The sequence below is a fragment of the Talpa europaea genome, assembly GCF_964194135.1.
Source record: "Talpa europaea genome assembly, chromosome: 2".
NCBI lineage: Eukaryota > Metazoa > Chordata > Mammalia > Eulipotyphla > Talpidae > Talpa > Talpa europaea.
The window spans coordinates 84,735,333-84,879,511 of record NC_140068.1 but is presented as its reverse complement, the minus strand read 5'-3'; the positions used below and the strand labels follow the sequence as shown (position 1 = coordinate 84,879,511).

Sequence of the window (144,179 nt, the reverse complement as noted above, 5' to 3'; positions counted from 1 at the left end):
CGCTGCTCCACTCAGCAGTGTATTTCGTCAGTCTTCCTGTTCTGCTCCCCACTCTGGCTCTGGTGAATTCTCTCACCCTCCTGCGCATCTGGCCTGTACCCAGTGCTTGTATAAATAAATAAATTTTTTTTTTTTTTTAAAAAAAGAATAAGTTCAAGCGCTGTTATTGTTTGGACATTATTGTTAAAGCTGAAAATTGGCATACCCTATAACAAATTTCAATAAAAGTTAAATGAATATATGAATAAGTAATCACTCAGCAAGTTAAATATATTTTGTGCCTTTCTTAATTTTATTCCTTTACCAGCATCCCTGTGACTTTTTCCATGGATTTTGATCTCTGACCTACTTTTCCCCTTATACCTCAAGTCATCACTTAAGTTAACTTTAACTCACAAATGGACAATCTGTCCAACATGTAACCCTTCTCTTTACATGACATCAGTTATGAGGACTAAATAAAATAAATCAAAAATGCTTATAACAGTACCTAGCACACATTAAGTGCCATATAAATATGCATTATTATTGTATTTCCTTTAGTGGTCTTATTAAAAAAAAATGTGACTATGATCTCGTGCATAAGTTACGTGTTCTTAGTTCCTTGTCCAAATACGGTATTTGTATCCTCATTTCCATTTCATTTTGATTTGGGTTCCAGATATTTATTTTCCTAACATTCATTTCCAAATTTTCCCTTGGGAGTTCCCCTACAGTTAAATACAAATTCAGTGAGTTTTGTGTCTACCCAAATCATCCATTATTCAAATGAATCACAACCCCTTTCTGTTTCTTTGGACAGTCTGTCCCATACTCATAGTTTCTGCTCATGGTCATTACACTTCATGAAGGTCTGTGCTTCCCCTGGAGCCCTGCCTGTGACTCCTTTACTGAGCCTCATCTCTCCATAGAGATGGTCCAGGTGCTCCTACTTCCACCCTTCAATCACACTGTCATTTTGAAACTTACTGAGCAATGTCCAAAATAGCCTATGCTGATCTTGTTCTCTCCCTCCCCAAACTATTTAAAACTTCTCTAACACCCTGTGACTTATCTCAGACATCAACATCAGGTTCCTCTATTGATACTATTGTTGATTCTCTTTCCATAGCTTTCAGAAGACTGCTGGAAACTCCTCCTAAGCAGATTCAAACATCTATTAGCCAATGCTATTTTGGGATTTGAGACATGTGTGATTGCCCTGGAGTTTACCAACTAGAATTCCATCTAAGCCAAGAAGAACTTGGAGAGCAAAGTTAGGATTTAGATAAAAGGTTTAGCATACTGATCATATGTGCCATTAAGCATAGTCTTTAATTTTTTTTTTTTATCTTCATCAGGCACAGGTTATTAAAAACAAGTCAACTTCCAAGTCTGTGAGAGGATTATTATATCCTGGGCAGCCTGGATATATTGCTTACAGATTTCAGGAGGGCCTGGAATGGGACATGATGTCTCAAATAGTGCCCAGAGACTCAATTGGCTCAGTCAGTAACTATAACATGAAGGTCAAGAAAAGAAAGGTAAGTAAATAAGAAAAGAGAGGTAAGTTAATAAGAAGAGTGAGATACCAGAATCAGATAACAAGAGTGAGTCATAGAGATGCGTCACATAGTAGACCAGGCCTGCCTTAGAATCATTGAATTTCAGAAATGAAAGTGATCTTTGAACCTGTTAGGGGGAAAGGACGTTCTGAGCTAATCCCATACAGGCTTTGTGGACCCCACCCCAACTCCAAACCAAAGCCATCAAGACATTGGGAAAGACAAAGCCTGTCACCACCAAAGGGAAGGTGGCTGGGACCTGAGGCAGGAGTTAAGCAGCCAGGGGTGGTATAAAAACCAAACACGTGGGCCTTGGGGGTCGCTCTCTCCTTGCCTCCTGGCTTCACGGCTCCTGGCTTGCGGCCAGCTCTCAGAGTGCCATTTGGGATTCCTGATGGGAGGATCGGGTAGGACGCATTTAAATCTTTGTCTCCCACTTTTCTCCCTGAGCTGTACATTTCCTCATTTGCCCTTCCCTTGTAAATAAACCTTTTATTAACCTTTCGCATGTGCCTGCAGTAGAGCATTGATAAGTCCTTTTAAGCAGATGGGTGAGGACCCACAATCAGGCACCCCGTTTTGTATCAGGGCTGCCCTATAACAAACCAGTCTAATTAATTCAGCTCATTTTACAGGTAGGGAAACTTAGATCATTGAGGTGACCGTACTTACCCAAATTTATAAAGCTGTCAGTTAGATGGAAAAGCGTTTCACACAAAGATATTTTTTTCTATTTTATTTATTATGAAGGGGATCATGCAGACAGAATACCTAAAAGGATAAAAACAGAGAGACGTAAGAAGAACTGTTTGTTTATATCAAGTCATTTATTACAACAGGCAACAATAATTGTTATAATGATGGTTGAAAATAATGTGGAAATGTACTATAATAAGATCATAATAAAAAAGACTAACCAAGAACGAATGTTCCACTGATCAAAATAACAGCATTATTATACTTTGGCTTTTAACCATTTATGGCACTTTTCTATGATGCAAGGAACTATAGGTTTTCTTTTCCCTTCTACTCTTCTGTATTCCTGTTATAATCACACATTTTAGTTCTTTCACAATGATTCAAAAAGATACGTTTAACCATTTGATTTAGTTATTGGTCCCCATCAAGTTATGCAGAAGAGACAGTAAAATTGAATTGTCTAGCATCTCACTTTATGATACGGAGAACTTGGCAAATTTCTTTGGTTGCTATTCTTCTCAGAGTACCATTTAATATTCTCTTTTGCAAAGATTCTTAGCTATCTAATTCATTCTCCAGTTTCCAAAGCACAAATATACAGAAATCTAGTAGACAGAATAAATTTCCATGGGAAAAAATTCCTGTACACATCATTCATATTAAAAACAAAAACTTAGGAGGATTCTGAGAAGCTGCTGGTGTAAGAAACCCCAGGTATCTCTCTCCTCACATAAAGAATGATTGCGCTGACTAAATTTTTTGTGTTACTTTTGAACTCTGGAGTCTATTGAAGGGTTATAACATCCAGGGTAGGACGTGGAGAGGTAAACTGTGGTTAATTTCAGTCAATCCCCAAGTGCATGGCAGGCAGCTGGACGCATGTTCCCGGAACAGCCTGCTCAGAGCCTGTGAGAGCCGTGTGGACAGCAGGGACCCTCTACTCCAAATATTAGGGATTTGTGTTGTGACCAGTTATTGCCAATTCTGGCTACAGAGGTATAGAATATGGGGCATACAATAGTTTTTGTGCCCTCACCCCATTGTTGCAAGCTCTTCCCACTTGACTGAAATGACTTGCAGGGTATTTAAAGGGCTGGTATCTTTTTTTATTAAATCCCTCTTCGCTTAACACTTTTTTAAAATCACTTATCACATTTTTTTCACTTAGGAGCCAACCATTAAAAACTAGGACATTCAAAAGTAACTGCATACAGGGAAGATTAGAGGTGCCTGTACCCCTGGTTTGAACTAATAGGGATTCCTTTATACACCTTGTAATGACTGGTGATGACCAGAGGACCCCAATGTTCTCTTTTAATTTTATAAACCCCCAAAGGTTACTCAGACTTCAAACTGTTTCATCTATTCTATTGGTCAGCTTAATCGTACCAGCCATCTAAGAAATCACACAAGTTCAGTTTTGCTACTTAGACAACCGGCTGCCTAGAACAAGGAGAATCAGGTCCTTAATAACTACAGTAGCTTTTAAATATGCTACATAATCTATTCTCTTTCCTAAAAGAATTACAATAGACTGTTGAAGAAAGTAATTACAATGCTACAGATTTTAATGAAATTAGGGAAGAGAAGGACCCATATTGATGGGGTTCATTGAGCACAAACAACAAAAGTTGACCCTGAAAACGTAAGCAAAAAAGAAACTGAATGTTAGATCCTGGGTTGCTCACAGAATGAAAAAGTGTTGAATGCTCAGGAAGTTGGGGAAGATGAAAAGGAAGCAGTTCTAGGAATCCTGGTATCCAGAATGATGGGCAGCCCCTCCAGGGTACTACTGTCAGATGATGTTGCTCCACAGGCCTTGAGGAGCCCAAGCAGACCACATGGAATGGGCAATAAAGAATTTCCAAAGAAGGGCCTACCCTCGTGGCGCTGCGGTTGAGCACTGGGCTGTGAAGCTGCAGCCTCTGCAGTGCCAGTTCGATCCCCGGCCACCGGCGAGGGTCCCACATGGCGTGCAGACCTCTCCTGCTGCCTGCTGCTCCCCTTAGCAGTGTATTTCGTGGGTCTGCCTGTTCTGTTCCCCGCTCTGGCTCTGGTGAATTCTCTCACCCTCCCGCGCTTCTGACTATACCCAGTGCTTGTATAAATAAATAAATGTTTAAAAAAAAAAAAAGAATTTCCAAAGAAAACTGGAGTTCAAAGAAAACTGGAGAAATGAATACTGAGCACGCTAGTGCACATGTGTGTGCATGTGTGTGTTGTCAGTGGGAAGGGGAAAGCTCTGTTGACTAACACTGTCTATTCTGCAGGTCAGAAGGAATTACCGGATCAGTATTTGCATCTACATAAAGACAGCAAGGAGACTTCAGTTTACCAAACTTCTTTAAAAATCTGAACTGCATTTGGGTATTTTGTCATTTGCAAAGTATTGGAGAAAAAGGAATGGGGTTGTATAAAATTGAAGTACACTTAGAATACAGTATGCTTGAAATTGTCCCTTAAAAATCTTACAGCCCACAAACTTCTCCATATCTGGTATGGACATCACAACTTGTTCCCTAGAGACACGGGACAACCTCAGAACCTGCTCTCCTGCACAACTGTGATGACCCCTCCTGCACAAGAGCTGGACTCCTCAGTCTGCCATTGGTGGATCACCTGGTGTAGCTGCCTGTTCTCTCTCGGGAGGAAGGCTTTGTCAGCCAACTCACTTTATTTAACTTCTTCGTCAGTGCTGAAGAGAGGGGCTTATGTTACAAAGGGTAATGAAACTTAGCCTCAGGGCCCAGAGTGAGACAAAGTGTTTTCACCAGGGGAACTTCTTTAGCTTCTTACAATTAACTCTTTTCCTCTTTACTTTGTGTAGCTGTTTAAAGTCAAAATCTGAATCCCTGGCTCCTAAAGTTAGACAGGGGTAAGGGAAGCTTGGGGGAGTTGGGAAGACACTAGAGTTATATAGTGCCATTTCCTACCCCAGTCACCAGCATTTATCCAAGGGGCATACCATACATGTCCAGTCAAGCCTGGTTACACACATTGTGGGGATCAGAGTAACGAGTTCAAAACTTGTTAAGAATATCAAGATTTCATCCATCGGTGAACACTTAGGTTGTTTCCATGTCTTACCTTTTGCAAATAGCATGAATGTGCTGGTATGTCTTCAGAACAGTGATTTTTCTTGTCATGTCATTCATTTACCACACTGATTATAGAGCTAACGTGTCAGATAGAAAGAGCTGCAGTAGGTCACTAGAGACTTTTCCTTCAGCTTTATATCCAGAAGTGGAACTTCCGGGTCATATGGTAGTTCCATTTTTAATTTATTGAGGAAACTCCATACTGTCTACCACAGCGGCTGTACTGAGTGACATTCCCAACAGTGCAAGGAGTTGTTCCCTTTTCTCTACACCCTCACCATACTTCCACTGAGGGTGGGAATGTCTTTTCAGTGCAGCCACTGTGCTAGACAGTATGGAAGTTCCCCAATAGATTAAAAATAGAACTACCATATGACCCAGAAGTTCCACTTCTGGGTATACATGTATATATAAACACATGTACACACGTGTATATACACAGACATACATAGACAAAGAGGGAGGGATGGGAAAGGGGAGGAGACTTATTATAAGGAATGATAACCATGGAAGCTGAGGAGTCCTGTGAGCTGCAGTCAACCCAAAAGAAACTCAGCCCAAAAGCTCTAGCTCAAATCCCTCTCCGAAAACAAGAGAAAACCAATGTCCCAGCTCAAAGACATTCAGACAGAGCACATGAACTCATCCAGGCTCCACCATTTTGTTCTTTTCAGGTCTCTCACAGACTGGATGAGGCCCACCCTTGTTAGGACAAGCTATCTGCTTTACTCAGTCTACCAATTCAAATGTTAAGGTCTTCCAGAAACACCCTCATGGACCCACCCAGAACAATGTTTAGTCAAATATCTGGCACCTCCTGGCCAAGTCAAGTTGGCATAATGTTCTTCTCATTTCTCTCAAACCTTCCCTAGAATTCTCAACAGAGTTGTGGTTCCTCCAGCTTCAGGATAGGATTCTCAATTCTCCTAAGTGAGGTCTGTGTCTGGGCTGGGGTTCAGAGGATGAAGTTCAGTGTGGGGAGTTCTTGGGTTCCTCTGAGAAGGAATTCAGCTAATGTTCCCATTCATCAGCACATGACAAGTTTATCCAAGAAAGGAGAACAAAGAGAGAGATGGCTGCATGAACACACCAGGCTGTCTTCAAAGGCAAGACCTGCAGTTTTAGAAGGGACATCTGCATAGATACAGGCAGGTACTCTCAAAGAACAAGAAGCATGTTTAGCCAAGGCAAGAGGTATTCTTATATAATGTTCTTTGGTGGACTTACTGTGGAAATTATCACCAAGGGGTCAGATTGGATTGGTCTCTTATGGTCAATAATACTCTCTGGCTGATAATTTTATTTTTTAAAGATTTATTTATTTATGCATACAAGAACTGGGGTTCAGGCCAGAGGTGTGGGGGTGTGAGAGAATTCACCAGAGACAGAGTGGGGAGCAGAACATGCAGACAGACTGAAATACACTGCTGAGGGGAGCAGCAGGTGAGACAGGAGAGGTCTGCTGTGCCTGGCTGATAGTCTCTTCTGATCCCACCTCAGATTCCTGGAAACTTCCATAACCATCCTACCCCCACCCCTGGTGTTTGTCCTTGTGAGACCTTCCATTTTAAGTTTTTCTACTCTAAGTTTCCATCATCCACAATCTCCCTCAGACCTGCCCTCCTTCCTCAGGAGCTGTAACATTGATCCATTCTCTGTACCCCACTGGAATCTTCCTCCTCTTCCGTGCTGGTCATCAGCCCCTCATTAGGGTTTGGTTCTCTGGGCTTTCTCCAAGCCTAGCTACTTAGTACAGCTGTTGTGGCAAAAAATCCCAGCAGACAGTTCTGCATGTCTCCAACATGTGACTACTTCCCTAGCAACTTCTTGATAACAGAAGTATTATATTTGTTGTCACGTCATACTTTGATTACACTGAAGATAGAACTAACATGTCAGTCAGAAAGGGCCATGATAGGTCACTGGAGACATTTGGGGACAAATTTCTCTGCTTAGCAGAGTAAGTCTGGACAATGGAGAAGGGCATGAGGAGAGTCAAAGCAGCGGATCCTTAACTGTTTTTCCTCCTGTCTTTGACAGAGAAGAATTGCTCCCTCCACACAGCTCTTGTCTACACCTGCGTGGTAGGGATGAAAGACTTGGGTTTGGGAGAAAGAATTGCCTATTGAAGTGAGACCAGAATTCACTGCAAACTTACTTTGTGGGCCTGCATGCCACAAAGTCCTTTTTTTTTTTTTTTTTTTTTTTTTTAGTTTTGTAACTTTATTTTACAATCAGTGGTTAGTTCTTATCCGCATTGACTGTAGACTTTTGAATGTTGTGACAGGTACATAAGTAACCAATGACTACAACTTGTTTGATAACTCTTCACCCTCATTACATCTTCTGGATAACCACACACAGACAGATGGACACTATAGGACATTCTTTATTCCTTTGGCCCAGACACCTCTGCTTAGCCAGGTGTCCATGTGCACATCTGGAGTCCCCAACTCTTTATCACACATTTTGGATTTCTCTTATTGCTCCAAGGGCACACTCCTGAAGCAGCACTTGTGAATGTCCATTGTCTGTTCTCTGGTAATTACCTCACTGATGGCAGAAGGGCCTGCTTCTTCCCACCGTCCTTTTTTGTGGGATAGGTGTGAGGCAGAACATGAAAGGAAAGGTTTGAGGTATTGCGGGAGAGGACAGGATGCAGTTCTCAATGCTTCTATTTGGGCCTCAGTTTCCTCAATTGCAAAATGGAGAGGCTAATATCTACTCTATGAAATTGATGTGTGAAGCACCTGACATATAAAGAAAGACTCAGAAAATGGTTTCTCGCAGCCAAATTCCTTGTTCCACAACTCATCCTTGCTGATTCATCCTGAAGAACAGGGAATAGATGAGTCCCTGGGAGGCCTGGGACAGACTGGGTGTGGCATCCATCTTCAAAGGAGAAGCCTGGGGACATGCTAAGCCTCTTGCTTTCTTTTCCCCAAATCACTTCCCCTACCAGTTTCCTGTAGCTTCTACCACCCTGGGGTCATAGCAAAGCTTCAAGCCAGCTTCCTTACCCTCCCTCACTCCTCCCAGGGCAAACAAGTCAGCACTTGGTGTTCAGAAGCAGTTTTGTGGCATATCCTGGTATAGTCAATGGCCATAAAAAGCACTTGGCCTTAATCCACATGTGGCAATAAGGGAGCACCTGAGGATATGCTGCTGAAATGTGTGATTCAGACAAAAAAAATCACCATTTTTCCTTTCCTTCTTAATTTGTTCTATTTGCACAACTGCTTAACAATTACATTTATGAACCAATATCTTTCTGCCCAGACCTCCCCACACTCATGCATTAAACTCTCAAGACTCCAGGGCAACTAAAATTTATTTTTCCACCCTATACATAAAAGTGAAAAAAGACAAGTACTGACATTTCTCTGCTGTCATTTGGTTAAGTTTATGGACACATACAACCAGCTTCCCTTCTGTTGCCAGGCCTAAGGCTGTCCTACTGGTCTTCCACATGGAGCAGGGTAATCTTGCCTGCCTTAACCCTGCCTCTAGAGAACAGGCTTACCTCATTCAAAGGCTTTACACCCCCACTCTGCAGCAGTCAGGCCTTTCTGTGTGTCCACTCCTGCATCTTCAGCTTCATCCTGACCCCTCAGGCTGACCAAGGATCTCCTGTGCTGGTGCCTCCACAGGACAGACTGGCATTGTATCTCTGTAAAGGGCCAGCCAGTGACTATTTTAGATTTGATGAGCCAAGAGGTAAAATCAAAGATATGTAGGTATTTATATAAACTTTTAAAATGCAATAATTTTTCACCTTTATTAGTTATAATTTTCATTCTTGGTGGTTCCATTTGGTTACCAAATACAACCAGGTGTTTTTGAGCCCCTCTTAATTGTTAACGCATTTATTTGATAACTTTTTTAGTAAGTATGTTAAACACACTTACATTTATTCCATAAGCAATAAACCAAATAGCTAAATTATTTGTTGCTTTATATCTGGTTTCTATTGTTTTGCTGGTTCTCTCTAATGATACCTTGTTTCCTCAAGTGTACTGAGATTTTTTTGTTGGATTGGTGAACTCCACTTCAATGGAATTTTATGTCTGGGAATCTCTGGAGCAGGCGGTAAAGGTAATCCCTTACAGGAAGATGTGATGTGTTTTAGATTGAGTGTGCCACATTAAAACAAATTCTCAGCTAGCTTTTTTTCAAACCACACTGAGAATTTTAAATTTGATGGCAAACCTGTATTTATAAATGTTCAGATTTTTCTTCGTGCTATCCACAGCCAGAACTAAGACAAGCAAGTTTCCTTTCCATCCTGCTCAGTGGGGAAAGGAAGTTGCAAAAATTCCTAGTAAGCTGTGGCTGACAAGCTATCCTTTGGAGTCCAAAGCCACTTTTGAGAAGGTCTTTGTTTTGATTCCTCCAGTCCCCCTAGACTTTGTGTCACCTTTGCCAGAGAGATGCTGGACTTGAACCTCTGAATCACATGAGGGTGGATGGATGCCTCCAGGAGAAACTCCATCTTAAACACTCACTTCTGGATTCAAGCCTCCTCATTTATTGGTTAATTTTGCCTCTTTCTTCCCAGTTAGCAGTGTGATGAATTTTCAAAGATTTTTCAAAATACTTTGTCATGTTCAGTTGTTTTAAGGAAGTTTTTTCAGAATGGTTCACCATATTAGCTCTGATAAACATTTAAAAATATCTAGTTTCCCCAAAGTATGAATCAAATTGCTGTTACAGATAAGCCTGAAGGGAAGGCATCATTTTCCCCATCCCAACTTACATAAAACTCTATTGGACCACATGTCCTATGCTGTGGCCAGACTTCCTGACAGGGGGAGCCACCGGAGGGTGCAGAGCTTGGTGAGCAGGCGAATCTATACAGCACAGGTGGCTGATGGGCCTGCCCCTTTTGCTTTTCCAGTTTCAACTTACAACTGTGGACTTGGGGAGACTTGAAGGAGACATGGAGGAGAGATATGTAGGGACACTTAGAAAGATATTTGGAAGCTATATGTGGGTAAGAGACATATGGGGAGGCTGCTCTTAGTCCTTAGAAGAAACCATGGCAATCACTGTCCTCACTTCATGGTGAAGTGGATTATTTAGTATATTTTGAATTTTGAAGCTCTCTTTGGCACCAGCTCTCTGGATCCTGCCTAGGCTCTTTGTTGTGGTTCCCTTCCAGAAGGCACCTTGGACTTGTGGCAATCTTTCAGGCCTCAGCATTCCTGCTTCAGACCAACCCTACTGGGCTGGGCATTTGCCCACAAGGGGGTGAGTAATTTTGGGAGTTTTGTTGGGAAATATTATTAGGAATATCCTTTCTTCTCTTCTCTCTCGGTGCACACTATTCCTAATAAAGATCTTTACCCCCAAGAGTGTGATTCCTTTGCCTTTGTCTTGTGGATGGCTAGACTCCTTTTAGAGTATGTACCCCTTAATAGTTTGTGGTCCCTGGGTACCCCTCAGTCATGCATTAATAATGCCAGTCTTTGAGATGTTCATAATGGTCCCTACCTTCTGGTATTCATCCCTGTGTAATTCCCACCAATGTTGCATCAAGGATGGTCAGAGGGATCAATAAAATATAGTAGAAGTGATGGTTTATCAAAGAGTAGGTCAAATAAGGCACTGAGCTTCCTCTTGGCTCTTTCTGAGATCACTCACTCCAGGAAGAGCCAAATGCCATGTTATAAAGACACTTACTTATGGAGAGGCACATGAAACCTGAGGTCTCCTGTCAGCAGTCATGTGCATGAAGTTAGAAGCAAATTTTTCAGTCTTAGTGAAGGTTGCAGATGATGCATCTCTGGCCAACATCTCAATTGCAACCTCATGAGAGACCCCAAGCCAGACCTACCCAGTCAAGTAGCTGAATTCCTGACCCTGAGAAATCATGAGCTAAATATTTTGTTTAAAGCTGCTAAGTTGGCAGATGTGGAACAATTTATTACATAGCAGTAGATATCAAATCTAAATTCTTTCTGTTGGACCTACAACTCCAGAAGTTTTAGAAATGTTTTATGACTCTATGTCCAGAAGTTATCACCAAAATACATATATGTTATGTGAGTAGGTCAGTGTATTAACACTTAACCCCAGATTCTTTCTCTTTTTTTTTTTATTTATTTATTTATACATACAAGAACTGAGGTACGGGCTAGAAGCATTGCAGGGTGAGAGGATTCACCAGAGACAGAGTGGGGAACAAAATAGGCAGTTTGACTTAAATACACTGCTGAGGGGAGCAGGGGTGAGACAGGAGAGGCCTGCAGCACCACCAGGGAGGTCCCCAAATTCTCTTCCAGGCTACCAACCTTGAAAAGCTGCCAGGAGTGCAGCTTTAGACTTAGAATGGGTAAGTTCCATCAAAGAGAGCACTGTAAGCCTGGCAAGGAGACTGCATCTATGAGGGGCCTATTGTGAATGGGAGGAGAGTGGGTGACAGGTTGCTGTGGAGTGAGGCAATCATTGAGCTGGAGCTTCTCTCCACACCTTTGCTCATTCTGCTTTCTCCCTTTGCAGTCCTGCCTAGTCTTCTCTGGTTTTTGAAGTCCTACCCACTATTCTTTTTTTTTTTAAGATTTATTTTATGTATGCATACAAGAGCTGGGGTATAGGGCAGAGGTGCATGGGTTGGGGGGGGTGATAGGATTCACCAGAGACAGAGTGAGGAACCTAACAGGCAGATCTACTGAAATACACTGCTGAGGGGAGCAGGGGTGAGACAGGACAGGTCTGCTGTGCCATGTGGGTTGCTCCCTGGCTGGGTATTGAACTCAAGCTGCAGTGGCTGCTGATAGCTTCATAGTGCTGAGATTTTACCCCTTGTACCACCAGACAGGCCCCTATGCACTATTCTTCACTGAATTTAAGTCTCACCTTCTCAGTGCAACCTTCTCTAACTGCACCAGAAAATTATGATTGTTCTCTTTTTAGCTCCCCTTGTCTATGGTACTCAGGCCACATGGGGCATGTACTTCCTGATTCTCAAAGTGTACTTTGGCACATCTAGACATCTATGTAGCCATGGCTTACTCCCTGGCAGAGTTCTTTTCATGTAGTAGGTGCTCTATATGGTGATGATGAAAATCAACTTTGGGAATGATTTGCTTCCCATAGAAAGTCTTACTATTTAGATTGTAACCTTAAATAAGATGTGTTAACTTCTAGGACTTTGCTTCCTCATTGGTGAGAGAGGGGTGCACCTCTAGAGCACAGTTAATCATTCCAGGTCAATTGTAGAGTATGTATACCCCAAAAGGGACCCGACTGAGGGAGGAAGAAAGACTGACATCCAGCAACCACTCCCCTTCTCATATCTAGTGCCACATTGCAATTCATCCACCCACACAGGCCATATTTTATAATAAATGTTGGGGTGTTCTCTGTTAGCAAAGCCCTGAGCAATTCACAGTGTAGAGTGGCATGTTTTGCCAGCCACAACCTGCCCTAAAGGGCAAGTCCATGGGCTCAGCTATTAGGAGTCCTGGGGTCAGGCAGCTGATGTCAAAGAACTGGGCCTGAAGCTGGTTCTGTTTTTTAAAAAAATGGTAAAGAATCTGTGTTATTTGTGCTTTCCCCTTTGTGACTGACTGTCCTTGGCTGACCTTGATTTAGGTATTTTTTTCCTGGTTAGAATTTCTACATGTTACCACATTATTTCTCCCCAACTCCTGTTTATTCTCTTCTTTTTGTGTTTTCTAATGCTTGTTGTTTCCTGGATAAACCAGTTTTCAGTGTTGATACTGAATACATCTGCTTTTAATGGACTCTGCAGGTGTTTCCAGTTGTGCAAATGGAGGGAAGTCTCAAATAAATGGACCTCAAAACTGCCTCTCAGAAGAATGAATGATAACCCTGGCCCTTTTTTTGAAATGTATGGCAACGTAAGTACTCCTTTCTCTTTTCTTTTGAAAGTCTTCTTGCACATCATTGGCAATCTGTTATGGCCAAAAAAAGGTAGTCACCCTTCCTTAGATTACCAGGGTATATTCTTCATTATAACACATACAAGCCTAAAATCCCATCTTTACCTTAAAACTAAATTTCCAAGCCATTCCAAATTTTTGGGGGTCAACACATATTCTCAAAATTATCAAATCCCTTCTTAGAATATCTTTCCACAATAGGAATAAAGCTATCATTATACAAATTTAAGTTAGAATCATAAACACCTTTCCAAGGAAGTGGTCTATCTTAATTTTTATTCATAATTCTCTATCAAAAGCTCAGTTATCTGTAAGATATTTCACCCATGTGGTAAATCATTAAGTATGATATAATTTCTAAAGGCAGAGATCAGTCTCCAGTTCTCCCAGAAGCCATGGTTGCCTGGGATTTTAATAACTTACTTATTCTCCAAAATGTCCAGGATAGGGCCTCCCCGGTGGCGCAGCGGGTTGAGCGCAGTGCTGTGAAGCTGTCCGGAGCCTCTGCAGCATGGGTTTGATTCCTGGCCGGCCAGGGAGATTCCCACATGGCAAGGCAGACCTCTCCTGTCTCACCCGCTGCTCCCCTCAGCAGTGTATTTCGTCAGTCTGCCTGTTCTGTTCCCCACTCTGTCTCTGGTGAATCTTCTTACCCTCCCACGCCTCTGGCCTACATCCCAGCTATTGTATAAATAAAAAATAATCTATAAAATATTAAAAAAAAAGAATTAAAAAAATGTCCAGGATAATCTGCTTTGTCTTCCATTTTTTATGTGTTCTTAACATTGCTATTTGTCCATCTCAGACCTTGTTGATTTTTTAAACTGCATCAGCAATATACACATGTAGTGTTAAAAAATCAAGAAAGTCTTCCTAAAGTATAGATACTAACAACTACCATATGACTGACAGGCATCATGAGTGGATCTCTTTGGGTTTAGGCATTTCCTTTCCCAATGGTCTCCCAACTTTATTTTTTTCTCCCAATATTAGATTGTGAAAATGTCAAGAGTACAGACACATTGAAAGAGGGGAACAGCAAACACCTCTAATCCCTGGACTCTACTATGAACATTTTTGCTGTTCTTGCTTTTAGCACATATCCAGGCATGCCCTCCATCAATGCATCATATATTTGATACATTTCAGTATAAATTGCAGATCTCAGCACACTTTCAATTTTTTTCCACAAATTACAAATTAAGGTTCAGTAAAGTTAGACAACTTGCTCAAGGTTACACAACTTGTAAGCCATGCAGTAGAAACTCAGAATCCACATGTATGACTACTAAACCCATTAAACAGTCAACATTCCAACAACATAAGCTAAGAACCTACTAGATCCCACAATTAGATACAACAAAACAGACTTGGTGCCTATAATAGCTTGTAGATTCATAGAGGAATGTATTAAACAAATAACCACTAATTTTGTGGCTATTTGTAGAAACCAGGGGTGGCAGATTTCATTATCTTTGAATCAGCACAAACCAAATCTGATATGCCCCAAAATAAAATTGGTCAAAGATACAGATCTAACAAACAGACCAATAGAATTGAAATAAAGATCACCTTCACAAGTAGGTCATTGATGGCAAATAACAGTCTACTTTGTGGAGAAAAGTTTTAAAATGTCAAAGAAAAGGGAAAAGAGACTACAATCCATAAACTCCTTAGGCTGGAATAGAAAAAGAAGATAAATTCATTTGAGCACAGAAAGCAAATTATATAGCTTTACCCTGTGCCACTCTGCTCTGGAGAAAGATGAATTAGTCCATTGAGTGAAGATCAACAAAGAAGAAAGAAGTTCTCTGAAAATTGGGCAACTAGCAACAAGAGAGTCCAAAAGAAAGCAATTTAAAATAAACTTGGGGAGGGGGAGGGAATGACCAAATACTTTTTAAGGGATTCTTTTTTCTTTATTTTCTTTTTTAAATTTTTTTTAAAGATTTATTTATTTATGCAAGAACCAGGGGACAGGCCAGATGTACAGGAGGGTGAGAGGATTCACCAGACAGAGTGGGGAACAGAACAGGCAGACTGACTGAATACACTGCTGAGGGGAGTAGCAGGCGAGACAGGAGAGGTATGCCACGCCATGTGGGTATCTCCGTGGCCGGCGGGCTCGAACCCACACTGCAGATGCTGCGGACAGCTTCACAGCACTGCACTCAACCGCTTGTGCCAACAGGGAGGCCCATGAGATTCTTTTTTACACAGCAGAAGAGCAGAATATGATATTGCATCTATGTGGGCACTTTTGCTGTATCCACACTTCCATAGTTATACAGAGCCTGTGTGTGTGTGTGTGTGTGTGTGTGTGTGTGTGTGTGTGTATGTCTGCACACACACATCTATGCTCAATCTGCAACAATGGAGACAAATCATCCATAAATACAAATCATAGGGAAGTTTTAGGGCCCAAGTTCCATAAATCAGAACAATGTAGAATCAAATTAAATTGGTTTTGATCTTTTTGTTTTATGTTCTAGCAAAGGGGTGATGGGAAAGCAACGTAATTGCAATGATTCTCAAAAAATAATTAAATCAGAATCCTGAGTATGAAGTTCAAACATCAGTGGATGGGAAAAACCCCATGGGTTGACTCCAATGTGCATCCCGAGAGAAGAACCATTGGCACTGGAGAAAGAGTTTGAGGGTTGGAATGAAGGAACTGAGTTTGAATTGCAGCTAGAAGTTACCAGCCTTGCGGCCTGAAAACAAGTTATTCATCTCCCTTATTCTTGTCCACAATTTTGAGTTGAGAGCATTTGCTAGTAGGATTCTTGTAATTATTCAATGGGATGAAATAAGCAAAGTGCCCAACACAGTGCCTGATAGAACACAGAGGCACCATTGAAGTCAGTGAGGATGTTCTTGCAAAGAGTAATAGCTCAGTATGTCAGAGTTGAGTGATTTTGCTAGTGGCCACCTGCCCAACTGTGCCTGGATCATTAGGAGATGTCAAAATGACTTCTTTCTCCTTTACACACACACACATACACATACACCCCACACCATGGTAATGCTATCTAAAGGAAGTTGCAAATAATTTCTAGTTGCAAATAATTTCCAAGCACATAAGATGAGGAGGTAGAGAGAATAGGGAAAAATATATATATTTTTTGCAAATATATATATTTCCTTTGCAAACTTTCTCCAAAAGAAGAATGGACTGGAGTCCATTCTGCATTTTGACATATCCAGACTACATCAAGTGATTTCCTTTACTTTGCCCATAGCAGAGTAGTTGCTGCTAAACTCAAGCTATCTGGTCTGATGTGCTTCATCATTTTCAGTAGTGACAGCTAACACTTGTTGAGCATTATCTATGGACCAGATACTGTGCTGAGCCCATCATGTGCATACGGAAAATGGAAGGTAGGCAGTGCCTATGGAATAGGTCCTCCTCTTCTTCCATTTTACAGATGAGGGCACTTTAAGAATGAGGTACTTGTTAAGGCATATAAAAATAGCCTAGTGGTGGGAATACAACACGTTCAGGTCCATTTGATTCCAAAGCTGAAGGTCTTAAGAACTGTGCTCTGTTCTTGCACCTATTGGTGTGACAACCCCTTTATTAATCAACAAGGATTCACCAAGTCATTGCTTTGAGGAAGAAACACTGGGAGACACAACATGAATGAGACAAAGATGCTACTGTCACATAATGTACTATCTGTTGAAGGAGTCAGATAAATGTACAATGATCTGTTAAAGAGAGTCACATGTGAAGGGTTGTCAGATATAAGCTGTTCACACACGTGTGTGCACACACAAAATGCAAGCTACTCAGTTAAGTTTTAATTTCAGATTTATGACAGCTATTTCACAAAGATTCTTTTAGAGTCAGTACTCTCCATGCATCACTTGTACCATACTTACACTAAACAAATTTACTTAGTGTTTATTTGAAATTCAAACTTAACTGGGTGTCTTGTGTTTTACCTGGCAACCCTATTGCAATAAGCTTCATGATAAGAGGTAGAAATGCAGAACAGAGGTAATTCTGTGAGCAATTAAAATGAACATATGACAAATAGCAAACAGACGAAATGCGAGGTCATCCAGAAGAAAAGATCACACCTTGTTGTATAGTTACAAAGGACTAAAAGATAATGTTGGAGCTTGACCTTAGAAAATAAACAGGTGAAGAAGATGAAGGTATCCATGTAACAAGGGCATGAAGTTGAAGAAAAGTAAATTTATGGCTCAGTTCTGCTCAGAATAATATATTCAGCTGCATTAGAACCCAAGTTTTTCTGTCTCCACAATCCATGCCTGTTGCATTCTACTATCAATAGTTAGAGAAGAGTGAGGAATGCACAGTGGAAAAGTTAGACAATGGCTAGTTGGGAACAGACTGCCCAGGGACTAGATCAGGCTGAGTCCTGTGGTTTAATTAAGAATAAATCAGTATGGGCCTCCCTGGTGGCGCAAGGGGTTAAGTACCGCACCATGAAGCAATCCGCAGCCTCTGCAGCACGAGTTTGATCCCCAGCCAGTCAGGGAGAAACCCATATGCAAGGCAGATCTCTCCTGCCTCGCCCGCTGCTCCCCTCAACAGTGTGTTTCCATCAGTCTGCCTGTTCTGTTCCCCACTCTGTCTCTGGTGGATCCTCTCACCCCCTGCATCTCTGGCCTGCCCCCCAGCTCTTGTATGCATAAATAAATAAATCTTTAAAAAAAAAGAATAAATCAGTATGAGGAAAGATAACAACCTTCTGTGGACTCTATATATCCAAGACATAGCTAACAGAGGGATTCCAGAAATCTGTGGCACTGAGCATTAGGAGAGCAGCGGCGGCTACAAATCTGGTGAGTTGGCCAGATGCTGCCCCCACCCTCTCCAGCCCATACCCTGCATGGATGTCCCCAACATATATAACTTAGTGTGACTGGGACCCCAACAGGTCTTTTAAGAGTCAAAGATGCATTTGGTTTCAGTCAGTTATTAGTGTTCCAGACACCGAATCCATTTTGTTATTACCAAAAAAAAAAAAAAAAAAAAAAGCTATGAAATGTGAATCTCCATTGTAAGCCAGAGAAAAGTGGTTCAGTCTAACAAGCTTCCTCATGATCATGCTGACTCTGAAAATGTTTTCCTGATGAATACGTAGGTCATAGAAACAATCATTCTAGCCTTATCTTGGTTGCAAAAAATGAGTCTTTTCAACTAGTTGCTCTACCTTGAGAGGGTGGAATTGGAGGAGACTTGGGAGAGGGAGGAGCCCTGGCAAGAAAATAGGACAGACCCATTATGCATTGTCTGTGTGATGCCAGTGACTCATCTGAGAGTGCCAGACCTCTTGGGGCTGCATGCTCATATAGCTTCTCATCCTGAAGCGCAAGAGTTTAAATCATTAAACTGTGTGCTTAAGATCGATGCATTTTATTGCACATAACTAGAACTCAATTTTTATTTTTTTTAAGATTTATTTATTTATTTATACAAGCACTGGGTACAGTCAGAAGTGCGAGAGGGTGAGAAAATTCACCAAAGCCAGAGTAGGGAGCAGAACAGGCAGACCGATCGATGAGGTACACTGCTGAGGGGAGCAGTGGGAACGGCAGGAGAGGTCTGCACGCCATGTGCGACCCGCCTCCGGTGGCCGGGGAGCAGCCGGGGATCGAACCGGCACTGCAGAGGCTGTGGGCAGCTTCGCAGCCCAGCGCTCAACCGCTGCACCACCGGGGAGGCCCATCAATTTTTATTTATTTTTTTTAAGATTTATTTATTTATGCATACAAGAACTGGAGTACAGGCCAGAGGTGTGGGGGGTGAGAGGATTCACCGGAGACAGAGTGGGGAACAGAACAGGCAGACTGATTGAAATACACTGCTGAGGGGAGCAGTGGGCAAGACAGGAGAGGTCTGCTGTGCCATGTGGGTATCTGGCCGGGGATCGAACTTGTGCTGCAGTGGCTGAGGATAGCTTCATAGATTGTGTCTTAACCCCTTACGCCACCAGGGAGGCCCTAGAACTCAATTTTAAAAAATCTTTCAAATATCTTCTTTATGATCTTACATCCCAGAGTTCGTTTATACCACAAGCTCTTAGAAATCTTCTCTTTTTTGGAGCCTGAGCAAGCCCTGTGACCCAAAAAGGAAAGTCAACAAACCAGAAATCCACTGGTAGTGATAACCCATTTGCCAAAGACTGGCATTTAAATTCTTTTTTCCAAAATTGTTCACAGTTATGCCTTTATATTTAAATTTTTGTTTTATATTTTAACATGCATTCGATCAATTGGCCTATTAAGTGTGTGATTATGCAGATATTTCCTAAATGAGACTGAGAAGATAAATACTGTAATAGTTAATGCCAGATGTCTAGACTAACTCAGACTCTTACTTTATTTACAGAACCCAACTTGTTTGGGTAGTTAACGTTCCCAGTTAGAAATATTCATCTCCTAGACTACAGCGCAGTTATGTGTGGCAATGAGATGTAAGGAAACAGATGAGATGCCCTTTTCCCTTGAGTTTTCCTCTATCCCCTCCCCAATATTCTACCTTTCAACCAGAAGAAATAGGCTATTTCCTTGAGTAGCCACTCTTGTCCTTCACTTCCTGACTGTAGCCTCTTTATTACAAGAAATTGTTGAATCGCTAGGTCATTTACTACCAAGGACACAAATCAGCAGCTAGATAGATGAGATGCAGAGGACAAGCTATGGGGGAAAGACGTGGAGCTTCCATACTCTTTCCAGCATGCCATTCTCCTCATCCTGCATGTGTTCACCAACCTGAGAGCATGCTGAAGTCCTGCCCTCTTGCACTGTTCAAGAGGTTTCATTCCACTGGGATCATTAATTAACTCATTGATGATTGGCAATTGGACTCAAGCTCCTTTTCCCTTACCTAGTGTTCAAGGGGTGAGACTGCCAGTTCTTCTAATGAAACTGTTGGCTCCCGTTATTACCAACCCCCATCCTTAGGTGCTTCCCCAAAGTTACCTTTATTGGCATAGCAGGAGAAATCTTTATCACTCTCAACAAATAGGAAATTCCAAGGTTTTGTGGAGGAGCTCCCAGACAGGAACTGTAAATGAAGATCAAATATGTATGAGAAATATATAAATCACAATATTGCACTAAATTTCTTGTAAATACTGTCAAATCCAATTCTGGTACTTTAAGAGTTTCAAATTAAAACTACAAATTAAGTATAAGTGATATATGATTGGGCAGAAAACAAGTGTGAGTCACAAGTGACTACTACCTGAAAATACTGGACGAGGCCATGAGTTCCTTGAGGATGGGGGCTGTGTCCACCTGGGGTCACACCTTTTCATGAGCACAGCTTTGGAACATAGTTACGTGTCCAATTTATACTTGTTGGCTGGGACCTCCCTGTCACCCCAAACAAGGAGTCACATTTCAGTAGAACCAATCTCCCAGGTCCCAAAATTTGTTTTCTTTACAGCAACTTGTTCTGGTAGAGACAGTCCTTAAACAAAAGACTTTACCTTCAACCAAATTTGAATTTGGGGTTATATAAGGATTTCATTCATTCTTTTCCCCTCAATTTTATTGTGATATCATTGACTATAACATTGCATTAAACCAAGATACACAATATAATGATTTGATAAATGTGTATTACAAAATGATTACCACAAGTTTAGTTAACATTAGTCACCTCACAGGAGTATAATTTTTTTCTTGGGATGAGAACTTCAATATCTGCTCTTTCAGCTACTTTCAATTATAAAATGCAGTATTGTTAAGTATAATTGTCTTGCTGTATATTATGTCCCCAGGACTTATAATTTATCTTATAATTGCAAGTTTGTACATTTTGAACTGTTCTTACTTGATCTGTTTTTACTAAGGGTAGAGAACAGTCATGTACTCACATCCAGAAAATTACAAACTCTAACCCTGAGCAAATTCTGAAAGAAGGTTGTTTCCTTGCTAGTACCTCCAGGCTCACAGTCATGTTTTGGCCTTCCTGTGTGAGGATGATATAGAGAACCCACCGCAATGTTTTGAGGATGAGCATGGTTTGAGCTAAAGCAGTGGTGTGTTGAAGGAGCTTTGCAGTGATGAGAACTCATGTATGTTTTTCCCCAATTCCTTTATAGTTTGAAATGGGTGATGGATATAGGTAAATTCAACAGGTCAGGGTTCCCTACCCTACCCTGAATTTGTCCCAAGAATAGGTTATTAAATATTGGCCAACACACCACTGTGCTTATCTAGCCACATTTTCAGTCTCAAGTAAAATCCTCTAATGCCCATAAAGACGTGTTCTAATTGAATAGTGGGTTACAGAATTTAAAGTAAAACCACATAAATGATCTCATTTCACTCTGACAGCAGCCCTGAAAGATAGACAGGATAGTTGTCATTTGTCCCCTACATCAGTTTCCTACTTTCATAATAACAAGTTGTCACAAACAGTGACTTCAGGCAACACAAATACATATTATCTTCCAGTTCTAGAAGTCAGAGGTCTGCAATAGGTCTTCAAAAGCTAAAATCAAAGTCTCAGCAGGTCTGTTCCTGCTTTTTCCAATTTATAGGAGTCACCTGCATTCCTGGGCTGGTAGCAGCCTTGCGAATTCAAAACCAGCAATCACATCACACCCATCTCTGCTTCTGTGGTCACATCTCCTCTGGCTCTGACTTCTCTTTCATTTATGGGGACACTTGTGATCACACTGGGCCCACCTGGAAAATCTCCATAATCTTAAAATCCTTATCTTTGTATCTTAAGATCCTTAATGACATCTGCAACCCCCCTTTGTCATTTCAGGTAACATATTCAGAAGTTGCAGGGCTTAGGACCTGGGCATGCTAAGGAGGCCATCATTCTGTTTATCACATTTCTTTTTATAGACGAGGAAGCCAGCTCTGAAAGATAATAGTCCTGTTCTAATTCCTGAAGCTGCAAATGGCAGGAAAGATTGGCTAAGGCTAGTGCTCTGTCCTCTGCAATGTGTCACCTCTCTTTGTAAATATTTATCCAACAGCTGGCCCAGGAGAGGGCAAAAGTTGGGGCATTGGCTAGAGCACAGGTAAGGACAGAGCCTCTGGGGCACTGAATTTAGGATCTCGTGAGCCCTCCTAGGCCCAGTCTCCTGGAAACCAAACATTCTTAATTTTACTTCCCAGAATCCCTGGAAGAATTGCTAGGTCTAAGTACAGTGACTTAAAGCCCCTAAGTATAGATTTTCTAAGTGAAAACTTGCCAACACTGAAGAAGGCCTTTTCCCTTCCACCCACTCTGGAAACATTCATCAGACTGATTAACCCCATTCCCTCCTGGGGCTTAGCCTCCAGCCTTGTGAGTCATCTATCACTCCCTACTCTCTCCTTCAGACCAGACCTCTTCCCTCTGTTATGAAATAGTGGGCAAATAGGGAAACTATTATGATCTCAGAACATCAGAAGAAGGTCTGTACCACTCAAACTGATTAGAAGGTTATGGTCTTGGGGCCTCCCTGCTGGCACAAGGGGTTAAGCGTCAGCATTGTGAAGCTATCTGCAGCTACTGCAGCACGCGGTCGATCCCCACCAGGATGCTGACCCACACAGCACAGCAGACCTCTCCTGTCTAGCCCCCTGCTCCCCTCCGCAGTGTATTTCAGTAGATCTGCCTGTTCTGCCCCCCATTCTGTCTCTGGGGAATCATCTTACCCCCCTGCACCTGTGGCCTACACCCCAGCTCTTGTATATAGTATGTATAAGTTAATAAATCTTAAAAAAATAAAATAAAATAAGGTTATGGTCTTGAGAATCCAGATTAGAAGAGGGAGTGGAGCCCTTCCCCACTTTGAGTGTTTTAGGTCAAGATAAACAGCTTAACTGAGATGAGAAAGCATACATTGTACAAAAATGAAGAACGATGTAAAAATTATATAAAATAAAAAGAGAGAGGGCCTCCCCAGTGGCGCAGCGGTTGAGCGCTGGGTTGCGAAGCTGCCCGAGGCCTCTGCAGCGCTGGTTCAATCCCAGGCTGCTCCCCGTCCACCGGAGGAGGGTCCCACATGGCGCGCAGACCTCTCCTGCCGCCCGCTGCTCCCCTCAGCAGTGTACTTCGGTCCTTCTGCCTGCTCTGCTCCCTGCTCTGGCTCTGGTGAATTCTCTCACCCTCCCGCGCTTCTGACTGTACCCAGTGCTTAGGAGATGCTGAATTAGGAAGGCTCTGTCCTTTTTTCACACTCTCCTTCCAATTTATTGTGTGGCCTTGGGCAAGTCATTTCTTCTTAGGAGGCTTCATTGCCTTATCTGGATTGGTGCAAGGGGCAGTTCACTTGGGTGAGGGCCTACAACATAACACAGGAGCACCAGATTAGCATCAGATTACCTGAGTTCAGAAGCCTGGTGCCACTGATTGTTAGATGGGTGCCTCTGGGCAAAACACTTAACTTCCCTGTGTGTCATTTTTCTTATAAATATCACAGTCCTTAGATGTGTTATAAGGATTAAATCTCAAAATATAAATATTGCACTTAGCACAGTGCCTACACATAATAAACCCTTAATGATCTTAGTTATTGTTGTTCTGGATTAGTGATTCTCAAAGTGTCCCTGAACCAGCAGCGTGAGCGTCACCTGGGAACTTGTTAGAAATACAAATGCTCAAGTCCAGCTTGAGCTCAAGACCCAGCAATCTGTGTTTAAACAAATATTCCAGAGGATTCTGATGCTATATATTAAAGTTTGAAAAACATGGGTATAGATGGTTCTAAGATCCCTTCCAGTTCTGAAATTCTATTATTTCCTGCAAATGTACACATTTACCCAAGGCCCAAGGAAATCAATTTTATTCACCCATGTTATTCCACAAGTAGTTATGAAGTATCTCTTTCATACTGGGATCTGGGGATAAAAGACAAAACAAATTATAGCTTAAGGCTTCAAGTCATTTAAAGTTCATTGCAGTACTCCTAATTTATAAGTTCAAAAATATGTTCTTAGCCAATCTGTCTTCATTTGTCCATGGATACTTGAATTTCACTATATGAAAACAACATCTTTTTTTAAAGGCTTTTCCTGTGTTTACAGTTAGAGTAAGATGTTGGGTAAATGACCTTGAATCTCAGTTTCTTCATTTCCACAACAGAATTATTTTATTTTTTAAAGATTTATTTATTTATATAAGAACCAGGGTACAGGCCAGATGCGGCGGGGGGGGGGGGGATTGGGAGGATTCACCAGAGACAGATCGGGGAACAGAACAGGCAAACTGATGAAACACACTGCTAAGGGGAGCAGCGGGCGAGACAGGAGAGGTCTGCCACACATTGTGGGACCCTCACCGGCTGGCCGGGATCGAACTGGCGCTGCAGAGGCTGCAGACAGCTTCACAGCATGGCGCTCAACTGCCTGCGCCACCAGGGGAATGCCCACCACAACAGAATTACTAATTTTTATGTCACAAATTTTTGAAGATTAATGAAATTAAATGTGATGACATATGTATGACATGGCATAATTTATGATAGATGTTCATTAATGCACAGTTAGATCTCAATATGAATCTAGTTCATAATTAAGTATTGTGGATTAGTATTAATTTGGCTTCATGATACATAGAATTAACATGCAAAATAAAAGAAAAATAAATCAACTCATTAATATTAAAATCTAGCTCTAACAAGATTTTTGTACTTCAGATAAGTGGTTGGTGTTTATCCAGAAGGAAACATACAGGCCAGGAGTCAAGGGTAATTTCAGACTCAGCTACAGGCTCTTCAGCTGTAGAAACTTTGAAATCCCCTGAGAAACTTCCCTTTTGATTCTATCTCAGAAATTTTCTGATTAACCAGAGTCGGCAGATTCCGGAAGAATTCCACCCTCCCTTTGTTTAAAATCCAGGAACAGCCCTTATAGTTCCCCAAATTCAATTCAACAAATGTCAACTTGCTGGAAAACCTTGGGAACCAACTTTTGAGGTTTCAGGGCATCTTCAACTAAGAGGGTTCACTCATAGTTTAGAGACTCTGCAAATGGGAAGAAAGATAACAATAATCTAATTCTCTGATGAAGCACTGTGGCTTTTTCTTTTGCTCACCAGAGCTATGAAGTGTGTTTTTCTTGATCCCCTTTTTTCAGGCTGAGGTTTGAAATGTGAACCAACCTTATGGGCTCTGATAAGTAGCAGCCAAGAAGGCAAGAACTGCTGAAAAGGCTAATCTGTCACCTCGAGTTTTATCTACATTCCTTCCATTAATTGACTCATCACTCTTCCCCGCCCAGCCCTTCTCTATTATCCCTCACCTTTCTCCAGGTCCCACTTGACCAAATCTAAATAGATTCTCATTCATTTGGGAATCCTGGTAAGAACTGGAGTTCTCACAATGATGGTTCCAGGCCCTCTGAAGTGAGATAACAAATCAACATAAGAATGTAGCAAGGCCTTTTATGCTGAAAGTTAAGCCCTTGGTAAGCACTGAAAGAGATCTAGCATAGGATGCCTTTTGTCTCCTTGGGGAGATGTTCTGTCCACAGGATGTTCTTTGGAGCCCTGGACTCAGCAGCTGCAAACGCCAAGCCATCATCATCATTTCATTGACTGTCTGGTAGATATTTGCAGGCTCTGTGCAAGGAACCCTTCTACCGGATCTTAGTTCAACTTTGTTGACTCCAAAAGGGCCATTTTATCAAGCCCATTTTGTTGAAGGAGACATCAAACCTCAGCCTGGTCAAATAACTTAGTTGAGAGCATGGCCAATAAAAGTGAGATTGGCCTCCATACTCACCTGAATCTAAAATCCAGGATTTTCCCTGTTTTGGTTAGTAACACAAATAGAAATCCAAATATTCAGGGCAAAAAAATTGAGTGTTGGGCCTCCCCGGTGGCACAGCGGTTGAGCGCTGGGTTGCGAAGCTGCCCGCAGCCTCTGCAGCGCTGGTTCTGTTGTAGAGCAACCCCGATACAAAACGGGGTGCCTGACTGTGGGTCCTCACCCGCGCGCTTAAAAGGACTTATCAATGCTCTACTGCAGGCACACGTGAAAGGTTAATAAAAGGTTTATTTACAAGGGAAGGGGAAATGAGGAAATATACAGCTCTGGGAGAAAAGCGGGAGACAAAGTTTTAAATGAGTCCTACCCGATCCGCCGATCTGGAACCCCAAAATGGCGCTCTGAGAGCTGGCCGCCAGCCAGGAGCGGTGAAGCCGGGAGGCGAGTGATCGCGAGCCAGAGAGAGCCCTAGGCCCACGTGTTTGGTTTTTTATATCCAACCTGGCTGCCCAACTCCACCCTCCGGTCCCAGCCACCCTCCCCTTGGTGGTGATGGGATTTGTCTTCCCCAATGTCCTGATGGTTTTAGTCTGGAGTGGGGGTGGAGTCCACAAAGCCTGTATGGGATTAACTCAGGACATCACTTCCCCCTAACAGTTCGATCCCGGGCTGCCAGGCGAGGGTCCCAGATGGCGCGCAGACCTCTCCTGCTGCCGCCTGCTGCTCCCCTCAGCAGTGTACTTTGTCAGTCTGCTGTTCTGTTCTCTGCTCTGGCTGTGGTGAATTCTCTCACCCTCCTGCGCTTCTGACTGTACCCAGTGCGTGTACAAATAAATAAATAGATAAATGTTTAAAAAAAAAAATTGAGTGTTAAATCCTCCTTCACCCCACACCTCCCATCCCATGGACCATCAAGTCCTATTATGTGCCCTTCTCAATTTATGCCTCCTTCTCAATTTATTTATATCTGCCCCTCTTCCATTTGCCATGCTAATACTCTGATTACTTCATTGCTGCGTTATTTCAATTTCCTCCATTTCTTCATTATCCTAACTGCACTTTTCATGACTTTCCAATTCTTCCTCTGTTCTCCTCTTAGAGTCATCTTACCAAGACTCAAATATGACTGTACCACACCCTTATTTGTGTATTTCAATAACTCCCTCAGAATCAATAATCATCATTTTATAGCAGTTACCATGTGCTTGACATTGTTTTATAACTCTACATACCAAGACTCATATTAAATAAATAATATCCCCACTTAAAGTTAGTAAAACTGAAACAGATAATTACGTTGCTTATCCAAGGATTCGAGTTAGTAAGTACCTAAGGAAGACGTAAACCCTAGAACTAAAGTTCCAGAATCTAAAATGTTTTTTACCTGTTTGAAACATCTGGACACTTAAAAATGGTTTATAAAACCCCTTATAATTTGATCTTTCTCGATGCCCTGTTCTCCATCCATCCATAACTACTTCAAGCTTTCTGGATGCAGGGTCTTCAGGTCCTGTAGTCTGTTCCTTCTGCCTAATCCTACCTTTCAATGCAGGTGACTCCTACTCATCCTCTGAGCCTGAATTCAAACACCACAACCCTGATAGGAATTCCCTACTCTGAGGTTTATGGCAAAGTAATATCTGTTCTACAGTGAATCAATCTGTTAGTCTGCCATTTCCTTCTTTTTTTTTTTTTAAAGATTTATTTATACATGCATACAAGAACTGGGGTGTAGGCTAGAGGTGTGGGGTGGGGGCAAGTGAGAGGATTCACCAGAGAGAGTGGGGAGCAGAACAGGCAGATCTGCTGATATACACTGCTGAGGAGAGCAGCAGGCGAGACAGGAGAGGTCTGCTGCATCATGTGGGTTGCTCTCTGGCTGGCTGGGGTTCAAACTTGTGCTGAAGTGGCTGGTGATAGCTTGATAGCCCTGTGTCTTTAACAGCGGCACCACCAGGGAGACCTCCTGTCATTTCCTTCTAAAGTAGACTAGGGCCTCCCTGGTGGCTCAGGCAGTTGAGCGCAGTGCTGTGAAGCTGTCCACAGCCTCTGCAGTGGAGGTTTGATCCCGGCTGGCCAGGGAGAGACCCACACGGCTTGGCAGACCTCTCCTGTCTTGCCCGCTGCTCCCCTCAGCAGTGGATTTCAGTCACACTGTCTGTTCTGTTTCCCGCTGTCTCTGGTGAATCCTCTCACCCTCCTGCACGTCTGGCCTGTATCCTGGTTCTTGTATAAATAAATAAGTCTTTAAAAAACAAAGTATTTAAAGTTGACTATAGACTCTTTGAGAAGGATGTGGATCTTTACTATACGTGCCCCCAGTGATTGACATACAGCAAGTGCTCAATAATTTTTCTGGGATATAAAAAAAATGAAGGCAATGTATTACAAGTCACAAGTAAGTTATATAGAACAAGGTGAGGAGAGCAATTTAAAAAATTGAGAAAAGGAAATCGTAATGATCTGTGGTATTCAGAAACATGCTCATTTTTTAAAAATTTTTTTTAAATAATAAATTTTATTTTTATATTCCCCATACAATTGCAACCCCCCCATTCTGACCCCAATCCCTCCCCTCCCGCCCCCCACCCCCCAAAAAGTGTCTCTGGTTCATAGTTTTTTGTTGATTTTGATTTTTGCTTTCTTATAGTTATTCATTTTCCTGGTCCTTTATTTAAGTTTTCTAGATTCCTGCTATGAGTGAGACCATCCGGTATTTTTCTTTTTCTTTCTGGCTTATTTCGCTAAGCAACATGCTCATTTTATTACGAGAAAGCTGAAGCACTAGGAAATTAAATAAATGGCCCAAAGTCACACAGCTAGTAATTGGGAGAGAGAAGAGCAGAGTTATATTATCAGGTAACAGTAGCCATATTCTACCTATGTTAATCTTTTGTATTTTGACTATTATATATCTAATTTACACTATACAAAAATGTAAGTAAGAAGTAGTAATTTTATGGATACTATTGTTTACAATGAGGATAAGAAATCAAAGAGTCCATTTAAGGAAAACATTAGGAAGAGGATGTTACTCCAAAATAACAAAAGTCAGGAAAATGAAGTACTAATGACTAATCAGTGATTATCTTTATGATATGCATAGTTAACTGTGATAAGAGGGGAGTCTAAAAATCAGTAATTTACTGACCTGGTGTAGATAGCAGACGAGATATTCTATAGTATCAGGTTGACTTGACTCAATAAAAATTTGTTAACTGGCTTATCCTTTTCATTATAACCTTGAAAACTCTGGCTCCAATGCAATAAATTCTTTTATGCTTTGGACCTTTACCCTGAATACTTTCACCTTTTTCTCCTGCCTCCACTTTCTCCCACTACAAAAAAACCTAGCATTCTATTAAACCTAGTTTTTTACCCTTTCAGGTGGAATTTGCTTTCTTCCTAATTTCCTCTATATCTCAAAGTCAATAAGGGAACACATCCTCATTACCCTCTACCCACTGTTGCTTCTGGATCCTCTTTGCTTAGTTTCCACCTCCTAAACTCAACAATCTCGCCTCCCTGAAAATCTGTTAATAATCTTCTGTCCAGCTTTGCTCCTCCTTCAACTTACTTTTCCACATTATAAAGACTGTGACAATACTTGAGTGGAAATACCTTTCCTGTTTGAGAAATCTCTTCATTTTTTCTTTGTTGGTTTTGTGTTCCTACATGTAAAAAGTAGACAATTTCTTTAAAGTCCCACTGATTGCTCTTAACTCTTTTTCCCTTCTCTTCTTTCCCCAGTGACCTTCACATCTTCAACCATTATTTCTCTTCAAATGTCTATCAAATCTACTTCTCTTACTCAATCCTTCTCTGGACTACAGGCTGGAATTTCCAAATGTTTCTTTGCAGTATCTCCCAAATATCCTGCCAGCTCAAACTGTCCAAAAAATGAATTCATTCTCTTCATTCTAAATTTGGCTCGCTCTCTGCAGCCCTTCCCCCAGTGAATAGTGATGATGTAGAATAGACTGTTTAGTGTTATTTCTGATGTCTTCCTCACTTCCATCATCCCCCAACATCCCTTTGCTCACTGTACCTCCTGCAATCAATCACTGTCTTTTTGTTTTTATAGTTGCTCAGCTAGACTATTCTGAGTGCCTCACTTAATGGGTCACATTAGACTAACAGAACAGAATACTGGAATAATGTAGAACACGTTGCTCTCTGGCTCAGATCTCTTCCAAGTGCCAACTTTGTCTGTAGAATGAAGTTAAAATGTTTTGGCTTGATGGTCAATATTCTCTCTCCAAATTATTTCTTTTAATTCCTCTTATATATCCCCTATTCTAACCAAACCAGATTTCTTTTTTTTTTTTAAGATTTATTTTTATTTATTTACTTATACAAGCACTGGGTACAGTCAGAAGCACGGGAGGGTGAGAGAATTCACCAGAGCCAGAGCAGGGAGCAGAGCAGGGAGCAGAGCAAGCAGAAGGACCGAAGTACACTGCTGAGGGGAGCAGCGGGCCGCAGGAGAGGTCTGCGGGCCATGTGGGACCCTCCTCCTGTGGCCGGGGAGCAGCCGGGGATTGAACTGTTGCTGCAGAGGCTGCGGGCAGCTTCGCAACCCAGCGCTTAACCGCTGCGCCACCGGGGAGGCCCGAAACCAGATTTCTTGATGCCACCAAAATGAACCATTAATTAATTCAAGAAGCATTTATTAAGTATTTGTATTACGTCAACATTGCTGAGTGCAATGCTGGAGATAAAATGGTGAATGTGACTTCTGTGTTTAATTTAGATGATAGCAGTAATGAAAATAAAATACAGTAAGTACTAGTCTTGTAGAATACTTGGGTACTATGTACAACCTTCTACTTGATCCTTAATAAATAGGGCAAGATTTGGGCAGTAGAGAGATCAGGGAAGCTTCCTGAGGAAGTAATAAATGAACTGAAACCTGAATGCTAAATAAGAATTGTTCAGATAAAGCCTAGAGAGGGAGTTGTTATGAAGACTAAAGAAAATGTATGCATAAAGATTTGGAATAAAAAGGGATGGTCAAAGAAAAGAAAAATGAGAATAGGGATCAGAGAAAAAAGAAAGAAAACAAAGTGTTGCAGAAGCCAAAAAATGAGAGAGAAAGCAAGAATGGAACATAGTGCCTGTATTGCCAAGAAGTTAAATAAGAAAAGGACTCTTGAGTGTCCACTGGACTTTAAGTGGAAAACTGACAAAAAAAAATATGGCCAACAGGTACATGAAAAAAAATGCGTACAATCATCAGAAGAATGCAAATCTAAATCACAGTGAGATGAAATCTCATACCTGTGAGAATGGCCCATATCAAAAAGTACAGAAACAATAAGTATTGGCAAGAGTATGGAAAAAAGGAACACTTATACACTGATGACAGGAATGTAGACTAGTCCAACCCCTGTGGAAAACACATGGAGGTATCTCAATATGTTAAAAATAGATTACTATATGATTCAGCAATTCCATTCCTAGGTATCTACCCAAAGAATGCAAAAACACTAATTCAAGGAATATACGCACTCCTATGTTCATTGCAGCACTATTTAAAATAGCCGAGATATGGAAACATTCTAAGCGTGCATTGATATATAAAGAATATGTGGTATGCGCGCGCGCGCACACACACACACACACACACACACAGTGTACTACTACTCAGCTGTAAAAAAAGAGAGAGATGAACTTCTTGCCATTTGCAACAACATGAATGGAAGTGGAGGCAATTATGCTAAGCAAAATAAACCAGAGAGGGAAAGACAAAAGACAGGATGATTTCACCCACATGTGGAATATAAAGAAACAAAGCAAGGGGTCAGACAAAACTAAACCAAGACAAACTCTAGAAATCTGACTGTAAATGAAGCCTATGAGAGGGGGAGGGTAGTAGCAAGGTGGGAAGTGGCTCAATGGACTATTGTGAAGGTCTGTGGTTACTCTGTTGGTGGATATAGTGTGTAACACATCTGAAGAGGTGTGAGCCTCTACCTCTCAAATTTATACAGTGTGGTAAACTAATGTTACTGTAATAAAAAAATAGAACTAATACAATTTAAATAAAAAAGAACAAGGCAATTTAACAGGCTAGAAAGGCAGAAAGAACCTGAATCAGGAAGTTGTCAAAAACTGAGCTCATCAGTCCAGGAACACTCTACTTCCGGACTTGTTATTGAACATGGTTTATTAGCTCTAAGCAAATGTTGCTTCAGTTTTCTGTTACTCAGAGTCTAAATCCCCTTAACAAAATTATTAAAAATTGTAGAATTCTATTTCTTTCTATGGGGTTAGATTAAATAAGAAAATAATGTTACTAATAAAGATTTGTTTATTGTATGCCTCATACAGTATTCCTGTTCTGGGTCCTAGTGCCTTAGATAGTGAAATAATCAGTCTCCTTTTATGGAAATCAATCAGATTCCAAACATTTTTGATAGATTATGAGAACTGAAGGAGAGTGGGACAAAATATTATTAAAATATCAGTAAGGCTAAACTTAGGCATGTATTTCAAAATATTAGTGTACCAGCATTAATTAATGAATTAAAATGGTTTATAGTAAGGGGTTGGCTTTAAGAAAAAAGAAAAACTACACGTAGAATTTCTTTTAGTTTAGTCTCAACCAAAGGCTTAAGCTAGGTAGAAGAGGATTTTAGTTACAAGGGTACAAGTCACAGTTTGTTAAAACTTCTTGGGGGAAATTTTTAATATAGAAACCTTTTTTTTTAGAGAATGGTTTAAACCTATATAAATGTAAAGAAAGTAGTTTAATGAACCCCGATGTGTACCCATTTTCAATTTCAACTCTTTTCAATACATAGTCAATTCTGTTTCAATTCTTATCCTGACCCACTTTCCTGCTCTGCATGGGCAGGATGCGCACATAGCAGGTTATCTATGATCCGTCAGATAGGTTATCGTGAGTCTTGGAGCCCTTGGTGGCTTTAACAGGCTTTTATTGAGCTTTACATGCAGTGTGGCCAACAGGTACATGGCAGGCAGGAGTACAGGGGACCAGGAGGCTGGTATGCCTCCAAGCCAACCCCCCCCCCCAAAGTCTTCACTCAGGGCTTCTATCCTGCTTCTTTTTTGCTTCTCTTGATGACTATTTCAATACCCCTCCCATGGCCCACAGAAGTAAACAAGATAGTTTGCCACAATGTAACAACTGAGGGTGCCCCCATCGGGCAATCCTGATGGTGGGAGGGCAGAAAAGTCTGAAAAAACCATTTACCCTAACAATCCACCCCCTCAGGGTTTTCTGCCATACAATCTATATACAAGTATATACACATTCCCTTTAACAAACACAAACATTTTGTGTTTGCCCACAAATTTGTTTTCATTTGTGGTGACCCACAAATGAAAGCAAACAATACAACAGAACACAAGTAAGTCCAGGCAGGGCACCAACCTAGTGGCAAAAGACAATTATTGGCACCAGCACATGATCCACCATTTCCGCTGCCCAAGGCACTGCTCATTCAAGAAGGGGAACTACTCAGGCATCTGCCCTCATACACCAGGAGCCATGAGGCTTCCTGGCCTTCTCTGGCTGTAGTCTCAACCACAAGCCACACATCACATCCACCCCCAAGATTCACTCACTCTTGGATTGATGATTCTGTACTCTTTGGGGGTAATCGCCCAATCCTCACGGTTTTCTGTCTGCGGTCACTACTACCCTGGGCTTTCACAGCCACCAATGCGACACACAGACCCCTGCACTCAGGCCAACCCATTGCACAAGCACATGGGTCGGGGATCCGTGGATACAATCTCCACATGCGGCCTCTCTTGGGTCCCCTCTTTGGCTTGGGCTCCACCAGAAGCCACGTTCCCCACCTGCCCCCAAGATGGGTTCCTCAGCTCCTCACCCTCACTCAGCAATGAGCAGGGCATCACCCATAGGTGATTTTAAGAGACTCACAGGCTTCTTTAACATTCTTAGGCTGCTTAATAGCCACTCCCGGTTTCCCAATCTCAGCACCAGCTTTTGCCTTTCTAAGTTGGCTTTTACTGCTGCTGGGCAGTACACAGGCTGCTTTTGGCCATCAAGGCCCACTGGCCACCCCCAGATTCCCATCTTTTGGGGTGTACAAACAATACCATCCTCCCCCAAAGTCCCCAAAAACATTACCCTGCCAAAGTTCCTGCACCTTCTGGTGGGACTGTCAGTCCAAGTCCATCAGTCTTTTCCTGCATCAGCACTGGCGAGCTAGTCAATCGTGGTCCTTTCTCCTCCGACGATTCTGCCTCTCCGGGGTCTTTGGCTGGTCCTCTCGGGCCGTCTCCTCCTCCACTTGAGGTCTTGTCCCGCAGCTCCTGGACTTTGGTCACCACCTGTGCTGCCATGGCACGTCCAGTGTTGTCACAGGCAAACACAGTCTGCTACTCCTCAGTCCCTCCTGAGGTCTTCTGAGGGCTCCATACCCGTCTGCATTCGGAACATCCTGTCGACTTACACCAATTGAATAGGCACAGAGCAGGTTATCTATGATCCAAGCAGACCGGGGAAAAGGAAGAGTCAGTGGGTTTTTCAGGCTTTTATTGAGCTTTACATGCAATGTGGCCAACAGGTACATGGCAGGCAGGAGTGCCAGGGGGCCAGGAGGCCGGCATACCTCCAAGGCCCCAGCAAGTCTTCACTCTGGAGTTCTCTGGCTTCTTTCTCCCCTTCTCTCTTCTGCTTCTCTCCTGCTTCTTTCTGCTTTTCTTGATGACTATCTCAATACCCCTCCCATGGCCCACAGAAGTAAACAAGATAGTTTGCAACAATGTAACAACTACAGATGCCCCATCAGACAGGGCAATCCTGATGGTGGGAGGGCAGAAAAGCCTGAAAAACCATTTACCCTATATGCTCCTAAATTATGTTTAAGAAAATCAAGGCATTGATTTTTGCAGTAGTAAAATACTGAAGTTGTTTTTTCCAAAAAAGATGGAAATCTTTTTTGTAGCATAATTGCAAAGTCATTATTATAGTAATCAAAATTAACATTAATTCCTTGATATCCTCAAGTATTGAGTCGATGTCCACTTTTCCTTGGGGAAAATCTAAATCAAATTCATTCTTTCTGCAGAGAGGGGTGTGTGTGTGCGTGTGTACGTGGGTGCACACATGCATGTAAATACATGTTATTTCAAGGAGTGCTTCTTACATGGCTGTTGCTTTCGTGTAGCCACATTGGATGGCCACAGTCCTGTGACAGCCAAGATTCCAGCTCGGCCAACACACTGAGAATGGAATGGTCCTCAGACTGCTGAAGACTGGTTCAGCCAAGGACTTGGAGAGTATGACGCCCAAGCGCCCCTCCCCCAAATGCATTAAGGGCCTAAAGGTGGTGCAGAGCTAGGACTAGACTATGGTTGAGCGAAATCTGCAATGCAGGCCCTCTCCCTAGCTGCTCTCGGGTGGGGCACAAATGCCTGCCGGGAGCCTTGTCACCTACAAAGCACAGCCAATGAGAAAGAGGAGCAATGCGGCTCACCCACTCATGAGGTGGCCCTCATAAACTTGGCAGCACATGGTGTCTCTCTAAAGCTTGCCACTGGGGCTGGCAGCAGAATTTCTCCCCAGTGACTCCACGTGAAGGAGCCAGGGAGGGTTGGAGATGGTTTAAGTAAGTGCTATGAATGAACAGGTGGGAGAAAGGGCTGCACAAGAGGAGGAGGGCATCTGAGGTGAGTCAGAGAGAAGTCGAGGTCAGTCATGGACATATGACTGAAGGGGCCTGGCCAAGTTGAGCAATGTATTTTCTCCTCTCCACAGTGGAGGAAAGCCAGACCAGGCAGGTTCTGGGAGTTGCCTCTGAAACCCCAGTGCACTGAGTTCTTTGATTTATATTACCTAGAAATGTAAGATGTGAGAATAGCATAGAAGCAAAACAGGGGGTAAGATGAGTCCCAGGGATGGACAGTCAGGTCCCCTAGATCATTCCAGCCTTCCTAAGGAGGTTGCCAAAACTGCCCCTTAGAGACTAAAGTTAGTCAGAACTTCGGGACTTCTTGACAACCAATGGTCTGAACCTGCTTAAGACCAAGATATCTTGTGACTCAGCCAGCCTAATCCTTCTGAAAAAATGCTTTCATCTCACCCCACCCTGGAAAACATCACACCCCTCTCTCCATATGGCCTCCTGCTGCAAGTCTAAACTGCTCTGCCCTGGTCCAGGCCCCCAAATCCAGCTGCCTCGATCTCCATTCTTCCATCTCTCCCCTCATCTGCACTCTGACTTTATCAGAACTGCCTCCTCACTGTCCTTTGCACTCTAGGCTCGTTCCTAACTGTTGCCTTTTCCCCTTTTCTCCTACCCAGGAATGCTCTTCTCTCCCTCTATCTAAAAGTAGTGTGTCTGTCCATTAAGGTGAAGCTAAGACTTACTTCTTCCGTGAATCTTTCATATTTACCAATCCACACTGATTCTCCCTTGTTGAAATGTGTTATTACAATCCAGTGCACAGCAGGGAGCAGACAGTATATGCTCTAGATGCGGGGCTAAGCATCAAAGATTCAATGCTCTTACTCCTAAGTCAAGTGGGTCTGGGTTCAGGCCAGTTCACATGGGACCTTTAATATGCCTGTTAAAAAGAGGTGGCCCCAGGGCTTCCCTGCTGGCGCAAGAGGTTAAGCATGGCACTATGAAGCTTATCCGCAGCCTCTGCAGCACAAGTTCTATCCCAGGCCGGCCAGGGAGCTACCCACATGGCGCAGCAGACCTCTCCTGACTCACCCACTGCTCCCCTTAGCATGCATTTCAGTCAGTCTGCCTGTTCTGTTCCCCACACTGTCTCTAGTGAATCCTCTCACCCCCCACACCTCTGGCCTACACCCCAACTCTTGTATGGATAAATAAATCCTTCAAAAAAAAGGAAAGAGGTGGCCCCAACCTGCACGGGGGTACCAGAAGCTCTATCAAATCCCTCCTAACGATATGACATGAACTATAACCTTAACTTCTCTCAGCTTCAGTTCCTTGCCTGTAAAATAGACTTAAATGTACCTAGCCCACTGGGTTGTTTGAAGAGTTAAATAAGAAAACCGATATAAAATGCTCAGCAATGGAGCTCATGGGGTGCCCAGTAATGTTAGCTCTTACTGTCATTAGTCCTTTCTCTTTGATGAGCCTTCTCCACAAAAGAGGAAGGGGTGTCAGTAACTTCTACAGAGAGGAGCTGACTTCTCTTCTTTTCCCTTTGCCATCATATGACCATGTCAACTAAGTAATCATCCAAAGACCCCAGAACTTACACACACACACACACACACACACACACACACACACACACGGAAAATTATGTTTGGAGATTAAGAGCAATCATATTTAGTCCAAGACAATCCAGGCATCAGATATACTAGAGAAACAGGAAAGAAAAAAAAAAAAAAACCAACCTCTAAAATGGGAGAAAAATGAGAAAGTTGGCCCAAAAGCAAGCATTTGGGAGTGGAAAGGTATGAAAACAAATGAAGGAGATCGCAGAAACGGAGGCATTTTGGGGCTCAGGCATTTCCTTTAAGATTTATTTTATTTATTCATGCATATAAGAGCTGGGGTGTAGGCCAGAGCTGTGGGGGGTGAGAGGATTCACCAGAGACAGAGTGGGGAGGAGAACAGACGGATTGACTGCTGAGAGGAGCAGCGGTGAGACAGACGAGGTCGGCTGCGCCATGTGGGTAGCTCCCTGGCCAGGGATCCAACTCTTGCTGCAGTGACTGCCGATAACTTCATAGTGCTGATACTTAGCCCCTTGTGCCACCAGGAAGGCCCTGACCTGGGCATTTCTTAATGATTAAATGAATTGACTCTGGGGTGTGATACCCTAAAGTTCAAATCCTCAATATGCTACTTACTTACTGTGTGGCATTGGAAAAGTTACTTAGCCTCTCTGTGCCTTATTTTCCTTATCAAAGGATAGTAGCTGAATCAACTTGTATGAGGGATATAGCGTGGCAATGGTAAGTGTCTCCATATTTGGTGGATATTTAATATTTAAGAGGCCTTTGCTGCCATCAATGACAGTTCACACCCATTTCTTAGCTGTATGACTATTGAAGACCCTCATCATCTTTCCTCAAATAAATTATTCCTGAATTACAAAAAGGTTCAAGACAAGTGGGATTCAGGTTGATGCGGAAGCAAGAAACATAGGTACAGTTGCATTTATCATGGTAAATATCTTATGCTTGTTTAGTATCTGAGACATTTGGCATGTGTACTGAATTTTGTTGAAGGCATGTCTAAACATTCAGCAACTGTTCATTTTAGCCTGGTAAATTATTTAACCAGAGTAGAACTCATGGTTCCTGATAAGGATTTGTTTTGTATTTTTATTATGAATAATTTACCTCAAAATTAGAAAAGTTTAGGGCCTCCGTGGTGGCGCAGGTGGTTGAGTGCAGTGCTGTGAGTCTGTCCGCAGCCTCTGCAGTGCCGGTTCGATCCCCGCTGGCCTCGGAGCAACCCACATGGCGCGGCAGACCTCTCCTGTCTCGCCCGCTGCTCCCCTCAGCAGTGTATTTCATCAGTCTGCCTGTTCTGTTCCCCGCTCTGTCTCTGGTGAATCCTCTTGCCCTCCCATTCATCTGGCCTGTACCCCGGTTCTTGTAAAAATAAAAATATATCTTAAAAAAATAAAATAAAACAAGTCAGTTGCTGACTTATTTAAAAAAAAAAATTAGAAAAGTTTAATAAACCCCAGGGTACCCATCACCCAGATTCAGTAATAATTCACAGTTTTGTTTCAAGTATGTCTCACTCATTTCCTGACCCAAATTATTTCAAAGCAAATCCTAAACACCTTATTAATTTTATTAGGATGATATTTCAAAAAGAGAGGGGAAAAAAGGACATATTTTACATACATTTTTCTTTTCCTAATGGGAGGAATGGGCAAAGTTGAAAGATACCCAGTTCCCAGAATGGGCAGAAAGCAACTCACTCTACTCCATTTTAATTGCTTCTCCACCTTGTATTTACATATTTTATCTATGTTGTTGTATATATTACCTGATAATTTATAGCTTTAATATCCTCACCTGGGTTTGCTTCAGCAACTCCAGCTGAATTGAAAACACCTGGCTAGCAAAAGCCAGGTTTTATTCCTATTGAATTGCTTGTGGTGTGTTCCAATCTCCACATGATATCTGGCTTACCAGTCTTCCACTTCTTTTAATGCCCTGCCTTCCTCCCTGACCAAACCCCTAACTTCCTACTAACTTACTACCTTTAAAAAAAAAAAAAAAAAGATTTATTTATTTATTTATACAAGAACCAGGGTACAGGCCAGATGCGCAGGAGGGTGAGAGGATTTACCAGAGACAGAGTGGGGAGCAGAACAGGCAGACTGACTGAAATACACTGCTGAGGGGAGCAGTGGGCGAGACAGGAGAGGTCTGCCATGCAATGTGGGATCCTCGCCAGCCAGCTGGGATCGAACTGGCGCTGCAGAGGCTGCAGACAGTTTCACAGCGCAGCGCTCAACCACTGTGCCACCAGGGGAAGCCCTAACTTACTGCCTGTAAGGGCCGGACTGACCACAGTGCAGGTTTTCTGATCCCATGCAGACCGGGTAAAGGAGGAGTCAGAGTCCTCAGTAGTTTTGCAGTTTTTTTATTGGGGTTCACCAGGCATGTGGCAGGCAGGGGTGCTGGCTGGGGGGCTGGGAGGCCTGCCAGCCCCCAGCAAGTCTTCACTCTATCTGGGCTCTCTAGCGTTTGTTCTGCTGCTTCTTGGCTTCTCATTCGGCTTCTGCTTCGGCTTCTACTGCAGCTGCTGGCGTCCCCGTGACGCCACCCTTAAAAGCACAGTCTTAGCTCAGCTGAATCCCATCTACCTATGCCCACACCCTATTCCAGGTGCCCGCCATCAGGCATGCATTCAGGACAAGGATCCATCATCTATCCTGATGGTGGAAGGGCAGAAAAGCCTGATATTTTCTTTACCCTGCACTACCTTTCACTAATCCCATCAACATTTACTGGGTACAGCTCCTGGCATCTGGTAGACAAAATAAAAATGAAATGAGACCACGTAGGAGACCTAGGGGACCTCTAAGAGATGGCGGGGAGGTGATGAATGCAGCTGAATCTCAAAGAGTAAGGATGAATTAACCAATAAAGGAGGCAACTGGAGGCAGTTGAAGGTGCATTGGAGGCAGAAGAAGTGGCCCTGATAAGGCTCTGAGGAGGAAATTCAGGGCCAATATGGGAAACTGCAAAATATACCTTGTGGGTGGATGAATTTGAATGGATAAAGAGGGGAGAGTAGTAAGAGTTGAAACTGTAGAATGAAGCACAGTTCAGATCTTGGAGGGCAGTACAGATTAGATTGGGAGGGAGCTGTTTGGAGCAGAGTCTGCGGGAGAGAGGAGGAGTCTGGAAATGATGGAGACACATCTCTGAGGCACTCCCCAAGATCCCAGATTCACAGCAGCACTTTTCAACTTCTACAACATCTCCAGAGCATATCCCTCTGTCTGCCCCCAAGAATTCTCTTTCATATAGAACCTAAATGTCAGTCTGGTACTATTATCTAAGACATGCTCATATTTACTTTGTAAGCACTTGTTTTCCCTGAAAATGTTTTCAAAACAGAAACTAGACCAGACCTTCTTATTTTTGTTTGTTTCACTTGGTGCGACAAAACATATGCTAATTGGGGTAGAAGGGTGGTGCTATAGATGTATTGTTTTTATTGTGCTGGTTGTTTTTATTAGATTGATTATATCTGCCAAGCACAAGAGCTGCTTAATCATGTAGCTGAGACTCTGTGCTAGATTTATAGAACTTGAACTGAAATCAAGTTGCCAGTTGGCTGGTGAATTGGTGTGTGCAGATAATCATTACCATGGAATTATCTATTCTGCCTATCGTCACTGCCCCAATTTTCTTGGCAATTCAGAGTTCTACACTTTGCATCTGAGTTTTGCACTTGACTGATTTCAGAGCTTGAGGTCTGGAGAGATGGTGTTTTTAAGTTCTGGGTCATAAATTTGAATTGCAGTGAAGTATGCAGTAGAGAGCTTTGGAGTGAAATGTGTGATTAAGTGACCTCTAATGTTCCTCATTTACCTGATACTCTGGTCTGTGGGCCACAGATAAATGAAGCTACAAAAATCATCATTATTTTTCTTCTAACTAAAATTAACTATTCTTCAGAAAGATAACTCAAAGACCAGTTTGCATGGTGGAGGAAACTGTTTGAACACATTGAGATCTATTTTCATATTTTATGAGAGTTAGAATCAGGATCCACCAAGAATCTTGTTCCAGGAAAATGTCAGTGCCCCTGCATCCAGATGTGGCTTCATTTCTACCCATTTGTCCCCATTTGAGTCAGGAGCTCACTTACCTATTTTCTTCATTGTAGCCCATGTTTTGTTTCAACGCCCTGATTGCATTGCTTTTGCTTGACCGCCACACACTCTCATCTCTCACCTCTTACTCTCATCTGTTTGTTTAATTGTGCTCCCCCAAACCAAAAATAGATCTGATCTTAGAGAAAAAATAGCTGTTTGAGTCATATGGGGAGCCTGGTATCCCTCTCATTAATCCCCCCCCAATGAATACTTTTTTTAAAAGATGCAATTTATTTATGTTTACAAGAACTGAGAGGTGCAGGGGGTGAGATGATTTACTACAAAGAGTGGGGAGCAGAGCAGGAAGATGTACTGAAATACACTGCTGAGGTAAGCAGCGGACAACACAGAAGAGGTCTGCTGCACCATGTGGGTTGCTCCCTGGCCAGCCTGCTGGGGAGTTCCGCTGGGGATCCAACTCATGCTACAATGGCTGGCAATAGTTTGATAGCACTGTCTTTAACCCCTGCACCATCAGGAAGGCCCCCAATGAACACATTTTCAGACCATCACCAGAAAGACTTCCCAATCTTGCAGGCGCTGTTCATCCCTCACACGCTGCTAACCTCCCCTAACATCTAACTGACATCCGGTTCTCTGGGCACTGGTCAATCTCCCATCCTACTCCAACTCGTAGCCACCACTGGATTTTAAAACGTAAGACCTTGGAAATGATACTAGAAACCTATGAGTTCTAGGTTCCTCAGACACATATCTTCTGCAACCCGTACCCTTAAAATTTCCCAGTTGGGCTCCCATGTGGAGTTCGAGATTCTCATGATCATAATCCCATAGTTCCCCAGTCTAGCGCAGCCTCTCCAGAATCAAGGCTTCATTTAAGTCCCTGGACTTAATTTGTGACCAAGGAGAAAGTAAAGATCAAATCTCTGGTTCTGTAAAAGCCTTGCCTCAGTTATCAGCCCTACCTTATCACTTTATAATTGCCTTTCCCTACTATCAATTTTCTTTCTTATGTGATTGAAAGTTGGTGTCCGACCCAGAGTTTGATCAGACCATGGTAACAATGTCCTGTTAGGCCTCTTGCTTCCTTGGGACTCAGGACCTCTGTAGTCTCTGGAATATTACCTTACTCTGATTGCTGGCTTGGATATATTCAGGCTTTTCCTTAATCAACAGCAGTTTTGGCTGAGGACTTCTGACCCCAAATCCAGTGTCCTTTCTTGAATGCCACGGCTTCGTGATTTCAATGTTTTCAGGCTGTACTCCGTAGAAAATTTCGATTCCATGAAACAATAGGCATTTGTAAATATATATATGTGTTTATATATATTTATATTTATATATATCTATATATATTAAAGAGTATTCATGTATATCTTGATTTTGTAAATTTGAGTATGCTGTGTTAATTTTAAACAAATTACTTCATTACAGGATCTTAAGATTCTTCAATATGCTATTAAAAAACATTGGAATATTCAAGGAATGGAGGACGGGGTCGGGGGCAAAGTATATATTTTTTCAATTTTATTTCCTAAAGAAATTTTTTCTGGCCGCCAACATGCCATCCAGACTGAGGAAGACCCGGAAACTTCGGGGCCACGTGAGCCACGGCCACGGCCGCATCGGAAAGCACCGGAAGCACCCTGGAGGCCGAGGTAATGCTGGTGGCCTGCATCATCACAGGATCAACTTTGACAAATATCACCCAGGTTACTTTGGGAAAGTTGGTATGAGGCATTACCACTTAAAGAGGAATCAGAGCTTCTGCCCAACTGTCAACCTTGATAAACTGTGGACCTTGGTCACTGAGCAGACTCGGGTAAATGCTGCCAAAAATAAGACCGGAGCTGCTCCCATCATTGATGTGGTGCGAGCGGGCTACTACAAAGTTCTGGGGAAGGGAAAGCTTCCAAAGCAGCCTGTGATCGTCAAGGCCAAATTCTTCAGTAGAAGAGCTGAGGAGAAGATTAAGGGTGTGGGAGGGGCCTGTGTCTTGGTAGCTTGAAGCCACTTGGAGGAAGGTTCATTAAATGCTATGAGTGCTTTTCAAAAAAAAAAAAAAAAAAAAAGAAATTTTTTCTGTGTAATATTCTAAGCATGCCATTGAGAGCGCCACAGAACACTGTGTGGGAAATGCTGAGTGATTTAATTTCCATTCTCTGATGCTGACCTTGAACCACCTGAGCAAATTTCCCTCCGAGAGCACCTACACAGAACAAGGGAGCCAAAACCTCCCTAAATACTAGAGCAAAATCCTTATCTCACACCATAACAAAAATCACAGCATAATGGAGAAAGACTTAAACAAAAGACCTGGAACTATAAAAACTCATAGGGAAAAATCATAGAAGAAAGCTTCTTGACATTCGTCTTAACAATGATTTCAAGGCTACGACACCAAAAAAAAAGTTTCTGCAGAGCAAAAGAAACAATGAACAGAGTGTACTGGCAGACTCTGAATGAAAGAAAATAGGCATTCCATACATCAGTAAAGAGTTAACTTCCAAAATATATAAGGAATTCCTGTAACTCAATAATAAACAAAAGAAAACAAAAATACCCTAGCCAGCCAATTTTAAAATGGATTAAAGATTTGAACAGACATTTCCCTAAAGAAAACAAACAAATGGCCAAGAGATATATAAAATACTCAACATTACTAATCATCAGGGATATGCAAATAAAACCACAGCGAGGGCCTCCCTGGTGGCGCAGCGGTTGAGTGCTGGGTTGCGAAACTGCCCGCAGCCTCTTCAGCGCCGGTTCAATCCCCGGCCACCTGCCAGGGTCCCACATGGAGCGCAGTCCTCTCTTGCCGCCCGCTGCTCCCCTCAGCAGTGTACCTCATCCGTCGGTCTGCCTGTTCTGCTCCCTGCTCTGGCTCTGGTGAATTCTCTCACCCTCCTGCACTTCTGACTGTACCCCGTGCTTGTATAAATAAATAAATAAATCTTTAAAAAAAATTAAAAAAAAAAACACACAGTGAGATAGCACCTGTTACAATGATTACTATCAAAGAGTCAAAAGATAATAAATACTGTTATCTTTTTGTATCTTATGTTGATGATGTGAACAGAAGGGAACACTTGTACACTAATGCTAGGAATATAAATTGGTATAGCCATAATGGAAAATAATATGGAGATTCTTCAAAAGAGTAAAAATAAAACTACCATGAGATCCATCAATCCCACTTCTGGGTATTTTTCCTAAAAAATTGGGATCTCAAAGAGACATTAGCACTCCCATGTTCATTGTAGTACCATTCACCATAACTAAGACAAAGAGCAACCTAAATGTCCATCAACAGATGAATGGATAAAGAAAACCTGCTATGAAGATGCAATGAAACATTATTCTGATTTTTAACAAGAAGGAAATGATGCAGGGCCTCCCTGATGGCGCAAGGGGTTAAGTCTCAACACTATGAAGCTAACTGAAGCCACCACAGCACAAGTTAGATCCCTGGCCAGGGAGCTAACCCACATGGTGCAGCAGACCTTGCCTGTCTGGCCTGCTGCTCCCCTCAGCAGTGTATTTCAGTAGATCTGCCTGTTCTGCTTCCCACTCTGTCTCTGGTGAATCCTTTCACATACCCCGCCCCCCACACCTCTGGCCTACACCCCAGCTCTTGTATACATAAATAAATAAAATAAATCTTTTTTAAAAAGAAGGGAATGATGCAATATGTGATAACATGGATAAACTTTGAGAACTCTATGTTAAGTGAAATAAGCCAATCACAAAAAGAAAAATTCTGTAGGATTGTATGAGGTATCTAAAATAGTAAAATTAATATGCTCAAAGAGTGAAATAGTGGTTGCTAGGGGTTACAGGCAGGAAGAAAATAGGGAGTTACTAATGAAGGAACATAAATTTCATTTAAGTGGGATGAAAAAGTTCTAGAGATCTGCTGTGTAACACACCTATCTTTAATTATTCTGTAAATCTTTGTTGAGGATAGATCTCATGCTAGTGCCTTGCCCCAGTAAAATGAAAATTTTTAAAAAGAAAAAGATGAAATTATAGTAATTAAATCTAAGGGCATCAGAGAGGAAGAACTTGTCAACTTTAAATTCTTACCTAGCTGCATATCTCCGTAATTTTATAAATCCAAGTTTGACAATATTAAGGATTAGCCAGGATGCAGAGTAACTGGATCTCTTACATGTGACTCAGGAAATATACAACAATTCCACGTTGTGGAATTATATTATATATATTTTAAAAAGATTTATTTATTTATGCACATAAGAACTAGGATGTAGGCCAGATGTGGGATATGAGAGGATTCACCAGAGTGGGAATCAGAACAGGTGGATCTACTGAAATACACTGCTGAGGGGAGCAGCGAGCAACACAAGAGAGGTCTGCTGCACCTTGTGGGTAGCTCCCTGGCTGGGGATTGAACTCATGTTGCAATGGCTGGTGATAGCTTGATAGCGCTGATACTTTAACCCCTGTGCCATCAGGGAGGCCTCCTAAGTTTATTATATGTTAAAAATACATACTTAACCCAGCAGTCCGACATCTTAGTATTTACTCTAAATAAATAAAGCCTATTTCTGCGTAAGAACCTACACACAAATTGTCATGGCCACTCTATTTGTTACAGTCGAAAACTGGAATCAGTCCACAGGTCTTCCATCCCTACAACAAAGTAATGCTCAACAGTGAAAAAGAACACACTGTTGATATAGGCAACAATTTGATTAGGTATGAAAGGAATTGTGAAAAAAAACCTATCTCAGGTTTCATCAACCTTCCATATCATTCCATTTATATTTCACCATATGATTTCATTTCTATAGAACTCTCTAAATAACAAAACTATAAGCAAGATGAACAAATAATAGGGTTTAGGGTGGAGGGAAGCTTTCCCTATAAAGGGTGATGTAATGAAACTTTTCTATATTCTAATTATGGGGTTGGTAACATACATCATCACGTGAAAAAATTTCATATACTATACACCCCCCAAAAAAGTGTACGTAAAAACTGGTGTGTACTGAATAAAATCTGTAGATTAGTTTTATAACATACCAATGTCAGTTTTCTGGTTTGGTTAACATCTAAGTCTTTGAAAGATGTTACCTTGGGGGAAGTGAGGCAAAGACTAGATAGGAACTCTCTATGCTAATTTTGAAACTTCCTGAGTATCTTTTTTTTTTTTAAAGATTTATTTATTTATTTATTTATTTATACAAGAACCAGGGTACAGGCCAGATGCACAGGAGGGTGAGAGGATTCACCAGAGACAGAGCGGGGAACAGAACAGGCAGACTGACGAAATACACTGCCAAGGGGAGCAGTGGGCAAGACAGGAGAGGTCTGCCACGCCATGTGGGACCCTCGCCCCGGCTGGACAGGATCGAAACGGCGCTGCAACAGCGCTGCAGAGGCCGAGGACAGCTTCACAGTGCCATGCTCAACCGCCTGCACCACAGGGGGAGGCCCTTCTTGAGTATTTTATTTCAAAATAAAAAACAATAATTAACAAGAAGAAAGCCAAACACACAATTCAACTTTGGGTAAGACCAGATGGAGAGTCTAGGCAGACAGGAACCCAGTTCACCTTATCACTTAGAAATATGCCAGGTTCACTCAATTCTACAACTAACTTTCCTGGCTTTCCCACTTACTAAAGTGTCCAGCTTTGGAGAAATCACAATCTATTTGTGCCTCTTTCCTTATAGGAAGAATGAAAATAATAGCAGCTCATACATCCTAAGCCTTACATTAAGATTTAAGAGTGGGGCCTCCCTGGTGGAACAAGGGGTTGAGCGCAATGCTGTGAAGCTGTCTGCAGCCTCTGGAGCATGAGTTTGATCCCCTGGCCAGCCAGGGAGCTACCCACATGGCGCAGCAGACCTCTCCTGTCTTGCCTGCTGCTCCCCTCAGCAGTGTACTTTGGTCAATCTGCCTGTTCTGTTTCCTACTCTGTCTCTGTTGAATCTTTTCACCCCCCCACCTCTGTACCCCAGTTCTTATAATCATAAATAAATAAATCTTAAAAAAAAAAGATGTAAGAGTGAATAGTGTCAATTGCCTTGGAAATTTTACAGGAGGTGTTCCATGAAAGGTGCTATACATTTCCATTTTCTGGATATGTGAGATTTGCAAGTAGTCACATAACTGGGCCTCACGTCTCATCACAGTATACCTGGGAGGTGGTTAAGCAGTCAATGTAAATGATACAAGCACCTTGTTTATATAAAAATATCTACAATTTACCTACATTTTCCTTCAGGTTTTCTTCCCCTTTTCAACTTCTCTCACTTTCCAAAGTTTTGAAAAGCATGGATCTGGACATGTCAGCCCTTTGCTTTATATTTATCATAAATTTCTTTATAATAAATAAGGCAGGATTTGACTAGGGAGTTTGCATATTTTTCCTTGGCTCATATTTGGCTTCTGGCTCTTAATACCTTCATTGTGTATTTTCTTCATTTTACTTAAACAAGCTTGATTATAATGTCCTGCTTCCCTCACTGAACTGTGAACCTGAGACCAGGAGCCTACATGCCTTTATTATCAGCATAGTGACGGGGCATCTGCCATATTCCAGTCTCTGTTCTAGATGCTGAAAATACAGCAGTGAATAGACTTAAGCACTAATCTTGTTGGTAGTTATAATCCTGTCTGGAATTCTTTTCATTTCTAGCTTCTAGCATTGTGCTTGGCTTATAATCAGTCTTCAAATTGGTGTTCATTCCATGGATGAATGGGCAAGATGATGAAATGGGTCTGCAGTTGAAAGAATCACAACTGCAGCTTCAGGTTGTGATTTTGTTACTCTGAGGTTAACTTTGTTAAGGTTTATCCATCAGATCTTGGGTGGGACTTGAGAAGCACCCTCTTCACAAGCTCTTTTTTTTTTTTTGGTGGGACCTTCACCGGCAGCCGGGGAACGAAACCGGCGCTGCAGAGGCTGTGGGCAGCCTCACAGCCCAACGCTCAACCGCTGCGCCACCAGGGGAGGCCCCTCTTCACAAGCTCTTAAATCAGTGTTTCTTTAAATTGACAGACATAACATCTCCTGGGAGCTTTAAAAAAAGGTGATGCCTGGGTCCCATTCCTTGAGAACCAGCATAGTTGGCTGGATTTCTCAAAGCTCCCCTGTTGACTCCAATGTGCAACTAGATCTGAGCATAGAATTTGACCTGCTATAGAATTTGACCAGTATTACCCAGCTCTGGAAAAAATCTCTCTCCCATGGCTTTAGCGTAATACTCTCCCATATCACTGCTCCCTGTTCCCTTTCAGTGAAACTGAGGCAAGATCTCAGCATGACCTGGAGACCAGCAGCATCCACAGTACCTGGATGACTCCCCCCAGGAACAATTGAAACAGAATCTACATTTTAACAAGATCCCTGGGTGTTTGTTTCATTTGCTCATTAAAAATTTAAGGAACACAACAACGTGACCTCAAATTATGCATTTCTAACCAGCTCCAAGGTGGTGTGGTTGTGAGGTTAGGCTGGTCATCTGTTCACATGGGCAAGGAACTAAAGCACTTTCTCAGAGTGTGGTCTGAGGAGGTTTTCCAGAAAAACTGTGTATAAGTTCCTTCTCAAATTTACCACAAACCTGAATCACTCTCTGGGAGCCTGCTTTATTATAGACTGCTCATTCCCAGGTGATCTTGCACCCAGCTGTTCCCAGGATCATTCTCTACTCAGAAAAGCAGTCTGATCTAATTGCTTAAGCGCTCCTCTGCATTTAGCCTAAGTCAGCCCAGAGGAAACACTATTACTCTCTAAAGAAAAATAAATTGTCTCTTCCTTAGCCCTTCAAGTAATTGAAGACAGTCTTTTCCCTATCTACGTGGTTCCTGATTCTGTCTAACTCTCTATCTCTGTCACCTACCACATTGGAGATCTTTGGTTCAGCAAAACCAGAGAAAACCCCTGAAGTGAGCAATGTTGTATATATATGAGACTATCATCAACTCTGATCATTTTAATAATGCAGTTGGAGTTTGCACCTTTTTTTTTTAGGAACGCTATCAGGTTTCCTAAAATGATCAGACACAACCTTGCTATAGGCCATAAGCAAGTTCCCTGGCCTCTACAAGTCTATTTTTTAATCTATAAAAAGGACACAATAAGAAGATAGTACCTATCTTTTTTTTTTAAAGATTATTTATGCATATAAGAACTAGGGTACAGGCCAGAAGTGTGGGGGTGAGAAGATTCACCAGAGACAGAGTGGGGAACAGAACAGCTAGATCTACTGAAATACACTGCTGAGGGGAACAACGGGTGAGACAGGAGAGGTCTGCTGTGCTATATGGGTTAGCTCCCTGGCCGGCAGGGGATGAAACTCATGCTGCAGAGGCTGTGGATAGCTTCATAGTGCTGTGCTCAACCCCTTGTGCACCACCAGGGAGGCCCAGTACCTATCTTTTAGGTGAGTAGTGAGGATTCAATAAGATAATATAAGAAGCACTTTGTAAAGTATAAAGCTGTGTGAGTGATTAACAAAAACATCTCCAACTTATGAATAATTTACAAACAATAACCTCAGTGCTGACTCATCATTCACTCTTTTCCACCCAACATGAAATAAATGGCAGTCCTAAAATCCCTCTGAAATACAAATTATTGTCCATGACCCATTCTAGTTTGTTTTCTTTTGGAAAGGACTCCTATCTTCTATCGGTAAAAGAAAAGGGGAAATCTGGCATGATAACCATGAGATCAAAATGCCACATGGTTCATGAAATCAACCACATAGAAGTGAATGAAACCAGAAAATCCCTTCAGTGTTGATGACATGGGTGTCAGAGTATTCAGACAGAGTATCTACTTCCAGTTTCTCATTGAAAGAGGAACCCAAAATTGCTTAAACTCTGGCAATTGGAATGCCAAGCTAAGGGAGACGTATGATGAAATATAAAATACAGTAGTTAAAATGTAATGCAATGTGATCTACCCCCATCAACATAAAATTTTGCCCTGTCTTATGGGAAGAAAGCCTCCTAAAGTCATTCACAGTTGATGAGATTTCACATAGAGCCCTGTCATCTTGTATAGACCCTTCCCATAAGTAGTAAATTTCCTAGATGGAAATGAATAAGAACATGCTTCTAAGTCCTAATCATTGCACTTCTCCATGCCAAACCCTTATTTTTTAAAATAGGAACAATTGAAAGAGCAGGATTTAGGGTTTAACCCAAAAGATTGGGAAATGTCTGATCATCCTCAATGGTTGGTAGACCTTCTCCCTGAATCTGAGTACTTTTCTAGACACAAACCCCTACCAATCTGTATGGTTTATGGATTAGAAAGGATGGAGTTTTTACTACAACGAGGTAACACATTACACCAGTGAGAATGACAAATATTTAAACAAAAATAGCAGCAACAAATGCTGGTGGGGATGTAGAAAAAAACAAACTCTCCTATACTGCTGGTAGGAATGCAAACTTGTCCAACCACTATGGAAAGCTGTGTGGAATTTCCTCAAACTATTAAAAATGGAGCTAGTAGTTCCATGCCATAGGACACAAAAACATTAATCCAAAAGGATACCTGCACCCCTATGTTTATTGCAGCACTATTTACACTAGGTAAGATATGGAAACAACCCAAACACCCAAAAACAGATGACTGGATCAAGAAAATGTGGTATATATATGCAATGGAATATTATTCAGCAATCAAAAGTGATAAACACATATCATTCACAACATGGATGGACCTGGAAGGGATTATGCTCTGTGAAATAAACCAGTAGGAAAAAGAGGAATATCGGATGGTTTCACGTATAGGAGGGAATATAGGGGAACCAAATAAGGGATCAGGAAAAAAATAACAATTATAATAAATAAAAAAAAATTAACAAGCAATTATAAATGAGAGACACTCTGTAGAGGAGAGGGAGGGATTAAACCAGGGGAGGGAGGAACACAAGGGACTATGGTGATAGTACACGGGTAAAGTGGTGGTGGGAATTCTACAGGGACTACACCTGAGAGGAGAAAGCACACATTGTACAAAAGTAAAGAATGATGTAAAATATATATAAATTTAAAGAAGGATAAGATTTTTAAAATACACATATTTTTGCAAGAGAGTAGCCATAATTATAACTTGAGCACATATACAAGGCAAGAATTAAATACACTCACACTACTCAAGTAACAAACACCTAATATTTATTAATAAATTAGTACACTTGAAGGCATTTTTCTGATATCAGTCCCTCACCTCTACGCACAAACCCCGCCCACATAAAGGGAGTCCACGCCACCTTTGCATTAGAATCTGGCAACTGAGCATTAGAGAGTATGTTTATAAATGAGAGCATAGTTGCAAATATATCAGACAAGAGTTCTTACAGCTGCAGCCATTTTTAATTAAAGTGATTGATGAAAGAATCCCACCAAGACCAAGACCTTGAGGGTAGGCTGGACCTATTGACTATGTGTATATAAAAAACAAGACATCTTTGAAAGCAAAACTGGGCAGATTCCCTATGAAAAGGTACCGCTGGCACTCGATTATGATGTTCCAAATTGTAGCAACATGTTCCGGAAGAGCTCAATCTCTAAAAGATGAAGTTCAAGTTCTTTGGTGGCCCAGTTGTCAAGCCACTTAAATAGCAAGTCCTGATGGCTTGAGGATTTCATGTCTCTAGCCCAGAGCATATTAGTGTAAGAGGAGCACAAGGAATCAAGCATTCTACATGGTGTTCGGGTGAAAACCATACAATCAGCAAGAGTGTGGTCAAGTTTCAGCCATGAATATGAACTCTACAACAAGGCATATCAAAAAGGTAACTCAAAATCTAATAGCATTACAGAAATTCAGCAGAGTCTTACATTTCCTTGATCCTTAAGAAAATTCGTAAATGACAAATAATAAAAAGTAGTAATTAAAAAAAGTAGATAAGTAGATGTGGATATTGAGACATGAAGACTGCTTCTAGAATTCACAAGATGCCATTACATTTTAAGAAGTTAAGAGCCTCAAAATCCAGTGTGCAGAAAAGGCCACACTGCATTTGTGGTACTTTAAGTGAATTTAAAGTGCACAGGACAATTTTGAAAATACATAAGAAGGCAAAAACAGAGAAAATATGGAACCTAAAAAACTTTAGTGGTATGTACTTTGCAACAGTTATATCTTGAAAAGGTTTATAAACTAACTTCCCAGAAGGGTTAATGAAAAAAGAAAAAAAGGAACTCAGAACACTGGCCATAGACTCTTTTTAATCACGCACACAACCCCCCAAAAAATTAAAAACAAAAAAACAAAAACAAAAACAAAAAACCACCCTGACACTAAATTTGAGTATTTCCAGAGTGCAGTATCCCTCGTGTTCTACAATAGGTCGGGAAGATGGCTATAAACAGAGTCCAGGAGGGTCTGGCTGGCTTCCTGGCTCTTGACTCCAATAATCTCAAACAGCCGGTCCAGCTTGTCCTCAGCCTGAGGAATCTCTTCGATAATCCTCAGCTCGTCGGGATTCAGAATATGGAGCATGTCATCGAAAATAGGCTGCAAGTCACAGGGGTCTAGGCGTACCTGTCGCAACACTGTGTCCTTCTTTTCTGTAGGCAAAAGGGATTAAAGGACAGTACTGAGGCGACTGAGGTGAACCAAGGGTGACAGCCACCTACTTCCCCCAAACCCCTTACCCCCACCCCAGGGCGAGTGAATGAGTGAACCCCTGGCACATTTTGAATAACATAGGAGTTTTTACTTGCATTGGTGATAACAAATAGGATTTGCCTACTGGAGATCAGACAGGGACCTGCTTGAACGGGTTATGGATGCATAATTAACATGATCTTTGCCTGAACTTAAGTCACTTCTCCAAAATTCTTTTAAAGCTAGAAGAAAAATGCTGAAATACTTTTAAAAACCTTAAACTTTACTACTTTGTGCATCTGTAATGCATTTACTAAACAAAGATAGTAGCGCACCATTTTTTCCTCAAAAATTCCAGGGCAATGTTGTGTGCTTATCTGACTTGCTAGTTACACTACAGTATTTTTAAACTAAATTGCTCAGAGTGAAAGCACTTAAATAAGAAAATATTGTCTCTTAGGTCATATATTACAATGGGGTGAGGAACTGCAACTTTTACTACTATTGTAATAAGCTTTCTCTAAAATACAATATGTAACAATATAAACCACAAGGTGAAAACGGATGAATATAAGTGTTACATATATAAAATATAAATACATAAAATCCATAAACATATCAAATATAACATAAAATATAGTTGTGGAATTACCCAAACTAGGAAATATCTATCAAAAATCTGTGATCAATATAGTGTGCTAATTCCCTAACTTCTTATTAAGAACTTAAACGTGGCCAATCATTTACCAAAACCAGCAATCCATTATGTTTAAACATTCTTATTTGGAACCAAGCTTACCTGGGCGATATTTAATTTGAGTCACTAAAATCTATACTTCCCTCAGGATAGGTTGTACTTTAAATCCTTGGACTCGGCAAGCCTGGTAAATAATTTCCAAAAAACCTGCCAGACTACATTTTATCAGACCTTACCCGAAACACACAACTGATAGCATCATGAGCATAAAAGGGTGCCGGCTCCCCGCCAGGTAGTTGGAGCCCTAAAGATTTTCTAGGCTGGTCTGCATTGGCCAGTGATGAGTTTTCTCTCAGATCTGCCTTATTAGGCGTCCGTCTAGGACAGGTTTTCTTGGCAGGTCGCTGAAAATATGCCCCTTCCATCCACAGACAAGTTCAAATCAAAGACTGCCTCGGTGTGGAACTAGTGAGAGAGTCGCAGGGGCTCTCTGGAGACAGACTTAGAGAGTAAGTGCCCTCTGCCTGCATCGTACCTTTGGTAATAAATGAACCTGTCCTGCTCAGTGCCGAGGAGCCGCTGGATGTGGAGTCACAGCGAAGAAGAGGTTCAGACTCGTCCACGAAGAAGCCCTTGTTCTTATCCAGCGGGGAGGGCTCCACTGTCAGGAGAGTGGAATTCTCAAGTTTTGTGTTGGGGCTGGGTGCCGGGCTGGGGCTGAGTGGGCTGGGGCTCATCGGGAGAGCCAGTTTGTCAGTTTCCAGCTGTGAGAGAAAATGAGGTTTTTTTATTATCACTTCAAGAACAATTATTAAAAAATAATCAAAGCCCCGTACCTCAGATGCTATTTTTTTGTTCTAGTTAATGCGTTCTACATAAAGTCTCCCATTTCGACAGTTGATAATATTTTATCACATACACATAAACTTATAAACCCCTCAAAAATATGTGAAAATACGTGTGAGCATTAAAGATTAGGAAGCATATGGACGAAGCTGTTGTTTCACAAGTGGAAATGACATTGGTGTGAAGAGGAAATTCCAACTTATAATTTTGTAGAGCTGAAAAAAAAGGTCATAGATAATATCTAGTACATTCCCCGCTATTATAAGCTGAATTATGCCATCCCCAAATTCCTATGTTAAGGTTATAACTCCTAATACCTCAAGATGTGACGGTATTTGGAGATAGGGTCTTTCATAAGAAAAGGTAAAACTGGATCGTAATCAAATATGACTGGTGTCCTTATAAGATGAGATTAGGACACAGGGAAACAAAAGCAAGACCCTGTGCGGATCCAAGAAGACAGACAACTTCTACCAGCTGAGTAGAGCCCTCAGAAGAAACCAATTATACTAAAATCTTGATCTCAAGCCTCTGATCTTCAGAATTGTAAGAAAATATATTTCTGTGTTTTAAGCTAACCAGCCTGTGGTACTTTACAATGGCAGCCCTACCCACAGTCTCTTTTTGTAGGTAAAAGAAACTAAGTTGATAAGTTAAGTGATTTTCTTAATTAAGGGCTCCCAACTGGTAAGTGACAGAACTAAGACTAGACACCCCAGGTTTCCTGACTCCCATTTCAAAGTAGTTCAGGAATTAAATAAAGCTGATGGAAAGAATGAGAACAGAACACCAGAGGGAAAAGCAGCTGGGAGAAGAGAGTGGGGACCACCTGCTGGAGCCAGAGCATCAGCTCTCAGGATATAATGGAAGCTGGGAAGCTTGCTTTCTGGAGTGGACTTAGAAAGAAAATAACAAGGAAGCAAATAAGGTGGTTTCGAAGGGAGCAGGTATGCTTGCCAAGCACTCTGGAGTGTGGAGAACAGATTTTAGGGAGAGGAGTTAGAATGCTACTGCAGTGGCCAGGTGGAAAGTATAATCACGGCTTGTGCCAAGGTATGCAATGGAGATGGTGGAGGAAGTAAGAGGTGATATTACCCCATTCTGCAGATGAAATGAGAAAGGCCCAGCGTAGGCACAGGGAGAAAGCCAGAGCTCAACCCAGGTTCAGGTGCCAGGTCACTTTACTACACTTCAAAGCTTTGGCAGATATTTATGACATTGCCTGGTTCATTGACCCAACCTTCTTATTGGCTTTTCCAGTATGGATGAAAATCTGGGAGCTGGATGGCCTGATTACACAGGGCAGAGTTCAGGAGGTGATGTGCACCCCTCCCCAGAGCCATCAATCACCATACATTAGAACCCTCGTGACTTCACTCACATGTCGAGAGAAACACGTCAAGTCCCTCAACCAGGAAGACATTGACCCTGACTTCAGAAAATTACCTTGAATAGTTATAAAATACATAAAGAAAACACAACTGCCTCTTTTACATCCTAAGGCCTGAGAAATTCTTGCAGCTGACTACAGATTCTGAAAACCAATGATGAGTATGCAGGTCTTGTGTTCCAACAGTTGTTCTCGGCACAACCTCCCACACCCTGCTTCTGCTTCCAGCACAAGTTTAAGAGTTGGGTAACACACATTCCCAACGGCCCCCTTCTGATCCACAGACCAGTTTTATGTATATGCTTTTAAATTTTTAATTCAATAGGCTTTGGTACTTGCTTCTATTCCTGAAAATGCACATGGCCACTCATGTTAATACACATTTTTAATTCACTCAATTAGACAAAGAACACTTGTCTATGCTCTGGTTCTCGCGGACATTACTTCGGATGTCACGGTCAGTCAATATAGTGCACTGTTCTTACTTTAAAAAGAAATTCCCACCCACAAATCACATGCCAACAGACTAATAAGAGGTCCACCCACCTATTTCCTGAACTTAGTTCAAAGCTTTAAATATTTTATTTTTTCCCCTCCTTTTGCCCAAGGATCCTACCAGGAGATATTAAGTACATGAATTTCAATGTAATATGGAAAGACAGAAAGCTGAAGTGATGCTCTCCCATAATTAACAAAGAACAAGTGACTATGATGAAGACCCCAAGGATGGTTCCATATCACCACAATGAAGCTACCAACCACAGGTAAAAACCAGAGACCATTTGGTAATCATCTTTCCAGAAAATATCAGGTCCTAAGTCCAGCTGTCTCTCACTTCGTGCAGGATACACAGTATATGGATGCATTCTAGATTTCGCTAAAGTTACTTGCATTTTTTTCCTTTAAGGAAAAAAAACAGCTCCTAGAAACTTACTTTCCTAGTTTACCTTAATTTACACTATCCATTGCAAAACAACACTTTATTAAAAATTATTACCTGTGATATCTCTAACTGGAAAATTGAGTCATTAGGATATGTAGAATAACTATAAAATCGGTATTGACTTTATAGCAAATGAAGACCATTTATAATAAGATTTTGTGATGAAAAGAGAAAAAAATTTTTTTAAAGATTTATTTATGTATACAAGAATTAGAGTGTAGGCCAGAGGTGGTGGGTGGTGGGTGAGAGGATTAACCAGAGACAGAGTGGGGAGCAGAACGAGCAGATTGACTAAAATACACTGCCAAGGGGAGCAGCAGGCGAGACAGGAGAGGTCTGCTGTGTCATGTGGGTAGCTCCCTGCCCGGGATTGAACTCGTGCTGCGGTGGCTGGCGATAGCTTCATAGTGCTGAGACTTAACTGTGTGTGCCACCAGGGACATCTCCCAAAACAAATATTCTAAACAAGAAAGCTAGATTTCCACTGAAGAGGGTCTTATCTTCTTATAAAAGCTTTAGGCACAAACTTATCAAAATAGATTATAAGGAACTTAACTTATCCCTTATGCTCCTTTGAGCTTTCCAAACTCTCAATAGGGACATATTAACTTTTATAATTGAGAAACAATACACACTATTTGTAAGACCAGTCACTACTGATAAGTATTTCCTTCTGCTAACTGGAAATGTGGTGATTGCAGTGGTGCTTATTTATACTGGTAGCCAAGGAGCAAGGGAGTTGGGATCTCCTGTACTTGGCCCAGCTGTTCTCTATACTTTGGTTCATAGGCACAAAAAGGCAGTGCTGTTACCCTCAACCTACTGCAGTGAGGCATAAAGCCGGATTTAAAAACCTCTTGGAAAACTTGGCCGCCAGTGAAGGCAATGTCGCCACCTGATATTTGAAGTCTCTTTAGAGAAACTTGAAAAGTACAGTTTTTGTTTTGTTTTGCTTTCTAGTGCAAAAGAGGAGAGGAGAGAGCAGGGCTAATGAGGGAAAAGCTCCCCAAGCAGCGAAATCCACAATAGTTCTATTGTGTGAACTCTAAGAGCAGGCAATTTATTTTGGTCAAAAGAGTCCCAAAAAACCTCCTGGTTAGTTTCCGTGCAAGTACACGTTGTCCTTCCAGATACCATATTTATTAAGCCAGACTGATAAGGGAAGAGAGATAAACAGTGCACCTTAGTCAACGGCTGAGTAACACCTACAGTTCCATTGCTAACCCAAGGATTTTCCTTTCTGATTCACAGAAACAGAGTCCATGTAACCAGCCAAAAGGAGTAGGTTAGCAGGGTATGGATTAAAATCTGCAGGCTTGAACATCTATCAGTTACAGAGGGTTATAGCCCTGTTTATGAGAACAGTAATTTGACTCATATTTGGGCTAATCTCGAATAAGCCAAGGTTGTGACCTCTACTCTCTTCATTTCCAGTTGTGTCTTCACAACCCTCCACTCCCACCTCAACCAGAGTTCCAAAACAGATGTGGCCACTCCAAGTGAAAACTGAGGCTCATAAATAATTCACCTCTGTGAATATCAAACCAAAAAACAATTTTCCTGTTCACTGCCCTTTCCTAAGATGACATGCTACGGAAGTTTGAAGGGTTTCTCCAGCAACAGCATACGATGGAGCCATGTGTGGCAAAGGAAAATCCTTCCAAGTTTTATTCCTATCAAGGGCGGTATATATGTGAAACAACATTCAGAGACTACATTTCTTCTCTCCTTTGATTGAACAGCATTTCTGAGGGTAAATACTCTGCCAACAGGAACAGGCCCAGAACGCCAAGCTCAGAAGTCATCTTTTAACCATGTAGTTCATGTTCCCCATAGTCAACTCCTAAAAATCATGAAAATCCTGGAATGTCATTGCAAGGGACAAAAGGAGACATACCACTAACTAGCTGTGTGGTCTTAGTAAAACCACTTCCCTCCTCCGACATGTTTCCTCATTTCTGAACACAACAAGGGTAGAAGAGGTCATCTCTGTTCAAATGATGTCTTATTTATTGTTGCTCTTACGATTGTTATTTCACCCTCCAACACCACCTCAACTCTCTCCTTCCATGTAACCTCCAACTGGTTCACTCAACTAGGGTTCACCACTGAGTTATTTTCAATTACTACCCAATTACAGTTTCCCTGTGGTTGCACAATCTGTTTTCATAAAACTAATTAACAACTTTGATGCATCACTGACCCTCTGAAATGGAGCATTAATTACCCAGCCAGGATGATCCTTGCCAATCTGCTAAAATGGTTCAATTTAACCCCTTCGTTCCTGGCACTACCCAGTAAGAGTCCACCAGGTCCCTCTGGAGCCAGATATGTCTGAGAGACTCAAGAACGCTCCTTACAGTCAAAAGTTACCCTTTCTGCTTTCCCCCAGACCTCATCCAACACTTAGAAAGATGGAAAAGTTTTATGTTAAGTCTGTGGAAATTTCTATCACATTAATATCAGTTTTTGGAAGCCTGTTTGCTAAATTCAACTGAAACTAGATGATATTCCATCTGAGATGACTAGCTTGTCACCTAGATCCAGTAAACAAAAAGGGAATTTAAGAAAAAATATGATCAATACCATGCTAGATGATTCAGCATAAAATATGTGCAATCTGATTGCTATTAAGGTAGCTCTTTTAGTCCCATTTTTCAGATGAGAAAGCTGAGGCTAAGAAGTTTAAGTAACCTGCCTCATTATCACTAAGTCAGGATTCAAGATCAGATTACACCTATCCGGTGTGAAAGTAATCCTCTTTGCTGGGTCATGTCACTTCCTACCTGGACCTACTGCATCTGGAGAAATTGGCAAACCCTATAAACTGAATTCAAGCAATCCCATGACCAGAAGCGCCTGCCTTGGCCCCTCAACCACAGTAAAGGGGGCCAGTGGCAGGGTTTGCAAGGACTACTCTGAGATAAGGATGAGAGATTCTGCACATACCTTCACTTCAACTGTAGCCAACAACTGTGTGTTCCATTTGAAAATATTTCAGATCTCAACAGACCAGTGACTGGTTAAAAATCAAATTCAATCTCCACTGAAGATTTGTCTCAAAGGAATTACAAAAACAACTATATAACTACAGCTATTTAAGGATTATGATATTTTCTGAAGCTTGTTTCCCGTGCTCTCCAAGCGCCTACTTAATCAAGATCAAATTAGACTTTATGGCCTCCTATAGATCTATGGAGACATTTAAGATTGGGTTCTAATAAAAGGGAACCCTCCTTGCCATATAAATATATCTTGAAGCTGAATCTCTGTATCCCTACACGTAGAGGAATTCAGATAATAAGGAATGCTTTGTTATCCAAATCTATGAGGTTCCAGGATTTCAGATATAAAAGAAAGTTCATCTAATGAAGATGCAAGCCTATCTTAAAAAAAATCTATCAACACAATTCAATTCTTAAGTTCAGATACTAATGACTACCTTATACAACAATTTCTCACTTAATTCAAACCAGAGTAAGGGGTCTTGGCAAGAGTAATCCAAACTTACTCAGCAATATACTTTACAAACAAAAAAGTTAACAGGGAAATAGGAAAATCTTCGAAAGAAGTGTTATCAGTTGTAAGAAATCTAGAGGTAAGTCTTAGAACAGACTGGAAATATATGTTCAGAGATACAGATAAAGCAAAGCTGCCCAAATGGGAATAATTATTGCATCTAGGTGTTAAGGCTAGATTATTTTACTGTGTTTTCAACTTTATTTCCTATATCTTGTTTTTAAAGTTAGAAAAATTAAAAAAAAATGAAACATGTCAAATAACCTCAAGACAAAAATTCCCTAAACTTTTCTTAGGCTTCTGGTTGTTTAGTCTTGTGGGTTTCCCCCCTTCTTTCTTCTTCTCTTGCCCAGCCCAGATCATAGGAAAGGGAAGCAAGGAGGTGCTTCGAGTTCATAAGGAGGAACAGGGCTAACACTTAAATCTCTATCACCAACTGGCAAGTTGACATGGCTGGCCTTAGGTTGTCTGATCTCCCTGGGGTCACTGGAGGTCACGGAATGGAAGCTGGAAAAGGAGTACAAACAGTGTCCTACTGAGCTTCCCAGGGGAACTCCTGCACCAGACTACAGAGGTGGCAGAGCTGAGTGAACTCTGAGGGGTCCTGCCCAGCTGAATTGGGAGCCAATAGCACAGCCGGCACAAAGAACTCAGCCACCTTCAGGCAGCTCACAGGATCTACTTGACCCCCACAAATGCCTAAACCACTAGGGAATTATTTTAAAAGTCATCCCCCACCCCCTAGATCTGTTCAAACATATGCTAATGAAAGGTTTTGCTTCCACAGCAACTTTACTTAGGACTATATTTAAACTTTAGCCCAGGGAAGCTGGCTACGGCGTCTTTCTCCCTTAAGTTTCCCAAAATCAAAGTAGTTGCTTTGACACTGTGTATAACTATCATCCACTAATTCTTATGATTTCTAAGAATTAATTTCAAAATTATATCCCAAAGGCTACAAATCCACATCCACATGAATCCACGTACATTTAAGTCAAGGTGCCAGTGGTCAACCCTTGCCCTAAGGACAAGGCTGTTCCTCTCCAGAATGCACGGGGAAAGCCACTGCAGGGCATAACAAGCACAACACAAAGCTGCCAAAGCTGGTAAGAACCAGCTGGCTCCGGAGCAAGGGGTGGGGGAGAGAGCGCGCGCCCCGCCCTGGAGCTGGCTCGGGTGTCTGCAAGCTGTCCAGGCTGCTGACACCAACGGTAATGCTGCAGCCCCAGCTGACTCACAGACTAGAGATTCTTTAGAAAAGGAAGTGAGGATTGAGTAAGTGGGCTTTTTAAGTCCGGAGCTGGAGCCCATTCTCCTTCGTATCCACAGCGGAACCTCAGGAGAGCGCGGCCTCATCTAAACGTGAGGAGACCATGCTCTGCTGGAAATCACTTGGCTTTCCCAGAAATTTACCCTACAGACCTACTAGGAAGTCTTTCCCACAAAAATAAAAAGGCTTTATGAGCTAACTAAAACACTTTTCCAGGGAAGACATATAAACCATTTATATTGGAAAGATGTTCAATGTCACTTGTCATCAGGGAAATGAAAATTAAAATCATAGTGAGACACCAGCTCACACCTGTGAGAATGATCCATGGCAAAAGAAGAAATAGAAAGCAACAAACGTTAGCGAGGATGTGGAAGGAAAAGGATCACTTGGACGCTGTTGGTGGGAATGTAGCCAGTCCAGCCCCTATGGAAAACAGTATGGACATTTCTCAAAATATCAAAAATCTACCATACAATGCAGCAATTCCATGCCTTGGTAATTTATTCAAAGAATGCAAAAACACTTACTCAAAGGGGTATAATGCACTCCTATGTTACTTGCAGTATGTTTACAATAGCCAAGCTATGGAAACAACCTAACTGGCCGAGTACAGATGAATAGATTAAGAAGATGGGGTATATCTATACACGATGGAATACTACTCAGCTGTAAGGAAGAATGAGGTGTCACCTTATTCCCCTGAATAGCATGTGATGCTATAAACTGTCACCTCAATAATAAAAATATAATATAAATAAATAAAAAGCCTTTAACCATGAAAAAAAGTTGCACAAATCTTTTTAAGCTTGCTGTAAGACATTGCAGATGACAGAATATTTCACAGGAAACTCAGGACCTTGAAGTAAGAAGGCTCATCTTTGTGACTCAGGTTAACAAATTTGATGTAAATTAGTATCACTTAATGATCTTTCATGGCATTATTTTTTAAAAGATTTATTTATGCATACAAGAACTGGGGTACAGGCCAGAGTTGTGGGGAGTGAGAGGATTTACCAGAGACAGAGTGGGGAGCAGAACAGGCAGACTGACTGAAACACACTGCTGAGGGGAGCAGTGGGCGAGGCAGGAGAGGTCTGCTGCGCCCGTGGGCAGCTCCCTGGCTGGGGATCGAACTTGTGCTGCAGTGGCTGTGGCCAGCCTTATAGGTTGCGTGACCCCTTGCACCACCAGGAAGGCCCCTGTCATGGCATTAGAATGAAAATACACAATATGTACCCAAAGGCACAAAAGAGGGATACTGTGAAAAAAAAGTCTCTCTCACTTCTGACTTTTCAGGTCTTCACTACTCAATCCCTCTCCTGGGTGTTAACTACTAATGCCAATTCCTTGTATGAGCTTCCCAGGGTAATCAGTACTTATTCCAATAAGTAGGTACATGTATTCTCCACCCTACTCCCACTCTTCCTTTTTACTTTTTACATTTATTTTTACAATATATTGGCCCAGTGTTATGCACCTTGCCTTTTTTTTCCCCGTTAAAATGTTTTTGAGGTTACCACATAAAGAACTGACTCACTCTGTTTGCAACTACATTCTGTTAAGCATTTGTGAGGATGAACTTACATAACCACAAGGGTATGTATTGCTTCTACTCTGTTATTACCAATGATGCACTTGCGCCTTTTCTGCACCTATGTAGCAATGCAGGTAGTCACTGCCAGATGGGCCTCTGTAGAAGCTGTGCTAAGATACATGCGAACCAGCCAAGATGCCCTTCCCCTTCTCTGATTCCCTTGCAAGAATATTGCTACAGGGCCTCCCCGGTGGCGCAGCGGTTGAGCGCTGGGTTGCGAAGCTGCCCGAGGCCTCTGCGGCGCCGGTTCGATCCCCGGCTGCTCCCCGGTCACCAGAGGAGGGTCCCACATGGTGCGCAGACCTCTCCTGCCACCCGCTGCTCCCCTCAGCAGTGTACTTCAGTCCTTCTGCCTGCTCTGCTCCCCACTCTGGCTCTGGTGAATTCTCTCACCCTCCCGCGCTTCTGACTGTACCCAGTGCATGTATAAACAAAAAACAAAAAACAAAACAAATATAATAAATAAATAAATAAAAACATGCCTCTATTAAAAAAAAAAAAAAGAATATTGCTACATCTTTTCTTCCTTGCCAATCTGAGCGGTCTCACAGTAGGTTTAAACTTGAATTTCTCTTATTCTGAGCAAGGTTGAACAAATATGTTTAAGAGTTTTCAGTATTGGGCCTCCCCGGTGGCGCAGTGGTTGAGCGCTGGGTTGCGAAGCTGCCCGCAGCCTCTGCGGCGCCGGTTCGATCCCCGGCTGCTCCCCGGCCACCAGAGGAGGGTCCCGCGTGGCGCGCAGACCTCTCCTGCCACCCGCTGCTCCCCTCAGCAGTGTACTTCGGTCCTTCTGCCTGTTCTGTTCCCTGCTCTGGCTCTGGTGAATTCTCTCACCCTCCCGCGCTTCTGACTGTACCCAGTGCTTGTATAAATAAATAAATAAAAATAAAATAAATCTTGGAAAAAAAAAAGAGTTTTCAGTATTTTCTGTGAACTGGCATTTTTCACAGACTATGCCATTAAAAGCCTTTCCCATTTTCCTATTGAGCCACTATTCTCTTAATTAATTTATAAAAGTTCTTCATTTTTTTTTTCTGAGCCTACTATTTACAACTTATCTTTTTTATTTTTAATGTATATATATTTTATTTTATTTTATTTTATTTTATTTTATTTTTTTTATATATAGAGGCACGTTTTCTTTCTTTCTTTCTTTATTTGTTTGTTTTTGTTTATACATGCACTGGGTACAGTCAGAAGCGCGGGAGGGTGAGAGAATTCACCAGAGCCAGAGCGGGGAGCAGAGCAGGCAGAAGGACCGAAGTACACTGCTGAGGGGAGCAGCGGGCGGCAGGAGAGGTCTGCGCGCCATGTGGGACCCTCCTCTGGTGGCCGGGGAGCAGCCGGGGATCGAACCGGCGCCGCAGAGGCCGCGGGCAGCTTCGCAACCCAGCGCTCAACCGCTGCGCCACCGGGGAGGCCCCTGTATATATATTTTACATCATTGTCCATCCTCCTCTCAGGTGTAATCCCCATTAAATTACCACCACCAAGACACCTGAGAACATCACCACCATCGTCTCTTGTGCTCTTCCCTCCTCCCTCCCCGAATGAGTGTCTCCGATGTTTAGTTTGCCTGCTAGTTCCGTCTTTTTTTTTCTTTTTAAAGATTTATTATTCATGCATATAAGAACCGGGGTACAGGCCAGATGTGCGGGAGGGTGAGAGGATTCACCAGAGACAGAGTGGGGAACAGAACAGGCAGACTGACTGAAATACACTGCTGAGGGGAGCAGAGAGTGAGACAGGAGAGGTCTGCTGCGCCATGTGGGCATCCCCCGGCTGGCCAGGTTCGAACCATCACTGTAGAGGCTGTGCTGCGCTCAACTGCCTGTGCCACCAGGGAGGCCCTTTTTTCTTTTTCTGATCCCTTCTTTGGTCTCCCTCTGTTCCTCTTATCAGTGAAACCATCTGATATTTTTCTCTTTCCTTCTCACTTATATCACTGAAAGCTGTTCCTTTTTTTTTTTTTTTTAAGGAAATTCACTCTACTTGGCATGCAATGTCTCCCAATTTTTGTCTTTAGATTTGCAAATAGTGTTTTCTTACTTGTATATTTGTTGTAGAGTAGTTAAATCCTTGTATGGCTCCCGGTTTTAGATTATTCTCAGAGGAGCCTTTACTACTTCAGTGATTGCAAAAACAAAATTTCCCACAGGTTTTTACTAGTACATTTTTGGTGATGTCATCTTAATGTTTGGTATTCCAGCCTGTCCTCTAACTCAGTCCAACTGTGGGGAAATCAGAGTTTCCTTTGGGATCTTTCTATTTGGTGACAATCAAGTGACTGCTGTCTCTTTTGAGAAAATGGTAAGGAATATGTCATTAAAAGCCTGTAATTACCTTGGGCACACTAAACCTACTGCTGACCACATCGCAAAGTGTGCCTGCTGGTAGTGCTTGGGTTACAATAGATCAAGAAGACAATCTCACAAACATAGATGTAGAAGCTAGGCCAAAACTGAAAACTATTAAGCTTTGTCCAGATAGGAGTTTTGGGTTTAGGGAAAAGTGAAAATATGATCTCCAACACTGGTAATTTATAGAGAAAATAAGATTTTTTCCACAATATTGATTCTGATTTCAACCAATGCACTTTCTTGAGAAAACCAGTAAGGGTGTTAATTAAAGTGGTGGAAAATGTCATCAGCTAACAGCCTCAGCCTTTCAGAACACTGAGACACTGTGTCTCTGGGAAAAGTAAATGGTAACTTCAGATTATCTAACAGTTTCACAGAATAGATTCTCAAATTTGATTTATATACCCATCCTTCATATAAGGAAGCTTGAGGGATGACTCATACTTTTTGTATTTTGGGGTGTGTGTGTGTAAGAAGATATATCAATATCAAGTCCCCAGGAATCTGCTTCCCAGATTTTCTCTTCATAACCTCAAGTTCAACTACACATTGCATTATTTTTTGGTGCATATTTTTTTCATTTTTTTAGCATCTCTGAAATAGGGATTTAAGGCTCTGACAGTGCTCTTATATGTTCTTAGTGGGATATATTATAATACAATTGACATGGATTCATCCAAATCCAGTAATACATCTTAATTCTAGGACGTATAGCTCCCAGGATCAAGAAGCTTACAAGAGGGCCTCCCCGGTGGCGCAGCGGTTGAGCGCAGGATTGCGAAGCTGCCCGCGGCCTCTGCGGCGCCGGTTCGATCCCCCGCTGCTCCCCGGCCACCGGAGCAGGGTCCCGCATGGCGCGCAGACCTCTCCTGCCGCCCGCTGCTCCCCTCAGCAGTGTACTTCGGTCCTTCTGCCTGCTCTGCTCCCCGCTCTGGCTCTGGTGGATTCTCTCACCCTCCCGCGCTTCTGACTGTACCCAGCGCATGTATAAACAAAACAAACAAACAAACCAGCAAACAAATAAATAAAGCATGCCTCTATTTAAAAAAAAAAAAAAAAAGAAGCTTATAAGATAAACACAGGTGTCAGGCATCCAGACAGTGTTCAGGACACAACAGATACTCAACAAATACTGATTCACTTTCTCCTTATTGTGCATCTGTTGAAAGTAGGGTGGAATCATTTATTCTTGACATAAATAAAATAATAAATCATAATAATAAACAAAAGGAGAACATGGAATTCAAATTCCAGCAGAAACTGTGACTAAGATTTACTGAGGCCCTATAATGTCAAATACAGGACTGGGCATTCATACTCATTAGCTCGAGTACATACACTCACTCTCTCTAGTACAGTACACATATTCATAATCTTTAGTTTTCACCAGATCCTTTAAGGCAGCCATGAAGAAACCTAACAAGCTAACATATAACTTAGAGACAACATATAACTTTCCCAAGATCACACACTGAGTGGCAAAAACAAGATACAAACGCAATCCAAAGGGACAAAATCAAATTGCTGTGTTTGTCAGTCCTATTTTGGAGACTCAACATTAGACCTCAGCACTTAACACAAAGTAGGACACTAGAACCTTATTCTTGTACCTTTAAAACTGCAGAACTGGGCCTCTGTGGAGGTGCAAGGGGTTGAGACAAAACCTATGACGCTGTCTGCAGCTTTTGCAGCATGAGTTCGAATCCCTGGCCAGCCAGGGAGCAATCCACATGGCACAGTAGACCTCTCCTGACTCGCCCGCTGCTCCCCTCAGCAGTGTACTTCGGTCTATCTGCCTGTTCAGTTCCCTACTCTGTCTCTGGTGAATACACTCACTGCCCACACTTCTGGCCTGTACCCCAGCTCTTGTATGCATAAATAAATAAATCTTAAAAAAAAAAAAAAGAACTGTAGAACTGTGAAAGTTTTCTGAAAAGCTTGCTACTGAGAAAAAAAAAAAAGGTCTAAGTAAAATAGACGTTCTTTGCAGAGCCCAAAATTTGAGAACCTATCAGTTTGTAAAAGCAGATGGGCTCCCTAAGTAACAGTCAGGTGGGAAAGTCTTGGAGAAGACCCAAGAAATGCCTAAAAGAAACTCCAGCGTGGTTTTTTAAAAAATGACTTTAAAATATATATTTTTTGTATTTCTGTTATCTATATATGTTTTGGTGAGTCGAGCACCCCTGCTAAGTATAATCCCTCTAGCCTATAATCCCTCTAGTTAACCTATAAACACCTCTAGTCTAATAATACCAGTGACGTGATTATTTGCATGTCTCCATCTCAGTGAGTGAACAGGGACCACCCTTCTTCTTTACATAGTACCAGGCACATAGCTAGTGTTCCACAGAGGGTTGTTGACTAACTGAAAGAAACCTTAGAATATGATAACGCATAGGACAGCCTGGAATATCACTACAAATCTAAAGGCTGATCGTAGACATTGTTACTCTGCACAAGTACCACCTTGAATGCAAGCATCCCTAATTGTACCTGAGTCTGCCGTGCGTCAGCATGCCCTTTATAATGTCCCTTTTCTTCCCCACCCTAGCAGTTCCCCAGAGAACACATCACAATCTGCAAATAAGTCACTTGACCTAAATGATCCTCTGTGTTGTGGTAAAGGCAGGAGAAGGCAGGGGGTGGATACAGACAAGTTCAGCTAACATCTTAAGAACTTAGGACAATGATTCCTATTTTCTAAGAGATGGTTAACTGTCAGATTTAAGACAAAGACAAATTTGAATAGCCAAAAAGCCAACTGATTAATGTACAACTTGTATTTGCCTCAATTCACCCTCATTATATTAAATTTCTGAAAATAGCTGGTCTCAGTCAGACTGTAGATAAGGACAGCTGCATCCTGCAGCTGGTAGGCAAAAAATCAGTTACTGTAGTTCCCGCTGCAGCAGAAGCAACGGTACTGTTCTTGCCAAAACAGAATGTCCAGTGCTTCTCTCACTGCTGATTTCCCCTGTTGATTATACAGAGCAAAACCACCCAGTCTCCAACACAGAGTCTACTATAGTTGAGAGTGGGAGGGAGGGAGAGAAAGAAAGGGTGGGGAGGTTTCTCCCTGGGACTTCAGCCTCTTATGTGGTTTCTAGAAAGGATTAAAATAGACTAATAGGGCCTCCCTGGTGGTGCAAGGGCTTAAGCACTGCACTATGAAGCAATCCTCAGCCTCTGCAGCACGAGTTTGATCCCCACCCGGCTAGGGAGCAACCCACATGGCACAGCAGACCTCTCCTGTCACACCCGCTGCTCCCCTCAGCAGTGTTTTCACTCAATCCACCTGTTCTGTTCCCCACTCTGTCTCTGGTGAATTCTCTCACCCCCCACATCTCGGGCCTGTACCCCAGCTCTTGTATGCATAAATAAATATTTTAAAATAAAATAAAATAGATTAATAAATAACTATTTTGTTACATAGGCATCAACAACAACAAAAGCATGGCTTCAGGTTCACTAGTTAAATTAAGGTATTCTTTTAATCTACTTAATCTCAAGGAAGGAGCGGTAAAATATTTAATTCCCCTACCTGATCAATATCAGTTCTTTACATTTATGAATTTATCTCTGGTAAAAGCAAACAACTGAAGTCATGCTTTATATTATTTTAAATTATTGTGGCTTTTTTAAATATTATTTTAAAGTGTACTTCAAATTCCTTCTTACTTTTTCAAAAATCTAACAAGTATCTCTGGAATTCAAATCACAATTACTTTCAAACTCAGCTACTTTAATACCTCACATTTTACATCCCACAGTTTAAAAAGTAAATTACCTCATTAATCCTGATAATGACATCATCTATCCTGATAACTACCTATATTTTCTTTTACTTTTTTTAAAGATTTATTTTCATTTATTTTATGCATTTAAGAACTGGGGTGCAGGCCAGAGTTGCAGGAAGGACCAAGAAGATTCACCAGAGATACAGTGGGGAGCAGAACAGGAGGACTGACTGAAATACCGGGAGCAGCAAGTGAGACAGGAGAAGTCTGCTGTACTATGTGGTTTAGCTCCCTGGCTGGGGATGGAACTCATGCTGCAGTGGCTGGTAATAGCTTTATTGCTCTGAGATTTTAACCCTTTTGCCACCAGGAAGACACTATTTTCCATCTTTTATGGGAAAATCTGAGTCAAAGAAGTGTCTGCCCAAAGTTTCCTATGGAGAAAAATTATCAAGTCCAACTCCTCCAAGGAGAGGTGGGGATCAGGTATGTAGGAAGAAAAGAAAAAGAAAAAGGTTCGATTGCTTAAACATAACAAAAAAAAAAGGAAAACATGGAAAAAAACGAGAGGAAACTTAGAAATTCCTCTGCTCAATCTTGTTTCCCTTTACTTACAGTCATTGAAAGAGCAGGCCCTTACCCTCACATCTACCATGATCTTTGTCTCTTGGCTAGAGGAGATATCCCTGCCAGCCTAGGAACAGTTGTTCAGGCAGTAAAGAATAAATATGTACAACTGGCTGAGAATTTCAATTCTAGGACATTTTTTTTTTTAATTTGCAATTAAAAAAAAAAAAGATTCCTTCCTTCCTTCCTTCCTTCCTTCCTTCCTTCCTTCCTTCCTTCCTTCCTTCCTTCCTTCCTTCCTTCCTTCCTGCCTGCCTGCAAGCACTGGGTACAGTCAGAAGCACGGGAGGGTGAGAGAATTCACCAGAGCCAGAGCGGGGAGCAGAGCAGGCAGAGGGACCAAAGTACACTGCTGAGGGGAGCAGTGGGCAGCAGGAGAGGTCTGCGCGCCATGTGGGACCCTCCTCTGGTGGCCGGGGAGCAGCCGGGGCTCGAACCAGGTAACTACCTTCTTTCTCAACCATTTACTTTAAGCAGTCTTGGAGCCGAGAGTATGTCCCTCACACTGACAGCATCAGGATTTAGGGGATCTATTATGTGTGTGAGCTGTGACAATTTAGGAATATTCTTCCATCTTTTTTGCCTCTAGAGACTAGATAACAACTGTTAACGGTACAGGTTGACCATGTGCTTTCTGTGGTCACCCTCACCTAAGTCCTACGGCAGCTTCAAGGATAGGGATTAATAATATTTCTATTTTCTCAGGAAAAACTGATACAGAGAAGCCCAGCCATGTACCATAGCATCCCAAAGCAATACACTGACAGGACAGGAATTTAATTTGATTAAACACATGGGTGCTGCACAGGGATGTTCCATACGTGGCTTCACAAGGCTGTTCTGATTTGGAGCCTTAGTGACTGATTGTTAGACACCCAGCACTTCCTCCACCCTGCCCACGGATTAACTTAAATGACTTAAGTCTGCATATGTTTCTTGGCTGCAGAAGTCAACTGGAAGCTTCCTTGATGGCAAGGCCTTTGTCTTACTCCCCCCTATGCATTGCCCAAAGTGTCTGATATAATATGGCTCACATAACTTGTTACATAATATAGATTTAAAAATAAAATCACATCCTCTTTTTCACAGTTCAGCTGGGGAAACGTAAACACAAGCATGAAAGAAAGCAACTGTCAAGCTTAAATCTGATTTTCCAACTATCCTTCAAAAACAAAGGGTAAATCATGCAATTTATTTATTTATTTATTTTTCTAGGCCTTTTTCAGACAGAGAAAACAGTTTATTGCTGGAAACCTATGCTGAGAAGCATTCTTTGTGCTAAAGAAAAATGATCTCAGGTAGAACTAGAAGCTGCAGGAGGGAAGAACAGAAAAGATCAAGATACAGGTAAAGGACCTCCCCGGTGGCGCAGTGGTTGAGCGCTGGGTTGCGAAGCTGCCCGCAGCCTCTGCAGTGCAGGTTCGATCCCCGGCTGCTCCCCGGCCACTGGAGGAGGGTCCCACATGGCGTGCAGACCTCTCTTGCCGCCCGCTGCTCCCCTCAGCAGTGTACTTCGGTCCTTCTGCCTGCTCTGCTCCCCGCTCTGGCTCTGGTGAATTCTCTCACCCTCCTGCGCTTCTGACTGTACCCAGTGGTTGCATAAATAAAAATAAATCTTAAAAAAAATATATATATATATAAAAAGATACAGGTAAATCCATATGAATTCTGAATGCAAACCCATAATTATTACCCTTTTAGGGGTTAAAAAATGTCTTAAAATTCATTACAGAAAACAGTGCAAATGGAAGATAAGTAAGATTAAATTCTTCTAAGACTTGTATTCTTTGGAAGTAATAAAAAGTACACATTTATAAAATGTCTTTTATAATTTAAGTATGTATGCTGTAATCTTTATGATAGTAATAAAATGAAAACCAAAAAAAGTGTAATTAACAAGCTGAGAGATGAGGGAAAGTAGAATAATTTGAAAATACTTGATTATAGGAAGGCAAGCAAGGAGGGGAAAAAAGATAGGAAAAAAATCAGATAGATTTAAGCCCAAATTCATGAGTATTTACATTAAAAATATAACCACAATGAAATTCTCTAATTAATGACAAAAACTGTCAAACTAGATTTAAAAAGAAAACCTAAATATATACTGCTTACAACTTTCTTTTAATAAACCCACAAGAAAAAAAAAATCAAAGTAAAGTAATGAAAAAAAGGAGATAACATACAACTTGGAATGTTGTATTAGGTTTTTGTTTTGTTTTTTAAACGGTTTCAGCAAAATCCTAGTAACTTCCAAGTATTATATCACTGTTTTGCTGTTTCTTCCAAATATTCATGCCCTGGAAGGGAAGAATATGATTCTAATAGGCTGGGATCAGTTAGATGTTGAACTCGAAAGAAGATAGCACAATAAAATTTGGCTTCTGCCTCAGATAAAGAAAGATTCAAGCAGGTTAACAGTAAAGTAACTGGTATATCCAGACAACGAAATATAAGGCACTAAAAACGAATGAGCTACCAAGTCATGAAAAGACATGGCGGGACCTTAAATGCACATTACTAAGTGAAAGAAGCCAATATGAAAAGGCTGTATTTTGTATGACTGCAGCTACATGACATTCTGGAAAAGGAAAAACCATGAAGACAATAAAAGATCACTGTTTTGTGGGGTGGAGTGGGGCAGAAAGGAAGAGATAAATAAGCAGAACACAGAGGATTTTTAGGGCGGTGAAAATATTCTGTATCATATTATAGTAGTAGATATGTCTTTATACATTTGTCCAAACCAAAGAATATATAAGAGTGAATCCCAAGGGAGATGCTGGACTTTGGGTGATCATGATGTGTCAATGTAAGGTCATCCTTTGTAAAAAAAAAAAATGTACCATTCTGGTGACTGATGTTAATAATGGGGGAGGCTGTGGGTGTGTGAGAATAGAGGGCATATGAGAAATCCCTGCACCTAACTCTCAACTTTGTTGTAGACCTAAAACTGCTTTTATGAAAGCGGGACTTAATAGAAAAAAATAATTCGAAGAACAATACACCAAAAAGTGAATTTTATTACATAATATTTTAATTCATAAAGAAAAAAAGGGACTCTGTGTTTAATTGAAAAATGGCTCCTAAACCATTGTGGTTAGTAATGGACCAGCTGTTCTTGACGGAGATAACTAAAAGGCACATCAGGGCTAATCCTTTGAGTGGAACATGTATAGGTTCTCTCAGGTTCATGAGTTGAAGAAAATATTAACCATTATTAAAAATACACACTCAAAACAGTTATTTTTACACACTAAGAGTCCATTAACTGCTGGGGCAAAACCTCAAATCTCCAGCAGTATCACAACACACAGAGAATACAAATCCATCTTTAGATGGGAAAAATAAGCCTTAATTGTGCCCCCTGCATTCTTATTCTCTTGTTTAACTCGACAAGTCGCAGAGATAAACTGTGAACACACAGCTACATACTGTGAGATTCATCACTGGCAGCCAGAAACCCATGCTCGTTGGCTATTAAAATCAGAGTCCGAATTGGATCCAGACAAAAGGTTGCTAGACAACAGTGGTCACTACTAAAACATGGACCAAAACTCCAGGATGCTTTGATGCCATTATTTCTTTAAAAATAAGTAACAAAAAATAGATACTAGAATTAATTTGTGTTATAAATAAAAGGAAGGGAAGAACTAAAAGGTACAAAGAGCTGGCACTGGAACACAAGGTGTTTCTACTTCTTATGCCCTAGTGGTTTTGGTTATGATTTACTCTCCCTGATAAGCTGTCTCAAGGTGATGTTTGGGTCCATAATATAATAAGGCCATTCATAGTAGTTATCTTACCCCCCACTATTACCATCACCAAACAGAAGTACACTAAAGGGTAGAACACCAGAGTCCTCATGATTGCTGTGTGTACGCAGAGAAATGGGATGGACGTGCAGAAACAAAAATGAAGTTTTAGTAAGTTTTTTTGCCAGTCTGACCCAATAACAAAACCTCATTCACTCCTAGCAAGGAATAATGGATTATCTTTGTGCCACTATCTGGTCCCCCTAAATTAAAATGAGCACGGCTCCCTCTCTGAATTTAACACAGTAAAACAAAGCCCTGTCTATTCACTCTCCTGTGCCCTTAAAGCTTTGTCATTCTGAGCAGTTTTTGGATTAATAAAAGTAATATGTTTCATCGTAGAAAATACTAAAAAAGGAAAATCATTAATTCTACCATTTGACTTTAATAATGTAACATTAACATTTATGCTTTTTCATTTTCTTATGTTTATATTTCCCTTAAATTTGCTTAAATTTGTCTTTTCTAATGAGAGACCTTTTTTCCCTCAACAGTATGTCATGACCATCTCTCCACCTTATTAAATAGTCCATTTAGTCAATTCCTAACATTGCATCAATCACATTTTATCTTCTTTGTAGGCATCATGAATGATCCTAGTGACTTGCTCAAAGATCTAACCCTTTTTCAAACTTGCTGCTTGTCTTTGCCAGTTCTCTCCTGAAAGCCAACACTCCAGGTAAGCACGATCATATTCAGCTCTCTGAACTCCCTTGCTTCTAAATGCAGCCATTTTACTTAATTGGAGGCTAAATGTCTTCCCTTCTTTTCCCCAAATCCAACTACTTAAAATCTAGCTTTAGTTGTGCATCATAATTACTGAGGTTATTTCTCTGAAAGCTCTAAAGACACCAGAGTGTGCCTCTGAATATTTATCATGGCATCTATTAGTAAATTTTTTTTCTCAAATTCCACATTTCATAGAAGTTAAAATATGCCAAGAACTTGAAAGACCACCTTCAGAGTCAATTAGCACCTACACATGTTTTATCCAGTCACTTTGATAAAAGACCCACATGATGAATGTTTACTTCAATAGTGGGGAAATATTATACTTGAATACAAAACGATAAAAAGCATTTGGACTACTTAAACATATAAAATTGGGTCCCTTGATATACACAATTTCTTACAGAATGAGAGTAAATTAGAGTTGATGGAGGAAAATATCTACTTAGCTTTTTCAGGTAAGGAGTGAAGGCCTCTGAAATAACATAGGCTTAATGGCCTTTAAAATTCTATGTGGGTTTTATCAAATCTTAGCAGCAGTATTTTCTTCACCTTGGGAATGTGGTTTGAAACTTTACCTGAAGCCTGATTCAACCCCCAAATCTGTGGTTAATTCATCACCTTTCCAGGGAAGTACTTATGAGTAAGGACAGGCTAAGTATAAGACCTTACATCAGGACGGCAGCTACCAGCTGAGTACAGCTCCCACACAGTTTATAGGCTTCATTCCCAGTCTCAAAGAATCCCATATAAAGTTGACTTAGAGATTCGACAACAGAGGCAGACAATGTTGAAGTAACTTACCTTTGGTCACCCAGCTACTAAGTAGCAGAAGCCAAGGTTCAAATTCAGTGCTGCCTGGTTCCAAAGCCTAGGCTTACCAACCAGGAACTATAAGCAAAGTACACTCCCGGGTTCCCTCAGTTCCTATCTGATGTACAGACTGAACAAGCCCAAAGAGAAGGATCAATCCTATTACCTACTGCCTGCAGGCTCAGGAGGTAAAATGGAGCCTTCCCAAGCCATGTCACAGGGGCAAAATATCCTCTGGAGGAGAGGAGGGTATAGGAAAAAAAGGTCTTCTTTCTTGGCTTTGTTCAAAGCATGTTATTCAAAATAAGACTATAAATGGGGCACGAAGGGATAGATCTGACTGCACAAACTGATACTAGAAGCTACCCCAAAGACATTGATTGCCAGCTTTGCACAGTAGAATCACTTAGAAAGCTCTTAAAATACTGATTTCTAGCCTTCCTTCTAGAGATAAATTTCACTGATCTACACTGGGGTCCAAATATTAGAATTTTTTGGAGGTTATCCAGTTGGCTCCAATGGAAAATCATTGAAAACCACTTTCCTGGAGTGTGTGTGTGTGCGTGCGCGTGTGAACATGTGCACAGATATACCAAAACACCTAATATCAGTTATGTGTCCTTATTACATATACTTAATAAATTTTTTTTTAATAGAGGCATGTTTTATTTATTTGTTTGTTTGTTTTGTTTATACATGCACAGGGTACAGTCAGAAGCGCGGGAGGGTGAGAGAATTCACCAGAGCCAGAGCGGGGAGCAGAGCAGGCAGAAAGACCGAAGCACACTGCTGAGGGGAGCAGCGGGCGGCAGGAAAGGTCTGTGCGCCATGTGGGACCCTCCTCAGGTGGCCAGGGAGCAGCCGGGGATCGAACCGGCGCCGCAGAGGTCGCCGGCAGCTTCACAACCCAGCGCTCAACCACTGCGCCACCGGGGAGGCCCTACTTAATAAAATCTGAAGCACTGTGACAAAAAAATTTTCAGGGAAAGGAAGATGGCCTAGGCTACATTACCTGGGTCGTATCTTCCATCAATCCCCGAATCTTCTCCACAACATCATTGCGGCGGTGCTGGCGCAGGGCACTAATTAACTGGGCAAGACTGGCCTCAGGCCCCCGGATGGTCCAGTGCTGAAGAGCTGCATAGGCCCTCTCGTGGTCTGCTGTGTACCCGTTGGAGAAAGCAGCCACCTCCCTCTCACTGGCATTGCACAGAAACTGATAGATGTCTTTCCACTGGCTTCCCACTTGGGCTGCTACAAGCTTCAGGATGTCAATACCTGCACCAGAGACAAAATAAAATAGATAAAAAATACAGGCATGGGAGGGAAGATCATCATACAAGGTCGCTCTTTTTTTTTTATTAAAAGATTTATTTATTTATGCATACAAGAATGGGGGTACAGGCCAGAGGTGTGGGGGGTGAGAGGATTCACCAGACACAAAGCAGGGAACAGAACAGGCAGATTGACTGAAATACACTGCTGAGAGGAGCAATGGGCGAGTCAGGAGAGGTCTGCTGCAACATGTGGGTCACCTCACTTGTTGGGGATCGAACTTGTGCTGCAGTGGCTGCGGTTAGCTTCATAGGTTGCATCTTAACCCTTTGCGCCACCAGGGGGGGCCTCAATGTCACGCTGTTGTAATAAAACTAAACGCAGCATGCTTTCCCATTGCTATATCTCTGTCAAAGGAAGCACACACAGCCCATTGTGGGGGGTAATTAGGTAACCCCCTGCAACTTGCATTTTCTGAATGTGAATCCAGAAGAAGCAATCCTAGAAGTATAATAAACTGCCCCTAAAAGATGTTTTGAGAGTCAAACCCAAAGCAACAGAGATTCCTTTGTTACTGCCAATAACAACTAGAACAAAATAGAGACTCCCAGACTAAGAAAGTGGTGATTTGATGAGTTCTAGAAAAAGGTAAACTGCCCCAGAGCTTTTCACGCACTCTCTGAGTAAAGGGTGTTTGCATCCTGGCAATGGCATCCAATCATGTCAGCTGAACTACCCGCAGCTCAAAGGAGTTGTTTTCTAATTCTGTGCTCAACAAGCAATTTTCTGATCTATTATTTAGTCCCTTAAGTTGACTTGCACAATTACAATGAAGACAACCGCTGAAAGGACAATATGATAATAGCTCTAATCCTCCAGGTACAATGGTAAGGCATTAGTTCTTATCTTTATAAGGCCTTAACTTTCCAACTGTACAGGTTAACCCAATGTCATAAAAGGTAGGTGTGCTGGGTAATGAACTCAACTCAGTGGAAAATGGAATATATTGTCGTCCTGGTTTATTAGTCACTTGTAAACTTGGTCAGCATGGTATGTCACCTCCAGGTCTTGAATGTAGATATCTGACATGCCAACATCAAGTCTCAAACTCATGGTAGGCACCTGGCACGCACCCTCTCTGAGGTGAGTTGGAGCAGCATGCTTTGGTGTCTTCCTCCTAACAGCACCTTCTCTCACAATTACACATTGACTTTGCCCATATTTATTCAGGTATGAAGCAGGCTCTGGTGGCTTATTAGAACAGATGGATCAGTCCTCCGTGTCACACCCATGTCTTTGAATAGGGGTATTATGCCTCAATACCTGAGTTTTTATAATGAACAATATCTTAAAAACATTTACTACTCAATAAAAATGGGTCATAGTCCCAATTAACTACAGGTTAATGGGGAGTGGAACAGTGGGGAAGGACTCTTGCTCCAATCAGTTGTTGAGGAAAATATTTCTAAAATGAGCTATCAATTTTTGCCTAAGAAAAGAGCAATAATTGCAGAAGTTTCTTTGAAAATGGAAGACTTTGTGGTTCCTCAATATAAGTCCTTACTCTGTCATGCAATCCTTGAGGCAAGTGATATGGAAAATTGCACACACATCCTGAATCAACCCCTTAAAAACTGTTTTCAAAGAGTAAATTCCTAGGAGAAGGCTGCTCTCTTGTCAACTGTAAGAAAAGAATGCCACAAATTGAGATATTACTGTACTTCTCAAACTATTTTCCCTGGCAGTGGGAAATGTATTTGAACCAGTTGCTTTTTCTGTTTTCATGGAGATGTTTACCAGATACAGAGCATTTGACTTCAAGAAAAAAAAAAAAAAAAAAAAAAGCCCTATTTAAAGTCCTGCAGGTAACTTTCAGAAGCAAGCAAGCCAGCTCTTTGAGGTTGATGTGGTAGATTTTTCCAAACACCATAAGGTTTGTTAGCTCCTGAATCTTAATTTAGGTCAATTTGACTAAGGCCCACAGTGTCTTACATGAAAACATGACTGAGTTTTCTTGTATGTGGGATCATTGCCTAAGTCTTAATGCCAATGACTGTGGCTTTGGGCAAACCACTAACTGTCATGTCCATTTCCTCATTTGCACAATGGAGATACTCACTGCAGTCCCTGGGGATGAGCTGATTAACATTTTCTATAGAGTTGATTTATTTTTGGAAGTACCCCATCATTATAAACGCTTCAAATACTGAGCACTAAAACTTAAGACTACATGCATTTCGGTCTTTATAGAGTAATTACAGAGTTTAAAAGGCTTAAGCTTAACAGTAGCTCCTGCTTCCAAAACCCAGTGTTTAGACATTGTTTTTTTCAGCCACACAATAAAGGAAAAAAACACAAAGAATGGATACAATGAGATTTTTCCTTCAACTAAAATTAACTGGACATTAAATTTAAGGTTCACAAATCAAGTTTCATCTTATTCTTTTACTATGAAAACATGGAGTCAACTCACGTGACCCAGCCGGGGTCAATAAAGTTCTTCACTATGGCCCCTCCCTTTCGGGGGGAGCTGATAAATCTAAACATGACAGAGACAACCACTCCCTCTGGAGATACCAGCCTTTTCAGCCTAGCACGTGATCACAAACCCTACAGGAGCAGGGAGGTACAGTCTGAACTAGCCTGTTGAGTGTGCATGTACCTTGCCACCTTCATCATCACCACCAAAGGGAAAAGAAAAATCTACCAAATATATCAGGAGTATTTCTTACAGTCACCTTATGTTACTGTGGTTGCATGAAATCTTAAGGCAGAAAGAGATTATCACCAAGAAAATGAAATAACACCAGTGAAGCACAAATTTTGATGGACTTTAAAAGTGTTTTTTGTTTAGGAAAAAAAATTCTAGGCTACACTGTGCAATACAACTAGCAAGAAAAGCAATAGGATGATTAAACCAAGCAGAGTTGACCTCTGAGAGGGGAGAGAGGAGAATGTTATGGTTATGTGCAGAGAGGGGACTTTTAAGGTGTCCATGGTCCTATTGTCTAAGCTGGATGGTGGGGAAATGAGCCGGCTTTTTATTACTTTCTTTGATATTTATCTAATTTTTCTCTTTAAAATCATATAATAAATAATATACACACATGCATATAAAGACATATAAATTGTATATATTGATATATACCTTATATATTCACATACTTTTGTGTCAGAGGTACATATAATTATTTTCAAGTATTTCATCTTATTGGTGTAGAAAGGTTTGTGACAGTCCAAGGTCACCCAGCTAATGAGGACACCTCCACTGTGGTTAGTCAGGAATATGCAGTAGTAGAGGAGCATTATTATTACACACTCCTTGAGTATGGCCTCACGTTCTACATATAAATACACTCATAGCTGGTCATGGGATTTGTGCTTTTTCCAGGCCTGCTATTACTGACCAATAAGATATTGGTAAAGTTTTCCCTGGGACTACTCACAAGTTTTTTTTCTTTAAAACTAAAATACTCTTAAAAAACAAAAAAGCTGTCAGCAAACAATTCTGTAGAGGGAAATAGTAAATATTTTAGGTTTTATGAACCATACAGTTTCTGTGACAGCTTCAACTCTGATGTAACGTAAAAGCAGCCACAAACAATAAAAATGAGAGTAGCTACACCGTAATCAAAACTTTATTTCCAAAAACAGGTGGTGGGTTGGATATGGTCCACCAAACCCTGAAACTAGCAATGAAAAGAGATCAAAAGACCAAGACAATCAAACAGCATAAAGATTTAGAAAAACATTTTGTTAAAAGAAAATGTATGCACACACACAAATACTATTAACCTCAAAGTGGAATGATAGTGAAACAGAGACCACCTCTCTACTTAGCAGGGTGCCCCGCACATGTCTCATCAGAATTCAAGCGTTTTCACCTAGAATGGAGACTGTATATTGAACTGATCTGAACTGCTGAGATGGCTGTGATGCCAGGTCTCTTTTTCCTTAGGTTAAAAACCAACACGCAACCCACCAAAGGGTTGATAGAAAGGGGCTAGACCTTAACTGCTTTTCCTATAATGTCAGGTCCTACGACTCTTTCTTAAGAAGTCATGGAAGGAGCGAAATTGAAGCTACATAAACCAGAGGCTGCATTTGCCTACAGTGGTATGTGAGAAGGTCTCCAGGGAAATGATCTGTGAATTTTAAGGTCCAAGTAGCAGAAAGACTATGAATCTTGTAATCACAAGCTACAGTTTCAACCCCCATGACTTATTAGTTGTGTGACCTCTGTCAAATGACAACCCCTATGATTTCTATGCCCATATCATTATGGTGAAAATACAGTCTCTTATTTCTAAGGCGGGTGAGGCAATTTATGGGACCTCAAACGTAGCACCTGAGCGCACGTTGTTTCTCCTTCCCCTGTCCCCACCAAGGCTGCCTGGACGAGTCATTGAGGTAATGTACCTAATGGAGGAGTTTTGCACAGACACAGGTATTAGCACCAGGATTATAGGTGCTGAACAAAGAAGCCACATGCCAGAATCCTGGGTGCTGTGCTTTGTGAAATCTCACAAGCACGAGTCAGAAGGGGCATCATCATAATGGAGAGGCACCATCCTCAGAAAGATAAATAGAAAAGGAAAATGCTGCTCTACCGACACCTGCACAGCATCACAGCAGGACTTGGCGAGCTCGTCCTTGTGAGCTGACGCTGCCCAGACCCACCAGAAGGGAGCTCAGACATCAAGGCACGAGCCCATCAACCACATTATTATCAAAGAAATGGCACTTTCCGGTGCATTATAAAATCAGGTGCATTATAAACTCTGAATTACATATTATCTGAGTGACAACCCTCATTTTGAGGCTCATTTTCTTAACCTCAATGTCAGCTCCAGGTTTTTCTAAAAACCTGAATTGACCTTTATACTAGAGAAGGTATTAAAGCTCTTTCTTTTTGGAGATAAATATCATAAATGAATGCCATCATTATGAACTCATATTAAAGCCTTCCTTGGATGAGGTATGAAGGACAGAGATAACAGAGCCTAAGAAAACAAAGGCCATCTGTAACCCACAACACAGCAACTCTGGGTTTCCAGCTGGACAACCAGGCTTCACAAGAATGGATGCATCAACCTGTACCCCTATGTTTATTGCAGCATTATTAATAATAGGAAATGGAAACAACCCAAATGCCTAAAAATAGATGACTGGATCAAGAAGATGTGGATAATATACACAATGAAACACTATTCAGCAATCAAAAAAATAAACTCATTCTATTTGCAGCAGTATGGATGGAGATAGAATGGATTATGCTCAGTGAAATAAACCAGAGGTAACAGAAAAATACCGGATGGTTTCACTTATAGGAGGAATATGGGGAACCAAATAAGGGATCAGGAAAAAAAATAACAATAAATTAAAAAAAAAATTAACAGCCCCCCCCCAAAAGAATGGATGCATCAAAGAGGTGAGTATGTTTATAAGCCTTTTAATTGTACCAAATTCTCATTACTTAAAAAGTTTAAGCATTCCTGCTACATCTCCCATACTTGTTAACTATAATGTCAGTTCTCATTATTCTTCTAGAAAGAGAGGCAGAGGGACAAATAATGAGAAAATTCCCATGGAGGCAATTAACACACAACCTCCTCCCAGGACAGATGACTCCACAGTTATCCATGTACTGGTTTCTCTACATACACAAGACAGTCTCCTGAGAAGTTCACGTGGGAAACAATATAAGTTCAAGACTACTACCCTTCTGCACCACCCTGCTATCCCCCATCACACACACAAAACATGCTCTGAATAGGTGTGTGCTATGACCTCAGGCTTGCAACGGCAGATACGAGGCAAGCATGAACACAATGTGTATATAGTTAGCAATGTATGTCAAGACCAGAAATTTGAATGAGAACCTGGCATCAGCATTCCCAGAAGGGATGCTCTTCCTGTACAATGGTCATGCCTCAGAGTTGCCTTATCTAACAACTTTCTGCCCAAGTCTCAAGTCTGCTTTGATTACTGTATCCCCAGCACCTTCCAGAGTCTAGAAATACAATGAATATCTTTGCGTGGATAAGAGCTTTATTGCCATTCCTCCCCTTTTTCCTGATCTCCTCCTCCACACACACTATTTATCATCCCATTAGTCTTTGTAACTTAAGCCATTGACAACCTGGCTGGCCCTGCCTGATCTCCAGTCTCCACAATAACGTGAAGGAAGGTCCAGAGTGTGGTCACTAGCGAATAGAACACAGGCTTCCTGACACAGCAACATAAGTGCTTGTGCAAGAGCCTCTCCTTTTGCCATTTCCCTCTTCCCGCTGAAGGGAGTCCACTAATCCACATCGGGGGCCAGAGCTCACAAAGAGGAAAATTCTCCCAGCTTCTTCCACTGCAGCAGAATCCTCTTGCAGCAATAAGCTGTCTAGGCAGCAATCTGGTCTATAAACAGAGTCAGTGCTCATAAAAGCAATAATCCTTCATGTACACATGTTTTGCAGTAACCAGTATATCAGAGGATGGTTAAAAAAAATCATATATCTACAGGGATCATTCCTAGTGGATCCCGTAGGACACAGCTTTATCTGTGCTGGGCATTCAATATGATTTAAAACTACTCCTTCCCTAGTTGAGATACAAAAGCTGGAGGAAATGTTTAAATTTCATCTTAAACCCAAAACATGATTTCTGAAGCAGAGTCAATCACTATCTTGTGAAGGCTTAAAGGACAATCATTATCAGGTGCTCCTAAAAGGCCACTGTACAAAAGTGTCATGAAGTTCACAGACAGAATGCTCACCAGTGACAAACTATCAAATGAGTAGGTGATTTTCCAGATGGAAGAGACAGACATGCTGTCTTTGTTTCACTGCACAGAGGAAAACAGAAACACAAAACAAAAAATGCCTCGCTCCTTCTCACCTCAGTCTGTGTTTGAACCTGTTCATTTATTCATTGACAAAAATATACTGAGCACTTTGCATCAGACACAATCTCAGGCATTGGGATATGGCAGTGACCAAATGCAAAGCTAAACGAAATCCCTTTCCTCATGAAGCTTTCATTCTCTTGGGGGATGTAAGAAAAATCAACAAGATAGTGATAAAACCTTTAATGTGACAGTGCAGAGTGCTAATGAGAAAGATAAAGCAGAGGAAGGGGATGGAGGAGCGCACTTTTGGATCTAGGCCTTCTCCCCCATGGCTAAGAGAAGGCCTCACTGAGGTTGAACATTTCAGTCAAGACATAGAGGAGGTAAGGGAGCAAGCCATGCAGATACGTGGGGGGAAGGAGTTCCAGGCAGAGGGAACAGCAGGTGCAAAGGAAGTAAAGGTGTTGGTCTTCATGAAGAGGAGCAGATACGCTGGTGTAATTGGAGCAAGAGGGCGAGGGTGAGAGTGATGGGAGGCAGAGGCTGAAAAAAAAAGGGAGGGAGTATGGGTCTCATGGGGCTAGAGGCTGCTACTCTGCGTATGATGAAAAGTCACTGGAGATTTTGATTTTTTAAATGACAGGAGTGACATGATCTGACTTACATTTGAAAAGGTCATTGGTGGTGTCAATGATAAACTGTGGGGGTACAGACAGACATGAAACAACCAGCTAGAGGCCACAGCAATAATCCGGGGGCGGTGGTCTGGACCAGAATGGCTTAGGTGGACTTGATAGGAAATAGCCAACTTCTGCATTTATTTGGATGACAGAGCTGATAGGATTTACTAACAGAGCAAAAGTGGGACAGAAAGAAAGAAAGAGTGACCTTAAGGTTTTGACCTGAGTAACAAGAAGACTGGATAGAGAAGATACTTTCTGCAATGGGAAACTGATGTGGAGTTTGGTTTGGGATTCTGTTTTAGACATCTTAAATAAAGGCGCCTGTTAGACATCTGGGTGTGTCAAGCAGGCAGGACATTTGCAGCTTGAGTTCAGGTACAAGACCCAGGCTGTCTGTACTTGGGAGTTCCCGGCAGACAGATGGTATTTAAAGCCATGGGTCCCCAAGGGAGGGAGAAAGTGTGAGTAGAAAAAAGTGCAGGTTACAGCAAGTACTGGTTACAAGTCAGGTTGAAGAAGAGGTTGGTGAAGGCAAAGCCACCTAAGTGGGAGGATAATCAGGGGAGGGTGGTGACCAGGAGGTCAAAGGGAGAAAGAATTTCGAGGAGCATGGAACTATCAGTGCCATACACCAGCAGAGAAACTAAAAGTTAAACAAGTGAGAATTGTGTTGTCAGACTATATAGAAAAGAGGCAAGACTGTGGCTAAAATATTGCCATCTTTCACTGATTCTAAGGCCTCTGAATGCACATTTTAATCAACACATTTTCACAGTTTGGCAACAGTGCTTTTTCCTTCGCCAGGTGGAAAATCATGGTATGTCTCCATCACTGGTATCTTATATTTTATGAAATAAGGCAAACATATTTATCATTATATTTTTCATTTACAAATCTGAGCCCACCTCATTTTTAACAAGTTGACATATCATCAGCAAATCTAAAATGTCAAATTCTGTACAGACACTGCAATGCTTTTTTTAATTAATTAATTAATATATTTTTTGCATCATCGTTCATTTTTGTACAATGTTTGCTTTTTCCTTTCAGGTATAGTCTTGTGAAATTCCCACCACTAATTCACCTGTGGACCATCACTACAGCCCGTTGGAGGCACTGTGATGTTAACAGCCAATTACTCATAAAGAATAATCAGCAGATTCTAGAAATTCCTTCTCCTCTGCAAAATCATCTTACATAATACCTGACCAGGATGATTCAAGGACACTCCATTTTCCAGGGTTTTCTTTTTCTGTTTGTAGTTTTGCCTACGTGGGGAAAATGCTGATTGGTTTTCCAGTATCCCAAATAGCTTCAATTCAAAAACTGTTAGATAAATAATAGAATAAAATATGCATTTAAAAAATAAAGACTCCCACCCTTAAGCCAAGAAGAAGTCATGGCCTTGGGTCTGGAGAGGATTGCAGCTTGGAACTCCCAAGGGCAAAGGCCACACACAACTCTGTGCCGTGGGCAGGCGATAATGCTACTCGGGCTCTGGTGAGCGGAGACGTTCCTCCAGCTACCATTTTGTGTGCTTTCTAATCCTCACACGCCCTAAGAGGTCAAGCAGAAAGGTACTGCCTGCTGGTGATGGCATTATGGAAGTCAAAATGGAAAAGGCAGTGGGTAGGAAGCAGTCCCCAAGTCCTGCATGTAGGAAGCAGCCCCCAAGTGCTGCCCCTGACTTGAAATGGTGGCAGCCGCGAGGAGAAGGCTGCAACACAGCAGCCTCTGAAATGGAATAATCTGCTCCCCTGAGCCTGGCTTCCTGGTGTTTATACTTCAAGTCTACTTCCCATAGGAAATTTGGGCTGAGAGACAGGATGACTGTCTGGAATTTTCAGTCAAGGAGGCTTCTGGCAAAGGAAGGAGGGCTTCTTTGATGGCAGCAGCTGCTGTTGCTTGTCTGGGCTGAGAAAACCACCAAGTTCAACAGATGTGAGTTCAGATTAGCAGGATTCCATCACCCCTGACAATGTGAAACAACCTTTATATTTTTAAAAAGCCCTCAGAGATTTCATTAGATTTCTGGCTTTAGAACTTTTCCATTCCAAGCAATCTAAGAAAGTAAAAAGTAGAAAACCAGGGCAAGTTCCACAGAGGAGATACTCATTACTGATGACAACTGTGGAGTTGTTTGCTTTCAGATGTAGGTTTTGCTGAGAGAAATAAATTTTTCTTGATTGAGCATGGTTAAAACAACAACAACAACAACAAAAAAAAAAAACAAAACACTCAACCACAGAAACCTAGAAATGACTCACCTCAGGCAATTGAGAAGCAATTCAGATTCTACAAGTCATGGGGCAATGTGTGGAGTTAGACTGGGTCCAAATAGAGCCTGGCCCTGCCACTTTCTAGCTGTGTGATCTTGGCCAAGTTCCTCTCTGTGCCTCAGTTCCCAGTCATAAAATGACAATGATGGTGGCTCATCTCATAGTTATAAAAATTAATGTGTATAAAAAACTTAGAACAGGATATAACACCCGGTAAACAAGGTACATCTTTGTTAACAAAAAGTAGATAATGAAAATGTACTCAGAGCTGCGACCTTTCTTATGCTAAAAATTACATCAGCAGTTTATGTCATCTTTGCATCCGCAAATCACCTCCTGATCTATTACCTATGTCATAAGCAAACACCCCATGACCTCACTTTAGAAAAAACTGAAGTGGAAAAGTACTTACTATTGAATTAATGATATACTTCATTTGTTCTTCACTTCTGCACATGGCATACGGTGGTTATAATAATTAAATCGAAGGAAATGTATTAAGTCATTTCTGAAACTGACTGAAGAGAATTGAAATTGTTCAAATATACCCAGGACCCAGCGTCCAGTTACTCAACATCTGCTTTCCCACTAACCACTGCTGCCTCCAGGAAATATTTAGACAAGACACAATCACGATTGCACTCCCATAGTTACTGCACCTTGCTGCTTATCCTGAGAAAGACGGTAAGACTGTCACATTGTGAATCGGGAGATGCCTCTCCCTCACAACCCCCAATAGCAACCAAGTCCACTACACTTAACCAGTATTTATGAAGAAAGGAAACATTTTTCCTAAGCCTATTGATGGGATTCCTAAGGACTTAGAGGCACAACAGAGTTTGTTGGTGAGTAAAATCTAAAGAGGTTAAGAAGGAATGAATTTTGCTTGTTTGCTAGATAAGGCAAGATGATGTCATGTTTTGTTTTGCTTGAGCAGTGAGTTGTAAAGAAGGGACAGGATGGAGGAAATTTATCTGTAACCGGAAACTCAAAGCTTAAAATGTAGCTTGGTTGAAGGACAGTAAACTGTTTATATTAATTGCACTAAGCAAATTATGCCCTGCTTCTCAACAGCTTTGTTTCTCCTATGAATATCTTTTACATATGGATTGGGACATCAGAGTTATGCAAATCAGCAGTCTAGACACCAAGTCAGCCCAGCTGGTCCGTACTTGAACTTGGCCTTTGGTTGTAGGTTGTTTTGAACTTGTGGATTTCAGTTTTCCTATGACTGAGAGACAGGATTTTAGAATAGAAGATATTGGAGATACTTGAATCCAAGACCTTCATCAAACAGCTGAGCAAAATCAAGCCCTACAAGGTCCTTCCCTTTGCAGTTTTCTTCTCCCAGACAATGCTGCCCCCTCCACACATCTCCTGCAGAGCAGGTTTACATTTTCCCCTGGGCAGGGAGTGTTCTCCTCCTACTTCCCCAGGCTGCACTATCAGATATGCCTCAGGAACATAACAGAAGTGGTTTTATGAGCAAAGTCCGTTCCTTTCACCCTCTACAATGATTAGAATCAACTACATGGACCAAACCTTCCTTTTCTTTTCCAGCTCTTACTATGCTGGTTAATCAGACTCTATGGCATTTTATGGCTACCATTCCCAGGGCAGATGTTTTCTCTGCAGCCATTTCTCCTGGCGCATAGGACTCATTAAATCTAAAACTTAATGTATTTCTACTTGTTGAAAATCAGATATAATGGTTCCTCTGTTCAGATATAAAGGGGGATAGATGCCTTTGCCTCTTGAAAGGTCAAAGATTTTCTATAGATTGTAAGAGGTTTAAGAATTTCATTAAGTTACTTTCACCTGCAGCCAAGATCTAACTTATCTCCAGCTACTAGCTCTTTCACCTCCTACAGCCTGAAATCATCCAATTAAGATGCTCAGCCAAGGTAGACATGCCCCGCCTCTCCTTTTGACTTAATTATCATCTAGGGACCATTAGCATTATCATGAAGGCAATCCAGGGAGAAATAAGCCAGAGGATCTTTCTTCCGCTCCTCATCTACCTCTCAAGTCTCTCAGAGGGGCCAGAGGACTAAGTTCTTTTACAACCTCAGCCTGCAAATTCTTCACAGGCAAATGGCTTTCTCTCCATTTTCTCATTCCAGAAACTTGAATAATTGTTTTCAAACCATAATATCTATACTGAGGAGAGCTCTGCAGTCCTTTGACCAGTGAAATATAAAGGGTAGTGCCTCAGCAATCAGAAGCCCCTGGCTGTGGTCTCCCCTCTGATCTAGCTGACCTTAGACAAGTCATTGTTCTTCTCTGGGTCTCAGTCCCAGCTTCTATAAATGAAGATTAGACTAAATGAATCTCTTCTAACTGTTATAGGACAGGGAGAGGGGCAGCCCAAACCCCACAAACCTGCCTATTCTAATGGGTTCTGCCATCCACCGCATTAACACAAAACATATGAGACTTTAATGGGAAGGAACTTTAATTAAAAAACAATACAGGAAAGGCAAAGAATCTAGTTGCTAAATCAAGCATCCAAAGTTACCCGTCCCCTCGCGGGTAAAACTCCATCCAAATGGGATCGGCCCAGAGCAAGGCCCCAAAGCCTGCCACAAGTCTAAAGCATCTTCCAGCGGGGACCCACAGAAAAGGGCCAGAAACAACCAGACAAGCCTGGAAGGAAAAGAGCAAAATCAACATCAAGATAAAAACTGTCATTGTCACCTCCCCACGGGTCTCACCCACATCTGTGTCACCCAGTCCACGACCAAAAGACAAGCACAGTTTCTTCACGTGTCTCTAGGCTCCATGAGCCTCCTCCAGGTCTCCTTCTGGTTCCATCCTGCTTCCTTCCTCAGTCTCTTCTGCAGCTTCTCCTCTTCCTGCTCAGCTCCACCCTCCCTTGGGTGGGGCAGGGAACCTCCCCCTTTCCTGGGGACCACCCTGTTGCATAACTATGATGTACACACACACACACACACACACACACACACACACTTCTACATAATGTCCACTGCTGTCTTTGAAGTCTTACACCAAAATAAAATTAAAAATCTCTTACCAAAGTCTACTCCTAGGATAATGCCCTGAACTTGATGTTCAAATACATTTAATTGAGCAAAAATAACCAGCTGAAGCAGTTTAATAGTCATTTTTTAAATTTCTGAACTTTGTTTTGCTTTGGGGTTCCTAAAGGATGAACCTGGTTACAAACGCCCCCCTATCATTTTAGAGTAGCACAGCAGTATACACAGGAAAAGTTCACTTCATACGTTATATTCTCCTGCTTCAGCCAAAGTACAACTAATAAACTAATATAGAATTACGCAGACTGATCACTTAGTTTCTTTTTGGGAAAAAAATTTGACATCTGAACAACTCTCAAACAGAACGTAAAATTCAAAAGACAGAACAAAGAGGTAGAAATATGTAACTAAGACACAAAATAGTTTCTCCCTAGTCTCATGTGGCTCATAGCACTTCTCCCTGGAGAAACTCATGGTTGTCATAGCTAAAGATAAATGCTGTGGACTGGAGTGTGCCCAGTAGGGTGTTTGTCTATTAACTTTCGAGCAAAACCAGACTTGTTTGCTGTCTTTCTGGAAGTGAAATAAGTTATTTCTCTAACCCCAACTTTCCATCCTTTTTTGAGTGACATTTCCCCCATTTTTAAGGATCACATTTAGATTATCCTGTAAAATTTTAGGTGCAAAATCCCAATGAATACAAAGAGATAAGGATCTGGGGTAAACATGCAATTTAAAAAACCCATTTACCAGGCTGAGTAATGTCTACACTAATGAGCCATGACAAGAATATATGAAAGCGGGTCTCCCGGGTGGCGCAGCGGTTGAGCGCTGGGTTGCGAAGCTGCCCGCAGCCTCTGCATCGCCGGTTCAATCCCCGGCTGCTCCCCGGCCATCAGAGGAGGGTCCCCCATGGTGCGCAGATCTCTCCTGCCGCCCGCTGCTCCCCTCAGCAGTGTACTTCTGTCCTTCTGCCTGCTCTGGTCCCCGCTCTGGCTCCGGTGAATACTCTCACCCTCCCGCGCTTCTGACTGTACCCAGTGCTTGTATAAATAAATAAATAAACAAACAAACAAATAAATAAATAAATAAATAAATAAATAAAATAAATCTTAAAACAAAAGAGAATATATGAAAGTAATGATGGTTTCATATCCCAGAAGCTGCCGCTGCTTATAACTGGATGGATTTGAGTTGCTAATACCAGAGTTCAGCATCTTCATTTACCCAGTAAGCCTTTGTGACTAGTGCAAAGCTACTGTCAGACATTATATTTGTGGCTGGGGCTCCTTGGCCCACATGAAGAGACCAAGGTTTCCTCCCACTAAAAAAACTCAGAAATGGATGCATGCCTTCCACAGGGCTTCTCAACTCCTTTTCAATCATGGTGACACGGACTGAAGGTAGTGAAAGACTCCAAATACTAGTTCTGTACCAACTATGCGATCTCTACCACACTGTAAAAACAGCTCTCTACTAGCATGCAGAATTACTGCACACCCTTGGTCTTCCCCAGCCATGTGTCCTGATTTAAAAGTGGAAATTTTTGCCGCCCTGACCTCACTCTATTATGAGCTGGAGGGAAAACTTTTGCATGTTGCAGTGAGCACAGTCCTTCTTTGGACTCTAATCTCTGAGGAGCAGCACGCTGCACTGCTTGTGACAGCACGTTGCAGGACCGTGTTTCCTGACACAGACGTCAGCGTGACAGTGGTAGACTTGGTCATGGCAAAGATATCACAATGATCAAAACCTGGTGACCCTCCTGTGATGCATTCACATCTTCTCATTTTACAAACAAAATTGATACGGTAGGAGAGAAAATGCTTTGCCCAGGATCATCCAGTCTTTTAGCAACAGTGCAAGATCTGGGCTTCAGCTCTCGCAGCCCAGTGTTATCTCTGCTGCCTACAGCTCCCCTTCTGTCCTGCAATCCAGCCTCTGAGGAATGAGCCTCTGCCTCCATCAATCATCTCACACTTGTTAAAAGGACTGAATTTCAGATATTTGTTCCCTCGGTAGCACAGGAACATGATCCCAGTGCTGGAATAAGAAGACATTTAATGTGACTGAGTTAATCCTCTCAGTTTCTCTACAAGGAAAGGAAGGTGGAGCTGGAATCTAAAGCTGGATGCAATATTTTCTACTATTCTTGTTTCTTCTCTCCCTCAAAGTCTATCAGGTCCCTGAACAAACAGATGAAAGTAGGTAAGACTGGAACCCCAACTACTCTCTCCTCCTCCATGGCTCTGGTCTGTCTTAGAGAAGTTGTAGCAAGTACATTACAGGTAGTCCTGTGGGGTGCAGCCATACGGTAGGACTGACCTTTCCTAGTAGAGGTACAGAAGAGATGGAGAAAGTGGGGGAACACTGTTTAAGGGAAAATATGGAGATAACAGCATCTTTTCCAGTTCCCACGCATATCTGATGGTCCTGCTTTGTTACTCATCCCTTCAGCAGCTTGAAAAAACAGTTACTGCTAAAAGGAAGAAGGAGCACTGATTACTAGAATTTGATGAAGTCTCCAAGAAGAACCAGACTGCTACTACAAGCTGTGCAAACCACCAGGAAACAAAACAGAAGAAGCTAAGACACTAGATCTATGGACCGGCAAACTATGGCCCACAGGACAAGTCATCTGTTTTTGAAAATAAAACCTACTGGAACGGAACCACACCCGTCATTTTCATATTGTGTGTGGCTATTTTCACACGTTAAAGGCAGAGTTAGGTAGTTGCAATATAGACTATGTAACTTTCAGAGCCTAAAATATTTCCTATTTTGCTCCCCCTGATACGGATAATTTAAAGAAAATATTACTATGGAGAAGAGAGATCCACATCTTATTATAGAGTCAACAAGAAATCTTGTTTAATTTTCTGTGGGGCTTTCTGCCCATTGGAGAGGGCACTACCTACCACAGTACATTAATCAAGACTACAATTCATCATATCTGACATAAAGGGGGAAATCACGTTTATAATAAACTCTTTAAAGGTGGAGTTTTTGACACTAAATAAGGCCCATTGCACGTATTTCAAAGGTGAATATTTAAAGGTGAATCAGGAAACAAGCCGGTGAAGGTGATAATGACATTAGAAGGCAATGATGATGGTGATGATGTGTCATCTCTAGCCTCATCCTCACCCTCATCACTGCTGGCAGGTATGGATCACTGGCTATGTGGTCAGCCAAGTGATAAACACTGAGCTGACAATCACTTATTTAGACCTCATAACAACCTATGAACTAATATTATCCTCATCGTATACATGAGAAAAATGAAACAGAATGGTTAGATAACTTGCCCTCCTTCACACAGCTTGTAAATGGAATCAGAGTCCACAGGCTTTGCCCTTAACTGTGCACATAACACCTATTCTTTCTTTATAAACAGACATCCAGAGAAGTAAAAGATCTTATCTGAATGACTAGAGAATGACAAATGTAGAATTTTAGAACCCAAGTTTACTGATCTAATTTTTAGTCTATGATGCTGCTTTTCCCCCCCAAATTCCTATCTCCATTGCCTATATTGCTCCTATCTCCATCCAATAGATGATTTATAGGTGTTCATCCACAGAACTAATGCATTTTCATTCTAGTTAAACACATAAACCAAAGCATTTATGAAGGAGCCTTGGCCTCTGAATTAGCCCGTTTCTTTCCAAATCACCCTGCACTCCAGCATGCACAGGCCAAAGTGTTGCACTCTGACTCAAACGGGAATATCAGTCATCTTCTGATAGGCAGTTTTTGCATATTTTAAAGATCTGCTGTTATGGAAACTTCCTTTATCTCGAAAAAGTCATTTTTCTTGGTATCTAAGGCAATTTAATATAAGAACACACATTTTGATCTTTATGTTTAAATCCCTAACACCACATATCATTGTAAGACCAAAAGAAAAAATCCAATGGCTCGAAAACAATCTAACCTTCAAAAGGATACAAGGATTAGAGTTCACAGGTCCTCTAGACCAGTGCTATCCAACAGAAGTTTCTATGATGGCAATGTTCTGTTGAAGTCCTGTCCAAAGTGTAACTACTAACCATGTGTGGTTTTTGAGCAGTTGAGCTGTGGATGATTTGAAACTAAACATTTTGGACCTCTATTTACCCAATCATGTGGGGGTTAGACTATGAAAAGAACATTTTTTTTTAAATGACAAAGATAACAAAGTGAACTGAGTAACTGAATTTTTAATTTTAGTTCATTTTAGTTTTAAATTAAATAGCTCGTGTGGCACTAGGCACTAGCTCAGCTCTAGGTCACCCCTCCCTGAGCTTTGTGTGTTGTTGACCAGAGGGGACAGAGTTTGCTCTCTGAGAACATCCAAGAACATATAATCCCAACATGTTGGGTAAATAGTGGTCCAAATGTGGAGAGACAAACCATATACACACAATGACAGTACGAACAAAGGGAATTCAAAAACATCACCTTAGAGTCTAGTTCTATAGAATAAGACCTTTGTGTTTGGCTACTGCAGGTACAAAACAGTCTGCCTGATAAAGCGAATGCCAGCAGCTTTCACAGTCCTGTTTGCAGACAGCTTAAGGGAGAAGCCATCTTTCTACGTCATTTGTTTTAAATAACTGCACTGAATAGATGTCTGTCCTTGTCAAATGTTTACTCTTCTCCCTAAGGAATAGGACTAGATAAGAACGTACACCTCAAGAACTAAGCACATTTTAAACAACCTGAATTCAGTTCCTTTTTCTCTTACCCTTTCTTCCCTCATTTTGCTCCATAGTCTGCAGTTTGAAAGAAAAAGGAAATATGATCAAAGGGAGATAGTGTCTGTGCTTTGCTCCTTTCATCACCTTCCAGAGTCTCCACAAGGATTTTCAGGGCAACTTCTACTCCTGCTTTTCAAATGTCCCCTGAAAATCCGAGGCAACAGGTGGTCAAGAATACAACTTCATACTTTTTGCAAATAGTTAAAGAGAAAGGAACATAAAGGAGAGAACGGGAAGAGAGGAGAGTATAGAGGGAGGAGAAGAGAAAGAAAGGTGATCACATTGCTCCCTTCCTGGTCTTATCCATCCCCATTCTCCCTAGGACTGGACATTTGTTGTGTATCTTCCATAGTTGTAAGGAAATGAATGAGTGACTGCTGGAGACCATTTGAGACTTTCTCAGTGCAACCTATGTCCAGTTGTGACCAGTCGAGCTTTCGTTATCTTTACTTTTGTGTTCTTTGTGACAAAATAGACCAAACAAAAAAATACTGCTTTCCAGCAATCTCCCAATTAATGTGAAACTGCATGAACCTTAATTTGAAATTAAACATTTTGGACCCCTATTTACCTAATCATGTGGGGGTTAGACTACAAAAAAAGAACATTTTTTTAAATGACAAAGATAACAAAGTGAACATTAACAGTAGACACATTTTAATGAGTTAGACCCCATAATAGAATGTTAATCAGACTTCTGTGCCTAAAAATTTCTGAAACAACTTCTAATTCCTATTGCTGAAATAGACATATTGCAACAAACCACAGTCCAATACCAATCAAACATATCATTGCTCTAACATCAGAAAGGAGGAAGACAAAAATATGACAGCACCCTCAGACATCTCTCTTCCTATCCACGACGTCTTGAAGTCTTGTCTTGTAATTCCAACATTAGGATTCCATAAAGGAATGCAGTTTTGTGAAGTTTAACTTAAAACATAGTAGGTAGGGAGGGGTTAGTGGAGCCAAACAAAGGAGCAGCTCTTATTGGTGAGAAAGACAAGAACCCAAAGGTCTAGCCTCAGAGTGCCAGGGTCTAGATGGCATTCCAGAGCCCAGTCTGGCCTGTTTCATGTGGGTAGGATTAAGGGGATGTGCTACATGCCCTCTTAGCAAGAACATCCAGGGCCAGGTAACTTTTTTCTCCCCCTCATCCTCAGGAACAATTCATGTGAAATGGACAAGGACCAGGAAAATATCTTATTATACAGGATTATCTGCAGCCCAGTACTTACTGCAATCAGATCAACAAGCAATTGTTTCTAGAGGCCTCTCTGACTACCTGGAATGGTTTTGATTAAACAGAACCTCTCTTTGTAATAGGATTTTACCTGGTTGTTGCTCTGCGAACAGCAATTTGGCCAAGAAGAGACCTTCATTAGAAAAACACCTTAATATAAATCTCCCAATGCAAAAACCTGGGGGAAAAGGTTAAACTATTGGAAGACATAGTCACATCTGAATGAGGCTATTGTGATTTAACCGGAAAAGTATATTGCTAAAGTACTGCTTTCACAGAAGGTATGGTCAGGCTTTGTTTGATTTGGCACTTCTATTCTTTTTATGAAATAGCATATTGTTTTAATGAGACAGGCATAGAAAAGTTTACAAGGTTACTGTGGTCATAGAATGTCTAAGGTCATTGCATTCAATTGCTTTCTGCTTCTGGACCAGTTTTACTTTTGCAATTTCTTATGTTCTCAAGAATTCTAAAAACTATACTGCAAAAGACTGGTTAGAATTTTAGCTGACCATAGCCTAATCCATAAATGCAATTACTAAAGGAATGAAATGGCTTCTTTAACACAGTGAACAATGAAAGGATACCTCCAAATGTTTACATAATTCAGTAGGATGTTTACTAATTTTTGACTCATTAAATACATCAGGACAAATGTTCTGACTGGCCACTTAAAAGGCAATTTGATGAAATATCTGATCCTGGACTAGATCCTATAGAAAAATTATACTATCTGTCAAAGGCTTTATTGAGTCAATTGATAGTACTGGAATATGGGCAGTAAATTAAATATTGTGTCCATGTTCAATTTATTGAGATTAAAAGCTATGTTATGCCTTTTAAAAGAATATCTTTATTGTTAGAAAGTACACATGGAAACATGTAGAGATAAAGGGCCGTGAAATGGTTCAGGAAAATCATTAACATGTGTACATATATTTGTACATATATACTATATAGTCTTACTCAAGTTTCTGTAGGTTCTATTCCAAGTAGCATGCTCACCTCAGTCTGATTTTCACTTGGTTTTATATCATTCACACAAGTTAGCAAAGGGATGAGTGGACTGTGGTGGAACATTACTGGGGGCTTTGGTGGTGAGTGTGGTGCAATAATTTATTTGTTGAGGTATGAACCTATACTCCTAAAATATATACAGTGTTGTAATCAATGTCACCTTAATAAACACATTTTTTTTTAAATTAGCAAAGAAAGCAAAATAAGTTTTCTTTAATTTTTTTCTAAATTTCTCATTATATAAGTAGTATATGCTTATTATCGAAAATTTGTTGAAAGGAATAATAAAGGGGGAAAAAACAACACATAAATCCCACCAAACTTGAAGCATTATTGTTATTTTGGCATATATCCTTTCAAGTTTTAAAAGAACTGGGATTATATTACATGAAGTATGCAGTCTGTTGGAGTTTTTCCCTTTAACCTAGTATAGACATTTTCCTACGCTGTGGGGGAAATTTTATGAAGGTTACTTCTACCTTCATAAAATCCTCAATACCCAAATAATATTTCATTATAAGGACATGTCATTATTTATTTAATTATGCCCTTATAACTGGCATTTTATTTCCAGTTTTTATTTATTATACATGTTCTGAGTTAAAATTTTAAGTTCTTTGCATTATGTCTGTTTTGACACTTCATGATAAATTCACAAAAACAGAATAAGCACAAAAACAGCATTGCTAACCCAAAAGGTATAAGCACTCAATACAAAAGGTAAAACTGCTTTTTACAAAGTTAGACATATGTGCCTTTATTTATAAAGAAAAAAAAGGACTGAGTGGGACTGTCAAATCACGCTGAAATCTCATTCTGAATTTATAGAAAGGGAAGTTACTGATACGACTTCAGTCTTCAGCTCAAACTTAGTTGCTAGGACAAGTTCTAGATGTTGATTTTTGCACTTAAAAAGGAAAAACCAAAATATTCTCTATCGACACACAATGATGACTAGTAAGAAATGATGGGTCCAGCCTCAGTGATCCACGACCTGTTAAGCTGTTGGTGCCAAAAACTTCCCTATCCTCCTGATATAAATTGGATCCTAAAAATATAAGGGGGAAGAAGAAAGTACATTTGAGAAAGTAATAGGAATATAAAAGTAAGGTTCAGATTCAAAATGGCAAACATAAGACAATTTGTTTTTCTCTCTCTATTTTTCTTAGTATCCTACTGGAGCAGGATAAGCCAGGGCACCCACGGCCAGGAGACAGGGAGTCTGGTCCCATTTGTCCCCAACAAGACTACTAATCTGGGTCAACGCAGTCAAACTTCTCTGAACACAATCTGGCTTGTTAAATGACAAGGCTGAACAAAGTCCCTGAAGGTCACTCTCAGGTCTCTGATTCTGCAACATTCTCCTTCAAATGTGCCAGGGGAGAAAGGGCAGAGAGGTTACTCTCTCTGAATACGTTAAGTCTAATGCTGACCACCTCATTTTTCATACTATCACTAGATCAAATAGCACTTTGCATACAAAAGAGATCCCAGAAGCTGCATTTCCTTTTCCTTCTGATAACAGGGACTAGGGAAGAGGAGGCAGGGAAGGGCCATTAACAAGAACAAGAGAGGGCTCACCATGGCCATTGCAGTAGTAGATCCACTTCTCCCGGTTCTGGGCGGGGGCCATGGATTTCTTCAGCCCGGCCTTTTCCACAATGGAGCTGGGATCCTGACGGGGCCCCTTTTTCAGAGTCCTGGAGCTCTTCCGGATACTGCACACCACTATCACCACAAGCACCAGCAGCAGGAAAAGCACAATCATCCAGGGCAAGTGCTCGTTGATGTCAAAATGCTTGTGCAAGTTCTGCCTGGGATGCCCTCTCTTGAGGCCTTTGATAGGTGTGCTGGACTTTTCGCCCCCCGTGGCCTCCATGGATGGCAGCAGCTTCAGGATGTGTCTGTGGTGGGGGCCTTGCTGGTGGTTGACTATCTGGAGGTTTGGGAGGGTCTTATTTACGTCTTCCTCCCCCTTCGCTGAGCTTGTGTTATCAGGGACAGTCCCTTCCTGGATGCCACTCAATACCTTTGGTCTAACAGAGGCAGAAGAGTTGGATTCTGTTGAGTTCATGCCTAGAAAAAAGAGTAAGGAGGGCTTTTCTATATTTGGGGATCTATGTATTTCCTCTTCTTCCTGGTCATCTCCAGGGCAGGCCAGATAATTACTAAAGAGATGACCTTTGCAATTTAAGAATAAATTGTATTGCACATTTTCATAAAGTCCCTAACAGCACCTTTATCTGGAAGGTAATAAGTAAGCTTATAGCTACAGTCATTTCCTCATGCCAAAGGAGGGCATCCTTAGGGATCCAATCTAAACCTTATATGTCTAAACTTCCTGTGTTGTACATACTGACAAGACTTATGTATGATCAAGGCTTTCATCAACACTTAATTGTTTTAATTACTCTAAGAACTGGTTCAAATTTAATTCATTTGTCTTGGATTTCCTTTACTCCTCCTCTTTCAACTTCTGATTATTTCATGATACAGTGGTAAAACTGAGACTAAGATTAAGGTAAAGAAAAGAGCTCAAACTCAAATCCAATTTTGACCAAAGAGAGGTCTGGTGAGACAGTTCAGTAGATAAAACAAGGCATCACTTAGGTGTCTGTTATGAATAGCCAAGCAAGAGTTGGGGGTAGCTTGGTGGATCTCTTTCAGAGAAGCGTCCACAAGGGATCTTTGTTAAGGAGTATTAGAGCCAGGGATTTCAAGTCCCATGAGACAGGACCAGACCCTGTATCAATCCCAAGAAAGCCTAGACTGGTCACTTGAGTTTTGAAAACCTGTTTCTCAAAATGGTGATCTTCACAGGGTCTTCTTAACATTATCATGAAGATCTTTTATCATACATGCGAGTACAACTCAAGTTGGCTATTATCTCAGAAAAATCAAATTCAAAAAGATTTGAAAATGAAGACTACATTTTATATTCTGTCTGATGTTCAAAATGAATTTTGGGAATAATCAGGAAAGGGCATAGCATTAAAATCATTGATAAAAAATAAACACTATTTTCCAGATGTGAATATTAGTTTCCTTCAGTGTGATACAAATCTGCATGTTTCCTGACACCTCTAGCTTACTCTCTTACTCTTGGCCCCTTGGAGCCAATATTCATCCCTCCCTTCCAGATGTCATGGTATTTCCTCCCCTTCTCCCTCCTTTCTTTCTGGCTGTGTCTATTCAGGAATGATTCCATGTTGGAAACTTTGAATCTGGAAGGAATTGTACAATATCTAAGTCACTTATGTAGTTGACAAGTTTGAAACCAAGGCCTGAGAAGGTTGTGACTTATATTAAGGTCACATGCTGTCCTTGCTTCTCTGCATTACTTTCTAGTTTACGTGACCTTGTTATTAGATATTTGATTGCCCCTAATTAAGAATTTCTGAGCCTATCTGTTCTAAATAGGTTCAAAGAAGCCAGATTTAATTAGTCACAAATTGAGGCCCCTCATTTAAGCAGTGACTTTGGAACAATGTACAAATGGAAAAAAATATCTTTGGTACAAGCCCATTCTTGGTATCTCCACTAGGCTCAACGCCTTCCTCAAATAAAGACCTCATGAGGTTAAGTTACCTTTGGGAACATAAGTGGAGGAAGGAACTTCTTGGGATTCCATGTGCTCAGGGCGTGAAAAGGTGGCTGTGCCAGGGGAAGGTGGGCTCGTGCTGGAGGAGGATGGGAGTGTGCCACAGACGTTGTCTGCCTCCTTCGTCCCCGGCTTGATCACCACCAGGTTCTGACTCAGACAGTCTGTGTATGCTTTGCATTTCATCACACTAGAAGGCACATCAGAGAAGGTACCCCGAGCACACTGCTTACACCGCACGTCCTCCATCTCGGTCCCTTTCTTTCGTACACCCCAACCCACAGGACACACCGTATGGGGGGCGCAGGTACCATTAAACTGGAACATGCCAGGTGGGCAAGTGCATTCTCGGTCAGTCAAGGCAGCACATGGTAGTTTCTCAATCATTGGCCATGGGCATGGCTGACTGCAGTCATGGCATTTCTCTATGCCATTCTCATGCCTGGTAAAGGTCCCCACAGGGCAACTGCTGCAGACCCGCAGGCTTGTGTTGGTACAGTGCTCAGACACGTAGGTTCCTGCTGGACACTTGTCACAGGTTAGCACCTGGCCCGTGGCACGGTCAACATGGTGATATTTGCCGATGAGATTCGGGGCCTTCTGTTCTAGCTGAGCCGTGGTGGTGCTAAGGAATCCAAGCTGAAAGAAATAAAGGGGGAGGAACAAAAACCAAGAGGTGTTATAGAGGAACAGTGGAGAAAAAAAGAACAATCCCACCACCAGCAGCATCATTCCTGTTAAATATCTGAGCAGTATCATGTCTTCTTTATATTACTGCTGTCACACAACAGAGAGACAAAGATTCTGATTGAACCCAAGGGCCTAACCTATGAAATGTGAAGCTTCTGTTTTGTTGTCTGATTTTTGCTATAGCTTCCTTTTTCTCCAGCTGTAAAATGAAGCTGACAATACAATTCAGATTGATTATAAAAATCAATTGAGAATATGAATGCAAAAGCACTTTGTAGCTCGTACTTAAAACACTAAATAGAAGTCGAAATCCTAATGCAAGAAGAAAATAGTGTGCTTATTATCTGTCACCTAACCCAAATGCTGAGCTGCCATTTCCTGATACCAGGACAAAGTAACAAAAACAGGATGACAACTATTCCAGTCGCTACTTCCATAGCTCCAGATTATCCAGCTGGAGTGAACCAAAAGACATAGCAATTTTTGCAAAGGTTTTGTCTATACAAAGCTTAATGAGTTTTACTTTTGTTTGCAAAACAGGGGCAGGTCCTTGGCATTCTTAATGCACTTTAAACAATGAGTTCATGCTTCTAGATACATGTGATGTTTCTTCAGCCCCTGAAGCCCATGGGCATTGCAACTAGGAGCCCAACCTCAAAGCTGGACCCAGGAAAAACTCAATAGACATTTAAATTTATTTCCCAGAAATTATGCTCAGTGAAATAAGCCAGAAGAAAAAAAGAAAAATTTTGGATAGTTTCACTTATAACGGGAATATAGGGGAACCAAATAAGACATCAGTGTAAAATAATAATAATAACAGTACAAAACACAACAAAGCAAAAACAGACAATTATAAACCAGAGACATACTGCAGGGGAGGAGGAGGGAGCGGAGCGAGAGGGAGGGAGGGAGGAGCACAGGGGACTGTAGTGATGGTGCACGGGTGCCTTGGGGAAGGAGATTCTATGGGGACTCAATCTGAGGGGGTGGGGGGAAGAAAATATGGTCTAAAAAAATGTAAAAAATGATAAATGTTAAAATAAAAAAAATGGAAAAAAATTATTTCCCAGAGCAGAAAATTCACGCAGCTAGACAGGATTTTATACTACCTTCCAGAATGAAAGTTAGGGGGAAAAGAAATTACATTTATGGTACTAAAACCTGAGAAGTCCTTCCTAGGTAAGGGGCAAGGGTGACAGATGGAGGTTTATAAATGAATATTAAAGGAGCTTTTCTGTATTAATGAAAATTAAAAGGTGCCGCAAGGAAGTTCTCGCTGTCCTCTATAAAATAGAAAGGACTAAGTATCAAGAAAATAATGATTGCCTCAAGCCAACTTTTACCCAACAGGGCAAATTCCTTCTAAATTTTGCCTCTGTGGCAATAACTGAGAGAATAAAGCAAGACTTTTTCCAAAGTGAATGGAGTTCCTGCCTTTTAGCACCTTGAAACTTAACCAAAGATTCAATTCCCCTCTATCCCAAAATTTAACTATTGGGACCAAAGAGCTTCTCCCTGGAAGTCCCTTATCCTATCCCAGAGCTGCATCCAGTTGAATGACTGCACTGAAAACAAATTTTCAGTTTATAAGTATATATTCTTTCCTTAATCTGAGACCAAAAAAAAAAAAAGATAGTGGTTGATGGCTTGGTTAACAAACTTAACTTCATCTGGAGCTCTGTAGAAAAAGAACCTCCTCTGATCATGATATATTTGGTATTCTCTTCCCTTTTCACTTCAGCTTTCCTTCCTTTTCTTAGTCCTTCTACTTGCAAAATCTGTCTAGCCACCTTCTCTGAGTACAGCAGATGCATGAGATAGAGGGAAGAAAGCCCATCACCACATTGTGGAGGCTAAGCTCCATTTGGCGAGCACAGGCTAACAAATCTCATCCCAATCTCTCCAGTGCCAGGATCAGAACCAAGAGGATGAAGAAGGGTCTCTGCTCTGTTCTTCTCCAAGAGCCTTTGTATCTGGTTTCTAAGAGCAAGTTTTAGAGAACTGCGGTGTTCTAGAAGTTTGGAAAACAAATAAATAACCTAAATGGCAGGCTAATACACTTTGCACATTAAATGAAAGCAGAAAACAGAACAGGCCATCTGGCCAGAGAGCGGTAATCAGGAGACAGAAGTCACAGAGTCTGGCCCCCTACCTGTGCAGAACTGGGCAATCCGGTCAGACACCCAGCCAGGAGGTGGCTCTGCAGAAGCAGCAGAGGGGCTGCCAGCAGCAGTGTGTGTGTGTGTGTGTGTGTGCACGCATGCGTGTGTGCGCACAGCACACATGCAGGGTACAGGATAGGGCCTCTGTCCTACAGGTTCATGTATTTCCCCAGCACATACACTTCTAAATCTAACATAAATGATGATACAAGGTTCTTCATCAGGTCCTGATCACTGAATTTCCAGAGGTCCCCTTTATAGACAAACCCCACTGTACCCACACTTTTCCCCACTGATTAAGTAGATTCTTCAGTTCCTTTAGAATAACTGATCAAGTTTCTAATTAAAGCAAAGATCAGGGCTCTTTAAGCTGCATCAGACTAGGTAACCCACTTTAGACAATGTAGCTCTAAAAATGGACCTTCAAATTACCTCATGCTACAGGAGGCAAATCCAACTCCTACAAATAGAGCAAACAAACAACAACGCCTCAGCAGTCTCACCGGGCTGAACACTAGAAACCAGATTTGTATAAAAACAAGACACTGTGAATTCATTGGACAAACATTGGTTGAGGATCGACTATGTATGTCCAAGACTGCTGATGACAGAACCTTAACTTTATTCCAGTCCTGTGGAGTTTACTTCCAAATCAGGAGGGACAGAAACAACTAATTGTATCAGTAATTACTTAATTAGAGTTGAGAGTACTGCCAAGAAGGAGAAATAGGAGACTTAAGGGGCACTTTCTATCTCGAGGCTGTTCGAAATGTTCTGGAGGATGGAGAATCAGAACTTAACTCTGTACAGGGGGAGTGGAAGGGATTAGGCAGAGGAAGGACCAGAGAAAATGCCGAAAGCAGTAGGAAGCTCAGCGTAGGGACTAAAAAGCTTGGGTGGCTCTGCCTTAACAATCAACAGTGGCCCCAGTTAAATTTGGATAAGCTTGACATTTTTGAGCCTATTCCAAAAATGCAGTAAGTCATCATATATTTATATGAGAGGGTGGGAGTAGAGAGAGAGAGAAAAGGCATGTAATCACCTTTGTGAATAAAATGGTAGCTGGTTGCAGACTGGAAGGTGAAAGTGGTATGGGGGGGAGTAGATAAGAAAACCCACTAGAGGGTGAGGTCAAGGTGGGATTTGGGAGTGATCTGGACTAGGGGGGTGGCCATGGAAAGAAAAGGCAACAGATTTAGTGAATCAGCCAGATTTGGTGAATGATTGCCTGTGGAAGGAGGAAGCAGAAGAAACAGTGCTTTTCAAATTGGATTCAAGAGAGCACAGACAGAACACAGTTCTCAAGGTTGTCGTCCCTTGGGCTAGGAGGGTCCACCTGAGTAGGGGAGGTAGCGCTCCAAGCTCCCAAGCTCTGCTTCAAACAGAGCAGCTCCAATCTACCAGTTTGCTAAGGGAGATTCCAAGAAGGAATTATTTGAAGGAAGGTTTAATCCCTAAACAAGTTTGAAAATCACAAACTAGAAGGTCCTCTAACAGTCTTCCAATTCCGTGATTATATCCATCTGAGCTATACAGGATGGAGGAACTGCTCCAGGGCTCTTTGTGCTGAAACCCTGCAGAGAGGAAGAGATGGCATGGTGCTGTTCTCTTCACAGACACCCAGGAGGCACCCGAGAAAAGTTCTTTTGCTAAGACTTTTCACCCGCCGAAGAATTGTAATTTAAACTGGAGATTTTCTCATTAGCCTGATAGCAACCCTCTGGTTTCTGAGAAAATTAAAAGGTACATGAGATAAAAGTCATTCCTAAAGATGATTCTGGTGGTGATGCCGTGGCTAGTGGAGAGGGAGTAGGCCAAGTTCAAATAGAATATGCAAGAATATTTCTTAAAACAAAATTAAATGATACCTAAAAGCTAATGTTTGTGGAAACCCCTGAATCAGGAGATAGTCATTGAAAAATTTAAGAGAGCAGGCTAGAAAGTCTGAAGTTGTACCTGCTCACCAGGACCCTTGATTATCTCACAGAGGCAGAGAAACTAAATCGGAGGCTCATCAAAACCCCAAATGCATATCAACATTATCTGGGAGGCTTTTTAAAAAGTCACTCCTCAGTCCCATCACCTAAGATCCTTGATCTGCAATGGGGACAGAAATTTGCTTTGCTTTGTTTCCCATCTTCCCAAGGGATTCTGATGGCCAACCACATTTGTGACCTCTTGAACTAAGGCATGACCCCTCTGACTCACTCACCTCTAATTCTGAGAAACACTCCGAGAGAGCCCAAATTCACTCTTTGGGCACCTCTACCCCTCCTGGCACTTCTTATTGTTTTCATATTGTTCCTTTTTCATTATTATTTTTATGACAAAAATAAACATTCTTGTAATAACTCTAAAAATGACAAAATATAGGAAACTGTTGAAATCCCTGCTCAAGTCCACCCATCCACAGAGACTTCATTTTGGAGTGTGTCCTTCCAGACCCTTTCCAAGTGCTTACATCATAAACACATACATACATACTTGGGCCTCCCTGGTGGCGCAGGCAGTTGGACTCCAGCACCGCGAAGCTGTCTGCAGCCTCTGCAGTGGCAGTTCGATCCCTGCCGGCCTCGGAGCAACCCACGTGGCGCGGCAGACCTCTCCTGTCTCACCCACTGCTCCCCTCAGCAGTGTATTTTGTCAGTCTGCCTGTTCTGTTCCCCACTCTGTCTCTGGTGAATCCTCTCACCCTCCCGCACCTCTGGACTGTACCCCGGGTCTTATATAAATAAAATAAATCTTAAAAAAAAAATAAACACAAACATACTTGAAGTTGAACTGTTTCAGTTGCTTTGGTTTTGGTTTCATGGTTCTAAAGGGGACAGGCCATACACACGAGTGATTGCTTTGGTCATCTTCTCATACTGCATGGCTGGAGTCTCTCCATGCCAGACACACTTCATGTTTTATCATGGTTAAGTTCTCTTCAACTACATGGATCTGCCTGAATTTAGAGGTTTCCTAATGAGGACATGTAGATTGCTTCCCTGTTCATATGTCAGTATACGCATGCATTTTTTTTCTATATTCCATATTCTCCCACTTCCCTTTTCCACTCAATTTCCACCCAGTTTCTCATTCATTTCCTTCCTGTCCTAGATGCTTATACACAAACATGCTGTTGTTCTTAGTCTTCTGAGAATCACTTTAAGTCAAAAGAAGTCTCACGACAGCCCATAATATGGAACCTCTACTCCAACCCTCCTCCTTATTAGTATGAGTTCCCTGTATATGTACTTTCAAACTGCAGGAAGAACAGTTCTGAAGTAGAAAGAATATTTGGGCCAAGATTTAGAAAACAGAAGACATGTTTTTGTTCAGGCTCTGCCTTAACATCAGTAGGCCCTTATTGTACTCACTGGTAAAATTAGCAGGTTGGACTAGGTTGTATTCAGCTCTAACCTTCAAGGTACCTGTGATTGTTTGTCAAGGTTCATTTCTCCACTAAGCCCTTAACGCTACTCCTAAACACCCAGATTCCAAGCAGATGAAGACACTCTTCAACGCATTTCCGGTCTGTGTTCATCATTTTGGTGCTTAATTACATATTGTCTTGTAATGTGTGCTGATGGCCTCCTAAGTGTATCTATTTATCTTTCCATAATGATTATAAGCAGTTCAAGGCCAGGGACAAGTGAGTAGATTACATTTCCGCCCATGTTCACCCACCTCAATAATGAAGATCATGGAAACCACAAACAAAGCAGCGTTTGAGCCAGGGGCCAGCAAACTAAACCCCAGCAAGCATCTTGCTCTTGTAAATACATTCTGTTAGAACCCAGCCATTCATTTAAACATTGCCTATGGCATCTTTCATGCTGCAATGGCAGAGTTGGATAGTTACACAAGAGACCATTTGCCCCTTTTAAAAAAAATGAAGTTCACCAACACCTGTGCTGAGCAGTCAAAAAAAAAAAAAAAAAGCCATTTAAAAATGCAAGAATGGAGAGTTCACACACAGGAGTCTCAGATCTCTTTGGAGAGTCTAGCAATCAGCATGGAAGTACCGGTTTCCTTTCCTGACACTCCAACTCACACATAAGATCTGATCCTTTTGTCCCCTGCTGCAAACTCTCAATCATTTCCCAAAATGTAGGATAAGAAGAAAAATCTTTCACAGAGATGTATCTCTGAAATGCATAGCTACCCTCTCCTCCCCAACTGAAAACAGTTTTCACAATCTCTGTTCGTTCCTTTTTTCCTATAGGAAATGAAGTAACTACCACAACGTTGTAGTTCCACATTTATGAGTTAGGTGTGTCTCTCCCTCTGGACCACGTGCTCCATGAGGGAAAAGTGTATTTTACATATTGATGTTCTCCAACCTCTCAAAGACAATACCCAATTCATCACGTACCTGAAAAGCATTTGTTGAATAAATGAATGGCCATGCAGACCATAAATAATTAGAAGCAGCCGATTCAAGTGTGGTGATAGAGAGGGTTGCTGCAGGAGCACAGGTACAAAAAGCAAAGCATGAGAAAACCAGAAAGTATCCACATCGTAGCCACAATAAAGCAAGAGATAAGTAGTCTGGCTCCCTTCAGTGTATGAACAGAAAGTTTATTGCACTTCCAAAGACCCAAAGGACATCACTCTGTTTTAATAGAATCATAAATGGTTTACAAGAATATGCTCAGCATGGACTTAAAGATGACAAGCAAAATAATGAATTTAAAACACCTCCTCTCAAAAGATTACACTAACTTGGTGCTTAGAATTATAAACAGCATCATGAGATTATTCTCCAGAAGTATCTAAGTTCCATTCTAGTTTGAACATTGTCATCTGGAAAATTTTGTTTTTCTGGGACACTTATTTCACCAACAATGATAAATAAATATCAGTGTATCATCCCAAATTACAGAAGATTTGGGAACACCATAAATACTTACTGAGTGATTAAAAGGTAAAACCCAAGACAAGCAAATTTCAAGGGAAGGTAGAGGTAGCTCTAAAATGACCAGCTATAAAGGCTTCCTAGGTATCCATACTCACCCCGGTGACCCACAACACATCATACCTGTCTTGTAATCACTTCTAATCTAAGGCACAAAGGTGAAAGATGAACCTGACTGAAGAAAAGAAATACTTGGAGGTGTAAATGCACATCAGAATGATAATGCCTACTTATCTTTAATAATTCTTTTCCCATGATCTCATCCTTCAACAAATAGGGGGAAAAATTCCTTGCAGTTTACAGTACAACATATTTATCTCTTTCTTGTTCTCTACCAAATTCCAATAATATTTAATGGAAAAATGAGCAAGCTCAAGGCAGTAATAAACCTCTGTCTATTCATAATGGAAAAGCAGAAAGACCCCTGCAGTATTGAGCTTACTATAAAAAAAAATTTAATGCTGTATAAAATGAATATTTTAAGAGAAATCTCAGTTACTGTGGATATCAAAACAAAGGGAAAGCAAGCTATTCCTGATATGGTGACTATAAAATATGTTAGTGGTCAAAAGAACAAAAACCAGGCAGACCCAGAAACCCCCAGAATTTCCGACCATCTCAACATTACATTTAATTCATAACAGCAATCCACTGACTACTGGAAATTCTCTAGATCTGAAGGGAAACAAAGTCTGCATGAAGAGGAAAGCTTCCACAAATCACAGAACTGTTTCCCGGTTACATTATATAAATTCAGTCGGCTCTTGCATTTTTTACTATCCTCTCTGATTAAAAAAAAGTCCTCTGTTGCTAGGGCAAAAGTAGAGACTGTTGTTAAAGCTGGCGAATACAGAGAATGCCAGGGTTAGAATATGCTGACTATGGGACTGGAAGGAGACAGGCTCAAGGGACACTGGGAAAAGGGAAAAATACAGGCAAGACTTAGCCCAGATGCTGTCTCCCTTGGAACCTGCAATGCAGAAGAGAGCGTGCACTTAGCATTCAGACCTTGGACCGCAGAACTGCATCTCTTTCTGTCCATGGCCATGGCTATCTGCATAGGGGAAGAGGGTCTTACCTGGGGGAGAGGAACCTTACATGGAAAACCCACACTATAAACAAGACAGTGGTAAAGGTTTAGGGGACATACTCTTCTGCATTCACTAAGAATTTATAAAATCCTTATACAGACCAAGGCAAAACTAACCAACACCAGCCAGAGCAGCAATGCCAACATCAAAGTATAAACAAAACCTATTTTAGCCTGCCGTGTGTTGGGCAAACCCTGCACTATAATGTGCTAACTGGGGGATCTTGTCAAGTGGTTCAGTCTAAATCCCTTTCCTCAGTAGAATAATGAGATAAAAGTAATGCCCACTCTCCTGGATTGTTTTCAGAATTAATTGTTAATTCAGATAAAGGAGGTAAAACATGCATGATACAAGGAAGTACTCCATAAGTGTTAGTTATTTTAATTCTCATCTCCCCTCCCCCTCAACTTATCATTTTATTATATTTTAGCCTCATTTATTTTGGAATAAGAAAAATTTTTAAACACAAATATCCAATTCCTGGTAAGTCTCTCAAAGACTGGATTCTAAGAAGATGTAATGTTAAAATAAAGCATACCCACTTAATCTTAGTACACACTACCACACAAAAGATACAGACAGCAAAGACAACGGCCAACAAAGACAACGGCCAACGTATTTTAAAACAGATTTAAAGTATAAGCAAGGTCCATGGCAAATGAGAAAACATAAGAGACGAGAGAAAGAATTTACTATTAATAAGTACACTTTAGGGCCTCCCCTGGTGGCGCAGTGGTTGAGCGCTGGGCTGCGAAGCTGCCCGCAGCCTCTGCAGCACCAGTTCCATCCCCGGCCACCAGCGACGGTCCCACATGGCACGCAGACCTCTCCTCTCTCGCCAGCTGCTCCCCTCACCAGTATACTTCGTCAGTCTGCCTGTTCTGTTCCCCACTCTGGCTCTGGTGAATTCTCTCACCCTCCCGCGCTTCTTGACTGTACTCACTGCTTGTATAAATAAATAAATAAATCTTTAACAACAACAAAAAAAGTACACTTTAAACCAATGGGGGTGGGGGGGGCAGAATTTAAGGAAGCATTTTCCAGAGTGACTTTCCCTGATGTATTTCCACAAGATGTTATGGGACTTTTATGGGATCTTTTAAATTCAACATCTAAAAGATCAAATATAAAATTCAAAGAAATCAGAATAGTTTATTTAGCCCAACTGTAAGAGATCAATTTCTGACTATTGAAAAAAAGTCAGCAAAAAGATGTTACCACAGTGATTCTAGAGTCTAAAATATGGGTAAATAAGCTGGCCAGCTGCCTGTTTTTTGTTTTTTTTTTTTTTAATAGCCCACAAGCTAAGAATGGTTTTTACAATTTACATAGTTGGAGGGAGATATTTTACAACAAATGAAATTATATGAAATTCAAATTTCAACATCCACAAATCAAGTTTTATTGCAACAGTCACACATTTTCTTTTAGGCTTTGCCTAGGGTTCTTTCAAAGTAAAATGGGAGAAGTGAACAGTTTCCAGTTTGGCTTATAAAGCCAGAAACACTATTGAGCTCTTTGCAGATAAGGTTTACAAATCCCTGTGTCTGAAAGTTAGGAAATGCTCCTGATTATAGCCCTCTCTTGGAGAAGCAGTTAATTTAAGATCATCCTGTTGATGGCTCCAGGAGGCCCTTCAGGAAGGTTATAGAAAACGGGACACAGTCGACTCCAGATCTTTCCAAATATACTCACTGACTGTACAACCTCTTTCTCATGCCTGGTGTATAAGCATCCCGCAGAACAAATACGATGATGTAGTTCTCACCAAATAAGATGCTAAAATCCAGAAAAGTCAACAAATTCAACATTTAAAAGATCAAATATAAAATTCAAGGAAATCGGAATAGTTTAGTTAGCCCAACTGTATGAGATCAATTTCTGACTATTGAAAAAAAGCCAACAAAAAAGAAGATATTCTCAGGCACAAAAAAGAAATGGGTTTAAGAATATTAACCTACATTTTTAATTAAATATAATAACATTGAAAGTAGAATGTGAAAATAAATATCATACATAGGAAGCTATTACAATAACCAAAAATGCAAGGAATTCATACAATGAGGTAAACAAATTACACTCAATAGCTAAGACCGAAGACATGAATAATTATAAAGGTAATCATCACATGGATAAATTTATGACATTCCTAGCAACTACTGAAATGCAAATTTACCCAATGAATGATCCTTACATTTCTATATCAAGGCAGCATAAATAGAACTGGAGGGGATTATGCTAAGTGAAATAAGCCAGAAGGAGAAAGACAAATACCGAATGATTTCACTCATATGTGGAATATGGAGAAACAAAGCAAAGGAACTGACAAGACTAAACCAAAACAAACCCTAGCAATATGACTGCAGAATTGAAGCTACCAGAAGGGAAGCAGGGTAAAGGTCAGACTAAAGAGGGTGGGGAGACAGTGGCCTGGAGTGAAGAACTAGGGGTGCTTTGGTGTTTGGTGAGTGTGGGGTGGTGACATACATGTAAGAAAGTATGAATCTATTTCCCTAAATCATATACAGTATTGCAAACCAATGTTACCTCACCTAACATGAAAAGCAAACCCCCTAAAAAGGCAGTATAAATAAATTGAAATTATAAGCTCCATCGCTGGCAGGCTTATGGGAGAGAAGGCACATTTATAGGTGGCTGGTGGAACTCTAAATGAATTCAGTTTTTAGAAAGCCAGTCTGGCAATACACATCAAGAGCCATAAAACCATTCATTCGTTTCCACTGACCCAGCAATTCCACGTTGGGGAATTCACCTCAGTAAAACAACTGAATAGGACAACGAGCCATTGGTTTGTATAGAGACAACTGCACTGGTGCTGTTTATGGTGGAGAACATGACAACAAGCCAAGCATCCAACAACAGGGGTGTGCAGGACGGCCCACACACTGCACACGGAGCAGCGTTACTAGAAAATGGCAGACGCCAAGGCTTGACCTGACGAGAATCACCAATAACATCAAACTTACTAATACACATCCAAACTCTGGGTTCCCCAAGCCCACCCAAACCCTCTTCTGGGCCTTCTTCAAAATAATCAGATGCTCAAAGACTTGACTCAGGAATCAGTGAGGCAATCTTGATGTGTTTTCGTTCAATTTTGCCTGCGTATCTCACCAGCAGTAAACGCTCTCCAAAATCTCTCACATCTTTTTAGTATCCATCTGTATGTCCCCACAACAAAACCATCACCTCTTCTGTGAACTACAGCAAAGATCCCAAATGGCCTCTGCTTCTGTTCTTTTCCTCTCTAACCCATTCTCCAGAGTTGCCAAAGTGATCTTTAAAAAAACATAATTCAAGCCATAATATGTGCTAAGGTACATCAAGTGATGCATTCACAGTTTAAAAGGTCTTGTCTGATCTGGCCCCTGCCTACCTCTTCAACCTTAATCCATGCTCTCCTTGTCCCTATCTGCTGAACACCAACCACAATGGTTGGTGTTTTTTTTCTATTCTTTGAAAATGTAGGTTCTTCCCTACCTCTAGACCACCCCACATGCTGTTCCTTCCTGCTGGCATGCTTTTCCTTCTGTTCTTTGAATCAATAGTTCTTCTTAAAATATCTTCCTTCTGTCTTTCCTGATCAACCAAGAACTCCAAGAGTAGCCTCTTACTATAAATATACCCAGAGGCTAGCAAAACCTGACATTTAAAAGATGTGCCATAAATATTTACTAGATAGATGACAAATACAAATATATCACAAAAATAATGAAAAAAAAACCAGCTACATAATGAAAAGCAGAATATAAGTATGTACACATGGGTATTATACACACTATACAAAATGTATACTATCAAAGAATAGGAATACATTGAGAAAACATAAAGAGAATTTCATATCCAATACGTTCTTCTCTTCTGCCAATTTGTTTAAGCTTAAAATGTTCCTTGTTAATAACTCAAATACTGGAGCTGTCAACTAGAGAATGGAGATGTAGCTCAAGCTCCAACCATCCTCTAACTTGTCTAGAATGAATGAACTGTTAGTTTAGAACAAGATCCTCTGGAAGTCATTCAGCAATCATTAGTTATTGCTTAACTACTATGTGTCAGAGCTCTGAGCCAGAAACACAAAGATGAATAGCACATCATCGTCGGTCGTCTTTGAGAAGGTGAAATGGAATAACAACAAAGGCCCTGAGCATTTCCAGAGATGAGGGAAGCACACCCAAATCTTTTCTCATCTGGTAAATTCTCTCTGGAGCAGTCACATACAATTGAATTCCAAGAGGAGAAAACAACCATGAATTTCTAGAAGGAAGAGCAGGGAGTGAATAATAACTACTTAATTATTCTGGGAACTTGTCACCATTTGCTTTTGAATTACACCATCCCCCTCACACCCCTAGCTCATCCCCCACCCCACCCCACCACACACACACACCCCTTTCCCGACCATCCTGTCTGTCCTAATCATGGTTAAGATGATTTGGCCATGCCTAGGATGAAATAACATAATGGTTTTATCTCAAAGCTTCTTTTGGAAACAAGAATTCCAATTTCTTTTCCAGAACCAGGTCAGTGGGTTTCTTCTCACCTTTGTCTCTCTTGAGTCTATTCAGCGTCTACAACCTATGAAGAGATATGTTTAAAAGCTTCGGAGAAGAGTTCTACAAGTGCATGTGATAAACCATACATAAACACATCTCCTCCGGACCACGCAAATCATGAAGTTAAACCAGTTTCTAAGAGACCTGCAATGAAAAGTTAGCAAAGGAGATACTAATAACAGGTGATTCAGGACCAAGCTCTGTCTTCCACGAATAATCAGGTGATGGAAAAGAAAAGCCAGAAGGTCCTTAAGCTCTCAGGATAAATGAGTTGAAACTACATTGCTAAGCAGAACCCATGTCACACTGTTACTCATTAAGCAAATATTTTTCAAAATGACCCAAGTAGCAGGAAAGCAAAGCATCCATTCCCTATTTATAACATTTCAATTTGCAAGAGTATCTTTCCATCTTAACCATGGCACCACTGCCTGTCAGAGTCACACCACAAGAAAATTGTTAGCCAGAGACTCCACACCCTCCCCTCTCAATACACACACACACACACACACACACACACACACACGTTGCTCTCCCTTAATAATTGGCCATTTTGACTAATTTTTCAAGTGTCTCAGGGAGCAGAACTGCTCACCAACAGAAAGAGAATCATTCCTTTAATAGGCAACAAAATTGGGTAAATTAAGGTTTCTAATCCCCTACCTACAACGTGGCAGAAAGAACAATTTTTACAGAGACACATGATGTAGACTTGAATCCTCTCTCTAGCAGTGTCCTAATGTTTGACCACAACCTGTCTTAAGCCACATTCTTTTAGCTGTAAAATGGGCTAACACTACTATCTCATGGACTTGTAAGATTTCCTAAGATCATTTGTAGAAGGTATTCAATGCAATGTCATTGTAAGTACTTAATAAATTAAAGCTTATATCAATAACCATGATTAATATTAATTAATATTCTTCCACTGGGGACGCTCAGTGCTAATGCCCTCTAGAATCTACTCTTATCTGATTCCCAGATTCATGGACTCACTCCTCCTCCTGTCTCCCAAATCCATTAACCTCATATTCCTTCTCCCAAAACAGATTTGCAAACGCTCCAAGCAACTGAACCACTAAGCAGTTCTGGTGGCAGAAGAGCAAATGGAAAATTGTATAAAGATCAGATAATGAGTCTTGCTGTGACTTAGCTTACCAAGCTTCCCCCTCCTTGTTTTTTGTCTTGCTTTGTAATTGACAACAAAGGATTAGACATAATTTTTAACTATTCTAAAAGAGAAGATGAGGCTACAGGGTACCCACTTACACCCTGTCCAGTCCCATCTGAGGGACTGAGCAGTTTTCACACCACCACAAATATCTTTTTGTCTCCAAGGTCAGGATGTTGATATGCAAAAAAATAAATAAATAATCCAGATAGCCAGAATCCAGGAAAATGAGCCACTCTGGTAACCTTTAGTACCCTTCACGAAGACTGAGGTCACTACTGCTTTAAATCAATAAATATCAGTGAACCCAAGCTCTCAACAGCCCCACATCTAGTGCATTTTCAATAACATCTGCCAGGTTCCTTGGGGTTAAAAACACAGCACAAGATCCTCTGGGCTTGGCCTCAGTCTGGAAATGGGAAGTGGAAGTAAAGCCAGCTTATAAGCCAATTTAGGATTCCTGTTTATTTCTTAGTATTTAACAATATTTAGTATTTTTTTAAAGCTAGTATTTATTTATGATCTTGCCCTTCTGCCTAGTATTTATTTATGATCTTGCTCAGCAGCTACTTCTCCAGCAACAACAAAGCTCAGCATCTTGCTAAGTGGGGATTCAATTCTGAGGACCAGGTTGACTCCTACTATGGCTTCAGTTTTCCTTCTGTCAAACAGACCTATATGTGCCTGATGGTACAGACTGAGTCTGTTCCAAATGGTCATCGGGAACATGCCCAGAGGCTATGAGATACCCTGGGTTCTTCCTGAGGCAGAAGAAAAGCACCTGAGTTTGCCAGGAAGTTGCCGGTGACCTGGCATCATGGGAATTTGCAAGCCCTGCTTAGGAGAAGAGGGCCAATAGAGTATTACTGCTTACTGGAAAATAGCCTGGCAGTTTACGCAATGAAAAGTCACTCAATTCAAACTGGCCCCTGAATGATGCATCTGACCATTTCCCGTCAACAACAACAAAATTTAATCAAGTTTTCTTAAGCCAATTATAGTTTACATGTTTTGTAAAGAGCCAGCTGAATACAAAACCAATTTGCATCTTGACTAAGGAGTCTCCAAAGAGGTTTTACCTCTCATGTTCATGAGTGGAGCCAAGTGTAAACTTAAAGTGTGATGTCTCACATTCTGATGTACAATGCAGAAAGTACACAGAACACCTGCTAGAGCCAGCCTAGTCACTCATGCCTACTTGTCCCTATCCAATCATACTCAGAAAAAAGAAGCTGTCTACAAACTATCCTAGAAGTTATGGATTCATTGAGCTGACCCTGTTCAGTTTGACAGACTGTCCAAATTTAGCCATGGTAAAATATACAATTGACCCAGCTGGTATCTATTCCTATTTAATCACAGGGTTTTCGGGGGGGGGGGGGGAGTTGTTTGTTTTTTCTCCATATAAGGTAATATACTTTCCAGTACAAGGAATTTATTTCTTGCTGATTGGGCTTGATTATGCATTTTATTTACACTGGAAATTTGTTTGAGATTGAACCAGAGGTAGATCCAGCTCTTTGCCTGCAGAAACAGGTGAGATGAGAAAACTCGATCCCATTCTGTACATTTTGACAAGGATGGGAGTTTCAGGGTGTAGGTTAAATATGCTGTGTTCCATGCAGTTTGCAACAACATGGATGGAGCTAGAAGGGATCATGCTCAGCAAAATAAGTCAGAAAGAAAAAGAAAAATACCGGATGGTCTCACTCATAGGAATTTAGAAAACCTAAATAAGAGACCAGGAAAAAGACTAAACAATGAAAAGTAATAATCAAAATCAACAAGCAAGTATAAACCAGACACACTGGGGGGGAAGGGTAGGAGGGACGGGGAGAGGAAGAACTAGAGTCAAAATAAGGGGGGGGGGTGCAATTGTATGGGGAATATAACCAAAATGAAAATGCATACATTGTACAAAGATCAAAAATGATGTAAGTATTATATAAAATAAAATATTTTTAAAAAATGCTGTGTTCCAGTACACCTGTGTTCCCTATTCTTATTATATCAAGAAGGGTTTCTTTTCTCTGACACTCAGACTAACAACGTCACTTGAAGAGTTTTAACGATTTTAACATCATTCATGTTTTGTGTATTATACCACTCCATTTGAGTGGTGAAACCCAGGCAACATTACGGATGGGCATGTACCTTTTACACCGCATATAAACTGTGCCTATCAGGCAAGAACCAAATCTCAATTCATCCCTGACAGCTGCCTAGGACAGCTTCTCTCACACAGCAGGTGCCCAATGTAGGTTTGAGCCTGGAAAATAAGGCACTTTCCCAGCTGGATGGAGATTCCTCAACTTACTGAAGATAGAGCTTCCATACGAGCCAGCAATTCCACTCCTAGGTATTTACCCAAATGACACAGAAACATTAATTCACAAGGGCACCTGCACCCCTATGTTTATAGCAGCACTATTTACAATAGCTAAACTATGGAAACAACCCAAATGCCCAAAAATAGATGACTGGATCAAGAAGGTGTAGTATATATACACAAAGGAATATTACTCAGCAATCAAAAAAGATAAACTCATGCAATTTGCAGCAACATGGATGTAGCTGGAAGGGATCATGCTCAGTAAAATAAGCCAGAAAGAAAAAGAAAAAATATCCGATGGTCTCACTCATAGCAGGAATTTAGAAAACCCAAATAAGGGACCAGGAAAAAGACTAATTGTAATAAAGAAAAAATAAAAAACAAGCAACTATAAACCAGAGACACACTACGGGGTGGGGGAGGGGAGAAGATAGGCGGCATTAGGGTCAAAATAAGGGGGGGGGTACAATTGTATGGATAATATATCCAAAATGAAAATGCATACATTGTGCAAAAATGAAAAATGATATAAGAATTATATAAAATAAAATACATTTAACATTAAAAAATAAATAAATAAAGATACCTTTGCCAAATCAAAAAACAAAAACAAAAAAAAAGAAAAGAAAAGAAGGCATTTTCCCAATCTGGGCTGTTGTGGTTTTTTTTTTTCCCCTCCAGCTTTTCCTTCTAGCTTTCCCACTCTAGGACTGTGAAGTTAAGGTATACAGAAAGGACAAGATCTTTGGGATATAATATCAGCTCTAATTCACATTTCTACTTGAACTTGCCACCAAGTCCATTCAGGACTTCAAAGGACAGTGTCAAGACATTAGATAATTAATTTCGATAAGGGAAGGTCAGGAGGTGGCACTAAGCAGGCCATCCTATCTCAACCACAGTGACAAACACAACTAATACTTGGTACTTTCTAGAAAAGCACCCAGCTGAATAAGCTCATACAGCAAATATCCATGTCTCTGGAATTCACAAAATAGTGGTTTCCACAAATTCATACTTTATTTCCTTATCAATGATGGATCCCTTCTCTTCTGACTGCCTACTGCCAACGTGCTCTCTCTTCACGCAAAGCAAGCTCTCTGAGGACAGGAGACAACTCTGAGTGTGTTATGTCATACTGGCCAAGTCCTTCTAGGGCTTTCTTTAACAGTGGCACAATCATAATAAGTCTTGTTTATCTTACCTCCCAACTTTTGGCCTGAAACACGTAATATTTTCTCTTTCAGTTTGTGGTTTACTTTTTAATATCATGCAGACGTTTGAACTCATCAGAGATGGAAGTGTAAGCAGCAAGGACACTTTTTCCCCAAAAGCACTAATGTAGTTCTCATTAATGTTCTGCAACAAACCAAACCACCAGCCTTAACTTCCCCCCAGTGGGCCTTCTCTGCTGTTACATTTCATCATCCAGCAATTTGGAGTTGTGAAACAAGCAGTGTGGCACAGAAGTGAGAGAAAGCATGAGCTGAGGCGTCAGGCAAGCCAGGGTTTCAGCCCCAGCACCTGTGAAGGCTGAATTACTGAATGGACTTGGGGGCAAGTTCAAGTCCTGGGTTCTAGTCACACAACTCTGGGCTGTATGATGCACAACAAACCAATGAAGTTATTGTAGCCTCCATTTTTCTCATCTGTAAAATGGAGAGATTACAACCGGCTTCGCAGAGATGCTAGAAGTAAATGAGGTGCTGAATATAAAGCACCTTGTAGATAATAATTCATATATACATATGATCATAGTAAACATATGTATATATTAGTGTTCTTGTGGTAATTTCTTTCATACAGTTAACTTATCGTGACAAGGAAAGTATCAAAAATGATGACAATAACAAACATTTCCATACAAAAGGAAGATATTTGAAGGCCATGCTAAACAGGCCACTTTATTTGGGGTCATTATTTTTCAATTAAACTGAAATATATGGGCAGGTCACTAACCTCCCCACATCCCCCAGCAATGTTCTTTGCACTCTATCATGTTTACCTGGACTCCAATACCTGGTATGTGTCATTTTCACATGACCAAGAATCTCAATGAGATAAATAATCTTTAGAACAATGTGATGAGATCATTTAATAATTAAACAATTCCAGACCTGAGGACTGGAGCTTATATAGCAGGGATAAGGAAAATAAAAGACATTGCTTCCTCACCCTGTTTGGAGTTTATAGCATAGCCCTGCTGACCACTGGCAAACCATCTCAGTCATTCTTTTGGACAAAGGGGTCAAAAGGTCAAACAGGCGATTCCATAAATTTATGTGGAGCCTTTCCATTATACCTAGCAGGAGAATAAGGATGCCTGTTGTGGTTAACACCTTAAGATTGCATCTAAGCTCTACTATAAAATTCACTTAAAAAAAAAAAAGGCCAAACTTCAATTATCACATCTTCAGTTGCAAACCTAGTGCACAATTCTTAGGTAAACTGAATTTAATGATGTAAAAGAAAGAGCTGGGCTCTGGAACAGTTAAAGACTCTTAGACCTTACTTTAAAGCCCTAACTCAAGGTAAAAAGTAAATTAAATGAAATATTGCGCTTAAGATTTAAGTTGGGTGTCAACTCTACGAGGGCCATGATAATCAATTGTTATGAAGGGGTCCTGTAGACAGGAGGTGGAGTGGAGTAGTAGATCTAAAACGGAGAAGGAGGAAATTCAAAGCTAAATCTAACTCCATTGACATTAGGCTCAAAGTACCCATAAGATATCAATCCAGGTTCACTCCTTGAAGACACCCCCCCACACACACACACTGCTCACCATCTACCACATTTGCTTCAAGTATACAAATCTTGACTTTGCCATTACTATAAATGGGCAGAAAAGTCTCTTGAAGGGACATTGGGACTTGTCTCATTATAAATGCTAACTGCACCAAACTTTTCTTTAGTCCTTCTCTTCCCCTAAAAACCCACACTGACACAGAGAACCAGAGTGTCTGTAGGATGAATTCCCAGGCCATAGCAACTGCACTGCCCTGGGATCAAAGCAGATCTTGGCTAGCCAGGCATTGAGCCCTTTTCGGGAAGGAGACAGCAAGCCTGTTTTTCCCTTCCACAGCCCTGTCATGAAAATAAACTCTTGTTTTTGTTTGGTTTTTAGTTAAGAATCGCCATCCTCCCGCAGAGAGGAAAAGGCATGGCAAGCTTATGGTGGCTCCAGGGTTTGATCTCAAATTTTCTTCCATCTAACTCCCCCTCCCTCCTCCCTAACATTTGGGGAAAAGGGGAAGGGACCTATCTGGGGGAGTTGGAAATAAGTTTGGGGTCAAAGATGGTTTCAGGTTTTGACCAGGTAGTAAGTGATGGAGGAGCACTAGATATAAGACACGCCCTAGAGCTGAATGCAGCTTGGGAGCTGAAAAAGGAAGCTGCCCCACCCTGTAGGGCTACCAACCTGGCCACAGGTAAAGGAGGGATAGGAGAGACTGGAAAAAATTCATCTTCCTTTATGTAGCTCTCTCCCCCCCTCCCCCAACTTAAGTGCCAGCGCGCTGGCTGGCGGGGAGCCGGAGCTTTGGAGACGCCGGAGAGTGGGTCTAAGGGTTCTTTATTTAGCGAGCAAAAATTAGGACCCATCCCAGCCGAGGAACGGGGGAGGGGCAGCTTGCACACTGCTCTAAAACGCTGGACGCCGATGCACCCAGCGGTCCCCAGTGTCCGGCGCGCACCGGTACCGCTCTCCCACTGCGGTAGCATCCCGACATGACACTGCGGCTGCAACAAAGCGGCAGCCACTGGCAGCCCACGGCAGCCCACACTGCATCCCCAGCCCCACACCACGCGGAGGGGCTGCGGCGCTCAGCTGTGCAGGTGTGGGAAGGTAGTGGGGATACGAAGGGGGCCGAGTAGGGAAAAAAGCTCTGAAATGCGCAGGAAACCCGGCGGCCACCTCTAGCGCCTCCTCCAGCGCAGCCCGACCGCAAAGAAAACAATTCGCCTTCATTTCCAAGTCCCAGCTAAGCCTGCGGCTCCCCCAAAACACCAGTGGGTGCCCTCGCTTGTGTTGCCTTGTCTTGCAAGTCTCCCATCCCAGGTGGCCCGATCCCGCTCCCCAAGCAGCCCGGGCCCGGGGGACCCGCCCGGCTCCGGGAGAGCAGCGCCTTTGGCTCCCGCGTAGCCGCCGCCCCCAGGTCCCCCGAGCGCTCACCAGGAGAAGGGAGCCCGCGATCATCGTGGCTCCAGTGATGCGGCTGCAGAAGGCGAGAGCGGTGCGACTGCTAGCAGAGGTCCCCATGGCTGAGTCCAGGACTTGCAGGGGCGCTCTGGGCGCGCGGACCTCCGGCAGCTGGAATCGGCGGCTGCTTCTGCCCAGCGCCGCATCCACCACCGCCTCCCGGGCCGGGAGCCCATCTACCTCCAACACCCCATGTGCACTGCGGCAGCCGGGCAGCCGGACAGCCGGGCAGCCGGGCAGCGGAGGGAGGTGGCGAGGGCGCTCAGCACCTGCCCAGACGCGCGGCCGCCGGGGCAGGGAGAGGCAGCCGAGGCTGCAACCCGCGCCTCCCGGTGCTCTCCTCCGACAGCAGCAGCGGAGAACCAGGGAGGTGGGCTGCGCACGGGAGAGCAAAAGAACAACTTCCCATAGCGAAGCCTCCAGTCACTGCCAACAACCCTCCTCCTCTGCCCAGACCGGCCGGCTAGGGACTGAGTCTGGTGGCCGCCGGGTACGGGGACACACGTGGTGGCGCCGAAGGGGCGGGGGATCGGCCCTTTGTGATGTCACCCGGGAGGAGGCCGGGCTCTTTGTGCGTTCAGAAAAGGGAAGGCAGTCCTAGGAGGTGGCGAGAAGAGGAAGGCGGCGCCCCTTGGCGTTTGTTGAAGAAATTGCAGTTGCTTACTAACCCCTGGAAAGCACTGCGAAGTCATGCACACCCCAAATTAATTTTTTTTCTAACATGATTCTAGGTAAATAACTTCTGTGGCAGACACCTTTCTATTGTTTATGACACAGTGATTTAAAAGTCAACGACCAACTGCGCGCCCAAAAGAGACTAGTGCGTTGCTGTAAAGGTTGGTTGCGCATTAGAATCACCAACGGAATTTAGATCATACGTATTGATGCCTGCCGCAATTCCCAGAAATTCCTATTTAATTGGAACGGGGTGGCCTGGCGTTAGGATTTTTAGAAGTTCTCCAGGTGATTTTAATGCGGAGCAAGGTTTGAAAACAGTTTTAAGTATCCAGGCTAAGCATTCCAAAACCTGAGGCTGCGAAGTTGGGTGGGTAGGTGGTCCCCGGGGGATCTTGCAAAGCCTTGAAATGTGTCAGCAGCTATATTTTCCTAATTAAAGGATTTATGATTTGAATCAGATTATAACAAAGATAAACATCTCTCTACACAAAAGAAGTGCTCTTTTTTAAAAAAGATTGATTGATTGCTTTATTTATTTATACAAGAACCGGGGTACAGGCCAGATGCGCGGGAGGGTGAGAGGATTCACCAGAGACAGAGTGGGGAACAGAACAGGCAGACTGACGAAATATACCGCTGAGGAGAGCAGCAGACAAGACAGGAGAGGTCTGCGGCACCATATGGACCCTCACCAGCAGGCTGGGATCAAACCAGCACCACAGAGGCTGCGGACAGCTTCACAGCGCTGCGCTCAACCACCTGCGCCACCAGGGGAGGCCCAGAAGTGCTCATTTTTTTTTTTTTTTAGTTCCAAATGTCTTTGTGGATTGTGAGTAGTTAAAAACGGAGGTAGCATCCTGCTTCAGAAGAACAACCAAAGCGTTCTCTTGGGTGCCTGGCATCTCCCACATTTCTGAATGTGAGAGATGACCTGGCATCAATTTTTCTTCGTTTCACCTAGGGGAAGGCAGAGACTCTTAACATGATCAACATTTCTGGCACCTAGTGTCCATTATCTAGGAAGTGACAACATGTGGCAAGTGGCATTCAAATGACCTCTTTGCTCATCAGATCCACACCACTCATTTGTGAGCCTAGGGTGCTCGGCTTCTCCTGCCTTTCCTCCATCCCTTCTACTTCAAGAGAAACATGCTTTTTCAATTATCTGCTTCAAGATCCAACGCCCTGTACTCCTGATGGTAACCTTTCTTATTAATTAATATGTTGTGTTTTGGCCTTTGTTCTGTGCACTCTTAGCAAGAAGTTCTTCCAAACATGTGTCAGTAAAGAAAAAGATTGTCCATAAATATGGGAAAGGAAAGAGGCATAATATACAGCCTCTGGTGAAATTCAAATAAGTTTAAGAAAGTAATGCTTTTAAATGTGAAGTTTGGGAGAAAGGGTAAGGACTTGGTCTCTCTAGCTATCTCCAGGAGTTTGAAAGAACAGGGGATATATGCTGTGCCTACAAACAACAGTTTCAATAATTTATTCAAAATTTCATATGACTGGTCAATATTTTTTTTAAAAAAACTACATTGATATAAAAAATGGAGAGGAGGTCGTCGAAGCAAGTGTTTGCTATTAAGTTCACTTTACCTGCTTATATCCACTTATAGTTTTCAAGGCAGATATATTTGCTCCATGAAGTTTGGGCAAACTTAAGAGTTTGGGTTACATGGACCTCCCTGGGGTGGCATAGGGGGTAAAGACAACTCTATCAAGCTATTGTCAGCCAGTGCAGAATGAGTTCGATCCCCAGCCAGGGAGCTAACCCACATGGCACAGCTGACATCTCCTGTCTTACCCACTGCTCCCCTCAACAATGTATTTCAGTAGATCTGCCTGTTCTGCTCCCCACTCTGTCTCTGGTGAATCCTCTCACCTTCCGCACCTGTGCCCAGTTCTGTATGCATAAATAAATAAATCTTTTTTAAAAAAAAAGTTTGGGTTACAACGCAAGTTTAAGGAGTCCTTTCTTAACTATATGTCTTCCTAAAATCTATATGGGTGCTTCAGTGGTGGAAGAACTATGGTGACCACACAGGAGGAGAGAAGTCCTATACTGTTAAAAAATAAACAAGGATGTAAGAGAAAGGTATTTCAATAAAAAATAAATAACTTTTTAATTAAAAAAAAGATACAACTCATAAAAGTTGCTGATATGCACTGCCTTCAGGATTCCTCAGGGTGCATGCCATTGCCAAGGAAGGCCCAGGAAGCAAGCCAAGGGAACTATTTGGTTACAGTAAAAGGAAAAAAAACAAAACTTAACCCCATCACTACTGCAGCCTGAGTTCGATCCCTGGCCAGGGAGCTGACCCACATAGCCCAGCAGACTTCTGTCTTGCCAGCTGCTTCCCTCAGCAGTGTATTACAGTAGATCTGCCTTCTGCTTCCCACTCTGTCTCTGGTGAATCCTCTCACCACCACCAGCACCGCTCCCCTCCATCTCTGGCCTACAACCCAGTTCTTCTATGCAAAAAAAAAGAAAAGAAAAGGAAAAGGAAACCTAAAAAAAGTTTGAATTGTGCTCCCCCACTTTCAAATGTCATCATTTCCTGGTGTGGCATTGTTCACATCAAGTTGAAATTGAATATTCAGTGTGAGAAATGAAAAACTCACTCAATCCTGTTTGCTATATCTAATTAAATGTCCCTCTATATGAGTCATAGATTGTGAATAATTTGAATCTACATGCAATGCAAAACTTTATTATTTTGAATTAAAATACACAAATGCTTTTCATTTCACTTTGTAAAAATTTCTTCAATGAATGATTAACTCATTGTGACATTTTCATTATGGTTATTTACAAATGTTTATTTCCTGGGAAACAATAGAAATTGAATAATGAATGAGGATTAGCTTTGCCATATCTTTGTCATAAAATCACTCTTGAGCCTCCATCCTCTCACACACATACTAATTGGACATTTTCTATTTCTGCAGATTCTGCCAGTGTTATATAATTCTCACAGTTTCCTACATACAAAATCATTGTTACTTCTTCCTTCTCCTATCTTTGCAATCAATCTTTTCTTTTATCATTCCATTATTTTCTCTTTCTAGTTTGAGCCAATATCAAAGGGTAAAAGAGCATGAAATTTGTCCAAGCAACAGCAAGATTTTTTTTTCATTTCAACATGTGCTGAATAACTGGTGTGTCGGGCACTGTGGAGTAGTGCAGAAACAATAATAAGAATTAATTGCACCGCCAAAGAACTCAGTCTCTAGAGAGCAGAAAGATAAAAAGAAAACTAAAATAGTACAGCAGGTGTGAATGGTGGAGATCCCCCACTATAGGTATATGCTTATTTTCAGCTGGCTATGTACTGTCCAGAATAAAAGACTACAATATCCAGCCTCCAGTGTGTCCAGGTATGATCATGTGCCTACAGTTCTGACCAAGTAGAATTATTATCTGTGTCTTCTGGGAAGCAGTCCCACCAATCCCACTGGCTAAGACTTAGTTATCCATCATTCTTCTCATTCAATCTGTCACCAAGACCTGCTGTCTATCTCAATCAACTTTTATCTAATTCTATCACTTCTCCTTTCTCCCCCTTACTCCACCTTAGCCCACCCTGCTGTTCTGAGCTAACTGCTTGTCTGAGTAATTACATAAACTGTATGATTGTTATCCCTGCCTCTCATCTTGTCTGTACCTTTTGGTCTGCAAAGCTGCCGGCAGCCTCTGCAGCACCAGTTTGGTCCCCGACCCGCCAGCGAAGGTCCCACTTGGCACGTGGACCTCTCCTGCTGCGCCCGCTGCTCCCCTCAGCAGTGTATTTTGTCAGTCTGTCTGTTCTGTTCCCTGCTCTGGCTCTGGTGAGTTCTCTCACCCTGTGGCACTTCTGACTGTGCCCAGTGATTGTATAAATAAATAAATCTTAAAAAAAAATAGAAACAAATCTGATCATGTGCTTCTCTCTCCAAAAACCCAATCAAGATTCCTCATTATTCTTAATTTGAAGTTCAAAGTCATATTAAAACTATTCTACTGATCCCCACTTATGATATAAGCCTCCCACTGTTACATGGTTGAGTAAACATATACAAACAAAATACACAGAGCCTTTACTTTTCATGTTAATTTTCCATGCCCTCTGACTGCCAATTCCTACAAATCCCAGGTTCTACACACTAATCACATTAGATCATTGTGTTTCTCAACTACCTGATCCCTTTCATACTTCCAAGTCTTTGTTTGGTGTTGTTTTCCCTTCAGTTTTCTCCTCTGCTTGTTGAATTTCTATAAACCCACCCTTTAAGACCAACCTCCAGTAGTACCTCATCTGAGAAGCCTTTCTTCTTATTATTATTAGCTCCTTGCCTTCTCTACTCTCATTGGGAAAGACTTAGTTGTTCCTCCCTCTGGTTGTTATTTTCCCCCCTGTATGGTTCTGTTATAGCATGTATGACATTATACATAGTTTGTTTACTTCTTTATTGTAAACAAAGATCTTGAGCTCTTGGGAGCCAAAGTCCATGTCTTAATTATCTTCACAGCTCCATAGCTAAGATTCAAGACAATTGCCTGGCTCAATAAATACTTCTTGAGTGAAACAAACTTGGAAGGTTTGACATGTTGCAAATAGTTCACACACCTGATGTACATTTTCTAAGCTTTCATTCAAATATCCCAAGTAGAGGGCCTCCCAGGTGGCGCAGCGGTAGAGCGCTGGGTTGCGCAGCTGCCCGCGGCCTCTGTGGCGCCGGTTCGATCCCCAGCTGCTCCCCGGCCACCGGAGGAGGGTCCCACATGGCCTGCCGCCCACTGCTCCCCTCAGCAGTGTACTTCAGTCCTTCTGCCTGCTCTGCTCCCTACTCTGGCTCTGGTGAATTCTTTCACCCTCCCGCGCTTCTGACTGTACCCAGTGCATGTATAAACAAAACAAACAAACAAACAAATAAATAAATAAAAACATGCCTCTATTAAAAAAAAAATCTTAAAAAAAAAAAAAACAAATATCCCAAGTAGTGTTATATAAATATAGGTTTAATCTTGTATATTACTCAAGTGTAATGGCCCAGATTCGGATTGAACATTTTGTACACAGTTCTGTTTTCTTCAAAGTATTCATTTAAGAACTTGTGGTTCTTTGGTCTATGAAGGAATATCAGTCATTCAGCAACAGACTGCAAGATGAAGTGCATGAGCATGAGTTTGATCAAGTCACCATGGTGACATGCTAAAAAGAAGGCACTCTTGGAGAAGATCAAAGGGGAATAGACTTGCTAAGCAGACATAGTTCCAGAAACTTCCTTCTTTGTTGGGTGAAAAAAGGATGATTTGAAAAATAAAATGGCCAATCCTTTGAAATTATGACAACCTTGTCTCACTTCAAAGAACTGTGAAGCAATTAAATTATTACATTATTTCCCTTTTCTGAAGTAGAGACCCTTGAAAGTTTCCATGCTGTGAAAAGTAGAGCTTGCTTGAATTGTCCATCATTCACATGCTTTAGGATTTACATCTGAAATTTTCATTTTTCCACTCAATTGCTTCAACAGTTTCTCATTTGATGGAAGAGATGGTTAGAAAATAGACCTCATTTAACAGTTTAACCAAAAGACAATGAGTTTGGAGAAGCAGTTATGGAATCAACTTTTCATTGCCCACTAATTAATTGGGTAGGTTAAATGAGCAAGTTCTTTAAACTTTTTGAGTCTCTTCAATTTTAAAATAGTTAAGAATTACCTCATAGTGATAGCATAAGGTCTGAGATAAGACATGTAAAATTTCCAGCACAGTGCTTTTTCTTCTAGTAAATAAGTCAAGTTCCCTTCTCCAATCTCTTGGAAAGCATGACCTTTTACAAACTACTCTAATTAGAGAAGAAACATGGGATTGAAAAGTTCAAAATTTCTTCAGAGACACATTAGGGAGTTAAAGATGGATTTTTAAAAGTCACTTAATCATCCATGATGCACTGTAGTGTCAAGAAAAGTGTAATAGCCTGGAGATCTGATTTCTGGCCTTGACTCTGTCATTTGTTAGCTGTGTGAATCTGAACAAGTCACTGCATTTATCTTTATCTGCTTGTGAATTTTATGCTTCTTGTTAGAGAAAATAATAAATATGAACTAAGAGATTGTTTGTTATCCTTCTTACCACTTAAGTTTTAGGATTCTAATTGGCTCACGTGGCATCCTTTTTGGATATGAGGTGTTCAAATTGTTGGAAGTAGGAAGGGAAAGAAGAAAATATTTTGGAGAAGCAGTTGACCCTCACTGAAAACACCTCTAAATTCAGTAAGTGCTTTGCCCCCCGAAATTGCATACGCGAAGTATTGAAAGATTATTTTTTCTCTCTTTTCTATACCTTTGCTATCTATTTATTTCAAATATTGATATAGCACCCATTATGTGCTAAATCTGAGTTCTGAGTAGAGGGCAATAAACTGAACAAACAATAACTCTGCCCCTGTGGAACTAAGAGGCAGCTGATTATACTGAAGTTGTCTGTGTGAGCTAAATGTATCCCCTCAAAATCCATATATTGAATTTCTAACCCCCATTACCTCAGAATGTGACTGTATTTGGAAACAGGATAGTTAAGGAGGTAAAATGAGGTCATTAGAGTGAACCCCAATCCAATATAACTGGCATCCTTATATGAAAGGAAATAAGGATAGAAGCTGGTACAGAGGGAAGAATCCAGGGGACAGAGGCCACTGAAAGGCAAAGAGAAGGATCTCAGAAGACACCAACTCTGCTGACATCTTGGTCTTCAACTTTTAACCTCCAGAACTTTGAGGAAATAAATTTCTATTGTCTAAGCCACTCTATCTGTGGTAATTTGTTATGTCCTAGCAAGCTAATAATGTTATGCAGTACAATACTGACAAGTCGAGAGAGAGAAAGCAATTTTAAGGGAGCCATGCAGATGTCTGGGAGAAGAGCCCACGCAGAAGTCCTGGGAAGGAGTACTCCCCTTGTTTTGGAGGAACCCCAAGAAACATAAGCATTAGAGAGTGGCAGGAAATGAGGTCAGATTTATATGACAGACCAGAACTGGGGAACATCATTGCGCATGGTTGTGATGTTGATCTTTTTCCCAGTGAATCAGAAGCCATGGAGCAAAGTTTCATGATCTAATGTCTGTTTATCAGAATCAGTCTGGCCACTGTGTCAAGTATAGAAGGTAGGGGAGTTAGGAGGTTACTAAAATAGCCCAGGCCAGGGAGGAGAGTGGCTGGGACCAGCATATGGGTCAATAGCGTGAACCCCACCCTTCATAACCACCTTAGATATAAAACCTCAACATGTGGATGGAACAAATAGGTTATTTGGTTCTAAATAATACCCTTTTTATGCATAAATGCCTGCTTTGCACCACGGTCATTATTTTAAGATGATAGATGTTACCACTAGAGTGCTCGTCACCTGAAAGGAGAGGCCTTTGTGCTCATATTGTTTCTCCTGGCATACCTGGAATCATGCTTTCATACAAAGACTGATGCATATTTATTCAAAGTTAACAGTGATCCCCAAATGCACAAAAATAGATGACTGGATCAAGAAGATGCGGTATATATAAACAATGGACTATTACTCAGCAATCAAAAAAGACAAACTCATTTCATTTGCAGCAACATGGATGGCCCTGGAAGGGATCATGCTCAGTGAAATAAGTCAGAAAGAAAAAGAAAAATACCAGATGGTCTCACTTATAACAGGATTGTAGAAGATCCAAATAAGGGATCAGGGAAAAAACACTAATTATAACAAAGTAAAAATCAAAATAAACAGGCAACTATAAGCCAGAGACATATTGCAGGGAGGGGGAGAAGGGAGTAGGAGCAAAACAGGGGTAGAAAGAGCACAAGGGACCACAGGTGAATGGGTGGTGGGAATCTCACAGGGACTTTGATCAAGATGAAAATGCATACATTGTACAAAAATGAAAAATGATGTAAATAATATATAAAATAAAGAAAATGGAAAAAAATAAAAATGTTTACAGTAAAAAAAAAGATATCTAGAATTAAAGAAATCCTTAAAAAATAAGTTAGCAGTGATCCAGTCTTCTTTTGAAAAGCATTGACTTGAGCTGATACAAAATGTTTGAAAACTTGCCCTCCCGGAAATTATATTCTGAAAGAGAAAGGGAAGGGAGAAAAGGAGAGGGGAAGGGAGAAGAGGAAGTGAGGGGAGAAGAGGGGAAAGGTTTTTCTTCCTTCCTTTCTCTCCCTTCTTTTTCTTTTCTTTTTCTTCTCCCTCTCCTTATTGCTTTTGGCTTGGTATGGCACTTTTTGAAACTATTGAAACATTTTCTTAGAAAAATACAACTTTTTTATTAAAATCCCTTCATATATATGTATTTTTGAGGGCCTCCCTGGTGGTGCAAGGGTTAAGACACATCCTATGAAGCTATCAGCAGTCATTGCAGCATGAGTTTGATTCCTGGCCAGGGAGCTACCCACATGGCACAGCAGACCTCTCCTGTCTTACCTGCTGAGGGCAGTGTATTTCAGTCAGTCTGCCTGTTCTGCTCCCCACTCTGTCTCTGGTGAATCCTCTCACTTCCACACCTCTGGCCTGTACCCCAGTTCTTGTATGCATAAATAAATAAATCTTTAAAAAAAAAAAAAGAAGAAACGACTTGCCTGAGGGAGAGACTCCTGGAGCCTTGGGATAGTGCAAGAAGCTGTCAGGTACACCTCCCTGGGACTCAGGGGGCTTCTCAGCAGAAACCACATCTTAGTAGCTTCTGCTGAGTCCGCATGACTTCTCTGATACCAGTGAGAGGTATCTGTCCCCAACCAAGGCAGCAAGAGAACAATGTCCTCCAAGATCCCCCACTCAAGACCCCCTCCAGCTTCATCGACCACTCCCCTAATGTGCTTGCTCTGCCCCGAGACACACTTCTGCTGTACCTAAAATTACGAAGCAAATCCTGCATACCGGATTCCTACTTAATGTTACTTTTCACTCTGTTTGCCAATCCCTCTCTCCAGGGCCTTTACTACGCACTGAGCTCTTATGCCACCTCTGTAGAGAAGACTTCTAACTCTTCTTTGGTTTTCTGGTTTGTTTTTGTTCATTTGTTTGTTTGTTTTTCACTCTTCTTTCAAATTGAGGAAATATTGGTTTTAAACCTTGTATATGTTTTATTTTTTAAATAAATTTTATTTGTATATTCCCCATACAATTGCAACCCCCTTATTTTGACCCCATTCCCTCCCTTCCCCGCCCCCCACCCTCCATAGAATGTCTCTGGTTCATAGTTTTTTGTTGATTTTGATTTTCACTTTCTTATAGTTATTCATTTTCCTGGTCCCTTATTTAAGTTTTCTAGATTCCTGCTATGAGTGAGACCATCCGGTACTTTTCTTTTTCTTTCTGGCTTATTTCGCTGAGCATGATCCCTTCCAGCACCATCCATGTTGCTGCAAATTGCATGTGTTTATCTTTTTTGAATGCTGAGTAATATTCCATGGTGTATATGTACCACATCTTCTTGATCCAGTCATCTATTTTTGGGCATTTGGGTTGTTTCCAAAGCTTAGCTATTGTAAACAGTGCTGCTATAAACATAGGGGTGCAGGTGCTCTTTGGAATTGATTAAACCTTGTATGTTTTAGAAGTATAAGTTGACACGGCTTCATATGCAGGTTACCACATCAAGCTTAGCAACAGGTCACTGATAATCCTGCACCGCAGTCAGAACAGAACTTTTTTTTTTTTTTAAGATTTAATTATTTAAGCCTATGGGAACTGGGGTGTAAGCCAGAGGTGTGGTGGGGGGGGGGCGTGAGAGGATTCAACAGAGAGAGTGGGGAGCAGAACAGGTGAATCTACTGAAATACACTGCTGAGGGGAGCAGCAGGAGAGACAGGAGAGGTCTGCTGCACCATGTAGGTAGCTCCCTGGCTGGCTGGGGATTGAACTCGTGTTGCAGAGGCTGGCAATGGCTTGATAGCGCTGTCTTTAACCCTAGCACCACCAGGGAGGCCCAGGACAGAACTTTTGAATGGAGTCTTAAAAAGTGACAATGTTAAAGTGATTACATGGATTACATCTTCGTCCTTGGCTGTCTAAAGATCCATCAACATCATGAATGACACAGTACCCACCCAGACCAGGAAATTTATGAGCAACTGACTGTTTCAGCAGAAACAAATGGTGACTTTCCTTACCCTGGGAAGGCAGCAGCAGCGGAGACAGAAATTTGGGAAAAATTAGCTAAAATGTACAAGACCTCCCCTGATGTCATCTTTGTATTTGCATTCAGAACCTGTTTTGGAGGTGGCGAGACAACTGGCTTTGGTATGATTTATAATTCCTTGGATGATGCAAAGAAAAATGAACCCAAACAAAAGACTTGCAAGACATGGCCTGTAGGAAAGGGGAAAAAACTCAAGAAAACAGCAAAAGGAATGCAAGAATAGAATGAAGAAAGTTGGGGGTGTACTGCATAGGCCAATGTTGGTACTGACAACAGTAAGCTGGGTATTGGACAACAAGTTTTCTTAAAAGGAGAAAAGATTATGCTGCAACTTCATCTGTATCTTTGGTGACTGCAGTTTCTTCATGAGAGGATTAATAGGACAAAAAAAGATAAAGCGCTTAAATATATTTAAAATTATAAAAATCATGGAAAAGATAAACTATCAATAAGAATATGCTGTGAAAATGTTAAGAAATTTGTTCATAAAAATGAAATTTATTGATGAAAAGCATGTTTTAAAAAAAGGCCACAAATTGAAAGTTATGATTTTTAATATACCCATATATATCATAAAATATAGTTATCAGTTTTTTTAATAGGGAAATCATGAATCCACCCACTCAGGTTGCACATAATTTGGAATTCTCTCAACTATTCATTAATAATAGTCATGTAACTCCTCCTTCTAAAATAATAACCCCTGTTATTCTCCTTCCTCTTGCCTGTTTAATATATATCAGCATTTTCCTCTACCTTTCATTATATGGTATGTCTATTTGCCAATCTTGTCATTTTCTGCTTCTGCAATAAACATTTAAGCCCTATACTTACATGACTTCTTCTCCAAGCTTTTCTGCAGACCTGGGAAATTCCCTTTTTTGAGTTGACTGCATAACTTTCACCCTGTCTTAGAATTCCATTACCAAGAAATCTTCCCATAAAAGCTTTTCACAGTCAGGGAAAATGTTCCTTACAATTTATTTTTAAATCTAGATGGGGTTGTCTTATCCTAGTTTAACCTCTCCTACTCTTTTCTCTTTAACTTTATTATCTCAAAATCAATCATTCTCCCTTTCCCTTGTCTATTTCCTTGTCTCTGTCAAGAGCTCTGCCATAACGCTGAGGCTTCACTTGACATTTTTCAATTAAAAAAATGTTAGCTGGGACCTGCTGGCACAATTGTATTTTTCTCCAGACTCATTGAGCTACTTAGATTGAGCCATAGTCAGGGAAGTGTTGGATTGTCCAAGATGGAGGCTTACAAGGGAAGGGTGAGCAAGAGTGTTGCAAATTCACACAATGGAGGATCCACAGAGATAGGTCCTAGAATCCACATTGGGGAATAGGGAAGTGGGGAGATGGATACTTATGGTAGGCTAAATAATCTCCCCACAAAGTACTCATGTACTACTTTCCAGAACATGTGAATGTAAACTTAGAGCTAAAGAGACTTTGCAAATATAATTAAGGTACGGATCTTGAGATGGGGAGATTATCCTGGGTTATCTGATGGCTTATAAATGTAATCATAAGGGTTCTTAAAAGATAAGGGATCAAAAAGGTCAAAGGAACAAGAAGGTATTGTGCTGACAGAAGCAGAGATTGGAGTGATGCACTTTGAAGGTGAAGAAATATCATAAGCCCAGGAATATAGGCAAGTTCCAGATGTTGGAAAAGGCAAGGAAATAGATTCCCCCTTAGAGTCACCAGCAGGAAGCAGTCTTACTGACACCCTAACTTTAGCTCAGTGAGAGTCCTGCAGAATTATAAGAGAATAAATCTGTGTGGTTTTAACCCCCCACCCCAAAAGAGTTCAGCCTTAAGGCTATTTGAGAACTGTTTACTTCCAGGGTGTCATTTAACCAGGAAGCCATTTTCATTGACTCCTCCTCCTCCTTATCATCATCATCATCACTGACATTTTTTTTATTTTAAATTTTCTTTTTATTTATATATTTTTCACATCATTGTTCATTTTTAAACAATGTTTGCTCCCTCCTGCCCCCCGCCCACCTCAGGTGTTGTCCCCACAGAATTTCCTTCACCAATGTACCCGTGCACCATCACCACAGTCTCCTGTTCTCCTCCCCCACATCCCTCTCCCTCCTCCTCCCCTGCAGGATGTCTCTGGTTTATAATTGTCTATTTTTGTTTTGTTGTGTTGTGTTTTATATTATTATTATTTTTTCCCTGATGTCTTATTTGTTTCCCCTACATTCCTCCTATAAGTGAAACTATCCAGTATTTTTATTTTTCCTTCTGACTTATTTCACTGAGCATAATTCCTTCTAGTTCCATCCATGTTGCTGGAAATGGCATGAATTTATCCTTTTTGATTGCTGAGTAGTATTCCATTACGTATACATACCATGTCTTCTTGATCCAATTATCTGTTTTGGGGCGTTTGGGTTGTTTCCAGGTTTTACCGATTATTAATAGTGCTGCCATAAACATAGGGGTACAGGTATTCTTTTGAATCAATGTTTTGGCATCACTGACATTTTAGATGAGAAAATTAAATCTCAAGTAGAATAAGGACTTGTCCAAGGCAACCTATCTAGTTAGTGACTTCTTTATATTCAAACCAAACTCTAATGTCCCAGTTCACATTGTTTTAATTACACTAGGCTATTTTCTACAATAATACTCAACCCACAGAGAGCACATTTTGAGGTTCACTTAGGATTATACCCAACTTTGACTTCAGTATCTGGTCTTGTCTTTGTTTTATTTGGGCTACGGTGTATGCTGTGACCTCCGAAGTCCATATTTCTGCCAATCTGGACACTTAATGAATGGAGTCCTGGCCTTTGAACTTATATCACAGTTTACCTCAAACTTGACATCAATTGATTGGCTGACTGCTTGGTATTTCATTCTGAGATATTCAGTTTCCAGGGCTAAGAACATAGACAATTTTTTGAGAGACATTGTTTACTGACCCCCTCCAAGTAAGGCAGGTCAACTCAATCCTGGATCTGTAGGTCAAGTCCACCCCTTCAAATTCTGCCTTTAGATTCCAAATCTCATCATATACTATACTTTGTACCATTGCCACAACTGATGAAATTCAGCAGAAAGTCAACAAATTATGGAATATCTACTACATGCCAGTCACTGTCTTGCAGTCTGAAGATTCTAGCTTTTAAATAGTATCCCCAAGGGCCTTCCCAGTGGTGCAGAGGTTGAGCGCTTGGCTGCGAAGCTGCCCGCAGCCTCTGCAGCACCGGTTTGATCCCCGGCCGCTGGACAAGGGTCCCACATGGCGCGCAGACCTCTCCTGCCACGCCCGCTGCTCCCCTCAGCAGTGTACTTCGTCAGTCTGCCTGTTCTGTTCCCCGCTCTGGCTCTGGTGAATTCTCTCACCCTCCCGTGCTTCTGACTGTACCCAGTGCTTGTATAAATAAATAAATAAATCTTTAGGAAAAAAATAAATAGTATCCCCAAAACTTGTTCTCCCATCATAGATGAGGAGCTGAGGAAAAAAACAAAACAAAACAAGCAAACAGAGTGTTAAGGAAAATAAATCCAAGTTTTAGTATGTTCTGCAAAGTAACATTTTAAGTAAATGGTCAGACAAGAACTCTCTGAGGAGGTACTTAAAGCTGAGTACTAAACAAGAAGAAAAGGTTACATTCTATAGAGTGTGGGGATGAATCTTCCAAACAGAGAGAAAGTCTAGATTAGAGCCTTGTAGAGAGCTTGGCACTGAGTTGAAGCCACTGAAGGAAGAATGGAGAACACTGCAAGATTGCCGAAAAAGTGATTGAGGGCAAATCATGTGGAAGTTGTCAACTATGTAAAGATGTTATTCCAAGAGCAATCAGAAATTCGTTGAGAGTCCAGTTTAAGCTGAGAATGAGAGATAGTAAATGATGTCAAAGGATTGATTTCTCCTCCAAACTCTCTTTACACAGTATTCCAACAAAAAATGTGAAGGACAAAATAGAAGTTACACCCCAAAGGGGGCTTCCTTCCCGTGATGAAAGAATGAGTGGTGACTTGCAAATTTTTCTCCATGCTTGGGAAGAGGGTCCTGGCATTGCTCCTATGTCTGCCACTGCAGTTTCTTTACAATCAGTCTCAAAAATAACTTTTTTTGCATTAAAAGTAATCAAGCTATTTGACTCACAATTTCCAGGTGCAGGAATCTATCCTAAGGAATAATAATAACTAGAAGAAAGGAATTCATGTAGAGGAAACAGAGCACCATAGCAACAGTGGAAATATAAAAATCTAAAAATTTACCAAGATGGAAATAAATTATTCCATATATTGAATTAATGGAATTTTTTTTCTGGAATATTTTCAATCCTCACAGAGCTTTCTAAGAGACATCAACTTTTATCTTTGGATTTCTCTTTTCTCTGTGAGTGAAGATTCTTAAATTTCTTGGAATATGTAATTATTAGATTGTCTTTTCATATATTTAGTCACATAAAAATCTTTGTAATATACATGAAATTAAGGTAAATAGATATTAATATGTATGCATATTGACACACATTTTCATTTTTATTTGAAATTTACATTTTATTTTATCTAAAATTAAAATAACAATAAAAATATTTATAGTGAATAGCTTCACGGCTAATACTCAGTAAAGGATACCAATAGGCATTCTTACATCATAAATATAACCCAGTTTATAATAAGAACCAACAAATAAGTTATTTAAAAATAAGTCCCCAGGAATAGAGAAGAACTAATTCCAGTTCTGTGAATGACAGCTTACCATTGCCTGGGAGAACAGTGCAATAGGAGTTGAAAGTTTGGGAATTCTGAAATTAGAACATTTTTTTCCTCCTGAGGGACTTTCCATTCTTCACCTGTGTCCTCTAAGCCTTTCAGAGCAGAAAGTATGCTTATTTTTGCCAATCTCAACATCCTGAATCTGTGTGGCACCCAGAAAACACATTAATATCTCAATCTTCATCAGTGGGATAAAGGTAGTGGTGACAGGAGAGATAATGTCTATAAAAGATCCATGGAACTGTATTATAGTGCATCAGCTGCTGTTTTTATGGAAATTGGAGTTGCTCTGGGAAATTTACTCCCTCCAAGCCTTTCTTTCCTTCTAGCATTGTCTGAAATGCCACTTTAGAAGATAATTTGTTGAACCTACAGCACTGTTAAGATATAAATTCACAAGGAAATAGACTAATCCTTTCTCAGTCATAATAGTTTATTGGGTATTTTATAATAATTCTAGGATCTGAGCATGGACCCTGCTCTGATGGTGAGTGGCCATGAGAAACTAAGAAAGCATGCATCTGTTGAGGAGGAAATAGGCAGAATCATGGAAAACTCCGGCAAGATTGGCATAATGAAATGGCACTGAACAAGGTATCTGAACACTTGGATTGCAGCTACACCTTAGTCACTGAAAGTTATGAGAGTCTATCTGGAGAGGAGGTTCAGCACAGTCACCTCCATGGCCCTGTCTAATGAAAACAAACAACAGCCACCCTGGTTACAGGGGATGCACCCAAGGACAGTCAATCCACAGCCTGGTGGCAGCCTTTTAGAAGGTCTGCCACAAGAATTTTGCCCAAAAAGAATAGCTATGAAACGAAATGAACCAATCAGTTCCTCTCACTGAGAAGTTTGAAAACTAAAGATGTCAGAGAGTTAGCCATGGACACAAGCTGAATCAACCACGGAAAGAAGCAGCAAGCAGAACCATTATCAGGAGAGGCCAAGAGTCAGTATACAGCATAAAAACAAACAAGGAAAAAATTATTTTGTTACTGGATATGGTGATGAATGTTAATTAGACTTAATGTGGTGATCAATTCCCAATTACACAAATATCAAATCATATGTTGTACACCTGAAGCTATATAGTATTATATGTATATATACATATAGGTATGTGTATATATGTGTATATACATGTATGAATGTGTATATATACATATATATAATATCATATATCAGTTCTATCTCAATTTTTTAAAAAGACAAGTTTTTCTCAAGTTGTTCACTTGAGAGAGTAGAACAGAGATAGGAGAAGCAAAGAATGAGAGAGTGAGCGTATCACAAGGTATAGACCTTGACTAGCGACTAAGAGTTCCCTGATGTTGAGGACAGGCTGGATGGCCTGTATTGTAGGTAGAAGAATGTTCCAGAATCCATAGAATCTGACTATGTAATTATGTCTTACCTTTTCCATTTGTCTTTGTATCCCTGGTTCTCTCATTACACACTCCTCTCCTCCACACACACACACACACACACACACACGTGCCCATGGATGCATGCACACTCATGCACACACACTCACATATATCCTCATCTGAGTAACAGAACCAGAACGGACCTCTGTTCCTTTCAACTCCAGAGCCTTATTAACTTTAGATAAGTTTTGCTGAGACTGTTTTTTACTAAACAGCTTAGAAGATTAGATAGTCTCTAATCTCCAAAGTCCCATCTAGATCTTGTCTTTAGTATTTTATGAATCTAATAAAAATGTGAAGAGATTAGGATCAGACCACATTTTTTATTACAATACCTTTCCCTTCATTAAGGGAGATAAGGTCTAAGAATGTACTCTTTCCTTGCTATGAAAATCCCATGGAAATTGTGGCATGCCGTAACAAGAAAAAAGACAACAGAAGAGAGACTAAGATAAAGTGTGTGTGGGCTGGGTGGCATGTGGGATAGAGAGGTAAAAATTAATTGAGAAGACAGACTGAGAAGCAAAGAAGGCTGAAGCAGTTAAGACTGAATTAGGAGGTCTGAGGTTTGCAGCTTCAAACTAGTCCTAATCGTGTTATTTGAGCGGATGTAATGGTTCTGGTGCCTCTTCTCCAAATGATGTTGACACATGTCTGCTCAGTTAAATTATTGTTCCCATCTTGACTGACTCATTTGTTGGGAATGACAAGCACACATGCTGATTGGAATAGGGGGGAGGTGAAGGTTCTGCAGCAGGAAAAAGAAGACAAAAACATCGAACAATTTGTCAAACCTCACCCTGGCCACAGGGATAATCCACAAATCCTTACTTCGTGTACCCGCTGTCAGTTCCTTCCAACTATAAATCCTCTAATCCAACCATATTAAATTTCTAAGCAGTTTGTTTATATTTTATGCTGTTTCTTGCCTTTGTGGCTTTATAAAGAAACTTTTGTCCTCTCTGCTGGAAGATTCTTGACTCTCTCACCTACCTATGCAATAAACTCTTATCATTCCTGCAAGACATAAATAAAAATTCATATTGCCTAACTACAATATAAGCTCTGATAAAGCCATCCTTTCTGTCTTGTTTATGACTATCTGATGGCTAGAGTAGTATCTGGCACTTAACTCTTCTCAGTCAGTGTTTGTTGGGTGGGTGGATGGATGATGGATACATGCATGGATGGATGGATGGATGGATGGACTGACAGACGGACTATCTGTAAAATTCTCTTAATCCTCCTGGGGGTAATTCTCTCCTTTCCTGATATCCTTTTAGCACTTTGTAAATATCCTATTATGCCTTATTCCCAAGAGACTAAAATCTCCTAAAGGGAAGATGTGCAATAGTAGAGGCAGAGAATGATAGGAGTAGAGGAAAAAGAAAACCTCTTTACAACCACAAATGTCCATCTAAAAAGGCTGGACTCAGACTCCCCGGTTGTCTAGGGGTTAAGACTCAGCACACTACCACAGTGACAGCCTGGCCCTCTGTGGCAAATTTTGATCCCCTTCCACCCCCCACCCCCATCATGGAGCTCATGTACATGGTGCAGCAGACCTCTCCTGTTTCACCTGCTGCTCCCCTCAGCAGTATATTTCAGTAGATCTGCCTGTTCTGCTTCCCTCTCTGTCTCTGGTGAATCGTCTCACCCTGTGTATCTCTGGCCTACACCCAGTTTCTTCTACACAAAAATAAATAAAAAAAAATCTTACAATAAAGGAATAATTCTTAAATAAATAAAAAATTAAAAGGCTGGATTCTGGTAAAGACCCTACTGTACTGCTGAATTCTTTTTTTTTTTTTTTTTTTTTTTTAAATTTTTTTTAATTGAGGCATGTTTCATTTATTTATTTGTTTGTTTGTTTGTTTTGTTTATACATGCACTGGGTACAGTCAGAAGCGCGGGAGGGTGAGAGAATTCACCAGAGCCAGAGCGGGGAGCAGAGCAGGCAGAAGGACCGAAGCACACTGCTGAGTGGAGCAGCGGGCGGCAGGAGAGGTCTGCGCGCCATGTGGGACCCTCCTGCGGTGGCCGGGGAGCAGCCGGGGATCGAACCGGTGCCACTGAGGCCGCGGGCAGCTTCGCAACCCAGCGCTCAACCGCTACGCCACCGGGGAGGCCCTGTACTGCTGAATTCTTAATCATTTTGCTATCTTTCAGGTCTGAGAGTATGGGGCTGCTGGGACTCGAAAGCAAAGAGAATTTCCAGGAGCGAGAGAGAGAGAGAGAGAGAGAGAGAGAGAGAGAGAGAGAGAGAGAGAGAGAGAGAGAGAGAGAGAGAGAGAGAGAGAGAGAGAGAGAGAGGTGTATGTACTGATGGGGAGTCTGTACTGGGATTGTAGAAATTTGTTAGTGACGAGGATAGATGCCTTTATAGGCTCAGAATATTAATAATGCCAAGGTCAAGACTGCTGCAGACTGTATGGTACCTTAGAGCAAGATCTAGGTACTGCTAGTGTTTGTATTCTCTGTAGCATTCCCTCTCCACATGCTGCAATTGCTTAAATCATCAAAAAAATCTCATTAAATTTGAGTGGGATGAGACCTGAGTATCAGTCTTTGAATTTTTTTTTTCCAGCAAACCTCTCCAGAGGTAATCACCATGATTACCTTGATGTGTGTTTTCTAGATCTTCAGTTAGTATTTATAGTCTGGTATAAGTTTATTTTGAAAAATATAATTTTATTTTGTGGGAATTTTTGTCTATGTAAATGGCATCATGCTATATATATTTTCTTTACAAACTTGTGTTTTTTGATTCATTAGTTTGTTGGTAAGGTTTTTCTGTGTCAAATAAATGTCTTATTCTTTTAATTTCCTGTGTTCTGTTCCATATTATGATATATCATTTTTTATTTGGTTATTAGTCTGTTGCCTCTAGTGAGGGTATTACAAATTTATGGCTTTTACATAATGTGGTTTTAAAAATTCTCCTTTGTATACCCAAGTGAATGCTTCTGATGATTATGTGCATTTTTAGTTATAATGCAGATGCTAAATTTTCCTCAAAAAATTGCATGACAATTTTTATTTAATCAACATCTCCCCATAACTTTGTTAACCTTGACTTTATCAATTACTGTTACAAATTGGTAGAACAAAATAGCATCTCATATTAATTTGTATTAATCACTTCCTATTTTTATTGGTTATGAAAGTTTTCTCTTCAGTGAATAGCCTCTATGTACCTTTTGCCCATTACATATTTTCTTTCTGTCTGTAGCCCTTCTTTTTATTTTATGTGTTTTTTGTTATAAAGAGGTCTTAGGTTTTGATATAGTTAGAATTTCCAACCTTTAAAGTCATTGCAGTCAAAAAGCTTTTTTTATCTCAAGGTTATAAATAAATTCTCCAGCTTTCTTTTCATTAAATTGGTCTGGAGTTAAGCCTGGGCATCAGTATTTTTTAAAGCTCCTGAGATGATAGAAATGTTCCACAATTGAGTTCTGAAAACACTCTCACAAACCTGCAAATTTTCTACAAATCATCGCATTATAAGTTAAAATGAGTAAATTTTATTGTATTTAAATTAAACTGCAACAAAGCTGTTTATACAAAAAGAAAAGGAAAGCTTCCCAGGTCTTTGGATATTCCTCCATGAATAAGAACTGCCATTTTTAAGAGTCTTTGTAGTGATCTGTTCATAGCAGCCACTCAACAAATATTAACTGGGCAAATTGAAATGTAACTGGATGATTTAAACATGTGGCACAAATGCCTCTATATTATACTTAGAAAGTAATACCTTGAAGCTCGTTTGAAGACTATAATCCCTTCATAGAAATTCGTCTTTTATTAAAAGGTGTCCTTTGGTTCAAGACTCAGACTCCCTGGAGCTGACTGAGTGGCATCTTGGGGACCAGGTGACATGAAGCCACAAGAGTGTTCTATGCACATTCCCACCAAGCAGGGCCCTTAGCTCCCTCTCCTGGAAAAATAGGAAGCATCTCTTTGCCCAACGAGTCTGGGGAAAGTATATTGTTGCATAGCATTGAACTCATCCACATGGCTTAAGGATTTGATATGAAATTTAGCTGTCATTAACTCTTTTATCCGTTAAACTATCTATTTCCTTAAATATATATATTTTCTGATTGAAGTAGTAAGATGAAACTGACCCATTTTTGTGGTTTTGTATATCATTATAGGCTTACATGAAATTAAGAGTTTAAATGAACTGGAGAAAGATAATCCTGTGGATGATGAGTGTTGCATGGCTATCTAGAGAAAAGAAAGATGAACCACTGTAGATTTATCATGAGAAAAGTAATTATCTACTTCCCTTTGTGACTGCAGAATGAGAAGTTGAGTCATTGCTGTTATTTGTGAAGAGCGAAACAAAGGATCTATTTCCCTTTGCTGGAGTCGCATTTAAAGACATACAGAAAAATGGGTATAGCCTATCACCGGAAATACATCATTCAGTTTCTTTTTACCTGAAACAACATTTTACTGATGAGATTTTCATACTTTTTTTCTGTCACTGATAACCATTAGAGTGTTTTATGTGAAATAAAAGACTCCTTTTGTTGTTATCTATTAATGGTGCCTTGGTAATTACCATCAGACTGTTGTTCTAATGAGTTGCTTTTGGATTTGCAACCTAAGAAAGTATACAGGCTAAATGTATAGTATGCCTCCATGCCTTTTCCTTCTGGTAATGTGAGTTATTCTTAATTCCTCTTATAATATGTAATCCCTCTTCTCAAGTTGATAAGAACCAGGTGACCTGGAAATGGAGCTCCCTTATAGAAATGTTCATCTCTGCTATCAAGATTCCTTGGCTCCCTCCTAATGTAAGACCAGGAGAAGGCCTAGGGAAGTGTCCTTACCAGCAGTCCTCACCCCCACCAAATCTTTTTCAGGGATTTGTTTGAAAATGAGACTCTCATCTTACCCATGTATTTGTTGGGAAGTTTGAGGGACTTCTAGCGCAGCATTGAGACTTAAAAGTTAAGCTGAGATTTTTTTCCCCTCCCAATGTATTTAAACATGTGGTGGCACAATTTTTGTTTGGACAATTGATACAGAACTTGTGCAAGTTATTCAAACTCTCTGTGCCTCAGTTTCTTATTTATAAAATAGGGGATAGTAATACCTTATACCTCATAAGCTTAAAAATCAGTGGTTCACAAATAGGAGGTATTTATGTTACAAGATAATATATAAATAGGGTTATTGTCAGCAGAGTGAGAGCAAAGCTAATCTCTAAACTGGATTATACACTGACAAAAGAAATGTCTGTTTATGGCCCTGAAGTGCCCCCTATGAAGAATCTGAAGAACTTAAAACCATTTCAGATACGATCAAGAAGGGTCTGAGCCATTTCTGCACAGAGCCATTAATCATTCCCAGAACACAGACTCCCAGAAATTACTCCTCCTGGTGCCCTACAGAGGGGGCAGGAGACTTTGAGATGTGCCATTAAGGAAGAGAAATGAGCGCACAAAGCAAAGGGCCTCTGGTTGCCTATCTGAGATTACATAACAATATAAATGCACCTTTGGGGGTTCTAGGGTACCCATCATTCTGCCCTGTAACACTTGGAGTTAGTTATAAGAAGTAAAAACACACAGAAATACCTGGCACCTTCCTCTGCAGTGAGCTTATTTGTCCAATCTTAATGTTTTGCTTCCTTTTCTGGTAATACAATTTTCATACACACCCTCTCCAGACATTTTACACCTGAAGGTGTTTTTTCCTGGAGGCCTCAAGGAAAGCTGGGAGTATTCTCTTAAAAATGTCTACAAGTTTGTTAAGCACCAAAGTTTAGATACTGGAGAGAAAAACTGGAGAGAAGAAGCAAATAGAAAGGCCATAAGAAGGGAAAGAAAGATCATGCCAAGCTCTCCTAAGTGAGATAAACTTTGTGCTCAGGCTCAGCAGTCTCACCTCCAGTATCCTCTGCTGTGGCAAAAAGGTCTGACTGGACCCAAATGAAACCAATGAAATCATCAATGCCAACTCCCGTCAGCAGATGTGGTTGCTGATCAAAGACAGACTGAACATCCGAAAACCTGTGACAGTCCATTCCCCTGCTCCGTGCTGGAAAAACTACCTCGGCCTCCCAGAAGGGCAGGCATTTAGGCACAGGTAAACAAGAGGGCACTGCCAATGCTCAGCACTTGGTG

The 144,179-nt window shown here is 41.2% G+C and overlaps 2 protein-coding genes across 2 annotated transcripts; one reads left to right on the top strand and one right to left on the bottom strand.

Moving 5' to 3' along the window:
• Positions 1-42,810: 42,810 nt before the first annotated feature.
• On the top strand, positions 42,811-43,529 carry LOC311167270 (large ribosomal subunit protein uL15). The gene has a single exon (XM_084228134.1). It carries the CDS (start codon positions 42,814-42,816, stop codon positions 43,258-43,260), a length of 447 nt encoding a protein of 148 aa, XP_084084260.1. The 5' UTR covers positions 42,811-42,813; the 3' UTR covers positions 43,261-43,529.
• An 8,893-nt stretch (positions 43,530-52,422) lies between these two features.
• Positions 52,423-121,077, bottom strand: TNFRSF21 (TNF receptor superfamily member 21). The gene is made up of 6 exons (XM_084228873.1): positions 120,976-121,077; positions 99,865-100,516; positions 97,858-98,352; positions 76,210-76,475; positions 54,090-54,318; positions 52,423-52,817 (listed from the first exon to the last, which is right to left on the bottom strand). Exons 1-6 carry the CDS (start codon positions 121,060-121,062, stop codon positions 52,588-52,590), a joined length of 1,959 nt encoding a protein of 652 aa, XP_084084999.1. The 5' UTR covers positions 121,063-121,077; the 3' UTR covers positions 52,423-52,587.
• Positions 121,078-144,179: the final 23,102 nt, after the last annotated feature.

Excerpts from the sequence above, each read along its gene's own strand:
- LOC311167270 (XM_084228134.1), top strand. The coding sequence starts at position 42,814 with ATGCCATCCAGACTGAGGAAGACCCGGAAACTTCGGGGCCACGTGAGC.
- TNFRSF21 (XM_084228873.1), bottom strand. The coding sequence starts at position 121,062 with ATGGGGACCTCTGCTAGCAGTCGCACCGCTCTCGCCTTCTGCAGCCGC. Across the intron at positions 98,353-99,864 it reads CTCCACTTATGTTCCCAAAG|GCATGAACTCAACAGAATCC; the intron begins GTAACTTAACCT and ends TCTTTTTTCTAG. Across the intron at positions 76,476-97,857 it reads CTACTACTGCAATGGCCATG|GTATTGACATCCTGAAGCTT; the intron begins GTGAGCCCTCTC and ends TCTCTGGTGCAG.